Genomic DNA, 101,293 nt, shown 5'->3' with positions numbered 1-101,293 from the left:
CCCCCCCCCCCCTTCCCGAATTAACGCCCCTGCCTCCGACTTCCGTCATTTAAAGGGGAAAACTACCAACAAGTTAGTATGCAGTTCGAATCATTACATTACCACTGAGATTTGTACGTTTTGTTTTTCTTTGACGCAGCTGTTTTTGCGATCTTCGATGGAGCCCAACCGAGCTAAGAGCAGGGCAGAGCGCCAATGGTTTAGCGGTCTTGAAGAACCTACCTAACCCGCACTACAACCACTGGTTCAGCGTGGGCTGCAATGTGGTCCTTCGAAACTGCCCCAACGACTGCCTGAATGCGGCCCATGCCTGGATGGGCGGGGCTATGTTCACCAACACGGCGGGCCGGCTGGCCTGCAAGAGCGTGCGGAGGAACGCGCCTCCAGGCAGTCCGATCTACGTGTACGCAACGTACGACCCCAGCGTGTGCGGCAGTCGCACGTGGCAGTACGTGACCCGGCTCTGCTGCTGGAAGATCAAGTTCCCTGACTACGACAACATCTTTCTGTACAACCACAGATGTGAAGATTCGAGTCCACCAGGATGCTGAGTGGTTTCCTAAGACAGCTACGACATCACGTAACTACACATCTGACTGATTCAGTCGAGCTAATTAGCTTCAACTTCATGCGAACTCTTTCCAACAGACTGTATATATGCCTTACTCGCGAACGAAGGATGACGCTGTCGCGCGCTGTAACATTGCTATGGCTAAAAGATCATTGTTCAAACTTTAGTTTCCAGATTTAGATAAAGTTACTAAACTACTCCAATAAACGGCATTTTGAGGTTGTAGTATTCACAAAATAACATTGGTCACCCCCCTAAGTCGCTCAAATTTCTGTCATGTTAAAATTCAGAAAAGTGTAGTTTTAAAAACACCACTTTACCCTTTTGTAATAATTTCATTTTCAATTTTTAAACCCTAACTTAACGTGCAGTTGTCATGAAATAAACGGACATTTTGAGGCTATTCTTTCGTTTCATATCGGCCAGTGCTACAGCTTAGATTTTGCACCAGTGAAGGATGCTCGCACGTCCTTGCTATAAATAAATGCTTTGCCTAAGCATCTATAGGCCAGTCTAAAAATCATCTCTCGTTTCTATGTTTTCCATTTAATGCTTATGAATGGTAGTTTCTTGGTGGAGTTAAATTATGAAAGATGAGTTTATAAAGGGTCTCTCACATCGCTAATATCTATACATAATATCTTAGAGACTTTAAAGTCCATTAGCTTTTCAACAACGTAAAAAAATGTTTCCTATCAGGCAAATATTTATTGAGTTATGGCCAATTTAAAACAAGCATGGGCGGATCCAGAATTTTTTGCGGTGGGTTCATCAGCAAAAAAAAAGTCTGAAATGTAGACAGGTTTATTTTCTCCAGACATTTGATCTCTGAAAATCATTGAAGTGGGGTGGGGGGGGGTGGGGGGGGGGGGCTCGTACCATATATACTTTCAATGGGGGCGCTGTTCAAATCTCACGATTATTAACACGATATTACAGAATAGTCTACCAATAGCCCCTATAACCAAGCTGGCTCTGTCCGTATCTTGTATGCACAGGCGGACATTATTACCAGTATAATTTTGTTGGATGTCAGAGCGGGGGGGGGGATTCGCATTTTTCTTCATGAATTTCTATGAAAACAATGAATTTTTGACAGAGCTGGGCTGGGGTTGAGCCCCAAACTCCCCCCCCCCCCCCTCCGATCCGTGCCTGACAAGTACCGCATATGAAACCAATGTACTAGTACACAATTTGTCGTCTGCTCATTTATTTTTTTACCGGACTCCTTCGTCCATTCCAATTGGCTACAATTGACGAGAAGACGTCACGTGCGTGCTTCTGACCAATGAGAGACGGCCACGAGGGTACGTCACGGATACTTCCTCGGAGGCCCTCCCGTCTTAAACAAAAATAAATTTAACTAGAAATGTGTTTGTGGACAAACACAAGCTGTTTCGGATATTTGAAATACTCTGTGCACGTGATGAACACTTGATGAAGTCACTTCGAATGTCATCTGCCAAGTGAAAAGTCAATCAGACATATAGTGCCAAAGTATGATTTGAAGAAAAACGTGTACAAACCCTACGGGGAAAAATGCATCTTTAATGTGAAGTAACCTTACACCTGATGATGTCACGATCACGAATTTCTTCTAGGACCATCTGTGGGTGGTAGTCTAAGTGTGTACCAAGTCTAACGTGGATCGGATTTACAAAAGTGCCAAAGTAGAATGTTTTAAAACGTGTACAAACCCTATGGGGAAAAATGCATCTTTAATGTAACGTAACCCAACACCTGATGACGTCACGATCACAAATTTCTTCTAGGACCATCTGTGGGTGGTGGTCTAAGTATGTATCAAGTCTGAGGTCGATCGGATTTACAAAAGTGCCAAAGTGGAGTGTTTTATAACGTGTACAAACTCTATGGGGAAAAATGCATCTTTAATGTGACGTAACCCAAAACCTGATGACGTCACGATCACAAATTTCTTCTAGGACCATCTGTGGGTGGTGGTCTAAGTATGTATCAAGTCTGAGGTCGATCGGATTTACGAAGAGGCCAAAGTGGAGTGTTTTAAAACGTGTACAAAACATATGGGGAAAAATGCATCTTTAATGTTACGTAACCCGACACCTGATGACGTCACGGTCACGAATTTCTTCTAGGACCATCTGTGGGTGGTGGTCTAAGTATGTATTAAGTCTGAAATCAATCGGATTTGAAAAAGTGGCAAAGTGGACTGGTGGAAGAAACGTGTGTTAAACCTATGGAGAAAAAGTCTGAAAAAGGAGAAAAAAAAAAAAACTAGAAATGTGTTTGTGGACAAACACAAGCTGTTTCGGATATTCGAAATAATCTGTGCACATGATGAACAATCAGTGATGTCACTAAACCTGTCATCTATAACAGCACATTATACGTACATGTCAAGTTATAACCAAATCGAACGTATAGGTCTGTAAATATAGGCCTATAAAGAACAAAATGCCCCTTTAAGGGACGTCACATGACATTTGATGATGACATCAAATGAATTTTCATCTATAACCCATCTCGGCATTGGTACGATCACGAATTTCTTCTAGGATTATCTGTGGGTGTAGTCTAAGTGTGTACCAGGTCTAACGTCAATCGCATAATTTACAAAAGTGCCAAAGTAGAGTGTTTTAAAACGTGTACAAACCCTATGGGGAAAAATGCATCTTTAATGTGATGTAACCAAACACCTGATGACGTCACGATCAAGAATTTCTTCTAGGACCATCTGTGGGTGGTTGTCTAAGTATGTATCAAGTCTGAGGTCGATCGGATTTACGAAGGTGCCAAAGTGGAGCGTTTTAAAACGTGTACAAAACATATGGGGAAAATGCATCTTTAATGTGACGTAACCCAACACCTGATGATGCCACGATCACAAATTTCTTCTTGGACCATCTGTGGGTGGTGGTCTAAGTGTGTACCAAGTATAAAGTCGATCAAATTTACGGAAGTGCCAAAAAGTGAAGCGTTTTAAAACGTGTACAAAACCTATGGGGAAAATGTGCATCTTTAATGTGAAGTAACGTGACACCTGATGACGTCACGATCACGAATTTCTTCAAGGACCATTTGTGGGTGATGGTCTAAGTGTGTACCAAGTGTAACGTCGATCAGATTTACGAAAGTGCCGAAATGGAGCGTTTTAAAACATGTACAAACCCTATGGGGAAATATGCATCTTTAATGTGACGTAACCTGACTCTTGATGACGTCACGATCACGAATTTCTTCTAGGACCATTTGTGGGTGGTAGTCTAATTATAAATTAAGTTTAAAGTCGATCGGATTTACGAAGATGCCAAACTGGAGTGTTTTAAAACGTGTACAAAACATATGGGGAAAAATGCATCTTTAATGTGACGTAACCTGACACCTGATGACGTCACGATCACAAATTTCTTCTAGGACCATCTGTGGGTGATGGTCTAAGTATGTACCAAGTCTGAAATCAATCGGATTTATAAAAGTGGCAAAGTGGACTGGTGGAAGAAACGTGTGTTAAACCTATGGAGAAAAAGTCTGAAAAAGTCTGAAAAAAAAAAGAAAAACTAGAAATGTGTTTGTGGACAAACACAAGCTGTTTCGGATATATTTGAAATACTCTGTGCACATGACGAACAATCAGTTACGTCACTGTAAATGTCATCTATAACAGCACATTATAATACGTACATGTCAAGTTACAACCAAATCGAAAACATTATAGTTCTGTAGATATAGGCCTACAACAGAATAAAATGCCCCTTTAAGGGACGTCACATGACATTTGATGATGACGTCACTTCAGTTTTAATCTATAACACGTCCCTGTGAATGTGCATACCAAGTTTTAATCCAATCAGACTTGTACCTGTACTTCCGAAGTTATAGCGATTCGAAGAAATGCTCATTTAATGTCACGTCACGTGACACGTGATGACGTCATCATTACGAACTCACTGAGGACCCTCTTAGGCTGCTGCTTTTACTAGTGTCTGACAAGTGTAAAGTCAATCAGGCATATAGAAGTGGAAAAGTGTATGGTTTGAAGAAAAACGTGTACAAAACCAATAGGGAAAATGTGCATCTTTAATGTGAAGTAATATGACACCTGATGACGTCACAATCACGAATTTCTTCATGGACCATCTGTGATTGGTGATCTAAGTGTGCACCAAGTGTAACGTCGATCGGAATTACGAAAGTGCCGAAATGGAGCGTTTTAAAACGTGTACATGCATCTTTAATGTGACGTAACCTGACACCTGATGATGTCACGATCACGAATTTCGTCTAGGACCATCGGTGGGTAGTGGTCTAAATATGAATTAAGTCTAAAGTCGATCGGATTTACGAAGATGCCAAAGTGAGGGTTTTAAAACGTGTACAAAACATATGGGGAAAAATGCATCTTTAATGTGACGTAACCCAACACCTGATGACGTCACGGTTTCGAATTTCTTCTAGGACCATCTGTGGGTGGTGGTCTAAGTATGTACCAAGTCTGAAATCGATCGGATTTTAAAAAGTGGCAAAGTGGACTGGTAGAAGAAACGTGTGTTAAACCTATGGAGAAAAAGTCTGAAAAAGGAGAAAAAAAAAAAGAACTAGAAATGTGTTTGTGGACAAACACAAGCTGTTTCGGATATTTGAAATACTCTGTGCACGTGATGAACACTTGATGAAGTCACTTCGAATGTCATCTGCCAAGTGAAAAGTCAATCAGACATATAGTGCCAAAGTATGATTTGAAGAAAAACGTGTACAAACCCTATGGGGAAAAATGCATCTTTAATGTGAAGTAACCTTACACCTGATGATGTCACGATCACAAAATTCTTCTAGGACCATCTGTAGGTGGTAGTCTAAGTGTGTATTAAGTCTAACGTCGATCGGATTTACGAAAGTGCCAAAGTAGAATGTTTTAAAAAGTGTACAAACCCTATGGGGAAAAATGCATCTTTAATGTGACGTAACCCAACACCTGATGACGTCACGATCACGAATTTCTTCTAGGACCATCTGTGGGTGGTAGTTTAAGTGTGTACCAAGTCTGACGTCGATCGGATTTACAAAAGTGCCAAAGTAGAGTGTTTTATAACGTGTACAAACCCTATGGGGAAAAATGCATCTTTAATGTGACGTAACCGAACACCAGATGACGTCACGATCACAAATTTCTTCTAGGACCATCTGTGGGTGGTGGTCTAAGTATGTTTCAAGTCTGAGGTCGATCGGATTTACGAAGAGGCCAAACTGGAGTGTTTTAAAACGTGTACAAAACATATGGGGAAAAATGCATCTTTAATGTGACGTAACCCGACACCTGATGACGTCACGGTTACGAATTTCTTCTAGGACCATCTGTGGGTGGTGGTCTGAGTATGTATCAAGTCTGAAATCAATCGGATTTGAAAAAGTGGCAAAGTGGACTGGTGGAAGAAACGTGTGTTAAACCTATGGAGAAAAAGTCTGAAAAAGGAGAAAAAAAAAAACTAGAAATGTGTTTGTGGACAAACACAGCTGTTTCGGATATTTGAAATACTCTGTGCACGTGATGAACACTTGATGACATCACTTTAAATGTTATCTATAACACAGCACATTATACGTACATCAAGTTACGTACAGCCAAATCGAACATATAGATATAGACCTTTCATAGAAAATAATATACCCCTTTAATGAACGTCACACGACATATGGTGACGTCACTTCAACTTTCATCTGTAACACATCCTTGTGTATGTGCATACAAAGTTTCCACCCAATCGGACATGTACTTCAGAAGTTATAGCAATTTGAAAAATGCACGTTTAATATGATGTCACGTGACACATGATGACGTCATCGTTACGAAAATCATCAGGACCATCTTTGGCTGCTGGTCTAAGTGTCTGCCAAGTGTAAAGTCAATCAGACATATGAAAGTGCCTAAGTGTGTGGTTTGAAGAAACACGTGTACATGTACAAAACCTTTGTTGAAAATGCATCTTTGATGTGACGTAACCGGACACCTGATGACTTTACGATCACAAATTTCTTTTAGTTCCATCTGTGGATAGTGGTCTAAGTATATGTACCAAGTCTGAAGTCAATCAGATTTACGAAAGTGCCCAAAGTGGAGTATTTTGAAATGTGTACAAAACAAATGGGGAAAAATGCATCTTTAATGTGATGTAACTTGACACCTGATGACTGTACGATCACGAATTTCTTTTAGGGGCATCTGTTGGTGGTGATTTTAGTATGTACCAAGTCTGAGGTTGATCAGATTGACAAAAGTGCCCAAAGTGGAGTGGTTTAGAATGTGTACAAAACATATGGGGAAAAATGCATCTTTAATGTGACGTAACCCGACACCTGATGACGTCATGATCACAATTTTCGTCTAGGACCATCTGAGGGTGGTGGTCTAAGTATGTACTAAGTCTCATGTCGGTCGGGTTTACGAAAGTGCCAAAGTGCCCTGGTAGAAGAAAAACGTGTACAAAACATATGGAGAAAGGTGGAAAAATAAGAAGAAAAAACTAGAGCTGTATGTCTGTTTGCAACAGAACACAGGGCTTTTCCGCATTATGATTTTTTTTTTTATCAATAATACATCCTTGACTATGCGCATGAATGAACATTTAATCTGTCAAAGTTAGCCTAATATCAGCTAAAACGGTCACAGTGGACAGGATTTGACCTCAGCCACACGTGCGCTGCAGGCTGACTGACATACGATGTATGTGCGTATGTACAATGTACGTGCATGTACATGTACATTGTGGACGCCCTGTGCATGTTTTAAAGCAGAGGTATTGTCAACCTGAAGTTTTAAGCGTGCGCAGGGTATGACCGAGTTAGCTTATTGCCTCAAAACTTTGAATTGTTTTGGACCTACCCTTAAATCGACAATTAAAGTAAAAACAAATATAAAAACTGCCATGGTTGATTTTTCAGGAATTTTCAAAGGAAAAAGGGTCTTTTCATTATAACTTCCGGTCTGATGACGTCATATGCCTAAAACTTCGCAAAAGTCTTAAGTGGGTCAAGGTCATCATATACACTAATATTTAGGCGATTCCGACAAACTTTGCCACAGACATCTATTCAAAATACATTTTTGAAAATGTTCAACCTGTCGCTAGAGGGCGCTCGAAAATTGCATGACATCATCGGTAGATGATTTGAAAAATACTATTAGCCAAGACACTAACACCGTTGAAAGCAAGTTCATATCTATTACCACTTTCAAATAATAAGCCACTTCCGGTTTTGGCCTTTTTCGACCGGAAGCAAGGGTCACGTGATTTCACGCACACTGAATGAAATAAAGACCTCAACCTATTCTACCACTTGCCAGCAAAAGAATGCTGCGGACGCGTATTGTTGATTTCTTATGCATTTTTAAATATTTAAAGTGTCACAATTTAATTGCCCATAAATAAACACCGGATGACGTCATCATGACGTCATCATTACACAATGTTGTTTTAATTAGGGTCTTAGCTTGGACAAAGATTGGTGTAAATGAATTACTGGCAAAGAGTCAAAAATTCCCTTTGAAAATCGACAATTTTTTTAAATTCCGTGTACAAAGTCTATGGGAAAAATTAAATATTCAAAAATCTATAATAAATTAGTCGATGACGTCACCATGACGTCAATCTTCGGGGCACATCTTTGCTATAGGGACTATGCTTATGCTAACTTTGAATGATGTCTGACAAAGATTAATGCCAAAAGTGGCGTGTAGAAAAAACGTGTACAAAGTCTATGGGATTTTGGCGACAAAAAGAAATAAAAAACTAGAGTTTTGTCCGTCTTATGCACGGAGCAAATGGCTTTTTCGCTGTAGGTGGTTTTATTAGGCGTAGGAAATATAGTATACCGTAGCTACCTAAATTTTAAAAATAGAAATCATCTTCAAAAATTGTACGAAGTTTAACGTGTACAAAGTCAATGGGCTTAAAATCCCACTGCAGAAAAACTGCAACTTTAAATACGTGATTTCATGACGTCATACTCTTGGCATTATTTTTGTAGGAAGGTATTCCTTGGCTTTAACTTTGATGACGATTGAAGGTTGCCAAGTTACCAAAATGGTGGTTTGAAAACGTGTACAAAGTCAATGGGCTAAAAATCCCACTGCAGAAAAACTGCACCTTTAATTACGTGATTTGCCTTTAAACTGAAACATTTTTATGAAATATTACTTGATATTCTGACTCTTGGGAATATTTTCAATCAAATGATGTCAATCTTCAGGACACACCTTTGCTGTAGGGGCTAGAGTTGTTTAACAAGGGACATTAATATTCATGAGTTGACAATGTGGCGCTTGGTCCGCGCCCTCACGACCACGTGCGTGTGTGGTGTATGGGAAGCATGCGATGCCGAATCTGGTCAATGTATACACGCACACACTTGCAGTATATGCTTGCTTTACATGTGGATGAGACTCTCTCTGCAGCAACTTGCGCAAGGGTATAATTTGCCGACGCCGCGTCAACTGTGTGAACAATTTCACAAGCTCGGAACTTGGCACTGTCGAGGCAAATGTTTACGCTATCATTTAATGGGCAAATCAATATTATATCTGTATGGATTGATTTGTTAGCAATTTTTGAAAAAGGAAAGGTCTTTTCAACAGAACTTCCGGTCTGATGGTTTTGGCTTTTTTCGACCGGAAGCAAGGGTCACGTGATTTCACGCACACTGAATGAAATAAAGACCTCAACCTATTCTACCACTTGCCGGCACCAGAATCCTGCGGACGCGTAAGGTTGATTTCTTATGCATTTTTAAATATTAAAAAGTGTCATAATTTAATTGCCTATAAATAAACACAGGATAACGTCATCATGACGTCATCATTACATAATGTTGTTTGAATTAGGGTCTTTGCTTGGACAAAGAATGGTGCAAATGAATTACTCGCAAAGAGTCGAAAATGCCCTTCGTATATCGACATTTCAAAAAAAAATTCTGTGTACAAAGTCTATGGGAAAAATTAAATATTCAAAAATATACAATAAATTAGTCGATGACGTCATCATGACGTCATTGTTCTAGGATCATCCTTGCATAAGGGTCCTTCATTGGTATAAGTTTGATGAAAATCCGAAGTTGCAAAAGCACTAAAGTCGTGTAGAGAAAAAACGTGTACAAATTGAATGGGCTTTTTGGAGAAGAAGAAGAAGAGGAAGAAGAGGAAGAAAAAAAAAAAAATCAAGACAAAAAGAATGCCTTTTTCGCAAAATTGCGAAAAAGCCAACTAGAGGTCTATGTCTGTTTGCAACAGAACATAGGGCTTTTCCGCATTATGATTTTTTTTAATCAATAATATGCCCTGAATATGCATGAACATAAAATCTGTCAAAGTTAGCCGAAAATCGGCTAAAACGGTCACTGTGGACAGGATTTGACCTCGGCATTACGCTGTATGTGTGTGTGCACAAGGCCTTTGCTTGGACAAAGAGTGATCAAAATAAATTACTGGCAAAGAGTCGAAAACGCACTTTGAAAATCGACAAATATTTTTTAATTTGTTGATGACGCCATCGTGACGTCACTTCGAACTTTGCATACTAGTATGATTAACTACCTACCCACCAAGTTTCATGACAATTAGACCTTTCCTTATATGAGTTTGCAAAATCGCATCTTGAATACGTCATGATGACGTCACACATTTTTCGAGTTTTGTGCGAATAGCTATTACATAACAGACCAAATGCAAAAAAGAATTTTGCATTTTGCATGTTGCGTTCGGGAGATATGGCTAAAAGGTCCAAACAAATAAATATTCATATAAAATCTCAGGATGACGTCATCATGACGTCACCTGATTTTCAATCTATAACCAATCCTGGTATAGCCACATACCAAGTTTCAACCCAATCGGACTTACATTTCTGTAGATATAAGACTTCACAATATGTAGGTAAATTTTCAAATATCAATAAAAAAAATTAGGTGATGACGTCATCGTGACGTCATAGTCTTGGCATAATTTTTGTATGAGGGTCTTCCTTGGCTGTAACTTTGATGACGATTCCAGATCGCCAAGTTATAAAAATGGTGGCTTGAAAACGTGTACAAAGTCAATGGGTTAAAAATCCAACAGCAGAGAAACTGCACCTTTAAATACGTGATTTGCCTTTAAACTGAAACATTTTTATAAAATATTACTTGATATTCTAACTCTTGGGAATATTTTCAATCAAATGGCAACCGTAAAAAAATACGATTTCTTTTTCCTTCCGATAGTAATTCTCGGCCGAAGTTCAGAACTACTCAGTAACATATATCAGTGTTATATAGGAAAAGACTTGTGGAGAAAGCTGTGTACAAAGTCTATGAGAAAAATTAATTATTCATGAATCCATAATAAATCACTTGATGATGACGTCATTATGATGTCATAGTCTTGGCATAATTTTTGTATGAGGGTTTTTCTTGGCTGTTACTTTGATGATGATTCCAGATCGCCAAAATATGAAAATGGTGGCTTGAAAACGTGTACAAAGTCAATAGGTTAAAAATCCCACAGCAGAAAAACTGCACCTTTAAATGCGTGATTTTCCTTTAAACTGAAACATTTTTATAAAATATTACTTGCTATTCTAACTCTTGGGAATATTTTCAATCAAATGAAAGGCGTAAAAAAATACGATTTCTTTTTCCTTCTCATAGTAATTCTCAGCCGAAGTTCAGAACTACTCAGTAAGATATATCAGTGTTGTATAGGGAAAGACTTGTGGAGAAAGCTGTGTACAAAGTCTATGAGAAAAATTAATTATTCATAAATCCATAATAAATCACTTGATGACGTCACCATGACGTCACTCTTCGGGACACGTCTTGGCTATAGGGATTATGCTTATGCCAACTTTCAATGATATCTGAAAAAAGATTAATGCCAAGAGTGCTATAATACGTCCCTGTCTATGCGCATGCATGAACATAAAATCTGTCAAAGTTAGCCGAAAATCGGCTAAAACGGTCACTGTGGACAGGATTTGACCTCGGCAACACGTGCGCTGTAGGCTGACTGACATACGATTATGTGCCTATGTACAACGTACGTGCAATGCATGTACATGTACATTGTGGACGTCCTATCCTGTGCATGTTTTGAAGCAGAGGTATTGTCAACGTGAAGTTTTAAGCGTGCGCAGGGTATGTTCGAGTTCGCTTATCGCCTCTAAACTTTGATATGTTTTAGACCTACCCTTCAATCGACAATTAAAGTAAAAACAAATATAAAAACTGCCATGGTTGATTTTTCAGGAATTTTCAAATGAAAAAGGGTCTTTTTATTATAACTTCCGGTCTGATGACGTCATTCGCCTAAAACTTCGCACACGTCTTAAGTGGGTCAAGGTCATCATATACACCAATATTTAGGTGATTCCGACAAACTTCGCCACAGACATCTATTCAAAATACATTTTTGCTAATTTTCAACCTGTCGCTAGAGGGCGCTCGAAGATTGCATGACGTCATCGGTAGATGATTTGAAGAATACTATCGGCCAAGAGACTAACACCGTTAAAAGCAAGTTCATATCTATTACCATTTTTAAATAATAAGCCACTTCCGGTTTTGGCCTTTTTCGACCGGAAACAAGGGTCACGTGATTTCACGCACACTGAATGAAATAAAGACCTCAACCTATTCTACCACTTGCCGGCAACAAAATGCTGCGGACGCGTACGGTTGATTTCTTATGCATTTTTTAATATTAAAAGTGTCACAATTTAATTGCCTATAAACACACACCTGATGACGTCATCATGACGTCATCATTACACAATGTTGTTTAAATTAGGGTGTTTGCTTAGACAAAGACTGGTTTAAATGAATTACTGGCAAAGAGTCAAAAATGCCCTTTGCAAATAGACAATTTTTTTTAAATTTCTGTGTACAAAGTCTATGGGAAAAATTAAATATTCAAAAATCTATAATAAATTAGTCGATGACGTCACCATGACGTCAATCTTCGGGACACATCTTTGCTATAGGGACTATGCTTATGCTAACTTTGAATGATGTATGACAAAGATTAATGCCAAAAGTGGCGATGAGAAAAAACGTGCACAAAGTCTATGGAATTTAGGCGACAAAAAGAAGAAGCCAAAAAAAAAAAAAAAAAAACTAGAGATCTATGTCTGTTTGCAACAGAACATAGGGCTTTTCCGCATTATGATTTTTTTTAATCAATAATACGTCTCTGACTATGCATGAACATAAAGTCTGTCAAAGTTAGCCGAAAATCTGCTAAAACGGTCACTGTGGTCAGGATTTGACCTCAGCAACACGTGCCCTGCGGGCTTACTGACATACGATATATGTGCGTATGAACAACGTACGTGCATGTACATGTACATTGTGGACGTCCTGTGCATGTTTTGTCAAAGTTAGCCGAAAATCGGCTAAAACGGTCACTATGGTCAGGATTTGACCTCAGCAACACGTGCGCGAGCGCTGCGGGCTGACTGACATACGATGTATGTGTGTATGTACAACGTACGTGCATGTACATGTACATTGTGAAATTCCTATGCATGTTTTAAAGCAGAGGTATATTGTCAACCTGAAGTTTTGAGCGTGCGCAGGCCATGTTCGAGTTCGCTTATTGCCTCGAAGCTTTGAAATGTTTTAGACCTACCCTTAAGTCGACAGTTAAAGTAAAAACAAATATAAAAACTGCCATGGTTGATTTTTCAGGAATTTTCAAAGGAAAAAGTGTCTTTTCATTATAACTTCCGGTCTGATGACGTCATACGCCTAAAACTTCTTACACGTCTTAAGGGGGTCAAGGTCATCATATACATCAATATTTAGGCGATTCCGACAAACTTCGCCACAGACATCTATTCAAAACACATTTTTGCAAATTTTCAAACTGTCGCTAGAGGGCGCTCGAAGATTGCATGACGTCATTGATAGATGATTTGAAGAATACTATTGGCCAATAGACTAACACCGTTGAAAGCAAGTTCATATCTATTAGCACTTTCAAATGATAAGCCACTTCCGGTTTTGGCCTTTTTCGACCGGAAGCAAGGGTCACGTGATTTCACGCACACTGAATGAAATAAAGACCTCAACCTACTCTACCACTTGCCGGCAACAGAATGCTGCGGACGCGTACGGTTGATTTCTTATGCATTTTTAAATATTAAAAGTGTCACAATTTAATTGCCTATAAATCAACACAGGATGACGTCATCATGACGTCATCATTCCACAATGTTGTTTGAATTAGGGTCTTTGCTTGGACAAAGATTGGTGTAAATGAATTACTGGCAAAGAGTCGAAAATGCCCTTTGAAAAGCGACAATGTGTTTTTAAATTTCTCTGTACAAAGTCTATGGGAAAAATTTAATATTCAAAAATCTATAATAAATTAGTCAATGACGTCACCATGACGTCAATCTTCGGGACACATCTTTGCTATAGGGACTATGCTTATGCAAACTTTGAATGATGTATGACAAAGATTACTGCCAAAAGTGGCACTGAGAAAAAACGTGCACAAAGTCTATGGGGTTTTGGCGACAAAAAGAAGAAGGAAAAACTAGAGATCTATGTCTGTTTGCAACAGAACATAGGGCTTTTCCGCATTATGATTTTTTTTAATCAATAATATTCCCTGAATATGCATGAACATAAAATCTGTCAAAGTTAGCCGAAAAATCGGCTAAAACGGTCACTGTGGACAGGATTTGACCTCGGCAATACGATGTATGTGCGTGTGCACAAGGTCTTTGCTTGGACAAAGAGTGATCTAAATAAATTACTGGCAAAGAGTCGAAAACGCACTTTGAAAATCGACAAATATGTTTAAATTTGATGATGACGTCATCGTGACGTCACTTCGAACTTTGCATACTAGTATGATTAACTACCTACCCACCAAGTTTCATGACAATTGGACCTTTCCTTATATCAGTTTTGCAAAATCGCATTTTGATGACGTCATGATGACGTCACACATTTTTCAAGTTTTGTGCGAATAGCTATTACATAACAGACCAAATGCAAACAAGAATTTTGCATTTTGCATGTTGCGTTCGGGAGATATGGCTAAAAGGTCCACAAAAAAAAATATTCATATAAAATCTCAGGATGACGTCATCATGACGTCACCTCATTTTTAATCTATAACACATCCTGGTATAGCCACATACCAAGTTTCAACCCAATCGGACTTACATTTCTGTAGATATAGACTTCACAATATGTACGTAAATTTTCAAAAAAAAATAAAAAAATTAGGTGATGACGTCATCGTGACGTCATAGTCTTGGCATAATTTTTGTATGAGGGTCTTCCTTGGCTGTAACTTTGATAAGTTATACAAATGGTGGCTTGAAAACTAGTACAAAGTCAATGGGTTAAAACCCAACAGCAGAAAAACTGCACCTTTAAATACGTGATTTGCCTTTAAACTGAAACATTTTTATAAAATATTACTTGATATTCTGACTCTTGGGCATATTTTCAATCAAATGGCAAACGTAAAAAAATACGATTTCTTTTTCCTTCTCATAGTAATTCTCGGCCGAAGTTCAGAACTACTCAGTAAGAAATATCAGTGTTGTATAGGAAAAGACTTGTGGAAAAAGCTGTGTACAAAGTCTATGAGAAAATTTAATTATTCATGAATCCATAATAAATCACTTGATGATGACGTCATCATGATGTCATAGTCTTGGCATAATTTTTGTATGAGGGTCTTCCTTGGCTGTAACTTTGATGACGATTCCAGATCGCCAAGTTATGAAAATGGTGGCTTGAAAACGTGTACAAAGTCAATAGGTTAAAAATCCCACAGCAGAAAAACTGCACCTTTAAATGCGTGATTTTCCTTTCAACTGAAACATTTTTATAAAATATTACTTGCTATTCTAACTCTTGGGAATATTTTCAATCAAATGACAGGCGTAAAAAAAAATACGATTTCTTTTTCCTTCTCAAAGTATTTCTCAGCCGAAGTTCAGAACTACTCAGTAAGATATATCAGTGTTGTATAGGGAAAGACTTGTGGAGAAAGCTGTGTACAAAGTCTATGAGAAAAATTAATTATTCATAAATCCATAATAAATCACTTGATGACGTCACCATGACGTCACTCTTCGGGACACATCTTGGCTATAGGGACTATGCTTATGCCAACTTTCAATGATATCTGACAAAGATTAATGCCAAAAGTGCTATAGTACGTCCCTGTCTATGCGCATGCATGAACATAAAATCTGTCAAAGTTAGCCGAAAATCGGCTAAAACGGTCACTGTGGACAGGATTTGACCTCAGCAACACGTGCGCTGCAGGCTGACTGACATACGATGTATGTGCCTATGTACAACGTACGTGCATGTACATGTACATTGTGGACGTCCTGTCCTGTGCATGTTTTGAAGCAGAGGTATTGTCAACGTGAAGTTTTAAGCGTGCACAGGGTATGTTCGAGTTTGCTTATCGCCTCGAAACTTTCAAATGTTTTAGACCTACCCTTCAATCGACAATTAAAGTAAAAACAAATATAAAAACTGCCATGGTTGATTTTTCAGGAATTTTCAAATAAAAAAGGGTCTTTTTATTGTAACTTCCGGTTTGATGACGTCATTTGCTTAAAACTTCGCACACGTCTTAAGTGGGTCAAGGTCATCATATACACCAATATTTAGGCGATTACGACAAACTTCGCCACAGACATCTATTCAAAATACATTTTTGCTAATTTTCAACCCGTCGCTAGAGGGCGCTCGAAGATTGCATGACGTCATCGGTAGATGATTTGAAGAATACTATTGGCCAAGAGACTAACACCGTTAAAAGCAAGTTTATATCTATTACCACTTTCAAATGATAAGCCACTTCCGGTTTGGGCCTTTTTCGACCGGAAGCAGGGGTCACGTGATTTCACGCACACTGAATAAAATAAAGACCTCAACCTATTCTACCACTTGCCGGCAACAAAATGCTGCGGACGCGTACGGTTGATTTCTTATGCATTTTTGAATATTAAAAGTGTCACAATTTAATTGCCTATAAATACACACCTGATGACGTCATCATGACGTCATCATTACACAATGTTCTTTAAATTAGGGTCTTTGCTTAGACAAAGATTGGTGTAAATGAATTACTGGCAAAGAGTCAAAAATGCCCTTTGCAAATCGACAATTTTTTTTAATCTTCTGTGTACAAAGTCTATGGGAAAAATTAAATATTCAAAAATCTATAATAAATTAGTCGATGACGTCACCATGACGTCAATCTTCGGGACACATCTTTGCTATAGGGACTATGCTTATGCTAACTTTGAATGATGTATAACAAAGATTAATGCCAAAAGTGGCGTTGAGAAAAAACGTGCACAAAGTCTATGGGATTTAGGCGACAAAAAGAAGAAGCCAAAAAAAAAAAAAAAATGAGAACAAAAACAAAGGCTTTTCCGCAACTTTGCGGAAAAGCCAAAAAAAAAAATGAGAACAAAAACAAAGGCTTTTCCGCACTATGCGGAAAAGCCAAAAAAAAAAAAATGAGAACAAAAACAAAGGCTTTTCCGCAACTTTGCGGAAAAGCCAAAAAAAAAAAAAAAAATCAGAACAAAAAGAAAGGCTTTTTCGCAAAATTGCGAAAAAGCCAAAAAAAGAAAAAAAAAAAAGAAAAAAAAAATCTTAACGAAAACAAGAGCTGTTTCGGTGTGTACACCGAAACAGCTAAAAAAAAAAAAAAAAAATAGCTGTTTCGAAAACAATAGCTGTTTCGGTGAGTCACCGAAACAGCTAAAAAAAAAAAGAAAAAAAAAATCTTAACGAAAACAAGAGCTGTTTCGGTGTGTCACCGAAACAGCTAAAAATAGGGCAATTTTTAGTATGGAATTGATGATATTCCATCAGGAATTGAAGATTATTCCTTCAAATTTCTTTAATTTACAAAATCCATTCTCAATGAAAATGTTGGCATTATGTTTATTCGGTCGAAGGGAAGAAAACTAGTACGCGGAGAAATACACACCGAGTGCTTTGGCCCAAGGCACTGCATAGACCCTGGTGCGCAGCAGCAGCCTGCGATAGAAAAATGACAGACACTATTAACCGCCATATCATTACGCCATGGAAAATTACCGAGAGCAGAGCGGGGTAAACGGACGCTGGGTGGGAGACATCTCGCAATGTCTTCCCGCTATTTTTGGTCAGTCACCAAAAGAAAATCCTTAAAACTTAGTCAAAGCTTGAGACCTTAACCCTAAAAGGGCCGGGGGGCGGAATCCGCCCCCCCCCCTCAACATTTTCCGTGATAGCCTCTAAAAAAATGTTTTTCGCGACCCGAGCTGTTATGACTTTTTAGCCTCGAGCTTTGCGCATCTTTTGATACCAAAAATATAAAAATCGGACCACGGGTTGCCGCGTAGCGAAAATTTTTCCGGCGCTACGCGCCGTGAAAACTGAATTTTCGCATATACGTCGTGTACACAGAGCAGAATTGCCATTCGTACATATGAATAATTAATTAGCCATAATTCCAAAACCCTTTGACCTATAGTCATGAAATTTCTTGGGTATGTCAAGGAAGAGTTGTTCTATGCATGTATCGAGTTTCAAAATTTTTCGTCACTCGATGGCCGAGATCTTAGGGGGGGCCGAATCCGCCCCCCCCCCCCGGCTGAGAGATGGTCAAAATAACCCGGCCCCTTTAGGGTTAACCACCGAGTCGACCGTCTAGCTTCAAGCTACCAACGCAGGAACTCGTACATCACACCATGGAATCTTCATGTGCGTAGCTAATGTCGAATTTGGACGCTTGGAGTCTGGCAATTCAACCAGGAAACCGGCCTCATGTGCGGGGCCACTGCAACATTTTAACGGCGCTGACATGTTGCGGCGTCGTCGTCGACTCGTCGTCGCGTAAACTGACTTGAACTTTGCTGTAGGCCTACAGAACTTGTCATAAAAACTTGTGTTTCACAGAACTGAACTGGACTTGCCTTCCTGTGCTGAACTTAACTAAATGGACATGTGGAATTTCTGTGAACTCGTAATTTTGTCGAATGATCTGAATGACGTTTTTGGAAAATACTGAAGTCAAGCGTTTGGAGTTCGTCGGGGGTAAGTCCAACTTTAAATAAGGAACTATTGAGGTGAGTGAAAATCTATCTTCTCCTCCGATCCGGACACAGACAACGAAAGAACGAAAAAGCGTGTCACTGAGTATTCTGCACTTTGAGCAATGTTACGTACATTTTGAAATGCCTGAAATTCCATTCCTGTCTGCATTTTAAACCTCAATTCGAAGTAAATTACAGCCAGAAAATTCCTCCTTTTTTTGGTCCTCAAATCGCATTTATTTTAAAAAAATTCAAATGGTACCTACAATAAGCACGACGTAGTGCATTTTGTGTACATGAGGTTGTCTTTTACATTGTTGAAGTTTGTACGATAAAAGTCGGTAAATTTTCTCTTTAAATCTCTGATTTTTAAAATCCCCAGATTTTAGAATAAGCACGATACATGAGTGTTGTTGCCAACAAATGGCTCCCATTTTGAGTCTCCTACATGAGTTTGTCGTTTGCATAGCTAAACATTGTACGTTGAAATTCCATTCCTGCACGTAGGCGAAATCCCTTTTGATTTAGAGTAATTTGCATATGAATACCTTCCAATGTGTTTGTCAATACGCGTGTACGATAAGCCGTCTCTTTCATGTCGCGCTATTGATGCATTGCGCTTTTGCACGGGGTTTCTTTGAGTTTGTGGCATCTCGTGGCAGGCGCAGTGGGCGTGGTCATAGATTTCGATGATTCTTATTGGTTGAAAAGTTGTAAGGACGCGCGAGCTGTATGCGGCCAGGTGCACTGTCTTTGCTACACTTTCAAAGACATTCCGGCGAGGGGCTTTTAGGGGTTTACTCAAATGTTGTAGTAAACATGTTTAGTTTTTCATTAGAGATTTGGCGTTCCTTGGAATTTAGTTAGCATTTGCCCTTATAATTGTATTAAAATGACTGGTTTAAAGACTTAAATATGAGAAAAAAATAGTGTCGAGCATTTATTCAATTATTTAGAGATGACGCATGAATTCGAGGAGTTAGCAGCGGAACCAACGGAGTTTCCGTAAAACTGAATTTATTTAATGCAAGTACATCATTTAGATTCCTGTAGGGTGGCATTCCAATGGACCAATATCAATTTTATGGACATTGTATCCACTGATCTCAATTCTTTATATAAATTGCTCAAAATACACTTTACACCATTACCTTTAGGGTATTTCCTGTATTATAAGTTCCAGAAGCCAGAGATAAAGGAAACAAAATTGACAGCTGAATTATTTTGATTATGATTGTATACATTTAGATTGTTAAGGAGAGTCGATGGAATTGTTTGAAGCTCATAAGAAATGGAGAAGACCTGCTGTTGAGGATAATGATGACCATGAATTGACGTTTGGAAAAAGGAAAATAAGGCAAAGTTATGAATGTATTAAAGGAATGATTACGATTAACGTTAAGGCGGGGTTGGTGGGGGTATAGGCACATGACGCGCGTAGGCAGCCGAGCACACCAGCAGCAGCGTAAGGGAGCGTGACCTGGCACAACCATGGTGTAAAAATTTACTTCATAAAAAAAATATTGTAACAAAACATTTACAATGCTTAAAATAATTGACCTTTTTTCTAGTCGGAGTAAAAATCAGCTGGAAAATCTTAGCTTGATACTTAATCAAAAATAATTAACAGCAGTTAATTAAAATCGTATCAAGGCAGTGCATTCCTATCGAAGAAATTGAGATTCCTTTTATATCCAATTACAGAGCTCTATAAGGTTATGGGTTGGCATCCGTTATTTATAAAATAGGAGGACATCTTTGGGGTATTTTTTCGCTATGTCTTGTAGGTGAGATATCGTCTTCCCGAGGTAAAATTTCATCACGGGTGGGTGATATCTTTTAGGTGAGATGTTGTCTTCTCAAAAAAAAAAGATATATTTTCGGGTCGGTGATATCTTGTAGGTGATATATTCTCTTCCCGAGAAAGAAAATATTTCTCGGGTTGAAGATATCTTGTGTGTGAGATGTTATATTCCCGAGAATAAAAAGTGTATCTCGCGTAGATTATGTCTTTGTAATTTAGATATCGTCTTCCCGAGATAATATTTCATCACGGGTTGGTGATATCTTTTAGGTGAGATGTCGTCTTCTCGGAAAAACAAACATTTCTCGGGTTGACTATATCTTTTGGGTGAGGTGTTATCTTCTCGAGAATAAAATATTTCTCGGGTCGATGATGTCTTATAATTTAGATATCATCTTCCCGAGTTAATATTTCATCACGGGCTGGTGATATCTTTTGCCTGAGATGTTATCTTCTCGAGAAAACAAATATTTCTCGAGTTGATGATATCTTGAAGGATATCGTCTTTCAGAGATGGTTTTACACTGGTTGGCGATATCTTCATTTTTCCCGAGACCTAATCAGTTAATTTATAAATTAAAAACAGACGATAGATGTCTACTTTCTGAGATTAAAAAAATGATCTTGTCAACCCGTAACAGAAATACGGGGAGCTCTGTAAAATATGATTATTGTAAAGAATAAGTATATTTTACTGACTAAAAATCGTAAAAACAGCTTTTCCTATAACTCATTAACTAAAAAACAAATGTAAATTTTAATCACAAGTTTTAAATCTTAAATTTAGAAAAATCCGATAAGGGCTTCCTGTTTCATAGGAAAATCAATGAAAACGAGTAAGGCAAAGCTATATGTAGCCAAATAAAAATATAAATTATGAAAGTGGATAGAGAGCAAGTGATCATTAAATAATACTTATAAATAAGTAAAATTTGAATGATAGAGTATTAGGAGCTTAAGCGTGCCGCAAAAAGCCATGCAAAAGCAGCTTGCAAGACGATTAGGAACTTTGGGAATTGGGGAGGGAACGAAATATATTAAAATGTTTTACCAACGTTTTGATCCTGACAATGCCTTGTGCATTGACAATAACAACACAAGTTGGAATGTGAAAATAGAAGAATCAGCGAAGCAGACGGACCCACGGAGATGTCAACATATCAACAAATCAATTTTTAATCGACTTAATAATATCAATTTAATAATGGCATATTGCCTTGAGCTTTGCCGCATCACAGCCATATTAATTTGCTGATTATTTTTGTGCATGAAGACAAAGGAATTACCTTTTAAAAGTAATGGTGTAAAGTAGTTCATTAAGCATTCCTTTTAAAATTTCGCGAAATTGTTGTGTTGGTCAGTGTCCATTGAAATACCGCCCTCTATAGATTAAAGTATACTATTGAGATAGGTGACACCTTGTTGGTTACTACTATTGAGAAACACGACACCCTTGATGGGTGCTACTATTGAGAAAGACGATACCCTTGATGGGTGCAACCGAGAACACCCTTGATGGGTGCTACTATTGATAAAGACGACACCCTTGATGGGTGCAACCGAGAACACCCTTGATGGGTGCTACTATTGATAAAGACGACACCCTTGATGGGTGCTGCATCGCCAACAATTCAACAGAATTATTAATGTATAAAGTTGTAAAACCAGTAACATATTGTGTTTTAACACCCTTGATGGGTGCTGCTATTGAGAAAGACCACACCCTTGATGGGTGCTACTATTGAGAACGACGACACACTTGATGGGTGCTACATTACCAACAATTCAACAGGATTATTAATGTCTAAAGTTGTAAAACCAGTAACATATTGTGTTTTAACACCCTTGATGGGTGCTGCTATTGAGAAAGACCACACCCTTGATGGGTGCTACTATTGAGAACGACGACACACTTGATGGGTGCTACATCACCAACAATTCAACAGAATTATTAATGTATAAAGTTGTAAAACCAGTAACATATTGTGTTTTAACACCCTTGATGGGTGCTACTATTGAGAAAGACCACACCCTTGATGGGTGCTACTATTGAGAACGACAACACACTTGATGGGTGCTACATCACCAACAATTCAACAGGATTATTAATGTATAAAGTTGTTAAACCAGTAACATATTGTGTTTTAACACCCTTGATGGGTGCTGCTCATGCTATTGAGAAACGCGGACGGCCTTGATGAGTGCTACTATTGAGAAAAACGACAAAGTTGAAGGGTGCTACCTAGAACGACGTCACCCTTGAAGGGTGCTATTAGTGAGAAACACGACACCCTTGATGGGTGCTAATATTGAGAAAGACCACACCCTTGATGGGCGATACTATTGAGAGAACGACACCCTTGATGGGTGCTACTATTGAGAAAGACTACACCCTTGGTGGGTGCTACCGGGAAAGACAACACCCTTGATGGGTGCTACTATTGAGAAAGTCAACACCCTTGATGGGTGCTACCGAAACAGTTGACACCCTTGATGGGTGCTACCGAGACAGTCAACACCGCCAACAAATTAGTTCAATGTAGAATTATAAATGTATACTGTCTATCAATGTATAATGTTTATAAATGGATAATGGATAATGTTTTGTAATAAGACAAAGGGGTCAAACATTATATTTATATTTCTCCAAGGAGCCTCAATCTCTGATTGTCAACCGTCTGTCCGATATTTGCAACGAAGAAACTAAGACGATAGGTATCGGTCTCCGGGACCTTTAAGGATTAAAGCAATACATTAATCATTCGTTAAACGGTATATACAAGTTCGAGAACGACAAATGGAATCGAAAAAAATGGCTGTCAATCATTTTGTTCTATCTGTGTATAGGAAAAAAATAAGACATGGATATCGACCTCCGGCTAAGGATTAAGACAATACATTAACCATTCGTGACGATTACCAGTTCGAGGACGAACTGTGGAATCGAAAAAAAATGGCTGTCAATCATTTGTCCGATCTGTGTGGGCCCTACAGGAAATTAAAATAAGACGTTTAGTATCGACCTCATTCGTTCGTTAGGATTGCAAGTTCGTGTTTGAGTTCGAGTGCGAACAAAGTTCGTGTTTGAGCTCGAGTGCGAACAAAGTAACACGAGTAACGTTAGCAGGCGAACTAAAGTAACGAGTACTTAAACCGTGGAAAATAGTTGTGCGAAATTATGGTGTGGCTATGCGTAGTATGTTCTTTCAAATTTATCTCCGTTCGATTGAAAATGACTTTTCTAAAAGATGACATAAATGAAAAGGTGAAAATCTTCAAGGGTAAATCAGTGAGGAGAAATTATTACAGCGGAACTGTGGCATAAAAACAAAGAATTGTCAATCATTAATTTGCCGTTATTATATTTGTGTGTAAAGAAAATAAGATGATGGATGTCTACCTGTTAGGTGTGGATTAAAACATCAAATGTATTGTTCGTTAACGATTACGAGTTCGTATTGAGTTCGAGTGGAACCGTGAAATCGAGAACATTGCAACTAGTTGTCAATCATTTGGCCGATATGTCTACAGGTAGAAAATAAGACCGTAGACATCGATCTGCTAAGTGTGGATTAAACCAACGATTTTGTATTGTTCATTAATAATTACGGGTTCCTGTAGAGTTCCGTTTGTAACAATTCGTTAAGGCCATGTATACAGCTCTAACTTTTTAAAATTTCAGTCACGTCTATATATCGTACGTTTTCTTGTCATCTACACATTGTGAAATAGGGCCATGTGTAAATAACTGTCTTCGTCGCTTTGTAGATATTTGTGCCAAACCCAACTTTTTTTGATGTTTTCTTCTGGACTTATGTGACAGATTATTAACATGATTCTAGGGCCATGTGAACATATCTTACTTTGTCTTTGTACAAATTCTTTCTACTTTATTTTGTAAAATTATTTTAGGGCCATGTGGTGTAGAGATCCTATCCGTTCTGTAGAAATTCCTCGAATAGCCGGACGTGTGTTTTCTTGCAAACTGTTTTTGCATTCATCCCGTCTTGAGTCCGAATCGTGTAAAACACTCTATCTTGGCCCATGTGTTAGGCATCCAGAGCTATTTTAAAGCTTTAAAAAAGCTTAGGGGGCCTAAACGATCTAAGTTTCCTTGTATACTCTGTGTATTGCTCACCCGTTGTAACTTCACCGTGGTTCAAACGAGTGAAATACTGTATGTAAGGCCATGTTAACAAATCTACTTTTCTTGTCTTCTTTGCCACGGTTTTCTCAGCTGCAACGCCACACCCTAAGTTAACTAAAACTTGGAGATATATTGTTTTAAAAAAATGCTCTACATTAATAGGGCCATATGCAGATCTGACAGGAACATGTGCATTTATCCAGTCTCCAGTGTGAATCATTGTGTAAAATACTCCAGGACCATCCATGTTGAAGCTTGGCTTAGAAAAGCTCAAATATGGAATCTAAGTTACTTTTATTGTATGCCTCACTTGTTATAACTTCACAGTTTTAAGGAGTGAAATACTCGGGGGCCATTTTTACAAATCTACTTTATTTGTCTGTTGCAGCAATTTTCTCAACTGCAACGCTACGCCCATGCATCTTACAAACGTGGAGATCTATTGTTTACAAAAAAAAATGCTCTACGTGTATAGGGTCATGTGCGGATCTTACAAATTCCCAGTTACATGTCTCGGTCATGAAACGTAATCACAATGATGATTTTAATTATTCCACAATCATTCCGCTTCATGAAATAGTCTCTGATCTTTGTGGAAATGGGTCTTATGGACATAGATTATTGTTTGTGTTTTTCCGTAATATCCGATTGACGAAGATCGGTAATTGCCTTTTGTGTTAGGGCCATGGTGTCCATGTTGCTTATGTAAATCAGGTGTAATGACACCTGTTAAGTCGGATACACGTCGTAATCGCTTTTTAAAGTGTATAGCCTGAATTTTCAGAGTGAAGCAATATGCATCAAGTGATTTTTTTAACACCCAGAACACCAGTGGAGGTTTTGATCGATGGTACTTTTCAATTTTGATAAGTCCGATCGCAGCAGGTCGGCAGTGTGATGTTGTTTCCCTTTGAACAGGTACATGTTGCTTTGTGCAAACTGGAATTATCATCTTTGCGACACAAATTAATCTATTTAGAAGTAAACTCAGCCTTTTTTTCTCAACGGTTGAATCCATTACAGTGGTCAGGTAAGGCCACTAATTGGATTATCTTCAACCTGTGTATGTAAGAGACAGTTAGGCCTAGAGATCTAAAGCGCGGACCCAAACTATGTTCCCCATTTTCTATGATTGTATCATTATAGTGGTCAAGTAAGGACCATTAATATACGGTTCCCTTCTTTTTATAGCACATCACCGGTCACTTCTTTGACCAGGAAACCACTGAATATTGTACAATATTCAAAACAAAACCTAGCTCCGCTAGGAAGACTTCTTTTATTTTCAGCCACTTATTATTAGACTAGGAAGACCAGCAAGCTAGTGTGCTCATGTGATGCGGAGGAACCGGAAGCAGGGAGGAGGAACAACGGATGACCGATGACCCTGCTTGTTGGACAACCCATTACTGATTTCTCAGGTAAAAATATTAATGTTACTTTCCCTTTCGAATAATGTCTTAGGTTGTCTTAAGTGGTTTGCGATTACCGACACCTTATTAAGATAAATCTTAGAAGAAAATTATTATTGTTTTTTTTTTTAATGATAATCATTAAACAAATTAACAAATAAAAAAGAAAAGCAACAGCCACATAATTGTTCCGCACACATTTTATTACATGTGTTCCTTCTAATCTTCTGGCAGAGACGACGGTGTGCAAGATGAGATGTCATTCTGGACGAAGATGCGAGTCCCTTCTGAATCCCAAGGAACCGGAAGCAGGGAGGTGGACCAACGGAAGGACTGAAGACCCTGCTTGCAGAGCACGTCTTCGCTAATTCTTGAGGTAATTTTGCAAAAGAAACTGATGTATTTTTTTTCATTTTCAATTTTGTCTTCGTCTTCGGGCGGTGGCATATCTATTGTTATGCCACATCTGCTCAATCCGATAGTTGGTTTGTGCTTCGAATGTGAAAAAAAATGTGTAAAAGATAAGATCATTTTTTTTTTATCTTTGCAGATTCCTCTTGCTTCGTGTGAGCCGCAGGAACGCTGACAATATACTAAACTGAACTCATCGTGTACAAGTGGTGTCCTGTATTGATGAAACATAACTATGGTCGACCGGTCCATGCCAAGTTTAGCCATTTTCAAGGGTATTTTGATGCCTTCTTAATGCAAATGTCCATTTTCATTAGCAAAAATGTGATGTCATTTCAGGCAGAAATCTCAAGTGTAACGGCGATTTAAGCACCAAAAGTTGCCAGAACTTCGAGTGGAACCGTGAAAGTCAGACTTCACCCGAATCGAATGTACACCTAACTGAACTATCGGCCCTCGCTTTTGTTGATAAAAAATATGATTTTGTTTGACAGGCCGTATTACACTTTATATTTGTCAAAAGCACTTATTTTTTGTATCATAATAAAGCACACGATTTCAACTTTTCACTTATTTAGCCATCTTGGCCAAACAGTGCATGTATCTAGGCATTTCTCGTGTTTTTCTGTAGTCTCGAATAAATCTCGTAAAATCTCGCGTACGCTTTTGGGCCATATGCATGCGTGACCTCGGGACAAGAAACTGAGGTCAAACACGGCTGTGTGCGTGACACGGCCGCTGACTGGAGATCAATGCATGGGTATCGCCAAATGGTCACCAGTCAGTGCGCAGCCTACTCGATAATGAGCCACACAGCGAGATTTTATTTGCAGCGCGTGGACGGTCTCGGACCGTTCGAGACTGCACGAGGTTTTGCGAGTGTTCGGTGGTACCCCTGGATAAAGGGACAGGAAACCCGTTTCGTAGCAGTAGCTGACTAAAATGGAGTGGATTCTGAAACTACGATAATTTCTGCGTCGATTGAAACCATTTTTTTGCTGATTATTACAGGCTTAAAGTTATAAATAAGCGATGTGAAATGAGAGGTGATTCTTGAACATTTTCGACGATGCCTGTACTTTTTTGGTGCTCCTGACTGTTTTGGGATATTTGGGGACATAATTCGTCACTTTCTGGTAAGTTGAAGAGTTACGCTTTCGAACCATACCATTCCCATCTCTGCAGGTTCTACCGCCGATTTTTAATTTGATACGAAATATTTGCGAAAATTGCATGATTGCAGTCGCAATGTGCGATTCGAATGACGTCATACGTGTCTTTTGTGTACGGGTTGTGTGTACTGTGTGCGTGTTTTGTGGGTGCATTACCACCGATGTCGACAATAGGTTCCTACCCGTTAGTTTTGCATGTCGAAAGTACGAACAATGTTTATACTATACGATTAAAAATCAGATTTGTTTTTTTTTAATTCATGAAATTAAACAGGCATCACTCAAGATTGTCCTTGTCGGTCAATTCATGTCAGTCATAAAATATGAAGAACAATTCTTTTCTGGTACTGTTTTCAGATCTTGCGGTGGGGATGGGATTTTTTGAAGTAGTCGCGAAACAATTCCTTCCTAAATAAATCAGCAAAAAAATACATGTAGATTATTACTTAGATTTGTTTTCTCTCTTTCTATTTTCTTACAGGCCAAGTACGCAGAGTGATTGACCCTTTTCCCTATCAAGACTAGTTGAACACAACACCTGAACTTGCAGACAGTTCGCAACTATTTCAATGGAACTTTATTTACCATGAAATTAAACTTAATGCTGCGACCGGATAAGTGTTGTTCAAACCCGACCAGAAACCGACCAAACTTGCTTAAACTGACTTTCTGTTAGGTCGCCATAAGTTTGTCCATCATTTTAGTCGGGCCAGGTTGGTTTCGGTATTGCGTTTTAAGTCTTCTAATTGTGTTGAGTCAGTGTAACCCGAAATAAACCCAAACAGGAAGAAATGTTGCAACCTGAGGCCACTTTTTTTCATAAATTTCCAATGTTGTTAGAAAATACTTAAAATTGTCTAGACTCTACAAAGACTTTGTACACAATCATGGAAGTGGCGTCAGGTTGCAACATTTTTTCCGTTGGTTTTCCTTAAATGTTTGTCAGGTCGGATCAGGTTGGTTTTAGGGAGTTCAAATTGGTTTCCGTTCGGATTCCGGTTTACAAAATAATGTTTCGGGATGGTTTGGCCTGGTCAATCTGACCGGACACATCACTAGACCGAAATCCTTATTTTTTGCATGCCTAAATTCAAAGACGTGTTGTCAACAACCCACAAATCAGGCGTCGAGGATTTTCATGGCATGTTGTATTCAGATCATGTATAAAAAGAACCCTGAAGAATCAATTCAATCATTGCTGAATTTCCACTGTTTCTTTTTTTTCAATTAAGTCATTTTGTGAGTGTGCTGTATATTTAAAAAACAAAAATATGATGAAAATGTCTGCAAACAGCTTTACACTGCACTCTAAACAAAGCTTGTAAAGATTGTAAAGATTTGTGTAATTGTTTGCATATTTAACAATTATTGCCGAGGAATGGAGCAGTTCAATGGCCTTGTTATTGTCTTAGAATGAGTTGCTTGTGGGCAAGCTTGGGTAGGGAATTTATTTTATAATCTCATGAAATATAGCAAGAAAGTGTACACATGTACATCCTAGAGCGAGCATTAGTAACCTCGCACTTTGAAGAAAGTTTGGCTTGCATGTATTTTTAAGTTCATTTTTAAGTTCATTTTTTTAAAGTTGCTTTATATTTATAATTAAGTCATTCTATGTTTTCAGAAACTTTCTATTGTAAGCAATGTTTGTAAGTGTAAGTGGTTCAAGTTTCCAGGGTTTAGTAATATGTTAACTCACTGATGTAATCATTAAATCCAGCTCAAAAGTATGTAACTTTGCACTTCTGATTTTATGATTAAATCGTTTTCCAGAATTTCAGTCATGAAAAGAGACATGCCTTTGATTATTTGTGTTTATATTTTCATGTTCATATAGTCATACCCATTGTTTTTTGTGTTTATATTTTTCATGTTCATGCACATTGAAACTGTCAACAAACAAAAAGCATCTAGAAAATGGGAGACATTATTGCCAAAAAATAATAGTTTATTACATGAATCTTAAATCATAACGGTCTGGAAATAGGAATAGCATTGAAAGGCTTTCGAGTCAACTCGTACCTTGGGCGACTCGTACCTTGGACAACTCGTACTCGGACAACTCGTACCTTGGACATCTCGTACCTTGGATAACTCGTACCTTGGACAACTCGTACCTTCAATTAAGACGACTCGTACCATCAGAATAAAAAGTAGAGTACATGTACACTGTACGTGCGCGACTTAGTGTGTGGTTCCTTGACTCCCAAACGATACGATTCTTTTCAAGTCAAAGTTAATTTCCTTCTCACAGTACAGAACCACATTCAAGATCTAATGGCTTTGCCAGGCAGCATTAGTTTACGCATTGGGCCTGGCGGGCCGGCCTCCGGGGGGCGCGAGCAGCGGTCGGTCGTGCGCGGTACCGATGCCGGTGACTCGGAAGCGGCCGGCGGTTTAACAAGTACACCCAAAGTGTCGCTCATCTATTGAAGCGTCGCTCATCTATAGAAGTGTCACTCATCTATAGAAGTGTCACTCATCTATTGAATTTTATAGTGGAGAAACTTCAGATGCGGATTTGGTGTGGTTTAATTATGCAATACAGCCTAACCACCGTAACATCCTGTTTCCAGAGCGAGCTTTATTAAACTCTATTAAAACCAACCGACAAAATTTATAAAAATCAAATTTAAACATTTAATGTGTCTAAATAAAGTAATTTCTGCGTTTTCTTGTGAAGTCTAATAACCAAAGTATACAAGAGCAGTCAGTACTTTTAAATGATTCAGTCCTTTCCTAGCTATAAGTCTGAAAGTCTAAAATGTAAAAAAAAAAATTCACAGTTGGTTTATTCATCAACTGGTTTATTCGAAACATTTACAAATTGGGGGCGGGGGTTTGGCCACTTTTTTCTTCATATATATATCATCTCAATGATGGTCATTCATTGTAGAAATGATGGTAAGACGTGAATCTTGGATAAAAACATCACTGGTTCCATAATATTTTCACGTAGCCTAAGTCTCTAAACGTAACGGCAGACTGCATCAATGTCACCGTGCACAGACGTCCATATTGACCGGTCAGCGCGGCGCAAGAACCGTGTCACTTTCTGTTTCTGTTTCTGTTCCATAAACGTACAAACACCTAGAAGGTTGTCGACGTACGTTGGTCAGGGTCAGGTGTGCAGCAACTAAATTCTTGATTGGGTTTTGGAAGCCAGGTCTTGAATGTTGATGTTGTCCAGTGCCAGTTTGAAAGTCTTAATGTCAGGTGAAGAGCGGATGTTAGGGTGAAGTTGATTCCATTCTAGGATGGTCTTTGGGTACATTGAGTAACGAAAGCAGTCCTTATTTGTGGTGATGACTCTATATGAGAAAGGTCCGGTCTGTCTAGTAGAAACCCCCCTTGATGAGTTGACGATGTTCAGATAATCTTCCATATTACTCGGTGTAAGCCCATGGGTTTCTTTGTAGAGTGTGACTAATCGAACTTTGGTCCTTCGATCTTGAAGAGTGTCCCATTTGAGTTTATTCATCATTGCTGAGATGCTTGACTCCCTGCTGTAGTCTTGCATAACAAATCTAGCTGCTCTGTGTTGAATGCTTTCTAATTTCTTTTTATCCGACGCATGATGAGGATCCCAAATGGCGGAACAATATTCTAGCCTTGGTCTGACTAGTGTCTGATACGCAATGGACTTGGTATTACTGTTGCAGTGGTGGATGTTTCTCTTGAGTAGCCCGAGCATACGATTGGCTTTAGAGATGATCTGATCAATGTGAGTGGACCACTTGAGATCATTACTGAGTTCAACCCCCAGGTAGGGATGGTGTTTAACCTCTAGTAGTTTGGCATTACCCATGTGATAACTGGAGTCGACTGAGTTCTTCTTGTGGGTGATCTTCATGGTGTGACACTTGGAGGCATTGAATGACATGTGCCAATCTTTTCCCCATTTTTCAAGTGTGTTGATGTCCTGTTGAAGAATGCAAGGGTCTGCTGCAGTTTTTATTTCCCGGTACATGACACAGTCATCTGCAAAGAGTCTCACATGCGATTTGATGTTCTGTGGCAGATCGTTAATGTATACTAAAAACTAAAAACTTTGCACGGATGCCGCGTGGCTAAAAACTTTGACTAAAAACTTTGCACGGATGCCGCGTGGGCTTGTGCATGCCGCGCACACAGTGCGTGTAAGCTGCCGCGGCCGGCTTCGCGCTAAATAAATTCCTCTTTTTGGGGGCCCGGGGAAAGAGACCCCATACCAAAAAGAGATTCACCATTATTTTAATAAGCAGTCCACTTCCAATGAGTTACGGTCCACTTTATTCAGCCTCGGATCATTATCCTGATTGACGGTACGACTTGTCTTACGCGTGATGGTACGAGTCGTCTTAACTGAAGGTACGACTTGCCGAAGGTACGAGTTGTCCAAGGTACGACTCGGTATAATGACGTCGAGTTGAAGGTACGAGTTGTCCAAGGTACGAGTTGCCCAAGGTACGAGATGACCTGTTACCCATTGAAAGTATATTACTTTCTTGCGTTGAAACTTTGAGAGAGGACACATCGCCAGTTTATATTCTATAGTCGGGCACATTGAGTTCGAGATTATAAGATATCCATAAGCACGCATAGAACGGGGTACCCGACATACGGAAGCCCCGTGTGTTGTTACGTGATTGGTCAAAACGCGTGTTGGTTGCGGGTCTTGCCCAATGAGGAATGTACACTCGTGCTGTGCGGCGCTTACACGTGCTTCCAGAGTGATTTTGTTTTCGTATCCTGAACGTTCAGAATGGCCGTAAATTTTGCGTGCTCCTGACTGTTTTGAGTACTTACATGATTCGTGGTTATGATAATTGGTGAATTTAATAACAAAGCTTCTCATCAAACTGTAAAATGATGCTGCACGGTTTCGTTTTATATAGAAAAAAGACGGTTTTCGCAAACCGAAATTTCTCGACAATTTCAGTAAAACTTTCATCCTCATATTTCTTAAAATACTTTATGAAAATTTTAGAAATCTCATTTCACAATTAGGCTTAAGTATTCTCTACTATATTTGTGAGTAAAAACTTTCTTTTAAAGACTAGTTATCAAAAAAATGAATTTTCAAATGTGGTCTCCCGATCTCATGAATATTCATTTTACCAAGCGAGTTATGCATACGCTAAACGCAAGCACTTTTCCGAACCCTGCGCACTGACTGTCACACTGCGGTACCCTATTATAAAGGGACCTTTGGTCGTATCAGTGTTCATTCGTTTTGAACGTACGCAGGACGGGCATTTACGTCTCAGCCAATGAAAAGCTTTGCTTGCCACGCTCCACCCACAGTTACCGCCCACCGTGACCGTCCACTGCCTTACTTTTATTATTCAAATTGTTCGCTGCTTCTATTAATCACGATAACAATGCAAGAGGATTCCAAGTCGTTGAGCGGTACAAATTTCAACATAACAAAAGAACATTCTAAGTGGCAGGATCGGGAACCATAAAGTGGAGTTGTATAGTGCTGTACCTATAGGCGACATATGACGTGATGAAGAAAAGCACTGGAAATGTTGTACATGTACGTGTATACGTGTATAGGATACTATAGTGCACGTACAACTCAAACTCATGTTGAAATCTTTCGACAAAGTTTGTCAACCCTTTTCCTGTCAATAAAAGTAAACACAAACAAATCTCTGTTTCTTTGAAGCTCTATCGTATAATCTCCGATAAATAAAAACTGAAATTAACAAAATAAAAGACTTGTTATCGATTATATCACATGTATTATAAGTAAATAATTATAAATAAAAATTTGAAGGACTTGCCGAAACATGGGTCAGCTTAGTTTTTTTATTGTAGTTTCAGGTCAATGCACTCTTTTAACAGTTTGCAGCAGTTTTATTCGTTTTTAGTTATGAAAAGAATATGATAAAAATACGGTACATACAAATATTTCTTTTTATTGGAGATTCAGTTAAGGTTAATTTTAAACGTAATGAGCCAAACTTTTTTTCAGCGTCGTTAAACATTTGTGATTTACTCTATAAACTAATGATTTACTCCATAAACCTCTTCTTTGTTTATAAACTTATGGCGATATGCATTTAAAACAGGTGCCCTCTCCTCATCATTGATATTCACACGGGCACATTTGTCGAACGTCCCCCATTTCGTGCCTCACTTTCGTCTTGCTTCCAGGGTGACAGTACCCAACGGTACGTGGCCTTTAGCTTTAACAGGCATACAAATGTATATGTCTTGTTAATCTGAATACTGACTGTACCCTGCGTAACATGTATAATCCTATGTACCGTTTTTATTGTTTTTCTAAGTAGCGCTCGTACCCTGCCTTAGCCTTATTAGCTGTTTCGGCAATTCAGCCGAAACAGCTCTTGCTTTCGTTAAGATTTTTTTTTTCTTTGTTCTTATTGGCTTTTCCGCAAAAAAGCGGAAAAGCCTTTCTTTTTGTTCTCATTTTTGGCTTTTCCGCAAAGTTGCGGAAAAGCCTTTGTTTTTGTTCTCATTTTTTTTTTTTTTTTTGGCTTCTTCTTTTTGTCGCCTAAATCCCATAGACTTTGTGCACGTTTTTTCTCAACGCCACTTTTGGCATTAATCTTTGTCATACATCATTCAAAGTTAGCATAAGCATAGTCCCTATAGCAAAGATGTGTCCCGAAGATTGACGTCATGGTGACGTCATCGACTAATTTATTATAGATTTTTGAATATTTAATTTTTCCCATAGACTTTGTACACAGAAAATAAAAAAAAATTGTCGATTTGCAAAGGGCATTTTTGACTCTTTGCCAGTAATTCATTTACACCAATCTTTGTCTAAGCAAAGACCCTAATTTAAACAACATTGTGTAATGATGACGTCATGATGACGTCATCAGGTGTGTATTTATAGGCAATTAAATTGTGACACTTTTAATATTCAAAAATGCATAAGAAATCAACCGTACGCGTCCGCAGCATTTTGTTGCCGGCAAGTGGTAGAGTAGGTTGAGGTCTTTATTTCATTCAGTGTGCGTGAAATCACGTGACCCTTGCTTCCGGTCGAAAAAGGCCCAAACCGGAAGTGGCTTATCATTTGAAAGTGGTAATAGATATAAACTTGCTTTTAACGGTGTTAGTCTCTTGGCCGATAGTATTCTTCAAATCATCTACCGATGACGTCATGCAATCTTCGAGCGCCCTCTAGCGACGGGTTGAAAATTAGCAAAAATGTATTTTGAATAGATGTCTGTGGCGAAGTTTGTCGTAATCGCCTAAATATTGGTGTATATGATGACCTTGACCCAATTAAGACGTGTGCGAAGTTTTAGGCAAATGACGTCATCAGACCGGAAGTTACAATAAAAAGACCCTTTTTTATTTGAAAATTCCTGAAAAATCAACCATGGCAGTTTTTATATTTGTTTTTACTTTAATTGTCGATTGAAGGGTAGGTCTAAAACATTTCAAAGTTTCGAGGCGATAAGCAAACTCGAACATACCCTGTGCACGCTTAAAACTTCACGTTGACAATACCTCTGCTTCAAAACATGCACAGGACAGGACGTCCACAATGTACATGTACATGTACATGCACGTACGTTGTACATAGGCACGTACATCGTATGTCAGTCAGCCTGCAGCGCACGTGTTGCTGAGGTCCAATCCTGTCCACAGTGACCGTTTTAGCCGATTTTCGGCTAACTTTGACAGATTTTATGTTCATGCATATTCAGGTAATATTATTGATTAAAAAAAATCATAATGCGGAAAAGCCCTATGTTCTGTTGCAAACAGACATAGATCTCTAGTTTTTCTTTCTTCTTCTTCTTCTTCTTCTTCTTCTTTTTGTCGCCTAAATCCCATAGATTTTGTACACGTTTTTTCTCAGTGCCACTTTTGACATTTATCTTTGTCATACGTCATTCAAAGTTAGCATAGTCATAGTCCTTATAGCAGAGATGTGCCCCGAAGAGTGACGTCATGGTGACGTCATCGACTAATTTATTACGGATTTTTGAATATTTAATTTTTCCCATAGACTTTGTACACAGAAATTTAAAAAAAATTGTCGCTTTTCAAAGGGCATTTTCGACTCTTTGCCAGTTATTCATTTACACCACTCTTTGTCCAAGCAAAAGCCCTAATTCAAACAACATTGTGGAATGATGACGTCATGATGACGTCATCCTGTGTTTATTTATAGGCAATTAAATTGTGACACTTTTAATATTTAAAAATGCATAAGAAATCAACCGTACGCGTCCGCAGCATTCTGTTGCCGGCAAGTGGTAGAGTAGGTTGAGGTCTTCATTTCATTCAGTGTGCGTGCAATCACGTGACCATTGCTTCCGGTCGAAAAAGGCCCAAACCGGAAGTGGCTTATTATTTGAAAGTGGTAATAGAAATGAACTTGCTTTCAACGGTGTTAGTCTCTTGGCCGATAGTATTCTTCAAATCATCTACCGATGACGTCATGCAATCTTCGAGCGCCCTCTAGCGACAGGTTGAAAATTAGCAAAAATGTATTTTGAATAGATGTCTGTTGCGAAGTTTGTCGGAATCGCCTAATTATTGGTGTATATGATGACCTTGACCCACTTAAGACGTGTGCGAAGTTTTAGGCGAATGACGTCATCAGACCGGAAGTTATAATAAAAAGACCCTTTTTCATTTGAAAATTCCTGAAAAATCAACCATGGCAGTTTTTATATTTGTTTTTACTTTAATTGTCGATTGAAGGGTAGGTCTAAAACATTTTAAAGTTTCGAGGCGATAAGCGAACTCGAACATACCCTGCGCACGCTTAAAACTTCACGTTGACAATACCTCTGCTTCAAAACATGCACAGGACAGGACGTCCACAATGTACATGTACATGCACGTACGTTGTACATAGGCACATACATCGTATGTCAGTCAGCCTGCAGCGCACGTGTTGCCGAGGTCAAATCCTGTCCACAGTGACCGTTTTAGCCGATTTTCGGCTAACTTTGACAGATTTTATGATCATGCATGCGCATAGACAGGGACGTTTTATAGCACTTTTGGCATTAATCTTTTGTCAGATATCATTGAAAGTTGGCATAAGCATAGTCCCTATAGCCAAGATGTGTCCCGAAGAGTGACGTCATGGTGACGTCACAGACATAGACCTCTAGTTTTTTTTGGCTTTTTCGCCATCAGCGAAAAAGCCTTTGTTTTTGTTCTGATTTTTTTTTTCTTACTTCTTCTTCTTGTTCTTCTATCCCAAATCCCATTGACTTTGCACATGTTTCATTCTGGACCCCACTTTTGACCCTGAACATACTTCAATCTTAATGAAACTTGGCACAGAGTCAGAACCCACAGTGAACTCGTGCATGGAAAAGTGACGTCATCATGACGTCATCATGGGCCACGTGACGTCATCTGAAATGTGCAAACTTTAGGACCATATATCTAAAGAACTATAAGTCGGATTGGGTTGAAACTCGGTTTGTTGGTAGACCGGGATGTGTTATAGATAAAAATTGAGGTGACGTCATCATGACGTCATTGTGTGATTTTATATCGATTTTTGACGTTTTGGACCTTGAAGCCATATCTCACGAATGCAATATTCTAAATTCAAAATTCTTTTTGTATTAGGTTTGTTAAGCAATAGGTATATGCACACAATTTTGAAAAATGTGTGACGTCATGATGACGTCATCAAAAATGCGATTTTGTAAAACACATATAAGGGAATGTCCGATCTTACTGAAACTTGGTGGGTGGGTAGATAATTGTACCAGTGCACAAAATATGAAATGACGTAACGATGACGTCATCGACAGTTTTTTAACGATTTTTTTAATATTTACTATTTTATTCTGATTACGAAATTTAACACTTTTATTCATCCAAGTCGCTTCAAACTTGGTACAGGCTAAATCCACAAAAGAATAATGAGCACCGCCAAGTATTGATATAATGACGTCATCATGGGTCACGTGACGTCATCTTATAGTTCATAATTCAAAGCCCAATATCTACAGCACAGTAAGTCTGATTGGATTGAAACTCGGTATGTAGGTAGACCGGGATGTGTTATAGGTAGAAATTGAAATGACGTCATAATGACGTCATCATACGATTTTATATGATTTTATGAGTTGTTGGACCCTTTAAGCCATATCACACGAACGCGACATGCAAAATTCAAAATAAATTCTTTTTGTATTTGGTTTGACAGGGAATACGTATATACACGAAATTATGAAAAGAATGTGACGTCATCCTGACGTCATCAAAAATGTGATAGTTGAAAACACATATAAACATAACATCAACATCACTGAACAATCACCATCAACTAATCAACAATAACAAATCAAAAATCAAAATCAACAGTCAAAATCAACAATCAACACCAAAAGCATCAGCTATCAACTATCAATAATCATCAAACCGACATCAACATCAACAATCAACAATCAACAATCAAAATCAACAATTAACAATTAACATCAACAATCATCAACAATCAACATCAATAACCAACATCAACAATCAACATCAAGAAACATCATCAACAATCGACATAAATAATCAACATCAACAATCAACTTCAACAATCATCAACAACATCAACATCAAAGATCAATATCAAAAATTAACATCAACATTCAACAACAACATCATCAACATCAACAATTAACATCAACATCAACAATCTGCATCAACTAATCATCAATCAACATCAACATCAACATTAACAATCAACAATCAACAATTAACAATTAACATCAACATTCATCAACAATCAACATCAATAACCAACATAAACAATCATCATCAGAAACATCATCAACAATCGACATCAATAATCAACATCAACAATCAACGTTAACAATCAACATCAACAATCAACAATCAACATCAACATCAACAATCAACAATCAACAATCAACAATCAACAACAACAATCAACAATGCGAAAAAGCCTTATGTTCTGTTGATTGAACAGACATAAACCTCTAGTTTTTTTTTGGCTTCTTCTTTTTGTCGCCTAAATCCCATAGACTTTGTGCACGTTTTTTCTCAACGCCACTTTTGGCATTAATCTTTGTCATACATCATTCAAAGTTAGCATAAGCATAGTCCCTATAGCACAGATGTGTCCCGAAGATTGACATCATGGTGACGTCATCGACTAATTTATTATAGATTTTTGAATATTTAATTTTTCCCATAGACTTTGTACACAGAAATTTTAAAAAAATTGTCGATTTGCAAAGGGCATTTTTGACTCTTTGCCAGTAATTCATTTACACCAATCTTTGTCTAAGCAAAGACCCTAATTTAAACAACATTGTGTAATGATGACGTCATGATGACGTCATCAGGTGTGTATTTATAGGCAATTAAATTGTGACACTTTTAATAATCAAAAATGAATAAGAAATCAACTGTACGCGTCCGCAGCATTTTGTTACCGGCAAGTGGTAGAATAGGTTGAGGTCTTTATTTCATTCAGTGTGCGTGAAATCACGTGACCCTTGCTTCCAGTCGAAAAAGGCCAAAACCGGAAGTGGCTTATCATTTAAACGATATAAACTTGCTTTTAACGGTGTTAGTCTCTTGGCTGATAGTATTCTTCAAATCATCTACTGATGACGTCATGTAATCTTCGAGCGCCCTTTAGCGACAGGTTGAAAATGTTCAAAATTGTATTTTTAATAAATGTCTGTGGCGAAGTTTGTCGGAATCCCCTAAATATTGGTGTATATGATGATCTTGACCCACTTCAGACGTGTGCGAAATTTTAGGCGTATGACGTCATCAGACCGGAAGTTCCGTTGAAAAGACCTTTTCTTTTTCAAAAATTGCTAACAAATCAATCAATACAGATATAATCTTGAATTGCCCATTAAATGATAGCGTAAATATTTGCCTCAACAGTGCCAAGTTCCCAGCTTGTCAAATTGTTCACACAGTTGACGCGACGTCGGCAAAAAACACCCTTACGCAAGTTGCGGTAGAGAGCTGTAAAACATGCACAGGACTTCCACAATGTGTATAGCACATGCACGTACGTTGTACATACGCACATACATCGTATGTCAGTCAGCCCCCAGCCCGCAGCGCACGTGTTGCTGAGGTCAAATCATGTCCACAGTGACCGTTTTAGCCGATTTTCGGCTAACTTTGACAGATTTTATGTTCATGCATAGTCAGGGATGGGTATTATTGATAAAAAAAAATCATAATGCGGAAAAGCCCTATGTTCTGTTGCAAACAGACATAGATCTCTAGTTTTTCTTTCTTCTTCTTCTTCTTCTTCTTCTTTTTTTCCCAAAACCCCATAGACTTTGTACACGTTTATTCTACACGCCACTTTTGCCCTTAAACTTTGTTGCATATCGTTCAAAGTTTGCATAGACATAGTCCATACAGCATAGATGTGTGCGGACGAGCGACGTCATGATGACGTCATCATGGGTCACGTGACGTCATCATTAATATGCATATTACAAAGTCCTATATCTACAGAACTGTCAGTCCGATTGAGTTGAAACTTGGTATGTAGGTGGATCGGGATGTGTTATAGACGAAAATTGAGGTGACGTCATCATGACGTCATCGTGTGATTTTATATAGATTTTTGAAGTTTTGGACCTTTAAGCCATATCTCACTAATGCAATATGATAAATTCAAAATTCTTTTTGTATTAGGTTCGCTGGGCATTAGATGAATGCACAAAATTTGGAAAAATGTGTGACGTCATAATGACGTCAGCAAAAATGCGATTTTTCGAAAAACATATAAGGGAATGTCCGATCGTCTTGAAACTTGGTGGGTGGGTAGATAATAACACTAGTACACAAAATCTTAAATGACGTCACGATGACGTCATCGGTCGATTTTTAAAGATTTTTTTAATATTGCCAATTTTATTCTGCTTACAAAATTCAACACTTTTATTAATCTGATTTTTTCCAAACTTGGTACAGACTAAAACCACAATAAAAAAATGAGCACTGCCAAGTATTGTTACGATGACGTCATCATTAGACACGTGACGTCATTGTTAACTTGTATATTTTAAGCCCCTATATCTCATGAACAGTATATCCGATTGGGTTGAAACTTGGTATGGGGGTAGGCCGGGATGTGTTACAAATAAATATTGAGGTGACGTCATCATGACGTCATCGTGTGATTTTATATAGATTTCTGAAGTTTTGAACCTTTAAGCCATATATCACGAACCCAATATGTTACATTTAAAATTCTTTTTGTATTAGGTTTGTTAGGCAATAGGTATATGTGCAAAATTTTGAAAAATGTGTGACGTCATGATGACGTCATCAAACATGCGCTTTTTTGAAACACATATAAGATAATGTCCGATCGTCACGAAACTTGGTGGGTGGGTAGATAATAACACTAGTACACAATATCTTAAATGACGTCAAGATGACGTCATCCGTAGATTTGTTTACGATTTTTTAATATTGCCAATTTATTCTACTTACAAAATTTAACACTTTCATTAATCCGATTGTTTTCAAACTTTGTACAGACTAAAACCGCAATAAAATAATGAGCACTGCCGAATATTGTTACAATGACGTATTCATTAGACATGTGACGTCATCGTTTGTATATTTTAAGCCCCTATATCTCATCAACAGTGATTTAGATTGGGTTGAAACTTGGTATGGGGGCAGGCCGGGATGTGTTACAAATCAATATTGAGCTGATGTCATAATGACGTCATCTTGTGATTATATATATATATTTCATATATGACAAATGCAATATGCCAAAATCAAATTTCCATTTGAATGAGGTTTGTTAGACAAAACGTAAATGCACACAGTTTTGCACAAAACAGAAAAAACATGACCTCAAAAAAAAACACAATGCGGAGAAGCCCTATGTTCTGTTGCAAACAGACATAGACCTCTAGTTTCTTTTTCCACTTTTCCCCATAGGTTTTGTACACGTTTTTATTCTACAAGCCACTTTGGCAATTATTTTAAATCCGATCAACTTTAAACTAAGCATAGTTATTAATCATCATCTGAGGATGTGTGCCGAAACTTTTCGTCATGCTGACGTCATCACGTGATTTATTATAGAATTTTGAATATTTCATTTTTCCCATAGACTTTGTACCCAGAATTTTTTTTTTTTAAATGTCAATTTTAAGAGGACATTTTCGACTCTTTGTCAGTAATTCATTTACACCAATCTTTGTCCAAGCAAAGACCCTAATTCAAACAACATTGTGTAATGATGACGTCATGATGACGTCATCCGGTGTTTATTTATAGGCAATTAAATTTTGACACTTTTAATATTTAAAAATGCATAAGAAATCAACCGTACGCGTCCGCAGCATTCTGTTGCCGGCAAGTGGTAGATTAGGTTAAGGTCTTTATTTCATTCAGTGTGCGTGAAATCACATGACCCTTGCTTCCGGTCGAAAAAGGCCCAAACCGGAAGTGGCTTATTATTTGAAAGTGGTAATAGATATGAACTTGCTTTTAACGGTGTTAGTCTCTTGGCTGATAGTGTTCTTCAAATTATCTACCGATGACGTCATGCAATCTTCGAGCGCCCTCTCGCGACAGGTTAAAAATTAGCAAAAATGTATTTTGAATAGATGTCTGTGGCGAAGTTTGTCAGAATCGCCTAAATATTGGTGTATATGATGACCTTGACCCACTTAAGACGTGTGCGAAGTTTTAGGCGAATGACGTCATCAGACCGGAAGTTATAATAAAAAGACCCTTTTTCATTTGAAAATTCCGGAAAAATCAACCATGGCAGTTTTTATAATAATAATAATAAAAGAACATTTGTAAAGCGCCGGTATCCGCCAAAAATAGGCGCTCATGGCGCTCGAGGAGAAAGTCAAGTTAAGATTGTGTGTTGTGAGAGTAAGCTTGTTTGTACAGGTGAGATTTTATGTTTGTCTTAAATGTTGTGATGGATGGAGATGATTTGATAGCCAGAGGGAGTTGGTTCCACACTCGGGTTGACGCTGCCGCAAAGGATCTGTCACCCCACAGAGTGGAGGTCCTGGGCTCGTGAAGCATCATGAGCTCACTGGAGCGGAGTCCGGTGCGTGCTGTTGAGTACGGGTGGATGAGGTCGATGAGATACTCCGGCGCATTGCTGTGGAGGATTTTGAACACGAATAGGCCGAGTTTGTATTTAATTCTGTATGATACTGGAAGCCAGTGGAGATCTGCTAGTACAGGAGTAATGTGAGAATGTTTACTAGTGAGAGAGATTAGTCTGGCACTGATGTTTTGTAGTCGCTGCAAACGGTTTAGTTGATTTAGGTTAATGCCATACAATAGTGAATTGCCCATGTCAATTTTGGATGTGATGAAAGCGTGAACAAGTATTTCAGTTGTGTGTTTGTCAAGATATTTTCGTATGTGTCCGATGTTACGGATCGACATGCAGACTGATCTAGAGATTGATGTAAGGTGAGGTTCCATGGATAGAGATGAATCAAAGATAATACCAAGATTTCTGACTTGATTTGATGGCATGATGGTTGAATCACCAACCCTTATGGATGGAACATGAACTTTGCACGATTGCTGCTTTGAACCTATGATGATAAATTCGGTCTTTTCATCGTTGAATTTAAGCCAGTTTTGAGTCATCCAAGAACGTACGTCATCAATTTATATTTGTTTTTACTTTAATTGTTGATTGGAGAGTAGGTCTAAAACATTTCAAAGTTTCGAGGCGATAAGCGAACTCGAACATACCCTGCGCACGCTTAAAACTTCACAATGACAATACCTCTGCTTCAAAACATGCACAGGACAGGACGTCCACAATGTACATGTACTTGCACGTACGTTGTACATAGGCACATACATCGTATGTCAGTCAGCCTGCAGCGCACGTGTTGCTGAGGTCCAATCCTGTCCACAGTGACCGTTTTAGCCGATTTTCGGCTAACTTTGACAGATTTTATGTTCATGCATGCGTATAGACAGGGACGTATTATAACACTTTTGGCATTAATCTTTGTCAGATATTATGGAAAGTTGGCATAAGCATAGTCCCTATAGCCAAGATGTGTCCCAAGGAGTGTCGTCATGGTGACGTCATCAAGTGATTTATTATGGATTTATGAATAATTAATTTTTCTCATAGACTTTGTACACAACTTCCTCCACAAGTCTTTCCCTATACAACACTGATATATCTTACTGAGTAGTTCTGAACTTCGGCTGAGAATTACTATGAGAAGGAAAAAGAAATCGTATTTTTTTTACGCCTGTCATTTGATTGGAAATATTCCCAAGAGTTAGAATAGGAAGTAATATTTTATAAAAATGTTTCAGTTTAAAGGAAAATCACGCATTTAAAGGTGCAGGTTTTCTGCTGTGGGATTTTTAACCTATTGACTTTGTACACGTTTTCAAGCCACCATTTTCATAACTTGGCGATCTGGAATCGTCATCAAAGTTACAGCCAAGGAAGACCCTCATACAAAAATTATGCCAATACTATAACATCATGATGACGTCATCATCAAGTGATTTATTATGGATTCATGAATAATTAATTTTTTTCGTAGACTTTGTACACAGCTTTCTCCACAAGTCTTTTCCTATACAACACTGATATATCTTACTGAGTAGTTCTGAACTTCGGCCGAGAATTACTATGAGAAGGAAAAACAAATCGTATTTTTTTACGTTTGCCATTTGATTGAAAATATTCCCAAGAGTCAAATATCAAGTAATATTTTATTAAAATGTTTCAGTTTAAAGGCAAATCACGTATTTAAAGGTGCAGTTTCTCTGCTGTGGGATTTTTAACCCATTGACTTTGTATGTTTTCAAGCCACCATTTTTATAACTTGGCGATGTGGAATCGTCATCAAAGTTACAGCCAAGGAAGACCCGCATACAAAAATTATGCCAAGACTATGACGTCACGATGACGTCAGCACCTATTTTTTTTATTGATTTTTGAAAATTTACGTACATATTGTGAAGTCTTATATCTACAGAAATGTAAGTCTGATTGGGTTGAAACTTCGTATGTGGCTATACCAGGATGTGTTATAGATTAAAAATGAGGTGACGTCATGATGACGTCATCCTGAGATTTTATATGAATATTTATTTTTTTGGACCTTTTAGCCATATCTCCCGAACGCAACATGCAAAATGCAAAATTCTTTTTTGCATTTGGTATGTCATGTAATAGCTATTCGCACAAAACTTGCAAAAAGGTGTGACGTCATCATGACGTCATTAAAATGCGATTTTTCAAAACTCATATAAGGAAAGGTCCAATTGTCGTGGAACTTGGTGGGTAGGTAGTTAATCATACTATTATGCAAAGTTCGAAGTGATGTCACGATGACGTCATCAAAAATTAAAAAATAATTGTCGATTTTCAAAGTGCGTTTTCGACTCTTTGCCAGTTATTTATTTAGATCACTCTTTGTCCAAGCAAAGACCTTGTACACACGCACATACATCGTATTGCCGAGGTCAAATCCTGTCCACAGTGACCGTTTTAGCCGATTTTTCGGCTAACTTTGACAGATTCTATGTTCATGCATATTCAGCGCATATTATTGATTAATAAAAATCATAATGCGGAAAAGCCCTGTGTTCTGTTTCGACAGACATACAGTTCTAGTTTTTTTTCTCCTTTTTCAGACTTTTTCTCCATAGGTTTAACACACGTTTCTTCTACCAGTCCACTTTGCCACTTTTTAAAATCCGATTGATTTCAGACTTGGTACATACTTAGACCACCACCCACAGATGGTCCTAGAAGAAATTTGTGATCGTGACGTCATCAGGTGTCAGGTTACGTCACATTAAAGATGCATTTGTCCCCATATGTTTTGTACACGTTTTAAAACACTCCAGTTTGTCATCTTCGTAAATCCGATCGAATTTTAACTTAACTCATACATAGACCACCACCCAGAGATGGTCCTAGAAGAAATTCGTGATCGTGACGTTCATCAAGTGTCAGGTTACGTCACATTAAAGATGCATTTCTCCCCATATGTTTTGTACACGTTTTAAAACACTCCAGTTTGTCATCTTCGTAAATCCGATCGACTTTTAACTTAATTCATACATAGACCAGCACCCAGAAATGGTCCTAGAAGAAATTCGTGATTGTGACGTCATCAAGTGTCAGGTTACGTCACATTAAAGATGCATTTTTCCCCATAGGGTTTGTACATGTTTTTAAACACTCCATTTCGGCACTTTCGTAAATCCGATCAACGTTACACTTGGTACACACTTAGGCCATCACCCACAAGTGGTCCTTGAAGAAATTCGTGATCGTGACGTCATCAGGTGTCACGTTACTTTACATTAAAGATGCACATTTTCCCCATAGGTTTTGTACACGTTTTAAAACGCTCCACTTTGTCACTTTCGTAAATGTGATCGACTATATACTTGGTACACACTTAGACCACTACCCATAGATGGTCCTAGAACAAATTCGTCATCGTGGCGTCATGAGGTGTCAGGTTACATCACATTAAAGATGCATTGTTTCCCTATTGGTTTTGTACACGTTTTTCTTCAAACTGAACTTCGGAAGTACAATTCTGATTGGGTTAAAACTTGGTATGCATATTCACATGGAGGTGTTATAGATGGAAGTTAAAGTGACATTATCATCAAATGTCATGTGAAGTCCCTTAAAGGGGCATTTTATTCTTTTATAGGTCTATATCTACAGGACTAAAATGTTCGATTTGGTTGTAACTTGACATGTACATAATGTGCTAAATGACATTTATAGTGACGTCACTGATTGTTTATCCCGTGCTCAGAGTATTTCAAATATCCGAAACAGCTTGTGTTTGTCCACAAACACATTTCTAGTTATTTCCTTGCGTTCCGAGTGTATTGTTAATCTGAATTCTGACTGTTCCCTGCGTATAAGTCTTTTTAATCCTACATAGTTTCCATTGTAGCGCTCGTACCATGCCTTAGCCTTATTCTTTCCTTACGTGCCAAGTGTATTGTAAATCTGAATACTGACTGTACCCTACGTAAGCCCTTATAATAGTGTCTATTGTAGCGCTCGTACCCTGCCTTAGCCTTATTCTTTCCTTGCGTTTCAAGTGTATTGTTAATCTGAATACTGACTGTACCCTACGTAAGCCTTTATAATGGTGTCTACATGTATAGCGCTCGTACTCTGCCTTAGCCTTTTTCTTTCCTTACATTCCAAGTGCATTGTTAATCTGAATACTGACTGTATGCGGTACCCCTACGTAAGCCTTCAGAATAGTTTCTATTGTAGCGCAATCTTGGTAAAAAGGTGCAGGCAAACAAAATATGCCCGTGCAGAGAAAACCCATAAACAGAGTGTTGAAATAATTCCAAAGAAAAGCCAGCTCTTCGTCGAGAAAAAAATCAACAGGGGGTACACTTATCAATAACGGAAAGTAATAACATAGAAAGGAACATGATTGTGGCCACGGGATCCATGACTAAAGGCAGTATGTACAGTAGGCTTAAATGCTGAGAGGACTCCCTGCAGTTTGAATTCATATACCTGCACTAAACTAATTACGTGCGTAATTCTGTTTGCTTTACCGACTAGATTTTGTTCAAAACACATCATGTACAATGTACATGTACTTGCAAAATTGCTTCGATAGAGAGATTCAGCAGGTATTGTGTCAGACAGCTTTCTTTGTAAGAGATCCTCTTTTGTTATTTAGATTTTTGTACCGCTCAACGAGTTGGAATCCTCTTGCATGCAGCAAACAATTTGAATAATAAAAGTAAGGCTGTGGACGGTCACGGTGGGCGGTAAGCAAAGCTCTCCATTGGCTGAAACGTAAATGCCCGTCTTGCGTACGTTCAAAACGAATGAACACTAATAGGTGATACATAAACGTTTGCCGAGGGTGCATGGCTCTTTTGACCCGGCAAGGTGGGGAAGAGCTTTGTAAAACCTTTGGGTGTATCAAGCTTATTTTTTTTCTTTTCTTGTTGTGCCCTGCGTATTGCATATTGCAGCTTGGTTGGGGATATGTATAGGATGGACTACACCTACCCATAGAGCTAGGACCCATGACCTACCTAAAACTTCATTTTTGGGAATGATAATTCGGGGCTGCACTTGTGATACACATACAATACAACGTGCAGGCCGACACGTACATGTTCATGTACATGTACGTGTTCATGACTACACAGTCGATTGGTAAATTGCCCACTGCACGCGGGCTTCCGTTCACATCTCAGCTGATCAGTCATCGATGCTATCATGTGGAAATGCCACTTTTCTTTTTAATACCAAAATGGTCGCTTTACCAATTTGGGGGTACGAACAGAAGTGACTGCAAGCTAATAATTGACATAAATTTACAGGTACGGTTGCTCTTATCATAGAGCTATGCTCTTATTCATATTTTTTTTCAATTTGATCTCGATGTAGATTCACTGAGGATCAGAGTGAGATTTCAACATGGATCAGAAGAAAACGTGTAAAGGTAAGACCATCGGAGGGAATTTTAATTATGGTAAATTATGTATACACTGGATCAAATGATTCACGACAGCCCGCCCTGAAAGGTTTGCTCATGGCTTTTCCCAGTTTAAGACTAAAATAGCCAATTAACGACAATCTCTTAGACGCTGCCTTAAATTGTATTAATATCATCTCTACGCGAAGGTTTAATGGAACGCCTGCGCGACGGTGAGACGGTCATCTGCGCAGAGGGATATCTCTTCGTGTTCGAGCGACGTGGCTATTTGACAGCCGGCTCATATGTGCCGGAAGTAGTTCTGGAGCATCCGGAATTAGTCCGGCAACAGTACGAGGAATTCGTCCACGCCGGAAGTGACGTCGTGCTGGCATTCACGGTAAGTTGTTCGTGACCAAAATTAAGAAAACTTTGGCCACAAAACATAAACCCACCAAATCCTGGCAATCCAGTTTCAGTTGATACTGCATGTGTCTTGAAGTTGTAACATTGTTAACAAACCGCTCACCGCAACATACATTTTGCAGTACTACGCGCATCGTGAAAAGATGGCGCTGATTGGTCGAGAGGACGATCTGGAGCGAATCAACAAGCACGCACTGCGCATGGCACGTGAGGTGGCTGACCAAACTGGTACTCTGATGGCTGGTAACATCAGCAACACCAACCTCTTTGTTGGCAGCGTGCCCAATTATCGAGAGAAAGTTTGGCAGATCTTTAAAGTACGTATATGAAATAAATCACAAGTATTTTTACATCAAATTTCACACTATCTGTTGCATTCCACGTCCCACCCCAATTTAAACGGTCGATGTATAGGCCCACATATACAATTCTGAATTTAAGCACAAATATTGATTTGCATTTCATCAGAGTAATAGGGTTTTCTGCACAGCATCCGCGATGCTGTTTAGAGCTTACATTTATAGTTAAAGCTGTTTCAGTCAAGTGAAAAACAAAAAAGGTGAGAATTTTCCCCTCTGAATTACCCCTACAACTACGAATTTTCGTGTAGGCATAATTGCTTGTTCTTCGAGAACCGTACGTATACAAAAAAGGAAAAGTATTGGCTGATTTTTTTTTTTTAAATCTTTGCATAGTAAGTGCACTGTATTCTTCTTCTTTTAAAGGAACAAATAGAATGGGCTGTAGAAGCGGGGGCTGATTTCATTGTGGGGGAAACCTTCAGTGATTTCGAGGAAGCCTTGATGGCCGTGAAGGCGTGCAAGGAATTTGCAAAAGGTGCGTTGGCTTTTAATTTAGCTAAGAAGTTATCCAGAATTAACCTCATGCGTGTAATAAAAGCATGCTTGAGCATTAAATTGAGTAAATGTTGTGCAGCTAGATACACTAAACCAAAACAGAAAGTCCCCCCTCCAATACTTTTTTTGGACTAACTCAATACTCATAACGACTAATCTGTACAAAAAATCCCTAGCAATCCAGCCATACTCTCTATTTGGCCGAAAACAGTGATAGTGTGTACGAACTTATGCAATTTATGACAAATGATACTGAAAACAGTTGCACTTTTGTATACGTGCAAGTGGTTCACACTCGCCTTTCACGCATATGGTGCAATTTTTTTTTCGATACCATTTTGTCATAAATTGCTGAATTTTGTACACATTATCACTGTTTTGGGCCAAACAAAGAGAATGGCCGGATTGCTAAAGAATTTCTGTACTGATCAATTGTAGTTTGAGCAACATGTGTCCAGTAGTTTTGGAGTTGGACAAAAAAGTATTGGGGGGGTTCTTTTTTGGTTGAGCGTAGTATGTTAGCCAAAAGCGCGTCAACTCAACTGCCTTTGTTTCATGTCAGATACCTTTTTTGTTTTGGTTGAGCGTAGTATGTTTAATAGCCAAAAGCGCGTCAACTCAACTGCATTTGTTTCATATCAGATACCAAATTGTCAGCCATGAGTGCTGTACATTTCTGCTTGTTCACAACTGTATCTGACTAAGCGCAGCTAGATTTCAGCTTAATCATCTTCCTCTTAATACGCGCAGATATTCCCTGCGTGGTAACGATGGCGGCTCAGCAGGGCCAAGTGAACGGGAAGCCGGCTACTGTAGACGGAGTGGACTACGTCGACGCGTTCAACAAGCTAGCGGAGGCGGGGGCCGACGTGGTGGGACTGAACTGCGCGCGTGGCCCGGCCACCATGCTGCCCATAATGGAAGAAGCCGTCAAAGTTTGTAAGGTGAGGTCTTCTGCAACCACAAGTGATTGGTCTTATCTTATTATTTGAAAAAAGACACTTAGTTAAAAACCAAACAAACAAACAAACAAACAAATAAAAACCAAAACTAAGAGGGACGGACGAACCGACTAGATGATGGTATTCCAACTGCGCCTGCGTTAAATATATTATCATAGGCATATGTATTCGGCATAATCCTATTAGCTGTCTCATAGATATCGAAGCCGTATCGGTCTTTGTGATACGTTTTGCCATTAGTTTTGGTAAATACCGCTTTTAACTTTTTTTTTAAAGATTAGAGACAACCTTTTGTACTTGTACGTTGTCAGACGTCTTTAACCCAGACCTTTTATGGCGTGTCTCCTAGCTCCTGTAGCATCTGTAATAGCGCCCTCATTCGACCATACTCTGCATAGTTCAATAGGTCATGTCACATTACAGAAGTAGGACACGTTCACTAAGTACTTCTCCGAGTGGTCTCATTCTTTGTTCCGAAACCCAAATTTATTAAACCTCCCCTCAGCGCGTTACAACGTTTATAAACTCTTGCAAAAAGCGTTGCACGTCTCAGTGACTCGTCTTTAACCCATACCTTGTATATGGCGTATCTCCCCCTCAACGTTTTAAAAATCTGGCGAAAAGCGTTAGGCCAAAAAAAAACAATCTCCGGTTTCTGGTCTGCGCGCGCCGTAGCCTTGCCCGTCGTCAAAATTGAAAAAAAAAATGAAGTAAGTGTAAGATGATGTCTCAAAACCGTCAAACTCACTGGTTTGACTGAGTTGAATCCTGCTGCTGCACAATTTTAACGTGTGTTTAGATGGGGCTACGTTCGAGTATAAGCTTTATGTGGCCTCTCTGGGCTTCCATTATTTTGCACTAAATTAGTCGGGCACCATTTGCAGTCATCACCCGACATTTGAAGAAGAAAAAAAAATAGCCGCGTCGCCGCACCACTTTTGGGGCAAGCTCCATACCAGAAACCGAAGACTTTTTTGGCATTAGACGTTTCAGTGACTCGTCCTTAACCCAGGTGCGGCCTTTTAAATGGCGTCTCCTCTCCCCCCTCAACTTTTTACAATGTTTATAAACTCTTGCAAAAGCGTTCGACGTTTCGGTGACTCGTCTTTAACCTAGGCATTTTAAATGGCGTCTCTCCCCCTCAAGTTGTTACAACGTTTATAAACTCTTGCAAAAAGCGTTAGACGTTTTAGTGACTCGTCTTTAACCCAGGCCTTTTATAACTTCTCTCTTTTTTTCGTGAAATTTTTTTTTCATAAAAACGGTCCCAAAAGCGTTTATAATGTGTTCAAACGTTACACACCACGTTTAACAGTAGTTTTTTGTTTCTTTTACATCACAGGCACCCTTAGCCGCTGTTCCCGTTATGTACCGCACAACTGAAGAGAATCCGAACTTTATGTCGTCCAAGGATCCTCTGACCGGTAAAATTCTCTCTTATAAGCATTACTTGGGAGAAAATTGTAAATTTGATCTACTATACAGGGGTTTGCTAGTGTTTGCACCCAGATATTGGTTTAGAGCGCCTCCTTTTCGATAGAGCGCCCATTATTCGTTACAGCGCCCACAATGTGCCCTATTGACTTCTTGCTTTAGTGCTAATTCCAAGTGTCCAGCTAAAATGCTCTCTAAACTCTTGCGTACGGTACGGCCGAGACCCTTGAATTATTTATTTTTTATTTTTGTTGTTATTGAAGGTGAGTCACTGTTCCCTGTGAATCTGGACTGCATCGGGTGCAATCGTCAGGACATCCACGACTTTGGCAAGCGAGTGCAGGAGCTGGGCATCAAGTACGTGGGTCTGTGTTGCGGCAACTCGGCTCACCTGACCCGGAGCCTGGCCGAGAGTCTGGGCCGAAAGCCCCCGGCCTCCCGCTACTCGGCAGACCTGAAGAAGCACTGGCTGCTGGGACATGACGACAAACTGCCTTCGCTAGGACAAGAATTCAAGACAAAATATGCTCCCAAATTGACCAAAGTTGAGAAATAAACAAACATAGGCCTATACTTACACAACTGAAAAACAGAAAAGATGTGTGCCAGTTGATGACTAAAAAGTGATTTCGGTTTTCAGGCCTTGGTGCTGCATTGAAACAAATAGAGTTCATAATTTTTAGAAGGCACTGTTGGAAAACACACACAATTAATTCTAACTTGAAACTTCAAACCTCAAAGAAATAGGTCCTCTTAATAATATCGACCATAGATGACCTCATAAGGGTACTCCCCCTGACTGACCATTACGTCAGTCCATGGTCAGTCTACCTTTACTCGGAAATGATGTCATAATGTCTTCCTTATATGACATCATATCCTATTTTCACAAAAGTTGCCCCTCCGAAAATGCATAAAATGTCCACATTTTCCTATTTTCATTGAGTTCTCCTTCTTCTCCCTGGGAAACCAGAGGCATGGCCATACGCTGATTCAGCCCTATGCTCTGGCCAGTCTTCATCTACGATATTTTGTCTTCTGTCTCCTACTTCTGTAATTATACAAGACCCGGTAGAATTGAGTTCTTGAAAATAAAATAGTTTCAATATAACATCCCAAAGACTAAAAACATATCAAATCCTGTATGCAACAATACTTCTGAATATGTCTGGGATTATCGCTCAGGCTATAGTTTTCTAAAAGGTATATTTCTTCGATAAAGACAGGATTGTATTGATCAAAACGAAGTTTGATTTAAAAACATTAAGATTGTGTATATTTTTTTGTGTTTTGCTTCCTTCGGATAATACCATTATTAGATTCAAGATTTAATAGTAAGGTTACAGTAAAATCTCACACATTCCTAATAAACATAGTGCAGAGAATTTGGTGTCAAATGGTAATTTTCATTTTCTTTCCAAAGCTTAAAAAAGAAGGGTACCAAAAATACTTTTACACGTTGAAACGTTCAAACGGAAAAAAATCTAACTTCGTTTACAAATTTTCCAAAACGTTTAAACGAAACCCGAATTATTAAGAAAAAAAAGAACTTACGCGATCTGCCTTCGATTCTTACAATATTTGCTAACCGCTTACAAAATTAAACGCATATAGTCATCCTTCAAAAGGACATCCCAAAGCAGGAACACTCAATTATAACATTGATTTATAACACCTCTTTATTTATTCTCGACAGTATACAAAAATACCAATATTTTATCATTGAATGTAATAATTATAGTCCGAGTATCCTCACATTCGTAAAAGATAGTAGCGGAGTAGCGCCCTGCTGTCATTCCCGTGGTTCGTCATAGATTTCAGGCATTCAAATCCGTTTTAAGACCTTACATTTTCATGTCTAACACATCCTAAATTGAAGTTATGTCATTCGGTTTAAGTGATCATTCAATTTAGCAGTCGGTTTGGTTTAGGGTTATTTGCATGAGGTTCTTGTTTTCGTTTTCATTTCCGCGCATTCTATTTAGCACTTTTTGCATTCAAAAGGAAAGTCAACGAAGGTATATACGGTGCGAGGCTTTTCATTTTTTCACCTTTTGATTATTTCTGCTTCATGTCGTGGCCATGTTTATGTTTCTGACCCCTCCTCTTGGCAGGATTTCCCGTCTGCCAGGTCTCAGATACGTGGCTACAATTGACCTGCAGCAGAAGATCTGTCACGCCAAGATTGTCTGCACGCGTTCAAGATGCATGCGTCTTGGGCATTGCCATGGAAAAGTCTTCGATGATGATCACGGTCTACGTTTCAAATTCTCATGTAACGCCCATGAGCTGGCATATTGATATTTCTAGTGCTTCAATCTAGCAGTCTGCATGGTGATCAGAGTAGTGGCAGAGTCTTGTGGGAGACAGGTTCTTTCCAAATTGTAACAAAAACACTCCACCTTATTCTAACAACAACGGAACGACATGCAAGGACCTATTTCGAATTGCTTTGCTTACTTTTCACATATGCTTGCTTAATGGTGAATTCGAATGACCAAACTTACACAGCTGGAAGCTCCGACGAATTTGGATGCTCGTTTGTGTAAATTTAATTTGAATGCCCTATTTTTGAAATGACATGATTAATATGTGAAATTGCATGCTTCTAATGGGAAATTGAGTGGTGTTTTTAGGTAATTGAATGTTGATCTCAACGTGCCTTCAAATTCGTACGAAAATGGGTGATTGGTTGCCAATTTGCCCACTTGGCCGGGAAAACCTATATTTATGGGAAAAAAACCTTTAAAAAGACGAATACACCGAGAAATTAATTCAATACATATAAACCAATAAATAAAAATGAACGAGTATGAATACATTTGGAAATTAAAGTAGTGTCGAAGAAAATAGTAAGATGAGATTTAGCAATATGCTTATCAATATTTTTTTTTGGGGGGGGGGCGGGGTGACCGAGCAAAGTTAATGCAATCAATATAGGACTCTGGCGGCGATTGCTTAAAAAGTTTACAACTTTCCTGAAGTATGAGCAAGTAGGCCTACTTCCTGTTTCACTTTTTCAAGCGGAGTGTCCTATCTTCCCCAATGATCTGCCCATATGTTGTGCAGTGCACTCAAGTGAGAATTTCTACGCGAGCCATGACTAGCAAAAAAGTAGCACCCACACAATTTCTTTTGAAAACGGATCGAGCCCGTTTGACTTTTATATAAAACTCTGGAATTGTGTAAATATAGCCAAGGATCAACTCCCTGGTTTCTGGGCTTCCAATTGAGGGCAGGCTTGATAAAATCACGGTTGAAAATGAGTCCTCCATGCCTGAAAAATTGGAAGGATATGCCACAAAGTTAATTGTACAAAAAGGCTACATTATGCAGGCGAACTATTTACCAGGTATTACTTTTCGTGAGGTGATTTTGTTGGCTAAAATGTAATTGGCTAATCCACCAAAAAATTGTTGAAAAAAAATGAAGGACACGACAATAATGTATTTTTGTTTAAGAAACCCCAGTGATGTCGACTTGCATGCTATTTTGCCCTGAACTTGGTTGATTCATAGAGCTAGCTATGGTTGATTTTACCGTTTTTTAATGGGGCTCAGTTTTTAAGAATTAGTTCACTCTTTTGCTACAAGCGAATTAAAGCGCCCTCAATCGACAGATGACAGGAGGTCAGTCACACATCACGTGCATGACGTGTGGGACATGTGTGTATGGTCACTGACGGCGCGGTGAGCGAAATTCTGGTAAATTTCACATTTTTGTTTGATATTTCAAGGATTTGAACCCACCTTATAGGTACCTAACCATGTCAAAATAACACATGCGAAATACTGTGTCCGAACATTTCGTGACAGGAGAGTTTGGAAGGCAACAAATATTTGACAATTACGGCCTAGTACTAGCCCCATAAATGTGGCCTACTGCCAGGGTGACTGCCACCGTAAACATAGGCCACACATCCACATGTACCCAAAAATCGTGTCGACTTTGCCAAATTTTGATTTTCACATTTAGGCTTAGTTTGTAGGATTTGTTTGCTTTAGAAGCATACTCACCCTCTTTATAGGCTAGTCAGAAAGTGCTGCCTTTTTCAGATGTCTAATTTTTGTGAAATTTCATTTTAAAATTTTGATACGCAAACGTGTAAAAATGAATCTGGAAATTCGCACTAATATAAGGTTTACCACTCGCATCACAGCTTTGGTACTGGAACCGCAACCAATAGTGCATGAAACAGTCATCGGGTCATACGCTTCCGCGTGACGTCATGCGCCAACAGCCAGCGCAGCCGGCAAAACCGAGTAGTTGACAGCGATCGCTCTCTGTGCCTGTTAATCGACCGCCATTCATTGTACAAAATTTTTTTGTGCACAAACCAGTTGAGGTCCTGGCCAATCCAGCAAGGTTGTCAAGTTAGCGGTTATTTCTCCTGTTTTCACTGCAATTGTAGGCTGAATCTTCATCGTGGATCGTTTTTTACTTCAAGGACCTGTGTAATGGTTATTCCAGGCAAGTTTGGGGTGAGTTGCAGTTGCAATTAGTGTGTAACGGGGACAAAATTGAACATTGAAAAATGTATCGGGCGGCCATTTTGAAAAGAAAAAAAAAAAGGGCCTCCTCCTTCCTTTTTGTCAAAGAGGCAGGACGCTAAACATGTTGTTTTTTTTTATTTTGCCTTAAGTACAAGTTTTGTTTATGCATTTTTGATAGCATACATTGTGGTTTAACAATTCATTCAAATTTAAGTTACACGATTTTTTTTGGAAAGTTGGTAAATTTGTACACAAAGTATATTGACTACATAGAGAAGTTGTGGATGTAACCAGAAGCCACGTCCTGTTACATCCAAACCTTGTTTTGTTCATTATTAATTACTTCAAAATGCTTCAAATTTTCACCAAACTTGAGTTTATCATCAAATACATGTAGCTTCATTTAATTTAGTACTACTTTTAAAGACTGTTAAAACTGTTTCGCCTATTTCCAACAACAAAAATAATGGCTGTGGATGTAACATGTCGGACACCACAACATCACAATGCGGTATTCTTCACCTCGATATGAATGGAACTAAATAAATGTTGCTTGTGTACTTTAGAAATGTTGTCCCCAAATCTCTGTTTCGAGGGCAATTGCAGATGGGTCATTCTATAAATTTGGGGTCCACTTTTTTTCCCGTCCCTGTTACATCTGACATCTATGATTGTATAATTCTGATGCACTCCTTAATGCAGTCATCCTCCAAGAGTGATTATGAATAGCAAACTACCTACCCAACAAATAAACAATCATTTGAAGTCACTTTTAATGATGCTTGAATGGCAAATTACAAAGTACCAAGGTAACAGGGACAGGAAAAATGTCACACTTTGGACCCCAAATTTATAGAATGACCCAGATTGCAGGTCATGATTTTCATATTTTAGGCGTGACCATGTCAACCGGTTGTGTATGTAACACGGAAACCATGTGCCCCCAGGCATGAGATTTTCTTCATATTTGGCCAAAACATTTATTTGCACAGACTACGATCACATTATGTTACTGTAAAGCTGTCAGATTCAGGAACGGATCCCAGGAACCTTTGTGTGAAGTGTAGGAGGGGAATTCAGTCTTGTACCAAAAACAGTGAGGATACTTCAGTTGTGTGATGTTACAAAACGTCTTCCGACTTTATTACAACTGTGCCACAATGGACCGATCCAGTAAGCACCGCCCCATGGTGTTCTGACCAATCACAGCCGTGATTTATGTCCGACGTGCGTGCACTAAAGTCCGACATGCGTGCACGCGCGTATGATGCGCGCGGAAGGAAAATGCAGCGTGACATTGGAGAGGAGCACGTGTTAATTTGCCCACGTGTGCACTGGGCGGAGCTTACTGGATCGGTCCATTACAATGTACATCTTCTCTCTTCCATCGCCAAAAACCAACTCCCTTCCAAAATTCTTTTTAATCACAAAAAACAAACTTCTTTCCCAAAATATTATTATCGAAGTTTTTTAGCGTACGCACGCGTGCACGCGCATGCACCTATGTACATGTAACGCAGCTGTTCACGTGCACACCTGTTCTTGTGCGCACTGTTCACGCGCCATGCATAATTATAATTACTTTTCGCATCACTGCATTACAAATAGGCCTACCAGTTCAGTCATGAAATATTGGGGTCATCCGACCTAAATTACTGCAAAAAGAAAACTTTGCACAAGCCAGTTGTGGATGTAACATAATTTGAAACAGCGGACACCATGTGTTACATCCACAACCCAATTTTAAATTGTGCATTTTGGCAAAAAATTTTAACATCTGATATTTACTTTTTTCAATAGAAAGGGTAGACCTACCTCTTCTCGCTATAATTTGTGTAAAACCTCAACTCCAGTCCACTTGTTTTCTTTTCAAAATGAGTTATTTTTTAAATGTAGGTTTCTTTGTCACACTTTTTCCTCATTTTTTATGCCGGACGCCATAACATTTACAGAATTTGGGTGTGAAAGTTATTTTTGAATATCATTGAGCGTGGTATCATTTAAAAGCTTATCTTAAATTTATAACCTTATTGCCAAATGACATTTGCTTTAGAAATAATCATTCCATAACAAAGAAAAATTATTTTATAATCAGACCTCAGAAAAATTATGGCGTGTTCCTCAACTTCATGGAATGACTCTTGTGACGAATGTTTGTTGTGAGTGTGACATTAATTTTCCTTTGGTTTTGTGTTGGCTATATTCTTCAGGTGTACCCAACAATGTTCCTGTCTGCATCTTGCGTTTTTGCATTGACACTAAGCTGGTTAATAGTAACCAACACAAATGCCTGTCCCTGCAACCAGAAATACAAGGACATCTCCCCATCTGCTAATGTCTTTGAGTCTGCAGTGTAAGTTTATGAGACTGGAAGTTTTGATTTATAAACATGTAAGTCACGGGGGCTGCCTGATAGTCCAAAGGTCTGATAGTCCGAAGGTTCTTTAGTCCGAAGGTTTGATAGTCCAAATGCACACAATTTCCATAAGAGGGGGTTCGTTAGTTCGAAAATGAAATAAGGTTCAATAGTCCGAAGGTTCATTATTCCGAATTGACAACAAGGTCCGATAGTCCGAATCAACAGAAAGGTCCGATAGTCCGAAGTGTCAGACTGACGAACCGTTTGCCCATTCGGACTATCGAACCTTATTCTCAATTCCGACTATCGAACCTTATTGTCGATTTGGACTATCGAACCCTACCGTATATTCGGACTATTGAACCTTATCATCTATTCGGACTATCGAACCTTATTCTCAATTCGGACTATCGAACCCTATTTTCTATTCGGACTATCGAACCTTCGGATTAATTAACCTTATTTTATATTTGTACTAATGGATCCTTCGGACTATTGAACCTTCGGATTATCGAACCTTTGGACTATTGAATTCGGACTAACAAACCTTCGGACTAATGACCCTTCGGACTAAAGAATCTTCGGACTAAAGAAGCTTCGGACTATCGGGCTGTAACAGTAAGTCACAGGTACGGTAGGTGACACTGCGAACCATGTCTGAAATGAGAACAGTGGCGATTATAATGATGTCAGACATTTTGTCAACCTTTCAGACATTTTATGTCTGAAACATAATCCCTGAATGTCTGAAATGTAAACCTGTAAAAAAAAACATTTATATTTCAGACATTCTGTTCACCTTAAAATATCTGAAACGTTAAGCGATCAAGACACTGGCTATTTTAAGTTTGAGACATTTGCAGTTGACTGACAGGCCAGTTTCTTGGGTTACGTCTTGATAGTCCGACGTCCCAATGGTCCAACCCCATTGGCCGACGCCCCATTGGTCCGATGAAACATAATGTATAGTTCCACTGTTTCAGGTTAACTGACCCTAACCCTAATCCAAACCCAAACCCTAATCCTATGGGGTATCGGACCAATGGGACGTCGGACCAATGGGATGTCGTTCCAATGAGACCTTGGACCAATGGGACTTCGGACCAATGGGACGACAGGGACGTCAGACCAATGGGACGTCGGACCAATGGGAGGTATAGACCGAAGGAACGTATCTACCGATGGAACGTGTAGACCAATATGTCGTCAGACCAATGGGACGTCGGACCAATAGGACATCAGACCAGTGGGCCGTTGGACAAATGGGATTTTGGACCAATGGGATGTTGGACCAATGGGATGTCGGACCAATGGGATGTCGGACCAATGGGATGTCGGCAGTGTTGGAGCAAAGGCTTTGACCCTCAAGGCCAAGGCCAAGGCTTTGACCCTCAAGGCCAAGGCCAAGGCCAAGGCTTTGACCCTCAAGCCTCGAGGCCAAGGCTTAACCCTCAAGGCCAAGGCCCTGTTTTATGAAATGACCACTGATATAGAACTAATTATAGTCACATGAGTGACACATCGTCACGCAAGGGCGGATCCAGAACACAATTGGGGGGGGGGCAAAGAAATGTTGGTCCCCCCAAAAAAGTGGGTCAAGAAATTACGGCTTGGGCTTTGGGGCCCGCTTAAAAAATGTTTGGATTCGAGATGCTCAGCGGTGCGATTTGAGGCAATTTCTGACCATTTTAACCGATGTTTTTTGAGGAAAAGATGGTGGTTTACTCATTGCCTGCCTTTATTACGACGTCACATAAAAAAAATGGTTTCTTTTTGGAGGGGGGGGGGGGCATGGCCCCTTTTGGCCCCCCTGGATCCGCCCTTATCATCACGAATTGCTCGTTACGAAGAACAACATTTCTTTAATTGCAATCAACATGCTCGCATAGGCCTACACCGTTTTATGACTGCACTGTATCTATTAAAGTATAAGTTCAGGTCTTCAATATGGTTTAACTAAACAATATAATGATTAACTTCTATATTGACATACAATTCTCCCTCCTCCATGGTAATACGATTAAAATGGTAACAGCAAAATTTCGAACAGATTTATCCGGAAAATGCAAAAATCTTTGGGCCTTGAAGAGCCTCGACTCAAAATTGCAAGGCCCTGAACCCTCAAGGCCAAGGCCAAGGCTTTTGCCCTCAAGCCTCGAGGCCAAGGCCAAGGCCCTAAAATCAAGCCTTAAGGCAGCCTTAAGGCCAAGGCCCAGCATCAAGGCACTACATCACTGGATGTCGGACTATAGAGATTTCCCCAGTTTCTTGATAGCCATACTTGTACATGTCATTGTTGTAGTACTCGTACTTGGTACTCGTACTCCAGTACTTTTTTTGGAGTACTCGTACTCGTACTCGAATAGTTCTGGTACTCAAAATGACAGTACTCGTACTTGGGCAGCAAAGTACTCGTACTCGACGTGTTGAAATTTTACTCGATCATCAAAGTACTAGTACTCGAATAGCAGTACTCGAGGGGAAATGGTATGGCTTGACTTTATATACCACTGCCTTATTTTATCGATACTTTCAGTTTGAAATGGTTGATTGGCTTGTGGAGAAATCGAAGTTTCCTAATTTTCCTCTGTGCACATCCAGGCAAGCACATTTAACAGCTAGCTGTGAGTGGGTCTGTATATCGGTCTGACTGGGTCTGGTCCAATTACGCACAATGAACCATTTGCCGTATGGCCGTATTCGGAAATACTCGTACTCGTATTCGTACTCGGAAGTACAGTACTCGTACGTACAGTACTCGTACTTGGAAGTACAAGTACTTGTACTCGGAGACCTGATGATGGACTATAGCTTTAATATTTACACCAATGGTCTAATTTTGGCCACTACCTTATTGCTGCAAATTTCCAAAGATGTTAGCCTGAGAAAGTAAAAAAAAATATTGTGGAAGGGTGTTCTACAACAATGCAATCATCGCTATAGATCAATGACATCTGGATTCAAGACTACTGCAATGGCAGTGTGTATAGACATGCACAAGTAGCCCCTTAGTTGAGGCGAAAAGAGATGAATTATAATCGCATTTCTGCTGTTCACAGTTTGTCCCACACGTGGATGTCTTTAGAGTCAAGCAAAGTGCCGTAGAGTCCAATGCATTACCATAGCATGCTTACCAAGAATTCAATATTTACTGTGGTAAACAATTGCCCCTTATCAAGTAATAGCGTATCAATGAGAAGCTATTTTATTGGGCCAAAAGCACCTTTAACATTGCATAGAAAAGACTGATCATTTACATCTTGACTCTTCAGACTTCCAAACGAGACTTGTTGCCTTCCTGCGGTCGGTAACGGTTACCTAGCAACAGTAGTCTACAGTGATACTATTTATGTGAATGGAGTTTACAATGGACGTGGTGGAGCAAGTCATCGAGCCAGAATTCCATCAACGGCAGCCATTCAAGTCTCTCTGCCTTCAAATGTCAGCGTCTCAAAAGAGTCTTACTCGCTGGATCTTGAAAATGGTAAGAACTTCAAATGCTATTCATACAGGTTGAATTTTGTGTGTGTGTCGGGGTAATGTAAATCTAATTAGGTTTTGCCTTTCACCGACGCGTAAACACTGTATATTCAGTGTGTTACCTCCCAAGTGAAAGTTGAAAAAATCACTCGGTTGGGACTCAAACCCACGACCTCCTGCTGTCTAGTGCAGACGTCTTTCCACTCCACCACCGGGCTAACCGGATCAGTTGGCTGGTTCGAATCTGATGTACATAGCAGCGGGTACCGCATAAACTATTCATAAGGTTGAAATTTTTTTTTCCGTCGGGGTTATATAAATCGAATTAGGTTTTGCCCTTCACCGACATGTAAGCACTGTATACTCGGTGTGTTACCTCCCGAGTGAAAGCTGAAAAAATCACTTGGGAGGTAACACACTGAGTATACAGTGTTTACACGTTGGTGAAGGGCAAAACCTAATTTGAACTTCAAATGCCATTATAAAAATTTGATTTTTGTTGTTAGCCAACAAGCCAGTAGAACATGTGGTATTATATTGGAATTCATAAATACCTCAGACAGTTTACCCATTGCTATTGGTCAAGAGGCCGCTGATAAAACACGGCTGCGTTTTGTGCCGCACCATGTAGTATGTGCACCTCGCGTGCGCGCCAATCTCCATATAAGGAGGTATTTAGCACTACACGCACGAGGCACATACCATGGACATGGCGGGACTGGTGTGTCACAAACCATGAAGTAAAATCGTTCGAAATTTGTGGATTTCTGACCGCGCGTGTGCCTCGATCTCCATATAAGGAGGTATCTAGCACTACACGCACGAGGCACATACCATAGACATGGCGGGACTGGTGTGTCACAAACCATGAAGTAAAATCGTTCCAAATTTGTGAATTTCTGACTTGTTTGACTTCTGACCGAAAATGTACTGATGAATGGTTTGGGATCTGGCCATTATCCACATCCAGGCCATGCACCATGTTCACTTAGTTTACCGGTTCATCCCGTTTATGTTGAGTATGATGGAGTTCGGTTGACATCAAATGTTACATTTATCCATGATTTTCTCAGAAAATAATTGCTGAAGTTTTGAGGTTTATTTCAGGAATGGAGGAATGGCTATTTTGCAGAAAGTCATATTCTAAAATTGGCTTGGAGTTGGAAGTTCAAATGTGTTTTGTGTGAGGCATACATGTACATGTATGTTAGGGATGCACTGATTAAAGTTTTGTTCCTCAAGTTGGGTTTCTAACCCGAGTTTCTAACCCGACAACTTTTCAACACTTTAGAAAGACCAGATTTCATATCTGTAAGCTAAAAGCTGGCTATGTATATGAACTTTTCCAGGAACATTCCATCGTAAAGTCACTACCAAGGAGGCCTTGATAGAGCAGAGACTCTATGCCCATCAGGAACTCTCCTACATTCTTGTCAATCAGATCATTATCTCTAGGAGAGGACCAACCACTGATCCTATCATCCTCAAGTTAGTCAATAATACTGGGATAAACAGCAAAGACATCAACTTCAAGAACACAGCTCCAGATGAAGGAACAAGGTTTGTATCAAAGACTAATTAAGAAATTCAAAACACTATGCTCTGTCGTCACAAATCTTGCCCCTAACCCTGCTCAATCCAACAAGATCCAACTATTTAACATTTCCGTTGGATCCTGTTGGATTGAGCAGTAAACGCCTTGTATATATTCCTGTTGAAATCTGTTGGATTCGGTATGCAACTGAAAACATTCAGAGTCTGATTCTGTTGGGTACATGGTAACGGTGAATAATGCCAATTTGGACTGTATTGTATTCAGCAGGAAACAGAGATATAAGCACAGTTGGATTCTGTTGGATTGAGTTTGCCAGTCATTTTATATATTCAGGTACGCAACAACTTGGAAAGTTGGGTTGTGTGGGACAGTGTTGGATTAAGCAGAAAAGTCACATAATAATAATAATAATAATAATAGTGGATATTTATAAAGTGCATGTATCCACCAGGTACTGGTGCTCACGGTGCTACATCATTGTTACCCCTGCTCATTGGGCCACTGAAACATTCCAAATACTATCTCAGCTCCCTGGGGAGTATACAGCTCGATGCAGCATGTTAGGCGCTAGGCAGCTAATTCAATCATAGTAAACATCTCTGCCCTCACAGGTACCTATTTACTCCTGGGTGGAGAGAAGCAATGAGTGACAAAGTGCCTTGCCCAAGGGCACACGCACCATGACCCCGCCAGGACTCGAACCCACAATCTGCAGCTTTACCCACAGACCACGAATCAGTGCCCTTAACCAAGAGGCCAGAGCACTCTATTGGATGTAGCAGGCCCCTGGGGACTGTTAGTGGGTCAGTGTTTTTAAGCATGACCTAGTATGTCGATTAAACAGTTCACTGAATGCATCATTGCATACTTTTGGATTTTTTTCATCAGCTGCTGGCCTTGGCAACCTTAAAAGAACATTTCATCAAGTTGCACTACTTTTATCTTTAACATCATGTGCATTGTGTGGTAGAACAATGGCATCTGCTAATAGTGACTGAGCTGCGCTGATTGGGTGTACTAACCCCTTTGAGTGATTTACTAGAAACCTTCCTCGCTCTTGCAAAATCCAACATCCTGTGGTAAACTCTACACCCAAACTGTTGGACTCTGATTATGGTGGTATGATTGACCCCATGTTTAAGCATAATCAGTTTACTAGTGCAGTTCTGACTCAAACAGATTCCAACAAAACATGCAGTTGGATTTTGAAGGATAGGGGTGGTTAGGGGTAAGTCATATATAACTTCATGCTTTGATTTGGGAATCTGAAAGGTTGGAGGTATAGGAACCACAGCAGCAAATTTAAAAGTTGAAAACATTTTTAATATCCCATTAAACCATTATCTAATTTTCGGCACAGCTGAAATGACTTTACCTGAACCCTAACCATTCCAGATCCTTTTTGGAAGATTTCGCAGGTTTTTTTTTTGTTAGTTCACTGAAACAAAGAATATATCAATGGATTCTTGTTTAATCTTGACTTGACTTGAGGGGAATCAGTAACCTTAATAGTTCAAGATTGAAGATTTAAAGGTTAAAGATGAGAGATTTGTCATCATTCTTTAAGGCCTTGGTCATGGCGTTAGGCAATACAGTCCGATGATGGTTGACCGTGAATAACATTTGCACTCACGTACTGCATGAAGCACAAACAGCGACCTCACGCTGCTAGGCTATGATATGCAAATCAAGTGGTGTTGAATGAAACCTTTGGAACATCCGTGAGCCTTGGCTTATGTTTTTCTTTATTTTGTCACTGGAGTTCCAGCGTCGACCCTGTATGCAAATAAAGATGACATTATCTTTCAGTAGTTGGTCGTGGAGGCTCATATTTTACTTGGGCAGAGAGCTGGATAGTGTGGCTACATTCTCCAAATGTTTTGAGTCTGCAGACCAAATATAACTCGATGTAAATCCTGGGACAAAAATAACAAAAATTGCCCGAAAAAGATAGGTCATGTTCCAAGGTGTTCTTACAGCACCACCTAATTTGCATATTGTAGACTAGCCGCGCGAGGTCACTGTTCGCACTTTGTACAGTACGTGTTATTGCACAGCGCGCGGCTCCCGTTTTGTTGGCGGCTGATCCTTGATCATCGGACTCTATATGTACATCGTTGAACGCCTTGACCAAGGCTACATTCTTTATCTCAGAATCTCAGAATGTCAGAAAGTTGATTGGATATTGCCGCTCGGCATCATCATCCAAGTTCACGCTGGTGCCGTGCAAGCGTGAAATTAAGGTTGTGATGCATAATGTTTTCCTGGGGCTGTCTTAAATTGGGATGATGATGTTTGATGGATAAGTTCATCAGGGAGCTCGTTTCAGTCTTCAATCTTCTTTGGGAATTTTTTTTTGTGGTACGCTTGTGTGCCGCATCGCAAGGAAGCGTAGTCACTGATTATGTCCATTTCTTTGTGGTCGTTCTACTGGGGTGATGCAATAAGGGATGTCAACGGCAGTTTCTTCATGGATGGAGCGATAAAGCATCGTGAGCCTGCTGACTTTTCTGCGGTGTTGGAGGCTTGGCCATTGAAGATTTTGCTGCATGTCTGTGACACTTGATGTTCTTTGGTAGTCACCCGTTACGAATCTTGCTGCTTGCCGCTGTACTTTTTCCAGTTTGTTGATGTGATTTGACTGATGGGGATCCCAAACTGTGGCTGCATATTCTAACTGGTCAAATCTTTAGTGACAATTGATTTTCTTCTTTTTGTATAACAGAATGATGTACGGCAACACTGTAGAGTCAGAGACCAGTACAAGTTCCACCATCTCAGTTGCCGTCAACTGGACGATCATTCCTGACAGCATCACCTTGCCCTCGAATCAAGACTCTAAAACATGGACCTTCATTACCGCCATTGGTCCCAATAGAATGATTGCAGTAGCCTCTCATATGCATGCTACGCAGATGGCTTTAGAAGGAATACTGTACAGTAATCATTGTAGAGCATGGCAGGATAAATGGCTACACGGACAAATTGAGGTCGATGACATAACACTTTCTAAAGCAATCCATGGCAGCATGTACTATATTCTCAGTTCTCTACCATCCCTCAACTACGATGTTCAGACCACCCCTTATCATTTCTACGGACTAAGCCCTGGTGGTTTAGCTCATGGTCGCATTGCGACAGATTATCAGGGACACGTCTTCTGGGATCAAGAGACGTGGATGTATCCCACAATGCTTCTGTTTCATCCCAAGCTGGGTAGAGCCATGCTGGAATCCAGGACGTATCACCTGGATGCTGCCAAGGAGCTAGCCAAGTCGAGAGGTTACCAAGGAGCAGAGTATCCATGGGAGATGGCTTATACAGGTGGGTCAGATCTGTTAAGGAGAATACACGAGAAAGTGTGGATTCATAATTTATGAATTCACTCGGCGCTTCGCGCCTGGTGAATTCTTAGGAGAATACACGAGAAAGTGTGGATTCATAATTTAAGAATTCACGAAGCGCAAAGCGCTGAGTGAATTTATAAATTAAGAATCCACGCTTGAGAGTGCATTCTTCAACATAAACCATTGCGTCAACAGAAGTATTGGAAAGAATGTTGCAACCTAACGCCACTTTTTTCTTCATATATCATCTCAATGAAGGTCATTCGTTGCAAGAATGACGATAAGACATGAATCTGGGACTGAGAAATGTTTCCAATTTTGTTAGGAAATACTTGAAATGACTCTCCATAGACTTTGTACACAAGTGCGGAAGTGGCGTCAGGTTGCAACATTTTTTCCTGGCGTGTTTAGCATGTGTATCGCCACACCCGTACAACCAAGTCATTTTGTGTGTATAGGCTCCTTACGTCAAAATGGATAGTTCAGACGACGATTTCTTTCTGACTAAAAGTAGGTTTTGCAGTGACAGCGGAGAATCTGACAGTGAAGATGCACTGGTAATTTTCGGAAAGCAAATTTTCACGCAGACGGTCCTATTCATGCTCGTTATGATGGAGAATAATAGTCCAACGTGTTCAAAGTGCGGATTCGTAATTTCGAATCCACACTGTACTAAAGATTCGTTGTTCCGAATCCACACTTTGTGACCAGCGTAAGAGATTCGTAGATCCGAATCCACACTTTTAACAATAGTGTGACATCATAGCAATGGTTTAAGTTAAGCAGAATACATGAGGAAGTGTGGATTCGTAATTTCAGAATTCACAAGACACGAAGCTTCAAGTGAATTCGTAAATTAAAAATCCTCACTTGCGAGTGTATGCTTCGACTTAAACCATTTTGTCAAAAGAAGTATTGTCAATTAACAGTCCAGAAAGTGGAGATGAAAAGACTTGCATATCTCGTTGTGGCCATTAGGGTAATTTACAAGGGAGTTTTTTGAGGCTCTTATACATAATCACACATTGTAGCATGTGTATCGCCACACCCGTACAACCAAGTCATTTTGTGTGTAGGCTCCTTATGTCAACATGGATAGTTCAGACGACGATTTCTTTCAGACAGTGACGATTCATTGGTAATTTTCAGAAGGAAAGTTTTCATGCAAACGGTCCTGTTAATGCTCATTATGGAGAGCAGAACGTAGAACAATTGTCCGACTTGATTCATATTTCCGAATCCACACTTTACTAAGGATTCGTCATTCCGAATCCACACTATTTGACCAGTGTAACAGATGTGTGGTTCTGAATCCACACTTTTAACAATACTGTGACGTATTCATGTAGCAATGGTTTAATAACTAATAACTAACGGAACAGAAACAATTACATGTAGGTTCATTGCTGGAACTGGAAGGGACATACTGCGTTTGCCTTGTCCTTCCTTGCCCTGGCTGGCACCTTGGGGTTGGGAAGTTTTCTTTGTTAGGGAATTTAGGACTGAGTTATGGGGACTTCTATTTTCCGATAGTGTCTTCGGTCCCCAGAAATACTATCGCTGAACAGGTGTGTGTTCCCGACAGTTACAAAACAAGATTGTGGGTGTGCGTGCAAGCAATCAGGTTCCTACCATAACCTGAGGACGTGACATTTCAACTTCAAACTTGGTGTACATGTTCATCTTTTCAAACCATGGACGAAAAATACCAGAGAACAATATTGTCCACGATTCCCAGCATACGTCCGCGATTGGGGTCGTGTACAAAACCTATGGGAGTCTTCCTAAAAAGTTCGTGTACAAACAAAAGAGGGACAATAGGACGTCCATGATCGACGGTGAACACACGTTTGTGTGTGTGGGTTGGTCTTTAGTGTTCTCTAAAAGCTATTGAGTTTGGACCCCATGGGTCAAAGGTCAAGGTCATTACGGTTGAAGAAATTGAAATAGGTTTCCCACCATAATTTGAGAAGACATAACAAATCCAAACTTGGTATTTTCAACAGGTGCAGAAGTCTGCCCAGCAGAGATTTACAGTCTGCAGGAGATCCACATAAATGGAGACATATCCTTCGCTGTCCAGCAGTATCTTCATGTCTTAAGAGATGTAGACTTCTTAAAGAACCGACGTGGTTACGAGATGATATCAGAACTGGCTAAGTACTGGGAAAGTCGGGTTGAGTTTAACAACGCTTCAGGATACTATGAAATCAAAGGTATGTCCAGAGATTTGGTTTGCCTGCTTTAATAATTACATTGTGGTTACTCTAACTCTATCCTCCTGAAAACTACAGTACCAGGGTTCGACATTAGCTGCAGCCCGCCCGCTAAATGCGAGTAAAAACTGCAGCGGACTAGTCAAAACATTTCCTAAGTAGTCCGCCAGCTGGCGAGTCAAAATTATTGTAATAAGGCATGCAACATTTCCATGTATAATATCCGCAGATTTCTGCGTTTTAAGAAAAGCTGGAGTTGTAGAAAAAATAATCTGATATTGACACACAGACGCTTGTTTCATGCCGTGGCACCACGGAATCTTGCCCGAATATCGCTAGCATTCCCAAAATTAAAGATTGCCTCAGGATCACAGCTGTTACATGATCAGTGTTGTTTATGACATTCTCGTGCAAAAAAAATTAAACTTCTATAGAACAAATTAAATCACACGGACAAGTGAGAAGGCCCACGGACTAGTTAAGAGTGTGTTTCAATAGTCTGGCAATAGTGGGAAAAAAAATTCAGGACGAAACCTGCAGTACCCCACTTGATGAAGATCAGATTTGTTAAGTGTATATATATCTGCTAAGTTTTGTTGTCCGATTGGCATGGACCAGAAATTAGTTTCATGTTTTATGTTTGGATCATTTATTTAAGTTGGTTAACCCTCCTCACTTTGCCTCGACACTTATCCCCAAAGAGTGAGCACACAGAGCCAATTCTTCTTCGTAATCCTGTTATATCAGATTTGTGTGGAAAAGCACAATTCACAGTGCATTCGACTCTCATTAATACGAACTCAGCTGGACCTAACCAAAACGTTTGTTACATGTATATCAGAATTTTTGTAATAGGTGGAGAGCCGGTCTCATTCATAGTCAGGCAGATTGGTGCACAATATGATGGAATTGTTCATTTGATGATAAAAGCATAAAATTTGGCACACAGTCAGAGTGTGTCTATCATGTCTATAGGCCATCGCAGATTTGTCTTTTGAAAAAAATATTATACAAATAACGAATGTTTGTGAGTGCGATGGTAAGAATAATTTCATGAGGTGACAGATTGAATGTTCTATTCCACGAGGCGAAGCCGAGTGGAATAGAACATTAAATCTGTCACCTCATGAAATTATTCTTTCCATCGCACGAACGTAAAACATTCGTTATTTGTTTTATACAACACCTGAATAAATTCTCGTCATTTGATTGGTAAATTATAAACTACAATTTATTTTGATTTTAAAGATGTTGAACTACCCCTTCACGAAAATGTTTGAACCCAACGCTGTAGCGCTGGCTCTTTGGAACAATACGCGCTACGCTGAACGCGCACACCAGCATGCATTGTGCACGCAAATACCGCGTCATGGAACAAGCGCAAAGTGAAACGGTATAACGCATGGGTATAACGCATGGTCGCACCGTGCATTATACCGAATAATAATATGTCACGTGATCTACAATTCACCAATCAGATGACGGGGATTTATTCAGGTGTTGTATAACATAGAATAACATGCAATGGCCGCCATTTTGAAACTTTTGAAAATCTCGTTATTCTATGATATTTTTTCAAAGGACAAATCTGCGATAGTTTTATAGCCAAATATCTTTACCATGACATACTCTGACTGTGTGCCAAATGCCATGCCTTGATCATCAAACTGAACAATCTGCTTTACTAAATTTGCACATCAATGCACAGTCAGGACTGATTCTTTATTTTTGCTACAGGGTGAGTCAAAAAAGCGGAACCCAAACCCCAACAATTATACTTCATATAATCATAAAAATATGTAGTACCAAAAATAATAATGACTGGAAAGCCAATTTCATAAGCTACTTTTAGATGAAAAAAATTACTGAAATTGGTCAATCCATTCAAAGAATATCGCCATTTAAAAACAATGACCCTAAAACCTGTCTGGTCCAGAAAATGCGATTTCAAGAATCGTCACAAATTGTCTTCAAACATCACCAGCGATAAATCTCAGTTTAAACGTTAAAAATATTCAACAAATTCCTTTTGAAGGCCCATCTTTTAAAACAAAAAATGATTTTATAAATCATACTGTTTGCCTAACCAGGGTTGTTAATAAAGGTATTATGTGCTACAGTTGGTGACAGCTGTTGGTACAAGTATTCTGTGTCATTTTCTTCGTTGTTCCAAACAGTCAAAACACACAATAAATAGCTTTTTTTTGGACGAGACAGGTTCTAGGGTCATTGCGTTTAAATGGTGATATTCTTTGAACGGATTGAGCAATTTCAATAATTTTTTTCATCTAGAAGTAGCTTATGAAATTGGCTTTCCAATCATTATTATGGTTGGTGCTACATATTTTTATGCCCCGCGGCGAAGCCGAAGGGGCATACTGTTTCTGCCTTGTCCTTCCGTGGGTGGGTGGGTGGGTGTGTGTGTGGGTGGGTGGGTGTGTGGGTGTGTGTGTCCGGACAAATCTTGTCAGCGCGATAACTTGAGAAATACTTAACATATGAACTTCAAATTTGGTTTGTGGACTGTCCTTGGTAATCCTAAGAAGCATTTTGCATTTGGGGCCGAAAGGTCAAGGGTCAAGGTCACAGTGGCTGAAACAATAGAAATTTTGTCAGCACGATAACTTGAGAAATACTTAACATATGAACTTCACATTTGGTTTGTGGATTGTCCTTGGCAATTCTAAGAAGCCTTTTGCATTTGGGGCCAAAAGGTCAAGGGTCAAGGTCACAGTGGCTGAAACAATAGAAATTTTGTCAGCGCGATAACTTGAGAAATACTTTACATATGAACTTCAAATTTGGTTTGTGGATTGTCCTTGGCACACTGCCAAAAATATTTTCTTACTTAAGAAAACTTTTCTTGAAATTAGAAAAATATTCTAGATTTAAGATAATTTGTAAGAAAAAAGAAAATGGGCAAGAAAATACTTCTTCAAATATTTAATAAAATATACTTGAAGAAATTATATCTTTTTTTAAGATTTTTTTTCTCAAAATTATTCTCATTACAAGAAAATTTTCTAATTTTAAGAAAATTTCTTACATAAGAAATTTGTTTAAGAACTACGAACTGTGTTTTTCTCATATTTGCCATCTATTTTCTTATTTTAAGAAAATATTTCCTGTTAATAAAAACAATTCTTGTCTTCAAAAAATGCTACACTTCAAGAAAATTATTCTTGCCAAGTGTTCTTTGTTGATGCATTGTACAAAAAAATACTTTCTCATTTTAAGAAAACTTTTCTTGAATGAAATTAAAATTGTATGACTTTGGCCAGAACAACAGAGGGCGCTGTTGGGGGAGTGGCCAACTGAAATTTAAAAGTGTATTGTTTCAGCTGTCAGGCCTGAACATTCACTTATCATTTCCATCATTTTTATTCTGCCAGAGGTATGTACCGGTACAAATGTTAGTTTTATTGTCATGTTTTAACTTAATTATCATAGATTAAGGATGGCTATTTGTATGAACTTTATTGTTGAAGATGTTTAAGGATTGAAAAGATTGAAAGTTGTGTAAGTTTCGGATCGGTAGTTGCAAATGTATGCATACTGTAATACATATTGAACATTGCACACATAACCCACTAAGCATGAGTGAGATAGCAATTCCTTTTCTTTTATAGAAAGTAACATATAAAGTGGCAGTCACTGATATGACAATTGATTTTTAGATGTTCTTATTCCTCCATTTAGAAGTGAATCTGAGTTTGGCGATTAGGCTCTGCCTGAGAAGCAAATCTAAGTTTGGAGAATAATGCTCAAAACTAGGTTTGAAGTTCACCAATAAAAATGTATATTGGCCTAGTTATGACAGTGACAAAATGTTTAAATAAAGTTGTAATGTAAGGTGAAAATACTATTATTGAAATGAGCAAACTATACAGGGTGATTAAAAAAGGTAAGCCTGAAACAAAGGACTTTTATTTGTTAAATGTTAACACAATGTCTTCATGGCATCCATTGCTGCTATGATGAATGGATACCTTTGCCTTGAAGTTGTTTTCTTGTAGTAGGAAAACAATTCTCATTAATTTGTACTAAGATTTATGATGTCTTTTCTTTTGGAATCCAAGAAAACCTCAGCAGAAACAAAAAAAAACACCCAAGATTACAATTCCAGCTAGGAGTTAATTGTCTTGATTCAAGAAAAGGAAAAAGGTTTTCTTGTGTCATTCCTAATCCTAGAAAATGGTAACAAGAAATTTGTCCTTGCAGGTTTTCTTAAAATAAGAAACATAACTGAGAAAAGTTGATTTCAGGTGGATTGAGCAATATAAATTTTCTTGCAGTTTTTCTTAAAATAAGAAACATACTGAGAAAACTTTAGAAAAAAATATTCTTAATTTGACAAAAGTTGAGAAAGAAACAAGAAAAAAAACTAGATTTTTTTTGCAATATGAAGGGGTTATATTCTTGTTTCAAGAAAAGGAAAGAGGTTTTCTTGTGTCACTCCCTAGAAAATTGGAACAAGAAAAATGTTCTTGCAGTTTTTCTTAAAATAAGAAACATAACTGAGAAAAGTTTAGAAAAAAATATTCTTAATTTGACAAAAGTTGAGTAAGAAACAAGAAAAAAAACTAGATTTTTTTTTGCAATATGAAGGGGTTATATTCTTGATTCAAGAAAAGGAAAGAGGTTTTCTTGTGTCACTCCCTAGAAAATTGTAACAAGAAAAATTTTCTTGCAGTTTTTCTTAAAATAAGAAACATAACTGAGAAAAGTTTAGAATTTTTTTTCTTATTTTGACAAAAGTTAAGAAAATTATTTATCCTAAATCAAGAACACTAGAAAAAAAATCTAATAACAAGTTTCTTAAAACAAGAATTGGCCTTTTAGAAATATTTTCTTGTGTCACTCCCTAGAAAAAAAAACTTGTTTTAAGTTTTTTTTTCTCAAAATAAGAAATATATTTTTGGCAGTGCAATTCTAAGAAGCCTTTTGCATTTGGGGCCAAAACGTCAAGGGTCAAGGTCACAGTGGCTGAAACAATAGAAATTTTGTCAGTGTGATAACTTGAGATATACTTTACATATGAACTTCAAATTTGGTTTGTGGATTGTCCTTGGCAATCCTAAGGAGCCTATCGCATTGGGGGTCGAAAGGTCAAGGGTCAAGGTCACAGTGGCTAAAACAATAGAAATCTTGTATTTATTCTGAGATCATAGGGATTAGGGATTAATTCATATAAAACCTACAGAAGACACTTATGCTGTCAATGAACGTTCCATTTGACCAAGGTACATGTAATTTGATGTTAGAGTGGTGTTATGTCATGGAAACAGTCACGGTTGCGGGGCATTTGTGTTTGTAAACACACCTGACTTGTTTTAAATATGAAATATATATTTGGGGGCTTTGGATTCCGCTTTTTTTTACTCACCCTGTATAACCAGAAATACAGTGTTTGTATTGACTAGAGGCCACTGTTTTCCCTTCAGAACACTGAGAACTGAGCTCTTGAAGTAGAGGTTGTACAGTTCCCCGTCTTCCACATTGGGTTTAATTTGTAGGTCCTACAGCATGGTTGTGACGCCTGAGGTTGTATTTTTTGTTTACATTGTAGGAGTGAAGCCGCCAGACGAGTACCATTCCAATGTCAACAACTCCGTCTACACTAATTCAGTAGCTCAGGTCAGCCTGCTCTTACCAGCCTATGCAGGCAAGTTCATCAATGTTACCGCACCACCAGCGTGGACAGAGATTGCTGATAAACTACTGATTCTGTATAATACGACACACGAGTACCATCCGGAGTACGAGGGATATGAAATAGGTCAGTTATCTTTTTAACCCTTCGCGTGCTAATTTTTGGCGCTGTGATATTAGACGGCTGCATGGAACCAATCACTGACACAATGTAATTTGAGCTACCCGGCCCTCAAAGTCCACCATTCACCCAGATTAACCCCTGGTATCACTCCGGCCCTATAAACAGTCAATGAAACCAGACACTACCCTCCTCAATGCCATTTGACAGTTCCATTTTGGCCACAGGGGTGATCGAGGTAATCCCTATGTGAACAATGCATTTGTACACAAGCCTAGTAATTGCGCACAAGCACACTAGGTTTTCCCGCCAATTTCCAACCCCTCCAGTAGGATCACAAGACTTACACCCCCTCTAGTGGATGCACCATGGTCCATACTAGGATCTAGTGACAGATGACCTGGGCATGGCTACCACGTGGCTGGGACAATAAAAAACAAAGAAATGTGGAAGTCAGTTTATTCACACTGACTCCAGGTAAGGCTCTCATGGTATATATTTACTGGAAATGTTTCCTTAAAGGGGCACTAGGTCCCGAAATCCCTGAAAATTTCATGTTTTGGATTGTTTACTTATCCTATTTCAAACATGTGGTTGAAAGGAAACCAACCTAATGTCTTACCGTTCCTGAGAAAAGACGAAAAAAACCGGTTGTTTACATTGGACACGACAAAGTACGAATACGTTTTTCGTGTCGTTCTGTAGTGTACGATATACACGTTGTGTGTCTCGGGATCAGCGGTGACCAATCACCAATGCAAAAAAAATGGTTTCTTCAACATTCGCAAAAGGCGAACACTTTACGCGTACGAATGACATCACAACTAGCATCCAAACGGCTCGAATTTATGGGGTCGCAAAAGTGGACCCCGAAATTCGTTCTCGTACACATAATACAGGAATATCACAAATACGCCCAATTTTTAAAGGGTAGTTGTGTGGATGTTTCTATCCTAGTTTTAAATGTTCTTTCTGATCAACATAATCTCGTTCAAAGCGCGTTTTGTAGCCCAATTGGGCTGTTTCAGGACCTAGTGTCCCTTTAACTGCCTAGAGGCCAGTACATGCTACATAGGAATTCAAGTGCAAATAAGCCAATTTGTCCTTGTGGGACCATTCACCATGGACCGTTTGCGCAACTTGAAAGATGTTCAACTTTTGTGAAGTAGCAGCGGGAAAAGTTGATGTGACGTCAAAAATTGGCGGTTGTGTTCACTTCTGTTGCCGAGTATGAACTTGTCTTTACACAACACATTGTGGCCAAACTGTCAGTGGTCCAAGCACATTCTTGTTCACTGGTTGCAAGGGACATCAAGTAATACAATGTAAAGTAAAACAATGCAGTTGGAATTAGTGGTGGGGGAAATCAGAGATTTTAAAATCTGTTTAGTCTAATATTTTTCAAACCAAATAATGGTTATCTGATCGCACAGGATGTTCCCATCCAGCTCACAGTTATGCCAACAAAAAAAAGTGAGAAGTGAGGTGTCACATGACTGGGAAGCAAATTAGCAGGATAGACCACAGAGCAAATTAGGGGATGTTCCAGTCATTTGCTTGAGCCTGCAATGCTTTACAAATCCCAATGATTATCTTGAGGATGGCGAAGAGTATTAGTGATACATTTCATTGGCATTTGTTGGAAGAAAAAGACGATAATGCCCAATTTTTTCCCACGTATGATGCAAATACAAGTGGATTAGTGGAGTTGTTTGGTTGAATCATGGACATGATTGAAGTTGTGTCATGAATGGTGCCCTTGGCTTTTAATTGGACTTTTTCCTCGACTTTCTCAAGAAAGAAGTGATCTTCTTTGCTGATGATTCTGTTACGCCAACCATAGTTCAGTCTTTTTGATTTTATGAAAACACTGACCATTTTTTTCATCGTAAAATTTTGTTTGTATTGAAATTAAGACAGGAGTTGATGTCCGGAAATTAGGCATGAAGTGTATGGTACTTGTTCATACATGTACAATTGTATTCATGTGTGTGTAACTGCAGGGCGGCCCAGATTTCGGGCACGTATTTTTGTTAGGCCAATTTCCCGTTTTATTATGCCAGTTTCATCTCTGCTAAAAAGATTCTCAAAGCAGAAATTTGTCAAATCGTAATTTTTGTGTGAAGTTATGTTCATTATTGTGCTTCTTCTTGACCAGGCACAACTGTCAAGCAAGCTGACTCGATTCTACTGGGCTTTCCACTCAATGTCAAGATGGACAATGTTTCACGCTATAACGACTTGCAGACCTATCAGCCTGTCACAGACCCAAATGGTCCCGCTATGTCATGGTCCATGTTCTCTATAGGATATGGTGAAGTACAGCAACCTGACAAACAACGTGAGATGTTTCTACGCAATTTCAAGAACATTCAACAGCCATTCAGAGTAAGTCTGTGTGTCATTGTTGTCATTGATACGTGTAGCAAGAAGTTTTACCAAAGTAACAAAATCTTGACATCTTTTTGTAATTCTTCATCCTGGGGTTGATTTTGCTTAGATCATTGTGATATCAGATCAGTACTTAGACTTGCAGAGGATAGTTGCAATGTGATCAACTACAGAATGTCACGAAACATGAAACCACGGATTCCTCAAATGTGCCCCAGGCACTGTAACGTGAAAGCCTGAAGAAATGTATAGAGAGAAGACATTGAGAAGATTACAGTCTTAGAGGTGGGAGGAAAACCCCAGACGAATATTCTGGGAAAAACCCACGGAATCAGGTAGGGACTGAAACCCAGTCCACATGTGGTCCAAGCAGAAATCAAACCGGGGCCAGAGTACCACTACGCCAACCTGACTTCTCCTGTCCTTTGTGAGCATGTGTACATGTTTTCTTGGCCTCTTGAGTGTAGCTGTCTTGAATTTGCAAGACAACATGACATCCTGGTCAAGGCAGCCTCACAGTTTCATGGGGTGCATACCTTTGTTCCCAAATACCTTTGTTCCTCAATACCGATGTTCCCTGAAATCTTTACCCTAAACCCAAACCCTAACACCAACACTAACCCCAACCCTAACCCTAATCCTAACGATTTCGGGGAACATCGGTATTGGGGAAAATAGGTATTGCGGAACATCGGGTAGACCCCATTTCATGAACTGACCTTCAGGACAAATAAACCCTACAAGTCGGCTTGATCACCAAGGTCACTTCGTCTTTCAAGTGAACTGACCTCCCAGGTGCATTTATAAACTTGATCTTTGATCACCTGCTGCCCACCTGTCAGATTAAATTCTCCAATCAATTATCTTTGCTTTGCCTTGGCAGGTGTGGACTGAGACGGCATCTGGGCATGGGGCCGTTAACTTCATCACTGGCATGGGAGGCTTCCTGCAGTCAGTTCTCTTCGGCTATGGAGGGTTTCGTATCTTACCCGATCATCTCTTATTCAATTTTGACCTTCCTAAAGGGACAACCAAGTTTGAGGTTTGTAACATTTGACTAGGAAGTGGATTGAGTTTTCATAAACAAAGCTACACGTACAGTTTGATATTAAAGAATTCCCATGACAAGTAAGCCACATATACAGGGTGAGTAAAAAAAATGAAACCCAAATGTCAGGGTCATTGTTTGAGTGAACTTCTGCATGTAGCACTTTTACAATCTAGGATATGAAAGCCCAATTCATAAGCTTTCTTTTAGTACAAGAATCATTCAAATCACTCATGTACTTTTCAAGTTACGGAGTTTTAAACACAACCACCATTTTAAAGTTCTGTCCACGGATCACAAAAACAGGTGTGCGTTCTTTCAGCAAAACGAAAACAATTCACGCACATCCGTATGTGATTGTTTTTCATTTTGCTGAAAGAACACTCAACTTTTTTGTGATCCTGAACAGAACTTTAAAACGCCAGTTGTGTTTAAAACTCCGTAACTTGAAAAGATCATAAGTGATATAAGTGATTTGAATGATTCTTGTACTAAAAGAAAGCTTATGAATTGGGCTTTCATACCCTAGATTTGAAACTTTATTTACCTTTCTTTATTAATAGACATAATTTCCAGCACCTTGAGTACCTAATTGTTGGTAGATACGTACGCTATATAAGACTCCGATATTATTATTATTACATACAGACCTTCACTAAACAATGGTCCCAACATTTGGGTATTGTTTATTTTTACTCACCCTGTAGTCACAGCAATCTGCTCTAAGTCTGCTCATATACAAACTCATGCTTTTAACTTTCAAAGCCATCAACGGTCAAGCACCAAACTACCTACGCGACCTTATCTGCATCAAGGAACCTTCTCGCACTCTTAGATCAAACGCTGCTACCATTCTACAATGACGAACTGTGAACACAGTAACGTACAGCCAGCGATCATTCTCATGTACAGCTCCTGAAACACTCCAACTGTTCAAGACTCTACTCAAAACCCATCTGCTTATCCTTTGACTTTGAACATTTCTCCAGCCAATCATTCTCGTCAATTTGTGTTGGCTTTTGTTTACATATGCCGTGTTTTTGTGTATTATTTGAAATTTTTAAAGATTTACTCTAATTGTACACCTGTATGTTATTATGCCTGTACAGCGCATTGGGGTCTTATTGACGGAATGAGCTTTTACAAGAATGGTTTATTATTAAGTGAAACTTACATTTGTTAGTTTCCCAACCTTTATTTTGATTTGTAGGTGAGAGGACTTGACTACCTTGGTTCTGAGATTGACTTTATTGCCACAGAGAAGACAGTATTAGTAACACTAACGGACCAGCAGCAAGGTGCAGCAAAGCTACAAATGGAAACTGCACAAGGCACCGTCTATGATCTTGTCAAAGGTGACTCTTAGAAATTATTATATCAGTGCATTTCAAGGTGATGTTAATTTTTCTTAATTTGTTTTATTGCAGTAAGTTTATTTGAAACATCTTCAAAGTGGTGATCACAGCAAAATATGGCTTTAACCCCTTGAGGCTGGTATTCTTCGGCTAAGGGCAGTTGCACATTGGGTGGAATGTGTACGTGCAGGCATTCAGCCGTTGTCCATGAATGGATGCGCTATGCAGCAGGCATGTGGCAATAGCAATTCCCCAGCTTATCGGCTTTTATTGAGCTGCATCTAGAGCTGTCGGCCCGTGTTAAGGTGTCAAAGTTTACATTTTTGCACTGTTTTTGTACGTCATAAAATAATTACTGAATGATTTCCAAAGCTGAAGTCCATTTGAAAATAACAGTGCTCATACCGCAAAAAATGTGTTGCATGGCAAGATGTTAGATGCGAAAAAGGTATATTCAAGCAATAAAATAGGGCTGATATTTTAAATCCAACAAATACAAACATGTTTTGTAGTTGCTACTCGCACACATAACCCCCTAGGCCCTTGTTGCTTACAACCATCCTCAATCCTCCAAAATCCTCCAAAATTTTTCAACTCCGCCTAAATTTTTCAAAATCATCAGACAGTCCCGCCTCAACATGCATTCATCCTCAATCCTCCAAAATCCTCTTGTGCTTCATTCACCATTCATCCTCAATCCTCCAAAATCCTCTTGTGCTTCATTCACCATTCATCCTCAATCCTCCAAAATCATCATGTGCTTCAATCACCATTCATCCTCAATCCTCCAGAATCCTCATTTGATTCAATCACCATTCATCCTCAATCTTCTAGAATCCTCCAAAACCGCCAGGAGGATTTTGGAGGAGTGAGGTGGGTTAGGGTTAAGAATTCAATTTGTAGAAGCCATAATTATAAGAAAAGCTGATATTTGTGAACATTTTTAAATACAAATGAAATCACATGACATACTTTCACCGCTTACTGCTTTCAGTCTTCCACAATTTTAGTGTTTGATTTCATTTCATCAACATTTCATCAACATTTGTGATGCGATCAAGCTACAAGAGTCGTTTGTCGGGAATTTGCATTTGGAGATTCAGGCCAAAATAGGATCACTTCATCACATCACTTCATCACATCTCTTGGTGTTCCGACTTCGATAAATAATTTTTGAACTAAAGATGGTATCAGCATGCGGTTTTCACAGCAGTAACGCTAAGATTGTGCTCTTTTCAAAGCTGTAATTAAACAAATTTTGACCGGGGTTGACAAACGACTCATTTAGCTTGATCGCATCACATTTATTTCCAATTCCATCAATCAATAGTAATACAGTGTATATAAGTAGAAGAGTAGGATTTGGAGGCACAGCCAAAAAGGCACAGCTTGTATTAGGGAGTGCCCATACAATTACAAACAGTACAGTACAGTTTTATATTGGTTTCTGGAGATTTTTAGAACTTTCTCTTAGTTTTTTTTTTCTTTTTTTCAAACAGGGAAACCAGTGTTGATAAACCGTATCAGCTGGGCACTCATCAAGGAAGTATGATTGGAGAGTCAGCACGGTGTCAACGTTGGATATTGGAGTTGGACTAACTGAAATGGTTTGAGTCAAACTTGCCTTTCATTTCAAGACTTTCCAAATTGTTTAAAACAATGATAATTATTGTGTCAAAATACACTTGGTGTGTAATGATTTGTACAATTATATAATATTGGATGGCTTTGAGGGGAATACAAGAATGTATTGCACGAGCTATAACAATATTGCATGAGTCAGAATAGCGAGTGCAATATATTCTTGTATCCCTCCCAAAAAGCCATCCAACATTTTGTTATTGAAACTAGGTTTTGCCCTTCACCGACGTATAAACACTGTATACTCAGTGTGTTACTCAGTCCCACCCAAGTGATTTTTTTTCAACTTTTACTTGGGAGGTAACACACTGAGTATACAGTGTTTATACGTCGGTGATGGGTAAAAACCTAATTTGATTTACATCACCCCGACGCAAAATTCCATCTTATAAATAGTTAATGCGGTACCCACTGCTATCTACATCAGATTCGAACCAGCCAACGGATCCCGTTAGCTCGGTGGTCGAGTGGTAAGACATCTGCACTAGAAAAGTGGGTTCAAGTCCCACCCGAGTGATTTTTTCCAACTTTCACTCGGGAGGCAACACACTGAGTATACAGTGTTAATATGTCAGTGAAGGGCAAAATCCTAATTTGATTTACATCGCCCCAATGTAAAATTCCATCTTATGAATTACTACTATTATTTATATTAGGCTAACTAGCTTGATCTGCAAGCTAGTTAGCCTGTATGCGCAATCTTGTCGCTTGCACATGTAGTTGGTGTGCAGGACTGCTCGGGGAAGTTCGGAGCCTGTACGTCACCATTTGTAGACAGTTGACAAACAGTGGTCAGTTTTTCACCGGACAGAATGAGCTCGAGTGACCGGATGAGGTCCTGTCCCAGTATTGGGTCACCACTGTCAACTATGTAGAAATCACCGGTCACACATGCAGATGTGGAACCAACGAAGCAAACTGTAGTATTCAAGCGTTCCAGGACCTTGATTGGCTCGTGCAAGTATGTTGTGAGCAGGATTGTAGTTAGATCGAGGGTCTCACGAAGAAAGTTCCCAGGCATGAGAATGGACTGAGAAAAAAACCCCTGAAAATATAATGTACCAATGCGAAGCGCAGCGAGTGAAGCGAGTGTAGCTCTCGCGGCTCACTGCCGGGGGTCCAGGGGCCCGCCTTAGGGCCCCTGGCGGGGTCCTGGGGCAGCGCCCCTGGTGGGGGTCAGGGGGCAGCGCCCCCGGAAGCTCCTGGGTTTTAGCAATTGAAAGGGCAATTGGAAGCCATTCTGGAGTACCAATTTTTATAGAAAAAGGAACTAAAAATGGAAGAATTTTTACTAATAAACTTCTATGTTCTGTTTACTACATACATGTATTTCAATAGTCCATGTACATGTTTGCACTTTCAGCTTGAAAATGACAACCTCAACCAACTTCATGGCTCATACCAAGTTACAATGAGTAATGTATTTGAATATAATACAATTTAAACATTTTGTTCTGTATCTCAATACATGAAATGCTGACTTTACAACCAGTTTGTGGTGGACAGCCACGTTTTATTTTCATTTCAAAAACAAAACCAGCCATCTCCCTTTCCTACCTTATCAGCTCTGCTTTTAGCTCTCTGGTTCCATTTCACTTGTGTTTGTGTGAAGTGGGACCAGAGAGCTACCCTAGTCATGATGATAATTATTTACATTTTACTTCTTGGCCGCCTTCTTTGCCACCAGAGCCTCAAGAGCCTTCTTTCTTGCAACTTTTCTCTTTTTCGCTACAAATTTTGCTTGCGCAGCTTTGTCGTCGCTTACCTTCTTTTGAAGGCTGCTTTGGTTCCAAGCTTCACTTCGTGACGTTTTGTCCCAGCCTTTCGTGCAGATTTGTACGCACCGGCTGCGCTGCACATGTTCCTTGTCAGTTGATGACTGGGGTCCTTGAATGCAGTGAGTGCATCAGTGTTTCTTGACAGCAGATGGTACTTGACAGTTTGAAAGGAGGTGAAAGTGTCCATGTTCATTCTACCAGAGTGTTGGTCTAAAATGTCACTCATTATGCTGAAACTCCCTTCCACTTGTGGCCCATGAAATATACTCAGGGCTGCCTCAGGCTGCATCCGAATCAGTTGGCTAGAGCTAGGTCTAGGTCTGCGCCCATTGAAAATACGCGGGGACGCGCTGACAATAGACGTAGCCGTAGCTCTGGAAGCCCGTTTCGGACACGGCCTCAATAACCTTGCCAAGCACAGGAAATTTAGCAAACACACTGGAGTGGTACCACACATCAATTCTGCTCTGTGTGTCATCAAAGACAGGCATACTGTCTGTGTGGTAAGTCTGCACCTGGATGTCATAGGCATCTCGTTCTTCATCTGTGAGAGATACTGGCAGTATGTCTTTCAAGGACTTCATGTATTTCGAGCTGATGCTAAGTCCTCGTGCAGCAGGGTCTATAGCTGACAATGCCACCAGAGTTCTGTTCGCAAGTGGCAGCTTATCTTGTAGACACTTGCCGCATGCTTTGTAGACACTTGCCGCATGCTTTGTACACCTCTTATATACTTTGGAGGAAATCCTCTACAACATTGTCTTTCCCTCTTTGCTTTACAATTGACTGTGCGGCAGAACCAATGAAAGAATCAATGGGCTTCTCGTACATTTCAACTCGGTCGAGATCAAGTTCTTTCAACTTTCGAGCACTACATTCTGTCAAATACTCCTCCTTCAAATAGCATGACAGGAACTGTTGAATAGTTTGGTCTGTTCATCATGTGCTTTGTGTATGAGTGGAGCTTTTGACTGGAAGAGTACGACATACGACTTCAGCAGTGGTAGAACAGACTTGTACAGGTTAAGAATCAGCAAGGTCTTGGGTGATGTATACAAAACCTTCTCAAAGATCCTCTTCTTCCTTGCCCGACCATCTTCTGTGAGCTTCTTTTCACTCAACTGTTTATGGATGGCTCTGATTTTCTTTCTCTCATCTTCAGTTACACCATATTTTCTGTACAACTGGATCAACTGTGCTTTGTAGGTTAACTTCATGTCTGATGGAAGAAAGCCATAGTAGAAGATCTGCAGAGCATCATAAATCCGCAGGGTGGATAGAGCGACATCATAGCAGGAGAGCCATCGGTAATCAAATCAAACAATAAAAAATACAGACTGTAATAATATTATTAAAAATAATAATAAATGGTTCTTATTGGGCGCAAAATCTTGCGGAGAACTCAAGGCGCACAAAAACATGAAGGACGAACAAATACATTATTTCTGTAAATCGGGAAAAGCTTGAAGAAAAAATGAGTTTTCGTAATGGGTCTTTGAAATGATATTCTTTTATTGAAATCCACATACCTATGGTCCAAAATGCGTTCTGGCATGGTGAATGATATTCCTGTGATCTCACATACAGCAGCTAGAGCATCTCGTAGATCAGTCGACCATTTCATGTCATTGTGTACATCATTGAACAACTTTTCCACATACTTATCAAATGGCTTGCAAAACTGTTTGGTGGCATTATGCACATGGTGACAGACATCGCCATCTATGTCTAGAAGATGTGGAGCTTTGTTTTCCTTGATCCTCTTCTCCAAACCTATAAATTATAACCATACAAACCATACACACGGCATGACAGCAACCGTAAAATTTGGATAAACTTGTTTTTATTCTGTTTACCACACAATTGAGGTTAATTTCTTGTTTCAAGTTTCTCTTCAGCAAATTTTAGTAGTTTCAAAAAGGAACTATGCAAGTATGGCATACCAGTAATTTTTAACTGGTGCAAAACTGCACATTTCAAGCTAAGTACAACAATGATTTTGGAGACAACTCAAATTTACTTTGTGCAATTGCTCTAAAAACACTTCATGTAATTCTGGTCAGTTTTATCCTGGTGCAAAACAAAATTTCAACAAGTGGGACTAAATTATGAGAGTAAGTGGGAAAAAAACCTTTCATTGATATTTTCAACATCTCTCACCTGATTTACTCCCACGCATGACTGCACAAGAATCCATGAGAATAGACACCAGGTTACCCCATGGTATCTGATACTCTTCAAACAGATCCACCAAAGCTTCGTACAATGACTCCGAGTTGACAGTCACCATTTCAATGGAGGTAAGATGTTCCACTACAACATAGCTGCAATCTTCAGCAAAGTAGCTCACTAGTATACCCAACACCTTCTTGTTGTTGTTGCTGGTAGCTTCGTCAATGTTCAATGAGAATGGGCCATTCCTTATGCTTCCAAGAATACTCTGCAGAACAGTCTTCTTTAACCCATATTGCATTTTGTATGATGCACTTGTTCTGTCCATGCTTAACTGATCTAAAGCCTTCTTGTCTTTGGCAAGAGCTTTGGCTGTGTTGATAATTACTGGTGCCATTTTCATCTTCAATGAGTGCTCTGCTATCACTCCAAGAACTTGAGCCTATTAAGAATGAGACAAAATATGACACCACATTTAACATAATTGATGTACGTACTACACAAATCAAGGTTTAAAGTTATCTTTAGGATTTAGGCTGTAAAATGTTATTCTTACCAGGACAACAAAATAATTAGGGCCTATAATCTTTAACAAAAGGATTGTTTAAAAAAACACCCCACTTGGAGTTGGAAGTTGGGGAAACTTTGAACAAGAATTACTTGCTGCTTGGCAACTCTATCTGCCATTGTCACAAGGGGTTTAGGGTCAGTTGACGTCTTTCTTTCTACACCAGTGCCTCCAATAGAGAGCTGAAGCAGTGGATTCAATCCATATGGCGCAGAAGTGCTAGAGGATTGACCTGTGTAAAGCAAAATTAAAATTCAGTAAGTCATTGAGACTACTTGATGAAAAGCATTTAGGTAAATCTGTTTTCAATGGAAACCCCATCCCCCAACACACACACACATGCACACCCCACACACACACAAAACAACAAGTCAACAACAAACAACAACAATGAACATCAGAGTTAAAGTTTAAAAGTAAATGTTGTGAAGTTAATGTAATCACCTGCAATTATTCATATTATAAAAGACATGTTTGACTGAACACAATGATCATTGACAGAAGAATAATTATAACATTATAGTATAATTACTTTCTGGTACTGCCCTGCTCACCACTGAGGTAATGTGTTTATATAAACATCATAGATTCATGCATCAATTGTCTGAAACAAATCATTTCTCTGTCATAATCGGCAGGAAAAAGGTGGAATGATAGTCCTGGCTTTGGTGTCGTATTTTGTTACTATTTCAGTTAATTCACGAGGAAGATCGAGGCTGGAAGTATCGTGATTCGAGCAATTTGCCGTAAATATAACACTAAACATAATAGTACCATAATTTTCAGAATATAAGCCGCGGCTTATACGTTGATTTTGCCCATGAAAATGTTTACTGCGGCTAGTTATACGCAGGGCGGCTTATACGCCGAGCCTTGAAGAATAAAAATAAGACGTGTAGTTAATGTACTGGTATAAGAAAAGAGGTGTTACTGAAATGAATTATCAATTAAGAAAGTCATTAACACACCGGAACTCAAAAGGTATCATGCGGTAAAAAGTACGGTGAAAGCTGTCTTCGACGCTTGCCACTTAGTCGTACGTAATACGGAGGAATCCTCCATGGTGATAGTGCAGCTGCATGATGCATGTGCTTTCCCCAGTGGACCACACCATTTGTGGTAATGAAGGGGTGTACTTTCTTGGCAACAATAATTACCAATATTTCCGCTGTTAAAAAAAAATATAAAAGACAACTAATACTTTTTATGGTGTTCAAAACATTTCTTTATTAAGTAATCAGTTGTTCAACGTCACAATATATTTTTTTTTCTTGAAATGTATTCAAGAAACGATGTAAAACTCGAAACAGGTACTAAATCACCCCTTACAAAATTAATGGATTCGTCCCTAAAAATGTCAACTTCGTTTCCTACGGCGCTAGAGGTTCTTTGGTTTTGACTAATAATTTTTGAAGAAAGTTACGAAACTTGAATTTTTAACGTTAATACTCGCTAGGAATCACAAAAATGTGATAGTTTTTGCATGGTTTTTGCATTTGTATGTTGGCCGCATCGGTAGAACACCTTCAAAATTATGTCAGGGACAGGTTTTTTAGACACACCATCTTGATTTGATCAACGTTAGTGGGCGTCTAGTTGGGCTACTATTGGTTTGGCATATCTTGGTCATGTTGGTTCTGATGCATGGACTCTGTTTGCCTTCTGCTGGCTTCCGCTGCGCTACAGATGTTGATGGCTTTCACAAGGCTTAGGTCTTTCTCACGAAGCAGAGTCTGTCTGACTTTGTCACTTCTTATGCCCATTACAGTGTTATCTCTGACCAGACCATCGTTAAGATCGCCAAACCCATAGCTTTTGACTCGGGTTTTCAATTCAGTTTCAAATTGTTCAACAGTTTCATGCTCCAGTTGCTTACGTTTGAAGAAATGGTATCGCAGAAATGCATTCGATTTCATTTTTGTGCAAACATGATTCTGGTCTTCTCATTCAGTTTCCTTTTAGTTATTCTACTTCATTCGTAGACATTCAAGACTTCCTTTTCAGCATTCTTTAGTTGAATATCTTCTAACTAATTACAATAGATGAAATCAATTGCACATTGCAGTGCACATGACTTAGTTGCTAGTTTTTGTTTTCTTTTTCGTGTACGGGCAATGAATTTCAACTTGTGTGCGTTCAAATTCACATGGGTAGCCTTATTTACATACATGCAACTGGGAATTTACACATAACGAGGACATTCCCAACCACACACCATTTTGTACAGTGTTTTGTACTTTGTCACCAATAAGCAGACACAAATTGTTGAACAAGCAATTCATCTGAGCAGCCTTTTGCCCACTTGGCCCTTTTGGATTAGACAAAGACAACATTCTTATTGCACTTCATGCACTGGAAGTTGGGGTTGTACATGTACATGGTGTTTCTTTACATGTCTTTTATATGTTTTGCAGTGTGCAGAGGCTAGCTGACATTCTAAGCATATTATTTGGGTGGTTGTACATTAGCCCGACTGCGTCTGGCCGTACAGTACTCTGTAGTACGGCCAGACGCTCAATGCTTCCCCAAGGACTGATTTTTTTTTCCCTCTGATGTAGCGATTTTGCTACAGATTTTGATTGAGATTATCTTTTCATCCAGTACAAAAAATTCCAAAGTTAAGGTTCTTAGTCGTAGAACAACTCTTAGTCGTAGAACAACTCATATCTTTTCGAAAAAACGTTCTTTGGTCTCAATATTTTCATCCATCTGGCCAACAGACGACTTTCAGTCGTCATCTTCCACAAATATCGTCCCGAAAATGTCCTCCATGCGATTTCAAAATGGCGGCCGCGTTGTAATGTATGCATTATGCGGGCGTGCTTGGGCAAGATAATGAATATATGAGTCGGGTTAGTTGTACATATGTACTTGAATTAATATTGTGGACATAGTTCAAGTGTGAAAAAAGTTCCAATGCATTGTTTTGCACCTTAAGACACTTGAAACAAGTTAGACGTTCAGTTATTACCTCATCTGCATTTTTCACAACCTTGTTGGCATCAGTCTCCTCCTTGGCTGCTTCATTGGGTTCAATTTCTACCAAGGCAACTGCCTTATTATCCAATTGCAATTCGCCATCTGCATTAGGCTTGGCTGTATAATCTTTGTATTTCTTCAGCATTTTCATCATTTGGCCCTGCTTTGGGTATCAACTCTTTGATTGTTTCAAGGGTCCAGAAGGAGGAATGCTTCATTGTCAATTCCATTCTCTGAAAATTTGAACAGCACAAAAGCAATTAGTTATTCTATGTATTGTTGCGTTCCCTAATAGCAGTTCATGAAACATTTATTAGAGTCAACAATAATTCAATAAGTTGGAGGGAAACAGAGCTTTGGGATGACAGTCACACATGTCAATACACTGATTTATTCATCTCTTCACTTTACATAACTTTGTTAGATTTCATCAACCTATAGGGTTTCTCCTTTTGGTAGTCTTTGGTAGCGTTATAGAGAATAGAGATAACAGGTTGGTGTCTACAAAGTCTATACATGTACTATGTACTATGGCAAAACCATGTCAACCAATACGAACTGAGTGGGCACCAACATGGTACGGGTTATCGACGGTCAGACCGAAGCGGGAGCGGTCCGCTACGGTGACCGGGGAGGCAACGGCAACTGGACGGGGCCAGCAAGTGTACCAGGCCGCACTACAGTTCGAACAAAGTGTGCATGTGGTGTATCGGGTATCCAAGGTCAATCGAGCCACTATGCACCAAGGATAGTGTTTATGACAAGACCGGGCTAGCATAGCTGAACTACGGGGGGAATGGCTACGGGGAGCCGGCTGGCCACAGCGGGAGGGGTCCGCTGTGGTGACGGGGATGAACTAGCTCTGGCTGGGCTAGAACACCAGACAACCGCACAACATGTTCAAGCTAAGACTAGCAGTCCAATGGCCATTCGAAACCGCACAGCACCATTGGGACTAGTGTATTACTATTTCACCAGCTTCTACACACTCCTCGAGGGATCTAGGAGAAGGATGCTTCATAATAACACTAGTACTAGTGATTGCACTATTACTTCACCGCGCCTCAACCACCGAGGGAGGCCGATGCTTCGTAGTGACAAGAGTCGCACAACAATCGGTCTGTCAGAGTCGAGTTCGTCGCACACGAGTTACCGCACAACATATAAGTTCGCCGCACAACTTTGGGTTTAGGGTTCGTTCGCACTACATTGGTTTCGTGGTTCGCCGCACTGCCGAAAGTGAGGAAAACCTCCGGTATTTATAGGCAGTAGAAGTCTCGGGATTAAATAATGCATGAGCACTGATTTAGGAATTAACCAATAGTAATCTTCCATGTCTAAGGGTCACATGACTAGTCACATGATTTACTAAGAGTGCCTAGTGCAAGAGACTAATAATAATAATAATAATAGTGGAAATTTATAAAGCGCACGTATCCACCAGGACTGGTGCTCAAGGCGCTACATCGTTATTACCCCTGCTCATTGGGCACATGAAACATTCCAAATACCATCTCAGCTCCCTGGGGAGTATACAGCTCGATGCAGCCTGTTAGGCGCAAGGAGGCTAATTCAATCACAATAACCATCTCTGCCCTCACAGGTACCCATTTACTCCTGGGTGGAGAGAAGCAATGAGTGACAAAGTGCCTTGCCCAAGGGCACACGCACCATGACCCCGCCAGGACTCGAACCCACAACCTGCAGCTTTACCCGCAGACCACGAATCAGTGCCATTAACCACGAGGCCACAGTACTCCAGACTAGAAACGTGTGCATTTACATGAGGGAAAACATGGAGAGAGAAGTGTGCAAATACAGTTAGAGATGTGTGCAAATAGTTAGATCAGAGTGCAAAAGTGTTTACACAACATCTTGAGCAACCTTGATGGAGTGAGTGACATGCTAAAAGGTTACTGTGTCACAGGTTATTGACACCGCAGGATGTCTTACCACGCCCAGCTATGCCACCACGCAAGGGTAACATTCCATTCCCTCGAGCTAAGTACGGGACTAGAAAACTGGACCGAGAACTCCAGTTAGTGTTCATGGGTAACACACGGGGCAGAGAAATGCTCCGTGCCGCTGAGCAGTCTCTCGGAGAACGCCAAAGCACGCATGCTATGGGGAATGGAACTTAGCTCGCTTGGGCGAAGGGAGGTGTGATCAGTCGTGCACATGTACATCGCTACATGAAAAATGCATACAGTAGCGCGCGTGGTATTGCATCATGCGCTGTGCTTGGTAAGAGACCCTGGGAATAAAAGTGCAAGTTGGCAATTTACGATAAATGGGTAAAATACAGGAACTATAAAAGACAACAAGAAGATTGTGTACTTCATGGACAGAGTGAATCCAGAGGGCGCTAGATTTCCATAATCAAGCATTCTGGGTTCATAACAGTATATATTTGCGACCACGCCTAATCTCTACGTTTGTGGGGATTGAGGGATAGAGGAGACAGTGTTCAAAGAATGCAACCACAGTATGATTTAAATCTTACTTTGACCTTTGACCCCAAACCAGCATGAACTTGGGCACTCTGCATGGATTTAATAACGCAACGCATAAATGCGTAGTTACTGGGCGTATTGTACAGCATTTACACCCGATGTTGCGATCAATCGGACATGCAATGACATGCACTGTTTGAGAAATTATTGCGGTGACAATAATAATTCTACATCCTACCCTGCACACATGTAATGTGTTAGGGCCTAAAAATGTTTCCGTTTTAATTTGTTGAGTTCAATTTATTGTGAAAGGCCTATAATAAACTAAAACAAATAAAGCATAATGTGCTAACCTTGTGTCAAGGCCATCATGTCACGTCTGCTGGTCATGAACTGGTCTTCAGTTATAGATTGATAACAGGGGCTGCCGTTGCCGAGTTTGCAGGCACATGTGAAGTGCTGAACTTTCTGTCGCTCACTCTCTATAAAATTAATAGCATCAGGCCCTTCTGCATCCGGTATTTCTGGGTAGGGGTGGGGCTGATTTGGAACTTGTTCGCCATATGCATGTTCGCCATCTTCGCCATCGCTCTCGTCGCTTTCGATAGGGACACTGTTGTTTGAATCACCAGATGCATCCACTTCTGGTGCATTGTCACGATCATTGTCACATTGTCTTCTTCCTCTTCCCAATCGCTATCAGTATCAGTATCACTGTCATTTCCGTTGGCCGGCTCAGTAAAATAGTCATTTATAAGGTCTTGGAATTCATTTCCAACTACATGTATATCGTTGTCAAAACCTAGCAAAACTGCCACGATTTCCCCTGGCAAATTTGCCATGTCGCACTAGTCTCACAAGTTGTTTACTAGTGTACTGAGTTTGCGCAGTAGTCATGTGATCAATATTGACGAATCAAAACTCGTGTTTGACTGTCTTTGGCAACACCTCTCTGACTGTTTATGTTTGGAACAAAAATTCTGATTGGCTCTCTTATTTCTAGCGTTCAATTTTTGAGGTCATGCACATGTTATTGTGACAATACACGCTTCAAGCTTTCCGATGGTACTGTAGTATATTTATAGTTATACTCAGTACGAAAGCTGTTGTCACCAAGGTATTTGTCTATGAATTGGGCACGAGTCCACTAGCTCGGTCTTCTAGCCTCGGGACGAATACTGACTCTGGTCGATCGCGATATCTCTCCTGGCGCGGATGCAGTTCTTGAGCATGTCAGTGAGAGGTTGAACGGTGTCTGCACAATTGGGGATAAACCGTCGGTAGAAATTGATCAACCCAAGAAATTCTCGTAACTTGCTAAGTGACTCCAGCACTGGGAATTCCTGGATGCTCTTCACCTTGTCTGCCAACGGGCGGATACCAAACTGATCAACGTGATGGCCGTGAAAAGTGAGGTTGGGAACTCTGAACTGATATTTGCCTGGATTAATGACCACGCCATACTCAGCTAGACGATCAAACAGCCGTCGGAGATGATCCAAGTGCTCCGACTCAGAAGTGCTTGCCACCAATTGGTCATCGAGATAGACGTAGACAAAAGGCAAGCCTCGGGTCACTTCGTCGATGAATCGCTGGAAAGTTTGCGCTGCATTCCAAAGGGCATGCGCACAAACTCGTAAAGTCCAAAGGGCGTAGTTATGGCGGTCTAATGGACATCAGCAGGCTCGACTGGTAGTTGATGATATGCCCGGATCAAGTCTATTTTGGAGAAAACTGTGCAACCGTGCAGGGATGATGAGAAATCCTGTAGGTGTGGAATCGGGTAGCAGTCGGGTACGGTGCATTTGTTGAGTGCCCTATAGTCTCCGCAAGGGCGCCAGTCACCAGGCGTCTTTTTCAGCACCATGTGCAGAGGCGAGGACCAATTGCTGCAGGATGGTTGTATGATGCCCAACTCGAGCATGTGGTCGAACTCTGCTTTCGCAACGTGCAGACGATCAGGTGCGAGTCGTCGGGGTCAAGCACCGACCGGGGGTCCCGTAGTCTCAATATGATGGGTGATATTGTGTCTCACTTCTGTATGCGTATGCACCGGACAAGAAATCCTGGGGTATTCTTGAAGTAGAGTGTCATAGCATGAAGCTGATGCAACCACAAACATAGGACTGACGGAAGCTGTATGCGATGAAATCCCTTGTACAGAAAGATTCGTGTTGGTATCGATGAGTCGATTGTGTCGTACATCAACCAATAAATCAAACTGGCGGAGAAAATCCGCACCAATGATTGGTGTTGGTAAGTCAGCAATGATGAATACCCAACGAAAAACACGCCTCAACCCAAAATCTAATGTTACAGATTTTTTTCCGTAGGTCTTGATAGGTGAAGCATTGACTGCCTGTAAGTTAACGGAAGTAGGTTGCATCTTAAATTTAGAGTTATGTGGAAGGACACTTACTTCTGCCCCGGTGTCGACCAGGAAACGTGTGCCTATCTGCTTATCCGTGATGTAAAAGAGGCGACTGGGTATGGTGTTGCCAGGCTGACTTGTCGCCGCTAGCCGCTGGCTTGGGGGTTTTCCGAGACTGGTGGATTACGGCGGGAACACAGGCTGGTGCACTTGGTTGCCTTGCTACCAAACTTCCAGTGATACCAGCACTGTCGGTCTCCAGACCGACCGGCGGGGGCGCTGGGACTGCGGTCAGCAGGGTAGGTGCGGGATTTTGGACGACCACGGCTACGGCTACGGGCCTGTCCACGCTGTAATTGTGTCGTCAAGGCTTGGACTTGACGCGTGAGTGAGGCCATTTGGTCTTGCAGTACCAGGATATCCGGATGAGCTTGCGGCAGTTGGGTCTGTGGTGGAGAATAGGGAGCGGGGACTGCAATTCCAGCAGCTGATGCGGTTGAAGGGGGAGAAACTTCCACGATCTTGTCAGCTAAATCAGCCAACTGTTCAATACCTACGGTATCAGCCATGGAGGCAAGAATAGACTGCGTACTGGTCGACAAACGTTGCAGGAAGAGTTGTTTCAAGATCTTTTCCTCCAGTGAACTGTCTCCAAGGAGCTGCCGCATCCGGCGTAGTAGCTGGGACGGTTTGCGGTCTCCGAGCTCTTCTGAGATGAGTAGTTGGTGGAGGCGTTTCTGCTCCGACAGGGAGGTCCGGCGAATCAGCTCTGATTTAAGACGGTCATACCGGTCAGTAGTGGGTGGTGTGATCAGAAGATCTCTGACCTCTTTAGCTATCTCTGGTTGCAGAGAGGCAGTGACATATGCGAAACGGGTGGCCTGTGTTGTGATGTTGCGAGTGAGGAACTGGGCCTCGACCTGCGCGAACCATAGGGTAGGGTCATTTGGCCAGAATGGTGGCAGTTTGAGACTGACCGCGGCGACTGGGTGCAGAACTGGCTTAGGTGGTAGGGCGCCCTCAGGGGCGGCGCCGTCGGCGGGGGCTGGGTCCGTCATGGCCGAGTTGAAATATAAAACAAACGTGCGATGTGTACCCACGGGCGAGACACGAATGATGATGAGGGAGACAAGAGAATTTGCGAACCTTTTCCAGGTGTTCAGGGTCACCAATGTAGTGTATTTATAGTTATACTCAGTACGAAAGCTGTTGTCAACTCACCAAGGTATTTGTCCGTGAATTGGGCACGAGTCCACTCGCTCTGTCTTCTCGCCGCGGGACGAATACTGACTCCGTCGATCGCGATATCTCTCCTGGCGCGGATGCACGAACCACAGCTTGTATAGAGTTTTTATCCACGAGGATTGTTCAGGACACAAACAGACGATTACTGACTTGACGAAAACACACGAAGACGATGATAAACACTGGTAAAATTATGCTGAAGATTGGTGCTCAAAAACTTGTCAAAACGCGATAACTCCTAACTTTTCACCAACACTACAGTAAGAACACATGGAAAAACCCACACGGAGCACATGTGGACGCACCAGCGAATTTATATGTACATTACAGGGTACCAGTCAAAGATGTTCGCTGGCGTTGATTGGCGAGTTCTTTACATGTGACGCCAATGTTGTTATTTACATTAAGTCGCGTTATGGTTAAAGGGGCAGTCACTACAACTTCATGTCTGATGGAAGAAAGCCATAGTAGAAGATCTGCAGAGCATCATAAATCCGCAGGGTGGATAGAGCGACATCATAGCAGGAGAGCCATCTGTAATCAAATCAAACAATAAAAAATACAGACTGTAATAATATTATTAAAAATAATAATAAATGGTTCTTATTGGGCGCAAAATCTTGCGGAGAACTCAAGGCGCACAAAAACATGAAGGACCAACAAATAAATTATTTCTGTAAATCGGCAAAAGCTTGAAGAAAAAATGAGTTTTCGTAATGGATCTTTGAAATGATATTCTTTTATTGAAATCCACATACCTATGGTCCAAAAAGCGTTCTGGCATGGTGAATGATATTCCTGTGATCTCACATACAGCAGCTAGAGCATCTCGTAGATCAGTCGACCATTTCATGTCATTGTGTAGATCATTGAACAACTTTTCCACATACTTATCAAATGGCTTGCAAAACTGTTTGGTGGCATTATGCACATGGTGACAGACATCGCCATCTATGTCTAGAAGATGTGGAGCTTTGTTTTCCTTGATCCTCTTCTCCAAAACTATAAATTATAACCATACAAACCATACACACAGCATGACATCAACCATAACATTTGGATAAACTTGTTTTTATTCTGTTAACCACACAATTGAGGTTAATTTCTTGTTTCAAGTTTCTCTTCAGCAAATTTTAGTAGTTTCAAAAAGGAACTATGCAAGTATGGCATACCAGTAATTTTTAACTGGTACAAAACTGCATATTTCAAGCTAAGTACAACAATGATTTTGGAGACAACTCAAATTTACTTTGTGCAATTGCTCTAAAAACACTACATGTAATTCTGGTCAGTTTTATCCTTCTGCAAAACAAAATTTCAACAAGTGGGACTAAATTATGAGACTAATAAGTGGGGGAAAAAACCTCTCATTGATATTTTCGACATCTCTCACCTGATTTACTCTCACGCATGACTGCACAAGAATCCATGAGAATAGACACCAGGTTACCCCATGGTATCTGATACTCTTCAAACAGATCCACCAAAGCTTCGTACAATGACTCCGAGTTGACAGTCACCATTTCAATGGAGGCAAGATGTTCCACTACAACATAGCTGCAATCTTCAGCAAAGTAGCTCACAAGTACCGGTATACCCAACACCTTCTTCTTGTTGTTGCTGGTAGCTTCATCAATGTTCAATGAGAATGGGCCATTCCTTATGCTTCCAAGAATACTCTGCAGAACAGTCTTCTTTAACCCATGTTGCATTTTATATGATGCACTTGTTCTGTCCATGCTTAACTGATCTAAAGCCTTCTTGTCTTTGGCAAGAGCTTTGGCTGTGTTGATAATTACTGGTGCCATTTTCATCTTCAATGAGTGCTCTGCTATCACTCCAAGAACTTGAGCCTATTAAGAATGAGAAAAAAATATGACACCACATTTAACATAATTGATGTACTACACAAATCAAGGTTTAAAGTTATCTTTAGGATTTAGGCTGTAAAATGTTATTCTTACCAGGACAACAAAATAATTAGGGCCTATAATCTTTAACAAAAGGATTGTTAAAAAAAACACCGCACTTGGAAGTTAGGGAAACTTTGAACAAGAATTACTTGCTGCTTGGCAACTCTATCTGCCATTGTCACAAGGGGTTTAGGGTCAGTTGACGTCTTTCTTTCTACACCAGTGCCTCCAATAGAGAGCTGAAGCAGTGGATTCAATCCATATGGCGCAGAACTGCTAGAGGATTGACCTGTGTAAAGCAAAATTAAAATTCAGAACAACTCATACCTTTTCGAAAAAACGTTCTTTGGTCTCAATATTTTCATCCATCTGGCCAAAAGACGACTATCAGTCATCATCTTCCACAAATATCGTCCCGAAAATGTCCTCCATGCGATTTCAAAATGGCGGCCGCGTTGTAATGTATGCATTATGCGGGCGTGCTTGGACAAGATAATGAATATATGAGTCGGGCTAGTTGTACATGTACTTGAATTAATATTGTGGACATAGTTCAAGTGTGAAAAAGTTCCAATGCATTGTTTTGCACCTTGAGACACTTGAAACAAGTTAGACGTTCAGTTATTACCTCATCTGCATTTTCCACAACTTTGTTGGCATCAGTCTCCTCCTCTGCTGCTTCGTTGGGTTCAATTTCTACCAAGGCAACTGCTTCTTTATCCAATTGCCATTCGCCATCTGCATTAGGCTTGGCTGTATAATCTCTGTATTTCTTCGGAAATTTCATCTTTGGCCCTGCTTTGGGTATCAACTCTTTGATTGTTTCAGGGTCCAGAAGGAGGAATGCTTCATTGTCAATTCCATTCTCTGAAAATTTGAACAGCACAAAAGCAATTAGTTATTCTATGTATTGTTGCGTTCCCTAACAGCAGTTCATGAAACATTTATTAGAGTCAACAATAATTCAATAAGTTGGAGGGAAACAGGGATGACAGTCACACATGTCAATACACTGATTTATTCATCTCTTCACTTTACATAACTTTGTTAGATTTCATCAACCTATAGGGTTTCTCCTTTTGGTAGTCTTTGGTAGCGTTATAGAGAATAGAGATAACAGGTTGGTGTCTACAAAGTCTATACTTGTACTATGTACTATGGCAAAACGATGTCAACCAATACGAACTGAGTGGGCAACGCAACGGTACGGGTTATCGACGGTCAGACCGAAGCGGGAGCGGTCCGCTACGGTGACCGGGGAGGCAACGGCAACTGGACGGGGCCAGCAAGTGTACCAGGCCGCACTACAGTTCGAACAAAGTGTGCATGTGGTGTATCGGGTATCCAAGGTCAATCGAGCCACTATGCACCAAGGATAGTGTTTATGACAAGACCGGGCTAGCATAGCTGAACTACGGGGGGAATGGCTACGGGGAGCCGGCTGGCCACAGCGGGAGCGGTCCGCTGTGGTGACGGGGATGAACTAGCTCTGGCTGGGCTAGAACACCAGACAACCGCACAACATGTTCAAGCTAAGACTAGCAGTCCAATGGCCATTCGAAACCGCACAGCACCATTGGGACTAGTGTATTACTATTTCACCAGCTTCTACACACTCCTCGAGGGATCTAGGAGAAGGATGCTTCATAATAACACTAGTACTAGTGATTGCACTATTACTTCACCGCGCCTCAACCACCGAGGGAGGCTGATGCTTCGTAGTGACTAGAGTCGCACAACAATCGGTCTGTCAGAGTCGAGTTCGTCGCACACGAGTTACCGCACAACATATAAGTTCGCCGCACAACTTTGGGTTTAGGGTTCGTTCGCAATACATTGGTTTCGTGGTTCGCCGCACTGCCGAAAGTGAGGAAAAGCTCCGGTATTTATAGGCAGTAGAAGTCTCGGGATTAAATAATGCAGGAGCACTGATTTAGGAATTAACCAATAGTAATCTTCCATGTCTAAGGGTCACATGACTAGTCACATGATTTACTAAGAGTGCCTAGTGCAAGAGACTAGAAACGTGTGCATTTACATGAGGGAAAACATGGAGAGAGAAGTGTGCAAATACAGATAGAGATGTGTGCAAATAGTTAGATCAGAGTGCAAAAGTGTTTACACAACATCTCGAGCAACCTTGATGGAGTGAGTGACAAGCTAAAAGGTTACTGTGTCACAGGTTATTGACACCGCAGGATGTCTTACCACGCCCAGCTACGTGACCACTCAACGGTAACATTCCATTCCCTCGAGCTAAGTACAGGACTAGAAAACTGGACCGAGAACTCCAGTTAGTGTTCATGGGTAACACACGGGGTAGAGAAATGCTCCGTGCCACTGAGCAGTCTCTCGGAGAACGCCAAAGCACGCATGCTATGGGGAAAGGAACTTAGCTCGCTGGGGCGAAGGGAGGTGTGGTCAGTCGCGCACATGTACATCGCTACATGAATAATGCATATAGTAGCGCGCGTGGTATTGCATCATGCGCTGTGCTTGGTAAGAGACCCTGGGAATAAAAGTGCAAGTTGGCAATTTACGATAAATGGGTAAAATACAGGAACTATAAAAGACAACAAGAAGATTGTGTACTTCATGGACAGAGTGAATCCAGAGGGCGCTAGATTTCCATAATCAAGCATTCTGGGTTCGTAACACTATTCCCCCTCAAGTTTTTACAACGTCCTCGTTGTAACCAAGAGGAAAACAGTAGAGTCAATACAGTTATTTGAAGTTGGCTCGTAGAAACTCCAGTTCATGAGTTCGGACCGAGGTAGAATAGGGAACACAAAAAAACACGAATTACGCAGGGCACAGCATAATTCGTTGAGCAAAGTCTACAGTTCTTCTAGAGTTCGTGGTGACTGTCACTTTTTGATGTTTTGTATCTAAACTACTTGTAATAGAACTAAATGCGACAGAGACTAAAAACTACTAAAAAAAAAAATTATTAAGCGATTATAGGAATAAAGGGAAAAAAACGAAGATTATACTGTCTTAATAGGGACTTGAATGATCCGGCCAGCACCTCCGCCACGGTTTTGGTGTATCTCCGCACCTTATCACTCTGTTGAAGTACAGATTGTTTCACCTGCACGGCGCTGTCTTCGAGTTTCTTTGCAATGTCTTTGGACTGCGCCTGGGCGATTTCCATCGTTCGTTTTGGTCACGGAGTTTGGCCATGATGTCTTGCAGGCTTACTGCGGAGACACATGTGCGGGGTCTGGCTTGGAAACAGCTGGTCGGGGAAACGCCGGTGTGGTACGCAGGGGAGTCGAAATCTCATCGAAGGCTGGCCGGGCAGGTGTGAAGGCGGGTATATTGGAGGGCGCCTGAACCGGCCCCGGCACCGAGGGAATCAGGAAACCTATATCGGGCGGCTGGGGCTTCTCTTCCACCGGACTGCTGGCTATCGGGACTTGAGGTTGTTCGGCAGACTCCGTGTCCGATCGCTCATCCTGCAGCGGGGTGCTGCAGCGTGAAGACTTGGCGGGTGAAGGGGGTGCATCAACTGGCGAGCAGCTCAGGTCCTCCGCCATAACAAACACATGTTGCTCTAGGCGGGCCTTTTGGTCGGGCGTGATGTCTGCGCTTTGGAGGTGACGCAGAAGCCAAGTGCTCGTCGCTGGGGAACATTCTGCCGTGGTGAGGTGAGCCCTTTTGCGTCAGCCTGCTTCTGAGTGTGAACAGCACTAAGCATGTGTGATGCAAGTCGGGAATGGGTTGAAAATCCCTTTTTGCAGAACCCACATATAAAGTTTCTCATGAACCATGGCCAATGAGAATGTTGGCAATGCCTGTCGAGGGCGAAAACATCCCACACTGACTTTTCACAGTAATTGCAGTCCATGGCTGTAACGCACGATGTTGTCAACGAGATGGTGCGAACAGTTGTGAGGGGAGCAAGTTCTTTTTGGGGTGGGTGGGTAGGAGGGACGCTGGTCCGAAGGATGTGGCGCCCTTTGATTGGCCGTGAACTAATTAGTTTGCCGTCAGAGAAACAAGTGTTTGTGTTTTAATCATGTTTGGTTGCCTTGGTATCTCAGCAAAACAGATGACAGAACATAACCAGCTGTCATGCACTATCAGTACCTGGCGGTCCGACAGCCAGGCAATGTCATTGACGGGCTATATACACACACTGCGATGGCCACCAGCTGTTGCGTCCGGATTTGCGAATGGACAGGCAACGCAGGGTCGCTACAGTGTTTACTTCCGCATTCCTGACTTTAGCGTGGTCAACAGAAAACGGACTTGTAGGGGGCTAGTCGAGATCTACGAATCTCGCTGGTGTTCGCCTAGTGCGAGAACTTCGGCGGATGGGGGAAGTGTTCATTGCAGTTTGGGGTGATTGGTCCAACCAATCAAGTACAACTTTCAGTTCGGGGTCTGCTCGTTGCATTGCAGCAATCTCCTCTGATGTGTAACCGTTAACCCAAGATGAGTGATGT

At 40.0% G+C, this 101,293-nt stretch overlaps 3 protein-coding genes across 9 annotated transcripts; 2 read left to right on the top strand and 1 right to left on the bottom strand.

Annotated features, from left to right (window-relative positions):
* Positions 1-18,255: 18,255 nt before the first annotated feature.
* Positions 18,256-53,090, top strand: LOC119730819 (betaine--homocysteine S-methyltransferase 1-like). Of its 6 annotated transcripts, none has more exons than XM_038203858.1 (8): positions 18,256-18,655; positions 47,999-48,053; positions 48,236-48,426; positions 48,575-48,769; positions 49,178-49,289; positions 50,060-50,253; positions 51,614-51,695; positions 51,969-53,090. In XM_038203858.1, the coding sequence occupies exons 2-8, from the start codon at positions 48,029-48,031 to the stop codon at positions 52,259-52,261; spliced, it is 1,092 nt and encodes a 363-aa protein (XP_038059786.1). In that variant the 5' UTR covers positions 18,256-18,655; positions 47,999-48,028; the 3' UTR covers positions 52,262-53,090. The 6 variants fall into 6 exon arrangements, with proteins under 6 accessions (XP_038059786.1, XP_038059787.1, XP_038059782.1 ...); XM_038203854.1 differs by lacking the exon at positions 18,256-18,655 and adding an exon at positions 47,421-47,491; XM_038203856.1 differs by lacking the exon at positions 18,256-18,655 and adding an exon at positions 47,497-47,519.
* A 2,261-nt stretch (positions 53,091-55,351) lies between these two features.
* Positions 55,352-81,538, top strand: LOC119730818 (protein-glucosylgalactosylhydroxylysine glucosidase-like). Of its 2 annotated transcripts, none has more exons than XM_038203852.1 (11): positions 55,352-55,409; positions 58,409-58,551; positions 61,830-62,041; positions 63,387-63,597; positions 66,318-66,916; positions 68,946-69,155; positions 74,725-74,934; positions 77,087-77,316; positions 78,203-78,361; positions 79,578-79,722; positions 81,222-81,538. In XM_038203852.1, the coding sequence occupies exons 1-11, from the start codon at positions 55,377-55,379 to the stop codon at positions 81,272-81,274; spliced, it is 2,205 nt and encodes a 734-aa protein (XP_038059780.1). In that variant the 5' UTR covers positions 55,352-55,376; the 3' UTR covers positions 81,275-81,538. The 2 variants fall into 2 exon arrangements, with proteins under 2 accessions (XP_038059780.1, XP_038059781.1); XM_038203853.1 differs by lacking the exon at positions 55,352-55,409 and adding an exon at positions 56,159-56,186.
* Positions 81,539-93,830: 12,292 nt separating this feature from the next.
* LOC119730646 lies at positions 93,831-94,742 on the bottom strand. Its single transcript, XM_038203637.1, has one exon. The coding sequence runs from the start codon at positions 94,740-94,742 to the stop codon at positions 93,831-93,833; it is 912 nt and encodes a 303-aa protein (XP_038059565.1).
* Between the last annotated feature and the right edge of the window lie 6,551 nt (positions 94,743-101,293).

Source organism: Patiria miniata, unplaced genomic scaffold (assembly GCF_015706575.1).
Source record: "Patiria miniata isolate m_02_andy unplaced genomic scaffold, ASM1570657v1 HiC_scaffold_22, whole genome shotgun sequence".
NCBI classification, from domain to species: domain Eukaryota; kingdom Metazoa; phylum Echinodermata; class Asteroidea; order Valvatida; family Asterinidae; genus Patiria; species Patiria miniata.
This window is presented reverse-complemented; position numbering and strand designations above follow the sequence as displayed.

Bases quoted from the DNA above. Each gene is read 5' to 3' on its own strand.
- LOC119730819 (XM_038203858.1), top strand. From the start codon at position 48,029: ATGGATCAGAAGAAAACGTGTAAAG. The intron at 48,770-49,177 runs GTACGTATATGA...CTTCTTTTAAAG, and splicing joins AAGTTTGGCAGATCTTTAAA to GAACAAATAGAATGGGCTGT. The intron at 50,254-51,613 runs GTGAGGTCTTCT...TTTACATCACAG, and splicing joins AAGCCGTCAAAGTTTGTAAG to GCACCCTTAGCCGCTGTTCC.
- LOC119730818 (XM_038203852.1), top strand. From the start codon at position 55,377: ATGGTCACTGACGGCGCGGTGAGCGAAATTCTG. The intron at 58,552-61,829 runs GTAAGTTTATGA...TTGACTCTTCAG, and splicing joins AATGTCTTTGAGTCTGCAGT to ACTTCCAAACGAGACTTGTT. The intron at 79,723-81,221 runs GTGACTCTTAGA...TTTTTCAAACAG, and splicing joins CGTCTATGATCTTGTCAAAG to GGAAACCAGTGTTGATAAAC.
- LOC119730646 (XM_038203637.1), bottom strand. From the start codon at position 94,742: ATGACGGACCCAGCCCCCGCCGACGGCGCCGCCCCTGAGGGCGCCCTA.